The 144,179-nt window shown below is 43.2% G+C and overlaps 2 protein-coding genes across 4 annotated transcripts; both read left to right on the top strand.

The window, feature by feature from the left end:
• Positions 1-1,307: 1,307 nt before the first annotated feature.
• On the top strand, positions 1,308-73,214 carry SHOC2 (SHOC2 leucine rich repeat scaffold protein). 3 transcript variants are annotated; one of them, XM_074590001.1, is made up of 9 exons: positions 1,308-1,418; positions 28,810-29,747; positions 44,121-44,258; positions 57,931-58,061; positions 61,630-61,818; positions 63,128-63,250; positions 65,374-65,511; positions 66,005-66,122; positions 68,495-73,214. In XM_074590001.1, the coding sequence occupies exons 2-9, from the start codon at positions 29,045-29,047 to the stop codon at positions 68,701-68,703; spliced, it is 1,749 nt and encodes a 582-aa protein (XP_074446102.1). In that variant the 5' UTR covers positions 1,308-1,418; positions 28,810-29,044; the 3' UTR covers positions 68,704-73,214. The 3 variants fall into 3 exon arrangements, with proteins under 3 accessions (XP_074446102.1, XP_074446103.1, XP_074446104.1); XM_074590002.1 differs by lacking the exon at positions 1,308-1,418 and adding an exon at positions 2,107-2,447; XM_074590003.1 differs by lacking the exon at positions 1,308-1,418 and adding an exon at positions 21,248-21,262.
• Positions 73,215-87,693: 14,479 nt separating this feature from the next.
• Positions 87,694-91,172, top strand: ADRA2A (adrenoceptor alpha 2A). The gene has a single exon (XM_074592521.1). The coding sequence runs from the start codon at positions 87,905-87,907 to the stop codon at positions 89,237-89,239; it is 1,335 nt and encodes a 444-aa protein (XP_074448622.1). The 5' UTR covers positions 87,694-87,904; the 3' UTR covers positions 89,240-91,172.
• Positions 91,173-144,179: the final 53,007 nt, after the last annotated feature.

Consider the following 144,179-nt stretch of genomic DNA (forward strand, 5'->3'; position numbering starts at 1 on the left):
AATCACACAAGGGAAACTGGCAGAACCCAGATAATCCAACGTGGATAGCCTTGTTCCACTGAAACTATGCTCTGTGGTTGTCAAAAGTTGTAAAAAACTGATGGAAATAGCAGATACTTGGATCTGACTATCTGATGTAGGAAACGGTTCCCGAATTTACTCATGGATTTGATTCTGCTGAGGCGGCTGCTGTTCCTTTCAAACGTGAGACAGTGGGTCCAGTCCAGACCAGCAAGTATTGAGATCAATTAGTAAACTCCCGCTAGCTTTAATGTGTTTTAGAAATTAGAAAGTTGCGCTACTACTGCAGTGCAGAATCCATCTAGGCTTGAAAGGGGAACTGATTGCAGCCGCCTGAGAATTTAGCATTAAAAAGCTAAACCTTTCTCAGCAAAATACCGAAAGATCTGTTATAACAACTTGTCAAAGAACTTGCTTTTAAATCCCATCTGAAATGAAATGACGACTGATGGCAGATGCTCTGTCACACTTGAGCATATTTGTCTACGCCGAGGTATAGTTGCCACCTTCTGAACGGCTACCGCCATTTCTTGCAGCTCCCACGTATATTCCTTGCAAGGGCGGCTTGGTCACACTTAGCCTGTGGTATCTTCTACAGAAAGAACAGTCAGCACAACGGGGTGAGGTTATAGCCGGTGAGAACTGGGGACGGTCCCGATTTTGTGGAAAAAGGAAACATGGGAACATCGCAGTCCCCTGGTCCGTCTCCTTCGCACTGTCTCAGTAGGTAAGGGTGACCCGCAGCAGGAGCGGGGAGGCTGGGCCACACACGGAAGAGCTGCAGAACTCATTATACTCGAACTTCTGATCCTGTCTGTCCTGGGGGCAAACTCTCCAGTTAACCAGTGGGGCCGGCGGCAAAACAGTTCCTGTTGCGATACTTCAATGAGCGGCAGGCAGTAACGGACGGAGCTACGGGCTGTCCCCCCCGCTGCGGGACACCCTGACACAAGTTTCTCCCCGGTGTCGCAGCGGTGACACGACGGACGGTTCTCCGGGGTGTGAGGCCGCGGGGGCTGGTTACCTGTCCGGGCTGCCCCACAGCCGCGGGGCTTACGGGACACCGAGACAAGCGTCAGAAGCGGCGGGAAGGCCGGCCGGCAGCCCGGGAGGCCGGTGCAGGGTCCGTACAGGCCCTTCCCCCGCCCGCCCCACCGCCTCCCCCGTCGCCAAGGGCAACCGGGCTACTTCCGCCCGCTGCCAAGATGGCGGCGGCGCCGTAACCTGGAAGCGGTCGGCGGCCCCGCGCCTCGGCGGGCCCGCCCCCGTGGTGCGGCGGGAGGTCTGTGGGCGGGGAGTCCCGTGACGGCTCGGTGCGCAGAGACGGTGGCCGGCAGGGGCGGGTGGGGAGGAGGAGGGGGGCCGAGCGCGCCTCGGGAGGATGGCGGAGCCGCACGGTACGGGGCGGCCGGGCGCGGGGCCGCGGCGGGGTTGGCCGCCGCCGGGGGCGTCGGGGCGCACTGAGGCGGCGGCTGACAGCGGGCGGGGTGGGCCTGGCGGCGGCCGGGGGCGGTGGCGGGGGAGGCGGGAGGCCGCGGGCACAAAGGCGGGGAGGGCCTGGGCGGCAGGTAACCGGGCGGGGGGCGCGTCCCCTCAGCGCGGCGGCGGGGCGAGCTCAGCCCCAGCCCGGCCGGGCTCTGCGCACCGGCAGCCGGCGAGCGTGTGTTCGTGGGTGCCCCGGCGGGGTGCAGCCCCGCCCGGCAGCCGCGGGGCCCGGGGCAGGTGGGGCGGGCCGGGCTGGGGGCGGCCGATCGCCCCGCCGGGCTGGGCGGCCAGGGCTGCCCCCGCTCCGGCGGGCGATGGCATCGACCGGCCGCCGCCACAACAACAACAGCAGAGAAAGAGAAAGGAGGAAGCTCCGCTTTACAGCCTCACCTCTCCTCCTCCCCGCCGGTACCGGGAGCCGGCAGGGGAAAATTGAAGAGACTTGGCGTGTGTGTAGTGGCACTGACGCTCGGGGTAATTAATGATTATCGGCGTTCAGGGTAATGATTACATCTGCTGCTGTGTGGTGCCAGTGCTGTCCCACACCCTCCCGTTGAGGCGTGAGGCTCTTTTTCCTGTTTCACCCCATGTATTTATTGTGGCGGTTCTGATGGAGCCGGAGAGACAGAATCTCCTTTCAAAAGCCGTCGCTTTCCTGCCTAGCCAGGTGGTTTTCCCGGTGTTTAAAACGGAGAGGTGTTGCAGAGAAAGCGGTGTGACAGCTTCCCGCCTGTATTCGTGGCTGTAGAAGGTGTTTTCACCGAGCGGTACCTGTCTTTCTCTAGGGAACGGCTAAAAAGCTGTAGTAACTGTAGGGAAGGTGAACGGCCGTGTGTGTTGACTAAAATCGCGACTGGGCGTGAGCTGTACCGAAATTCAGAACAACTGAAGTTTAGCGAAACTGCCTTGCTGCTTGACTTCCCCGGCATATTTAGGAGCAGGTACGGAGATGGAAAAAAAAAAAAGTTGCAATGTGCGAGAAAACAAAGTACTGAAATAGTACTAGTAATTTTTAACTCGCATATTTGAGATGGGAGCATACGTTTTATTCAGTTCTGCACATGTGCAGACACTTTCGAGGCAGAATATTCATGATCAAGGAGTTGTAATTGTTTGTATTGTTATTGCTGCTGTACTTGATCAGGATTTTTTGGGACCATTGAAATAGAAATTAAGATGGTTTTAATAACTACCTTCAGGGTCTTAATTTTCTACAGTTTCTTGTTTGCATGTTTGACTTTCTACTTGTTGTCTTCTTTTTATCTTCTAAACTTTTTTTTTTTAAATCACTAGTCATTATTGGATGCTTCTATTTATAAAATCAAGGGCTTAAAGTAGGTGGCGGTCAAATTAAGTCACACTTATTTACAGCCATATTTCAGGCATATGTTGTATGGTGATCTTGATATAATCCTAGCCTGGTTTTGGGAAAGATTTACTGTATCCTATGAATTTGTTATTACACTGCTGTGCATGCATTTTAATTTTAGTAACACCCTTATCCTCTTAATTCCTGTTGAATGATTTGGGTTTGACTATTTTGATTTTCTGTGTAATTATTCTTTGCTCTGTATGAGTGAAATGGGAGAATATTTTAGTAATTTGAAGCTGGTTTCCTTTTAATTTAGGCTAATGTTTGTCAGCCATCAGGATTTCTGTACGTGTGGCAAGACAAAACATGTACATCAGGCAAAACTAATTTTATATACAATCTTGTAATACAGAAAGATGATTCCAGACAAAGCTCTCCTTGAGTCCACAGCCTTCCTTTGAGGAATACTGAGAAATCCTCAAAGCGGATGCTGTCTTCTGCCACGTCCCTCTATTCTGTTCTTTCTAGAAATGTTAAACAATCCCCAGCAATTTTTCTTAGGGATGATGGTAAGGGTAGGGTCGATAAACAGTGCTGATTGCGAATAGCTGCTGTTCCCCGTCTAGTTTTTCCTTTCCAGCGTGACATATCTATAAGGCAGGAGGTGCTGGGAGGGGCGTTCCTTTGTTATGTTGACACTTAAATCCCACTGACGGGTGTATTCTCCTCCAGGAATTCTGTGTGATTGAAGGAATTCCTTCAGACGACAAATATTTTCTCCAGCTGTCTTCCTGCACTCTTAGCCTATGTACAGAAATTAATTGCTCTGAAGATTGCTGTGCGTGTGCCTTTTAGGAAGCCCTTGGATTGATTGTGACTTGGCTGTGGCTTTCTAGAAAAGAATGTTTCTGGTGAAGTGGGGGGGGTGTGTGTGTATGTGCGTGTGGCGGTCTTGGCTTGTCACAGCGTGAGCTGGCTGCTGCTGACCTGTGTACAGTACCCATGAAATAGGTGGATGTGTGTGCTTGCATGTGTGCGTGGTGCTCGTGCATCCTAATTGAATTAAGGCTGTAAAAGTGTCTTCTGCGTGTTACGAGTGAGAAGGATCGCATTTTGTGATGCCCTCTTGACAAGGCTGAGGAAACCCTGCAAAAACTGAGCTCCCTTTCAGGAAGGTTCAGTGTGATAATAAGGAAATAAAACTGCATTAAGAGATCTCAGATCTTCCAAAATAACCATCGTGGAGAATTAGGGTGGGTGCTAAAAAGGAGCCGTATCTCTCTAGCAGCAGGTTCTCCTTCGTGTCTGGAGAGAGATGAAAACTTGTGTGCCTGGAGGGAGGGGAAGGCAGTGCTCGCCCCTTCTCCTCCCCGGCCTCAGCCCCTGGGACGGCTCAGCCCCGTTGCCCACCTCACCCTACCCTCCTCAGCCGCTGGCTTTCGGGTGCTTTCTCTGGTTGCAGCCCCTGGTAACGTGTACCCACGTCCAGCAGCCCGCCATACCCTCTCGCCCAGCTTGGCTAGTGACATTTCCCACCCAAAACGCTTCAAGGATCATTGCTTTTTTTTTTTTTTTTTTTTTTTTTTTTTACGTGGCAGCTTTGTGGATGCTCTTTTAATTGAAGCGGGACTTGCTTTCCTCTCTGTCATTGTAATACCTTGTGTTTATTTTTACTGCATGCAACTGCATCTCCGAGGAGATATTTCTGTCTCTTTTTTTCTGGTGGGTTTGTGTTGTGTGTATGAGAGAGGGCTGGGGAGGACGCAGTAGTGAAGACTAAACAGCCAGTTGTAACTAGATTGTAGAGGTAAAAAGAACCCTTGTTTACATTAAAATTGTACCGGCTGACATAATCTAGTCTGTTAGATACAGTAGTCTTGTTATGTTACAAAATGTACCGGGATAAAATGTAACAGGTTGTATAATAAGCAGGTAATGTTTGCGGTATTAGCCATTGACCTTAATTTGCTTGTTTTTTGCTGCATTGCTTGGGCTTGACCGCGTTGTGAAATACACGTAACGTACTATTACATCTGGGCTTTCTCCGACACCAAATTTGGTTCAATAAAGGCATTTTCAGTATAGCAAAACAATGGTCTCTGGATAAAACCGGATTTTTAGTTATTAAGAATTTTTCCATCATTAACCTCTAGGTAATGGCTATATTTTGTACAGAAATTCTCCAGTGTTTATAATTTCTTTTAAAAAACTGATTGTATACGACATAGTTAATTTCTGCCTTTAAGACCGTTGTAGTTTAAGTACTTTATCTGTATTGCTCTACAAGAGAAATACATGAGAGAACAGAGCCTATCATATAATTGTAGACATGCTGATTAGCGTGAGAATATGTTAAGAGGCTGTGAATTGGTGTAGATAAATACTAGGATGCATGGTCAAGGGACTTCTTAGAACAATCTGGCATGTCTGTATACTTGATTCTTTTAGGAGACTTGAACGTATTTGTTTGCTTTTTGGTTTCTCTACAAAAGTGTAGTCTATATTCTCAGGGTGGATATATGCAAGCCTGCCTCCCTTTCTGTTACAAAAAGTGCTGGAGAGTATTTTTTTTGCCATGGGAAAGTATGTAGCTGTTTGTTTATTATTATTTTTTTTATTATTATTTTTTAGCATTGTTGAAAGTTTGCTACTTGCCTGTTAGTGGTGGGGGGGTTCTGCAGAGAGGAGCAGCCCTGGGAGGCGAGCGCTGCTCCAGCCGGGTTCATCTGGGGAAACACGCGACTGGTTGTAGCTTGTTCTTACCTTTGCCATGCTAATCCTCAACGTGCTTTTCTGCCTTAAAATGCTTCAAGTTCTACTACGTATGAGCAAGATTTGATCCAGCAGACAGTATTACACGGGTGATGCTACAGATCCTGTATCCGGTGCAGTGGACCTGCCTACCCTGTGGTCGGAGGCTTTTTGTTATGCATGCATCCTAATTGTTCTTTCTGTTGGCTTTGTAGTAGTCTGAAGGGGCTGTGCACCAATGCAAATAGCCTTCTTAATACCTTCTGCATTTGCATTAAAATGGCTGCATAAATATTGCAGCACATCTCGGTTCACTCTCTCACTGCTTTGACTGCTGGGGTTTAAAATAGGTTCTTTCTGTGGCATAGTTCTTGTTCGCGCTTGGTATTGCATTTGAGAGGGGTTCTGCAGTGCATCTTTATTAAATAGTGAAGCCTGTTTGCGATGAGGTGCAATTTTAACTTATCCGTGTTCTAGTCTCCTACTCCTTTCAGCCCACAGGTTGATACAGGTACTTGTAAGAAAAAAAAAAATAAAGCTTGAGCAGTTTTTCACCAACTATTTCAAAACTTGCTATATTTGGGGTTGCAAAACATGTTTGCTTGAGATTTGGTTTTGCGTTTATTTCCAGAAATCCTATAGATGTCTGTGGGAATATTTTATGCATAAGGAATGTGAAATATTCTGCCACCATTGGTTTAGTGCTGAAGCATTCAGTGACTTACGACTAACTTTACCAGAAGCACCCTGAATTTCCTTTGAAAGTGTCGATGCAGCGATGTGACTGAAAGCAGACACTCTTCTTGGGAACTGGTGGCAGATTGCCATCACCTATCTGTCAAAAGTTTGCTTTACAAAGTTGTTAAACAGAACAGCAATTAATATCACTTACTTGACTCTTAGTGATTCCTAGATGCATAGAGACCTTTTAAAATCATCTAGAAAGCCATCTTTTAAAGGTTTAAATTCATTTCTTGCAGCTACAGCCTTGTTATTAATGTATTGTGTCAAATTTTGGGAACGGTAATATATTAAACTATTACGTATATTTCTTTGGCTAATCAGTTGTAATCCTAGGATTTGTTCTGTCTTACGCGGTTTATTTTGTGAGAACTGCAGCAAGGAAGGCATGTTTAAATCATTTCTGTTTTATATATCTGATGTTAGTAGCTTGTCACTTTTTCACTTGTTTGCACATATTGAAGGGGTAGTGGTTGTTCAGATTAAGGATATGATGAATAACCCTGTTGCTGGAACTAAAGTTACGAAAACAGTTTTCTGAAACAGTAAGTGATAGTATTGCAAGAAACCATAAATTTACTTGGAACTTCTGTATGATTGATGATTCACTTATACGTGAAGTATTCTGCATAGTGCTGCAAACAACATACATATTGCTGTAATACAGTATTTTTAACACTTATCCTGTCAAAAACTTGTGTCTACTGGAAGTTTAGAATAAGTATTTATGGTGATGGGCATGAAAATACAAGGTTAAATAATGTTGAGTGAAAGAATAAAAGTAATCTTGAAACCCTGACACCTGAGAACCTTAAGCTGTTGTATATGTATACTTCATGTGTACTTGGATTTTAATTATCCATTAGATATTATAGATAATGTTGTTTTAGTATCTCAAAGAATATGGCAAAACCACTTTAGGATTTGCTGTTGTATTGATATCTATGTTTTCGGTGTTTCCATTCTAATAGGAATTAGTATTAAATCAGAAATTGGAGACACGTTTCATTGCAGTTTGAATGGTCAGAATGATCCATTGGTTTGGCATGTTGTGTTGACTGGGGAAAAAAAAATAAACATATTTATTACTTTTATGAAGAAATATCTGAGTGGCAGCCAAAAAGACCAGCATCTGATATTTATTTGTAGCTGAGGTGCAGCAATGGTTGTGGCTATTCAGACTTTTCTTTTTTGCTTTTCCTTTCTCTTGCCTGTGACCCAGTCATGTAAATCTTGGCAAATAAGGGATTTTGCTCTCCAGTATGAGGCTTCTCTGCTGTGACTGGCCGTAGTGGTAACCTCCATAATTGTAGCACGTGAACTGCCCAGTCTCCTGTATAATAGGATTTCTCACTGTTGTATTTTTTTTTTATGCTGAAAGTTGGCTTATAATCTGTTTTGTAATACACAGCATTAATCGTGTTTATTGATAATTGTCCTGGGAGCAAATACTTATGTTGTGTCAAAATACTTAAAGCAAAAAAAATACTCTTTTTGATTGTTTTAACTGTTGCAAGGATTTTCTTTTTTTTTTTTTTTTTAACAAAAGAAAGCAATTCAGTATGTCACTGTAACTTAAAGCTTGTATAGCACAACAATGAAGGTCCTAATAAATTTGTAGATAATTGGCCGAAGTTATACATACAGTGCAACTGCAGGTGCTGGATAAAGTGCTTTGTGCCATGGAAGAGTTCAGGTTCTTAGCTTCAGTCTTGTTTTTCCTTCATGTCATACCTAATCCAGCAAAATACTGGAGTTTATTCCATCCTCATTAAAAAAAAATAAATAAAAAAATCCCCCCAAACTCAACAACACCCCCCCCCCCCCCCCCAATCAACCCTCAGTTGTCCAAGGCAAGGAAATAATTGAGTAATCCTTATTCTCTTTATCAGATGAACTGTTGTATTTCTGAAATTGTGATGGTAGAATTTTGTGCTCTTTTATATTCCCCTTCCCCCTCCTCCTTGAGTCAGCCTCTGCAGAAAAGCAGAACTGTGTTTTTCTTTTAGTTCTAAGGGATAACCGCGCAGACAGGAGTCGTCTTCAGATTTCTGTAAATGCCAAGTCCTGTTTAGAAGCATTTAGTTACACGGAGTCACTATGTGTAGCAGAGAGAAAATGACTTCACTAGCAAACTATATGGCTCCTGGAGGCATCAGGTGGCTTAATGCGTAAACAAAAGTCCACAGCAGTCAAAAATAGATCTTTATAAAAAGAAATAGTACAAAAAAGTGAGCTCCTAAACAAGGAAGTGAAGGGCTACCAGAGAACCCATCTATATAGTCCTGCAAAATGCTGATCATAGCGGGATATAAAGGACTTATCATGAAGACCCATTTTGCTGTTGCTTCTGATGTAGCACTCGGAGTACATGACTTCTAAAAATGTTTCCTTTAGAGAAATGATTGTACAATCAAAGGGTTTAAAGCCAAGAAAAATCCTATAAAATATGCATAATTTGGAGTGATTTGCACAATTTTCTTATTGAAGGGGTGGATGGGTTAAATGGAGTCTCAGTTCAAATGTTCTTGTTAACATACTAAATCTGCGACAATTACTTTTCTAATAGATTTTAAAATCTAATGGCTATTGTACAGTACTTGCAAAACCTAAAATATTTCTTATTAAAGAGAATTTTATAATACTGGCAGTTACATGAGCTATATTGAATTTAAGATTCTAGATTATTTCTTTTCATGAAAAGGGAAATTTATGTTAGTAAATAACATGAATTAAGGTACCTGGGAACTTGTCTTTGTGCAGCAAATTTTGTTCTGGTAAGTCCCTCTAACTCTTTTGAACTCTTGGACAGTGTGCAGATGATGGCAGATTTCAGGTTATCATTTTTTTTTTTTTCATGGTGGGGCTACATATTTGCTTTTGGGAATATTCAAACAATTGTTTGGCAGCTTTCTTGATAGCATATTGTGTGTGGCAGGCCTAGTGAGGAAGGAAACGAAAGTTTAAATATTATAACCATGAGCTGTAATTCACATAATAAATAAAACAACCTCGATTTTTTTTTTTTCTCCCCTGTGACTTCATCCATAAATTTATTTTCTGTGTTTTAGGTCATCATTAGACACGTTTTTACAGTAGTGATTTCTCTTCTCTCTTCCCTATAAGAAGTCTTCAGATAAATGTTGGTAGTTATTTCTTGCATTCAAACTGTATACTGTCTTGTCTTTTAAAACTGTCTCTTTGCAGTCCAGCTCTTTGAGAAGCCCTAAGTCATACCCAAACAGATATCGAGGTTTCAGTTACGTGCTCTCACTGTAGTATCATGTTTTCTTCTTCTAAACCGAGAGGCTGTTTATTGAACCAATTAGCTGTTGGGTGCAAGCCAGAACTTTCTCCTGAAATCAGAATTAATGAATAAACAAATTAGACTGGAAGGATTTCTCATCTCAACGGGCAGTCACAGTTAACGTGTGACAAGGACGTGGTTCATCTCCTTCAGCCTCTGAGTCCGAGTGTGTCTGTGTCTATACTCAGTCCTGCCGAAATCCGTGGGGTAAACTGTTGAGTATGGATCGCACGTTCACATCATATATTTGATGGTATGTCTGTCTTGGAATGTTTTTGAAACCATTCCAGCTCTTCTGTAGCCAGCAGATGGGATGCACACGCCTTCATTAACAGGCAGTTAACTCCACTGGTACGACTGAATTTTCATCATGCTCCGGGTCTCTGACTTGGCTCTTTCTGCATTCCAGCTCCCACTGTTTGTTCTGCTCTCTCTGAGAAGAAATCGGCATTAGCATTACATGCTCCTGCCCTCCTGTGGTAACGAAAACCTAAGTGTTTTTCTCAAAATCGCGTTGTATAAAAATAAAAGAGAAAGAGAGGAGAATAAGGAACTAATTTTTCTCTACTGGAGCAGCTGCTCGCATCTCTCAAGATGTACTTTTCCTTTTTGGTGAAGTGTTCTGCCTCAAAAGCCCTGAGAAAATCAAAGTCACTTCTAAACTTGCTGTTACAGTATCAAAAAGACCTTGTAGCCTTTTATAGCTTTGAAGTAACCTTCTGGCCTTTTCACATCATATGTGCTATTCCTTTTGCATTAGAGTCGAGAAACTAAGGCACAGAAATTACAGGGAAGATTTTTAACAGGAGCAATGGCAATGCGATTGCTCTGCCTTCCTGTCTGTGAGCCGGTGGGAGCTGAAACCCAGTTCCTGCATGAGCCATGGAGAGTCCCTCTGGCCAGGTGACCCATGCCAAGCTCACCAGGAGGAAGGAGAAGAGGTGGGTCGCAACCCCAAAGTTACCACTCCTTCCAGACAAGCAAAAGGTCGAGCGAGGCAAACGTGTGCGAAACGGTCACTGCCATGAAATTTTTATGGGTAACGAAAGCCATGCAAGGTAGCGTGTTAGATCTCTGCACGTGTGGGAGGGTAAGAAGTAGTCATGTTGCCTGAAAGGATCCTGAAGTGGTTGTGGTGTGTGTGTGACCTCTTGTTTCTTTAATGATCCTCTGTATTAATAATACTAAAAGAAGGCTGGTCTCATCTTGGTTTCAAAATTAATGGTATATATAAACTGTGGACATACAGCTTTGATCTCTTCAGGCAAATGTTTATGTGTTATTCTCAACATGTAAAGTATTGGAACAAGAAATCTGTGTTTGTCACAGCTTTCGCTCCTGTGAGTTCCAGTGTCTACTGAAACTGGCATTTTGCTTAAACCTGCTTCGTGTTAGCAGGGAGACTTTCACAGTTTGCACGCCATTGGTTCTTTGGGCCAGTTTGTTCGCTGTCTTTACAAATATTTAATATAAACTGATCACTTGTATACCATAGTAATCTAAAAGTATGCTTTAGAGCTGTGACTACTGATTTTCCCCCATCTTTTTGTAATTTTACAATGTCATTTTTGGTCCCACTTAATCTATGAAGCCCCTTAATTAACAGTGAAAATACACTACACAGATTTCCAACATAAAGGAAATGCTCCAGAATAAGTTTCTGTAACCTTTGCTGTAAACTTCTTATTTTGTGACACAGAAACAAGTTAACACAAGGTAAAATGGTGTGTGGAGCATGAAAGGTTCTCATTGCAACTGCTTGTCTGTGTGCCCTTATCCCGGGGTAACGTGAGTTACACTGCCAAGTAACTGGTATGCTGGAGTGTTTGACTATTGAGTTATTCTGTTCGTGAATCTATCTGGAGATATAAAGTTTTCAAACAAAAGTAGAGGGAGGGAGCATGGAAGGCTTGTATGTGAGTGCTGCTTTCAAAATGCTGCTGTTATCTAATGCTTTTTCTAAATAGGAATCTAATAATGGTTTGAACTTTTCTCTTGCACTTTTTCAATGACAAAGCCATGATTTTTCATGTTTGGAGATGATGAGCAAAGGATGATGAGCTGCAGAGAGTTCTGCATGGGTTGTGTGTGGCTGTAAAAGCTCGTGTACTGAATTTCAAGTTGTATGTTTAAGCGCAGAGTGTAGAATAACTGCGCAGCCCCTTGTCTCCCTATCAAGAATAATTTTTCTTTCCTCTCTAAGCGTATCCAAAGGGCAATGAAGGTGGTGAAGGGTCTAGAATGTGAGTCTTATGAGGAGCGGCTGAGGGAACTGGGATTGTTTAGCCTGGAGAAAAGGAGAGACCTTATCGCTCTCTACAGCTACCCGAAATGGAGGCTGTAGAGAGGTGGACGTCAGTCTCTTCTTCCAAGTAACATGCAATAGGACAAGAGGAGCTTTAGATTGGACATTAGGAAGAATTTCTTCACTGAAAGGGTTATTAAGCATGGGAACAGGCTGCCCAGGGCAGTGGTTGAGTCACCATCCCTGCGGGTATTTAAAAGATAGGTGATGCTTAGGGACATGGTTTAGTGGTGGACTTGGCAGTGTTAAGGGTTGGACTTGATGGTCTTAAAGGTCTTTTCCAACCTTAATAATTCTATGCTTGTAACTTTTGAAGCAGCAGAGGGTGAGATGGGCAACAGCCTGGGATATCTATTTAAATTATGATTTTCATATAAATTAGGCATTGTATAACCTGGTCTATGAACTAAATGAGAGACTAAGGAACTAGTTAACAAGTTTACATTTGTGGGGTTGTACTCTGGCTGTTCCGTATGTACTGCGGGTGTGTGTATATATTCATCCAGTACAAACGTGTTGCTTTTTTGTTACCAAAAGTAAATGGGTGGAACTTGATGAACAGAATGGACTTAATGCTGGGAATGTTACCTTTCATCCAGTTTTTGACCACTTTTCAGGTGGCTGCTCTAATATGTAGTTTACACTGATCCATTACACAGGTGATAATTCCAAAACCCCAGCGCTTAGGATTCATTTGGATTCTGATTTTCCTTGCTGCCAAAACTCTATTTACCAGCTAGCGAGTGCTGTAACTTGTGTTAACATTCAGATGGGGGGGGACTGGTTGTATGGCCATTTTTCTTCATCTGATGTGACCATGGGCGCTTTACATCTCAGTGTACTGTTATTATTATTGATTATTATTAATATGCAGCTTTTAGTGCTGCCTAGTGCTTGCAGCCTAATGTAAATAAAATTTCCGAGCTTGAAAAGCAGTGATAAATTGAAATGAGTTTTTTCTGATATGAAAGCTTAAACGTGTGATCACAGAGCAAAGTAATCGGCCAGTGCAAGGAATTTTGTTCTTTTAAATCAAGCTTTTAGTTTGCCTGTAAGGTTCACTCTTTGGTATGAGGTGTTCTGATATTCTGACACTGTTGTAATTGTACCATTATAAGTGATATATATATATATATAAAAATAAAAGGGGGGGGGGCAGGGAGGATTACTTCCCCACTGTTTGTGAAGTTCACCAGATTGACTTGTGGATCGCTCAGCTTTATTTTGGTACTTTTGATGGTATGTAGTGGTTCTTGAAGAAGTAATGTGGTGTTTTGTTTGATGCGAGTCTTTTAATATTTGAAACAATATCTAGAAATAATAAACAACAAATTGAGAGCTCCTGATGCTAATATAAGTGACAAAGAAATTTTAACTGGAACAGATGGTATTTTTTTCAGCTCAATTTAGATTTACTGTTTTATCTCTCTTTTATTTTTTATTAATTTTAAGTAAGACTTCAAGACTTAAGCATGCTTATTGTTAACGGTCTTGGTCTCTAGAAATATCTGATTTCCCCCCCCACCCTGCATTTAGGGAAATTCTCTTTCGACTTGATATATCCCTTAAGCTAAATAGTATTCTGTTCACTCAGTGTTTGAAAAATTATTTAAAAGGAAGATTCAGGAGTTGCTGGGTTGACGCTGTAGCTGCTGCTGCTTGTTAAAGTGTTGGTGTTAGTTTTCCTAAGGAAACGTTTTAGTTGCTGGATTCTTAATAGTTAAATTTTAGTCAAAGCACAGATTATAACGGGTCAAAAAAACCCTCTTAAGCTACAATGATTGTATTTTCTTGCACTAGTCTCAAGCTTTAATGTTTTTCTTGAGATACCTATAATGAATAGTTGGTCTTTCTACCGTAGTTTCTTTAGTGGAAACATTCAGGTGTCCTCTATTGGCTTCAGTCTTGCTTTTTGAATGTAAGGACGTGTGCAAGTTTTTTAGTCTTATAAAAAAAAACAAAAGAAAAGCACTGTGTTACTTACCCAAGATGGTAAAATTTTACATTCTTGTTTCACTTTACACTAAATAATGATTTTGTTCAAAAAATAATCTAATTTCACTGCTGATTTAATTGTTGTTTTGTTGTGGTGGTGTTTTTTGTTTTTTTTTTGTGGTGGTGGTGTTTTTTTGTTGTGTTTTTTTTTTTTTTGAGTGAGAGTTCCTCCCTAGTTCTGGGCCTGTATTTGGGAACTGCTTGTTGGTATATGAATACAGATCCCAAAAATAGTGATCAAATGCAATTACTATTTGCAATTATTTCTGACCCCAGAGGGGAAACCCAAATAGGGGTCTGTAACCGTTCCAGTTTTGCAATATAATGGATTTGTAGTAGTATTTAAATTGGTTGCTGATAGTTGATAGCTGAATCCCAAATTTAGAGAAGGATCAAACTCTACTGATGCTTTTGTTTTTCATAGATGCCAGGTTTTCTTTTTGCTGATCTAATGTAGTGTGGAGAGTGAAACAGCCATTTCCTTCTTGCTTTTTCGGATCTCTCTCAGACATTGAAAATACTGCATTTATGGTGCCATGTGCAGATATTCGAAATCTGATTTATGGTCACGTGAACTCTGTAAGACTTGTTCTTAAACAAAACACCAAGCCTCTCATTCACATCAAAAAATGTCACCTACTGAGTGGTGAATGTTAGTAAGTTCTGTTGCATTCTAGAGATTTTTGTTTTTTAACGTTCAAGCTTTTGTATCTTTATTAGCAGCTTCGTATATTGTATATGCCAGCATGAACATTATGTTGGAGCATGCAGGACAGCATAGCTTGGTAGCAGTACACTGGCCAGAATTGCCTTGCAGGACAATGATTTGCTTCCTTTTTCTGAAGGAGGGGTGGAAGGGCTATTTGGGCAACAAATATTTCAAGCACTGAACTCTTTCTTAGATACCACTTTGTAGCCTCATCCAGCTTGCTGGACATACTAGTACCATGGAAAAGGATGGAGGGGATGGGCAATTTTCTAGCAGGTTCCTGCACAATTATGGTGTGATTGTAAATATAAGAGAGGAAGTGGACCCACAGAAGCATCCCTTGAAGATGTTACGTTTGTCTGGGGAGAGATGAAGAAGTCTTGAATTAAAATGATAGTTTATTAATAAATTCTAGAAGTAGGAAAGAGGTAGTACTGCATAAGATCAAGTGTGCTGAATACAGCCTGCAGTAATGAGCCTGACAATAGCAGGGATCATCTGGCCTGGATTTAGTGCTAATGTTATGTTATTTGCTCTGTAAAATAAGCTAGAGCTTGGTTGTGAGAGAAGTGAGTGGTGAAATAATACCATCTGCACAGATCTGACACAAGGAATTTAGGAGTTAGAAGACAGTGCATGATGCGTCAAACAAGAGAGGCCGTGATTAAAGCCTCTTTCTCCCAGTCGTGCTTCCAACTGGTAGTCCTCACAACTACAGATCAAATTTTTAGTCTTAGCAAGCAAGAATCATTTTAAATTAAAATTCCCTTGCTCGCATCATGTCTGAATTTGATCTCCATAGGATGCTGATTTAATATAAAGTGATTTTATGTGTACCTTAATTTTTTTAAAAAAAGGAAATTTAAAATGCATGTTTATAGCATTTAATTATATTTTAATACTAAGCCAATGCTGATAATTGTCAGACCAGTTATGTTACTCACTGTCTGTGTAAGAATTATGGAAGCTTTTGGTTTGGTAGGAATTTGTGTAATACGGACAAGCGTTATTCGGCTCTTCAGATTGCAGCAGATTCTCTACCTTCTGTTTGAAGAATTATTGTCAGAGAATGCAAGAAGGGGAGGAAGGAGGAATCGTGGGGGAGAGAAGCTGCCCCCGTTTGCACAACCTTATGTCCGACAATTACAGGAGCTGGAGGCTGGTAGGGAGGAGAAGGTTTCGTCAGACACATGCTAATCCTTCAGCCCTGCGCAGGAATAAAAGACTTGATGTAATTTGTCTGTTTCTTGCCTTGCAGCAAAGGGAGGGATGGAGAAAGGCTTGGGACAGGACAGTGGAACACAGCACTGGCATGTTGTGCCTTGCTGCAAAGGGAGTGTATACTGAGAAGGTGGCATTGGTGCACCCCTCTGTTGCAGGGGACGCACCAGTTCAGGTCCTGCTCCCCATGCCATCTCTAGTTCTGTTGTCCTGCCTGTCTGCCACTACCCTTTTGTCGTTATTCTGACATGTTCTCTTTTAATCTGAATTACTTCAACCTGTACTACTCGTGTGAGTATCAGGTGGTTGAAATACCCATCTCCTGCCCTGGGCATCAAAGCGAGAATCCAGGCTCCATCACTTTGGCGAGCTGTGCAACAGAGGTTGGGTGCAGTACAGGGACATGCTGCAAGAAGCCAGGAGCCGTCCTCACCTCTCTGTACATCAGAGAGGAGCCAATGCGGGCAATCCAAACACAGTGAATCACCTCTTTTCAGCTCACACTGCCTAGTGCAGTCCTCCTGTCCATTTATTTAACACGTACAGATTTTGCAAGGTACAAGTGTCTGGAGACCAGCAGGTCTGTTGAGGCACTATGTTGTGCCTCAGCTAGTGTAAAGGTTGCGTTTTGCTTAGTCATTTGTTTTACAATAACTTTTAAATGTTCGCAAACAGATCGGATGATTCCTTGCTGAGGTACTTAGACATTTATAAATTACATCTGTTTTTTGTCTAAAGCAAAGGGCAATAAGGTGTAAGAATGTCATTCATTATAAATAGGCATACGGTACAATTTCTGTTTATTTTGCTAGGATAGCGGTATGAATTTTTGTGTACCTTTAAGCTGGCCTCCTTTTTCATCAATTTTTTCAGATTTTCATTATGTTACTTCATTTATTAGAAAGGGATGAGGTAAAAGGCTTATTATTGCATGATATTTGTACAGTATTGTTTAATTCAGTTTGTGTGTCTCAATTTTTTCAGATTCACATTGGTGCTACTTTCTACTTTTACAATACACAAGCCTTTCAAGAGTATATCATCCAGTTGGTTTTTGGCAAGCAGAAATCATGTTTTTCACTATTTCTAGTAAAAATGTCATTGAAGACCTTTTGTTTTTTTAGAAAAAATAAAAAAGGATGCTTCATCTGAACAGATTTTGAAGAATCTGCTTGGAAGGAATCACAGTGGTTTTCTTTTTTCTTTTTTTTTTTTTCTTTTCAAGGAAAACATCTTGTTCCTGTGAAGACACCAAATATATCATGCATTTTCCAGAATTGTTAGTATATGTGAAATAATCTTTTAATCAGGCTCCTAGTTATGAACAAAACACTATTCGGTGCCATTTGGAGTCTTCTGGGTGTCAGGCTGGAGTTTAAGATGTTGTGTGGTTAAGGCTCCTCGACAGCAGGAATGAGCATGAGGAGTATTTGTGGCAGGTCTGGACTTTAGGTGGTTCGTCGTAGGAAGGTGAATAGAGCTTGCTTTCTCTTCCACATTTGTTTCAGTTTTATTTTCTTTCCTGGGAAAGAAGTCTCTGGGGTTGTCACTAGAATCTTGAAGAATGTGGATGAACTTGCAAGAAATTCAAATGTTGTCATCTTTGGGGTTTTTTTGTAATGCTCATGCATTAAACGTTGATTGGAGAAAAAAAACCAAAATGTGTAAAAACTAAACAAAGATACTCTAAGAAGTTACGAAAATTAAGTTTGCACTATAAAGCAGGCAAAATTAGACAGGTGTGAATGAGATGGCTTCTAGTGCTTTAGGTGACCATGTCTGTCAGAATGTGTTTAATACATCTCCAATTATTACATACTTTGCCTTCTTTAAGACCCCTTCTCCATGCAGTGTGTAGGAGCAGGAGTGGTGTTTGACTGATTACTGTCTCAATATTTTTATATCTGTGATATTCTCTTATATGGAGTTTCTTACCAGCTGCCTCTTGCCTGCCACCCATGCCAGCCAGCCTCCCATCCCTGTTCTCCCAGCTCCTGCCTGTTTCTCCCCTCCCATATTTCTCAGCTTGCCTGTGCTCCAGGCAGGAGCTTTTCTCCTCTGTGTGGCCACTGTGACCCCATGGAAGGTGGGGGGAGGATGGTAGGAGGGTGTCTCAGGCAGATAGGAAAGGCCTGTTCAGCCACTCTGCGTTTGACTTGCTCTGTGGGAAAGCCTTATTTCAAAAGAAGTCGGCGTGTAGGAGTCGAGGAGGTGAAACAGGCTCAGGGTTTATGAAATACTCGGCTCTTTGTTGCCAGAGGAATTCCTTGCAGTTTTCTTATTAGAGGTTTGAAAGTGGCCAGGAGTGAATATATGGTGAAATTCACTGTGGCATCAGACATCACCTTAACAGATTTGAAGTCCATAATTTAAAATGAAACGCCATAGTTTTTACGAAATCAGTGTTTAGGTTACCTTTGACATGAACAGAGTAACGTGCTTTTACCAGCTCTGTCTTATAAACAGCCAAACCCGATAAATTATCGTACCTTTTCCCTCTGTTCTCATGTCCCATCAAGGCCCCTCTCCCAAAACAAGTCCCAAAACCCCCAAGGGCTGCCAGGCAGCTGCTGGTAAACATTAGCTTTGAGGAGTGAAGTCTTAAAAAGTTCACCATGATTGAAGAAGCCTTTGCCACAGAGCATTGGCTGTATAGAGCTGTATACAGTGCTATCCGAATCACCCAGAATCCACATCTATTTGCTTAAATAGTATTTCCCTGCTTTATGTCATTATGTTTAATTCTCTTCTGCTCATGGGGGAAAACAGTTGAAAGCCTTGAAAAAGGCTTGGGAGCAATCTTATTCTCCATCACCTTATCAGGGTGTATAATGAGCCTACATTTCTATGGTGCTGTTAATTTAGGAAGTTCCCCAAGGTATTTCTAAGTTGCCTCAGCTTCTCCAGCTGTGGTTGAGCATCATTTCAAGCCGTGGTGCAGGACAGTGGTCTGTCCGTTGGAACGTGGAAGCTGTTTGACCATGTGCAGTAACGCAGCACAAGGGGGTAAGGACAGGGAGGGAATAATGCAAAATCCAGTTGAAACTGCAGGGAGAATCTGGGTAGGCAGAATGCAGTTAACCTGGGAAATCCATGTAGCGGTTAATAATGAGAATCTAGCTGGAGTGGACACACACACTACAGGAAAAATACCATTTCTCTTTGGCGGTTTGTAGTTCTTGCATCTGAATAAGGACTCAGAGGGTGGAAGTGGTCCATCACATCATGTTTAGGCAAATGTTTGCTGGAAAAAAGAGATGTGAGTATTTTAACTTAAATCCAGTTATCTGAAATGTAGCAGCTTCTTTGTACTCTTGTTCTATCAATATACTAACTTGGCCTGAATCATTTTGCCTTTGCCAGGTAAAATGCATTTATTTGAAAGGGTCATATTACAAAACCAAAACAAAAACTCACTGGAAAAACACTGGTTAAGCCGTAATGGGGGAAGATGTGTAGATCTTTTTGATTTTTTTCATCCAGAATATTCTAAATTTGTTTTGCATTCCTGTAATGTTTAACTGTATAATGTAAACTTTGGAAAAAATGTGCCATCCTGAAGAAAACAACTCTGGCTGATCATTGTGCAGTTTTCGAATAAATTTTCTTTTTACTTAATTTAGTTGTAACGAAGCGGAAATGTACACTTAAATTGGAGCAAATTTGATTCTGATGGTGGTTGGTATCTTTTCTCTGTAAAGAATGCTGATCTGTTGAAGGAGATATTTATTTTCTGAGAGCAGGTCAAATGCAAAGTATGTTAATAACTTCTAAAAGTGAGGAGATTTGTAACTGGAAACTTATGGGTAAATATGTATTTCTTTTTGGACTTTCAGCAGACACTTGTATATCTTCCAAACTTACTCATGTTAGCTGGAAAGTAGAAGTTATTGCATATATCCTTTTCTATACATTCATTATATTTAAACTAGGTGTTCGATAAAACAAACATATCCAAGCTTTTCTCATTTTAGCTGAAGATCAAGAACTGCGAATAATCTCAGCTGGAAAAAAAATTGAGCAGAGGCCAGATATTGTGCAGTGCCGAGCTGCCATATGTAGTTATTGTGGCTTTGTCTGCTAGAACATAGAAGGTAGAGAGTCATCGCTGTTTTTCATGTTCAGAATGGTCTTAAAAGTGCATTTTAAGTTGATTTTTAGATAGACTTTTTTTCCTAGCATAGTAACCCTCTGCAAAGGGATCTTGTGACTTCCACAGTTACTAATTATGGTCAGAAAATTCAAGGGACTGAGAGTCATCCAGCACTGAACTTTGTGAAATGGTCATACTTATTACATAAAAGCATGTTGAAGAAGATGAGCGAACTTACTGGATCAAATTTGGAGACAAAGAAACAAAGAGAAATGCTCCACTAAACAATATTTTTGCATTTTTGCTAGATAATTCTGCATTGCTGGTAGGAGCCAGGGTAGGATGCCACCCTGGATAGTAAGACAGCAATATTTTATTTATCTGAGATGGGAACTAGCATGTGGTTTGTCCCAATTTCTGTAGGATCAACAAAAATTAAGTTGATAATATAGATAATTAGTAGGTAATATATTGCTCTATGGTTGCTTCATGTGTTTACTTTCTCTCCTGCCCATCATTTTTGTTTTGTCTCCTGTTTGGTTGGTTTTGTTTTGATATGTTGTTTTATTGCCCGGAGGAAACGGTGAATAGAAGAAAAACATTTGATGCTGGTTTAAAGTTTGCATCATCACCTTTGGTGGGACCAGTGCCATTTTCTATCAAATTTGTAACAGCCATGTGTGGCAGGTGGATTCCTTTGTTTCTAGGAACTGTTGAGGGACCTGAGTGGTGGCGCCTGGGTGCTGCACAGTGGTAATAGTGAAGTTTGGTTGTTTTTTTTTTTATAGTGGAAAGTAAGTTTTTGCTACAGCAGGGTGATTTTTATTCAAAGAAGGGTATTGGGTAGATTGTTCTTGTGGCAGGTTGTGTGTCACCAGAGATGCAGAATTTGTATAGTCACAAAAATAACTGGATTTTCCTAGATTAATACGTCCATTTAGAATAACCTTTTTTTATGGTAGGACCTGTACCAAGACTGGGAAACTTGTTTCATCTACCAAGTTACGATTTTCAAATTTCATGTATTATGCAGGATTACACAGCCTGCCGATACAACAAGTTACCATGGAAACGGAGACATGCAGCCCAAAAGGTACATGCTGGGGGACCACACATGCACAAAGTACCTGTTTACATATTAAAATAAGCTGCCGCATGGAGTTAGCAGAATTCTTTGTACTTGCTCTTAGAGTCTATTTCTACAAAAACATGAAATGGTATTTTATAACTTGGCCGAAAAACTAGTGGGTTTTTTTCCCGTGAAGGAGAAGAAGACAAAGTGCTTCATAGAAATGATGTCGGAGCGCATAGAATGAATCACAGTATGTATATTTTTGTACTTGCTCGATGAGTTCAAAGGCAGGGCACAAAAGATTCTTTCTACCCCCTAGGAACTGAAGGCGTAGGTGACTTTCTGTCTGCTAGCGTGGAGCCTTCGTGTCATGATAGATCTGGACTTTGGTATGTGACCTGGCATTTAGTGCAATGAAGTACTTCCAGAGAGCAGCAAATCTGGTGTCTGGGGAATGAAAAGATGGATTTGAAAGCTTTGAAACCGGCAGCAGCATCCCTGTGCCTGTGTATTTGCTGTGGAAGGGCAGGATTGTGTCGGAAGCTGGGATGGGGTGTCCTGGGAGATACACCTGGTTCTGCAAGCACAAAGTGATCAACCTCCAAACACCTCTTGAAACTAATTTGCTTATTTATAGTAACTTCAGCTTTAATTGCACCTGAGTTTGTATGTAATTAGGTGCCTACAGTTACAGATGCATCTGCAGATTTAAGAAACCACAAGCAAAACATAAGCAAGCCTTCAAAAATGGGCTAGTTGTTGCCCCCTTGGTCTGATGTTTGTTGAGTTGTTCCCTCAACCTTCAGGTTCTGATGGAATGCGAGACTGGGTTATGCTCAGCTGTTCTGCAGCCGTGGAAGCAGCAAGCGGGCAGGGAAGGATCTTGGCTGTGGTCCTTTGGCAGATGAAGGTATCCTAAAGGGCTTAGCGGGCTCTCGGGGTCCAGGTCTCCTCACTGACCCAGCTCCACTGCTCGGGCCGTGCCTCTGGGGAGGCACCAAGCTGCTCCCTCGGTGTGAGAGGGGATTAGGGGGGAAAGTGGGGTCACACCCAGATATACGGAAATCAGGCTGGATTGAGTGGTCTGTAAACTACCATCTGCTGGCCATTCATTTACAGGACTGAGATGAATTTAATGGTCATCCTTCTCTGTTGAACAAGCCAGCCATTGCAGCTGGCGCTAAGAACCATTATAGTATTACGCTGCTGTCCTGTGCTCTGAAATAAAGGAGTTTTCTTCCCAAAGAAGAGAAAGTTGGCATATTCTTTTTGTCGAGATAGATGAGGTGATGTTTTTGATCTCTGGTGATGTGATGGCTGGCGGTTCCCGTGCTGTCTCCATACCTCTGAATTGAGGTTTTGTGTTCAGAGGAGCTGTGCAACCGCCGGGTGACTGATTCAGCACTTTGCTCCCAGCTGGTCTGCGGTGGCTGCAGCAGCAGAAGCTCAAATGCACTTACGCAGATGAAAACTCTCTAGGTCAGATGTTTGAAGCTAGTAAATTGTAGGAGAGAATGTGCTTTGTTTGCAAGTGACTCGTTGGCTTAAGCTATTTGGGTTTTGAAATGAAAGTAGTGACCCATCTTTTTTTGCATGTGTGGTATTGAGAATGGAAAGTCATTGTAGCTGTTTGGGCTGAGCTTTAAATTTCATCCATTGCGTATTGATGTGTTCATATTTGTGGTGTAGTGGAATATGTAATGTTTTTGATAATATCCCATGCTATTCTAAGTAAATGATAAATACTTTTAAGAAGGTAGATTTTTTTTTTCCTGTTTGTTTGTGAACAGGTGTTGGCTGCAATTACTAAACACCATTTGAACTCTGCCTTGTTGTTAAAAGCCACTTAGGTCTGACTAATCAGAATTTCCTAGATCAGAATTGCAAACTCAAAACATTTTGGTTTTTATTTTGTAGTATAATCATTGTCTGCTTACTCTGGAGTGACAACTATCAGCTGATTCCTTATTTCTTTGACGTGTTTAATATGTGGAATAATCCTTTTCTGGTTTTTGGCTTGAAAAGCCCATGCCATGGTGTATACGCTTTGGGTTGTTTAGTACAAGCACAGGATGAAGAGACAAATCATCCCTATTCCATGATATAAAATTAAACATGGAGTGAGGAATTTTCTTTTCAAATGCTGGCTCGTAGGTTTCTTGCTATGTTACAGAAGAGGTAAAATTCTGTTTTATTTGAGTGTAATGTATTAGGCTTTAGTGAAAATGATGCCTTAGATATCACATGCTTGGAGTATTAGAAATGTTTATGATTTGAAGTGCGTGTTTTGTCTACTGAAACACAGAACAGGAACCAGTAAGCATTTAAGTGGAGCTGTAAAGTCACCATTTTGTAAGATGATGTGCCACGGTGATGTTCCTTTGGCAGAAAAGGCTGTGGTTGGTTAGCCTCAGCACTTGAGAGGGAAATATTTCAGCAGTGGGAGAAGTATTTCAATTAACAATTTCTTCTTCAAGCCATCTCTCTCAACTTACAGGGAACTTTCATGTACTTGCAAGTCACAAGACATGTAATGCATCCTCTTGAGAACAGAGGGACTGCTGAGAGAGGGCTACTCTTGTGGAGGGACAGCCTCTTCTGGAGGTGTCCCACCGCCCCAGGGCAGGAGCAGTGACACTTGCAGTGGGACCTTGGTGCCGTCAGCGAGGTGAGCTTTGGCCGTTCCTGCTGGCTGGCTGCCTCCAGCACCTGGGGTTTGGTCTCCTTGGCACCAGTGCAGCCCTGCTGCTGGTCGCCTGATGTGGCATTTCATTAGAGAGCTGCATGCGCACTGCTTGGGAGTTTATCCATATAACATCGAATTTAAAACATGTAACTGGGGAGAAATCTGTACTAAGCTGTGAAGTAATATTGGCAGTGGATTTTTTTTTTTTTTTGGGTACTAAAGTTGCTCTGCAGTAGTGGGTAGGAGACAGTTAAATCTTTTACAGCTGCCTTTGAATAGCAGTTGGGTGAAAGCCTTTATCTCAAGCCTCATGTTGTATTAGATAATGACCAGGAAGCATCAGTATATATATTACCAAGTTGCAGGTGATTAGTTTCGTCTTATTCCTAGAAACGCAGACATGACTGTTCCTATGTTACCACATTTTTTTATGAAACATTCATTGCATAAATGTTTTGGGTTCTGTTGTTCGGAGTAACTGAAATCTCTTTTCAATTACTTGTACATATGAAAAAAAGAATCAGTAAAATATACAATGTTGATGTCTTAGTATTTTTCAGGCAGCTAAGGAAGGTGATACAGTTTAGGCTGAAGTTGTTTATGTTTCTGAAGTTTCGTCAGTTACAGTTGACAGACAAAAAATACATACATCTGGATTATGTTCACCAGACATCAGGAGGAATGAATCAAAACTCTGATGCTGGTTATTTATAGCTATTTACAAATATTTTACTTAAAAAAAATAAATATATACATATATATATATTCGGAACAGGGAAGAGATTATTTTCCTTAACTTCTCTACAAGTTTTATTTTCCTTCATATTCTGCAAGAGTCTTACTTAGTTTCCCAAATTCTCCAGCACATAACAGTTAAATGTTTTTATGTCAATTAATATTGACAGGAAGTCAGTTTGAACAGCATTGGAAAATGGAAGTAGTTGGCAGAACTGGCTAATTTCACTGAATTTCCTTTTGCTAAAAATATCTGTAAAAGAAGCTCTCCTTTTGAGATACAATGAATGCTTGTTTGACTGTAGTTTAGAATTGATGATGACTCTTGTCCTTTAACCAAAAGGGCTTGAAAAATATGAATAACCTTTTGAAACATATTTAGCTTCCTTTGTAGTATATGTAATTACGCTCACGTCTGCCAAAAGTTTATATACGTGCTTAACTTGATGTATGTGAGTAACCCCACCAGCTTGAATGATCTGCAATAGAAAAATTGTTCTGTAGAGCTGCTTATGTGAAGTTGAGCATTTCATTTGTATACATGTTGGTAGGGTTAAGGAGTTCTGCGTGTAGTTGCTCTGTTGAGTTTTGTCTCAAAACTCGGTCATTAATGTATGAAAGGGCAAGATTTTAGTCCTGCTAACTGAAAGCATACAGCATCAAATATGTATTCTTATTTATATTGCATGCAAATACATTAAAAATTATTTTAGATAGGTTGTGACGACATGTATTAGAAGTTACAAAATGCTAGAAATAGGATGAGTTTCATATAGTTGTTTAGGTCCTGTGCTGCCTCTGTGTTATGATAGAAGAACATCATACTGTACTTACAGGACAGCCTAGAACAGTTGTTTCACAGACTTGGCCAATTTGGGCGGTAAGTCAGCATTATTTAGCTAGGAAGACTTCTTGCTTGGACGTGTTTCACTTGTGGAAGTTAGTGATGTATGGTGACTGAGGGGATTTTTGCTACGGGGGTGGTGAGACACTGGAACAGGTTGCCCAGGGAAGTTGTGGATGCCCCATCCCTGCAAGTGGATTGGGATTGGATGGGGCTTTGAGCAGCCTGGTCTAGTGGAAGGTGTCCCTGCCTATGGCAACGATTTTGGAACTAGATGATCTTTAAGGTCCCTTCCAACCTAAAACATTCTATGATTCTATTTTAAGAGCAAGGGTTGTTTCATGAATTACAGTTCGGCCCTGGCTCTTGCACTTGCCGGGACTTTTTCCGCCTGAAGTAAACAGAGGGGAAGAAAGATTGCAGGGATGTCAAGAGTAATGGGAATCACTAGGACATAAATGTTGCCTTGTGGCAGAGGATTTTACTGCTTCACAGAGTGACTGGGTGAAACCCAGCTGGTACCTGCTGTACTTCTGCAGGGTGGTGGGACCTTCTGCTGCTGGGAATCCCAGCCCCGGTGAGTGGGCAAGGGAAAGGGGAGATACTGGTGTCTTAGGGGTGTCTCGGCCTCTGGAGAGGTGAGGCTGTTCCAGTCAAGGCATTTTCTTTGATGTGATTCCCCCCACCTTGGCTTTTGTGGTGTTTCATCTGGTAAAGGTCTCATCATAACCTTTTTCTTCTACTTGTAGTCGTTCTAGGTATTAGAGAATTACTCTATTTGGAAAGAACAGCTAAATCTTCTCAAACTATTTTAAGTACCTTTTGCAGTCTCAGGCAGTAATTAAAATCCTCAGTAAAGAGATAACAATGACATAGGTGCAGTACATTTAACTGTTAGCCTTTTGTCAGTCTGAACAGGGAGTGCATTTTAAAGGTCGGCTGCGCTGCGAGCTTGGCTCCAGTTTCCATGTGTGAGAAAACCACGGCTGCCTGTGGCTTGCCTGCAGGTTGACTGCCTCTAACATCTTCAACTGTGGGGCGATGGTGAAGTCTTTGGGTCGTGACCCTTTGTATTTTGCTCTGAATTTTCTTTATATGTTTCAGATGATGTTTTTAATGACTTCTCAATTTTTATCCTTTTGTATAAGCAAAAGATTGCTGTTCCTTACCAGAAAATGAAACGTTAAACTGGCATATTGAAACAGGGAGCCCCCCTCGTCTTTTTTTTAAGGTACAATTAAAGTAATTGCTAACGAAGACAGTGAAATGCGTGCAGATTATTTGGAGCATTTGCACTACCGAGCTGCTTTCAGCAGTGCTAATCTCCAGCCGTCTTTCGTTTCTGAGGCTCTTTCAAAACCTCCTTCAGCTGCAGTGCACATAAGAAATGAAACAAATCTCTTGGCGGGTTCTAAATTTGATTAAATTGAAAGCTCATGAGAGCAGCAGCCCTCTGAGTATTTTGCACTTAGGGGTTTGATGCGGAACAGTAGCTGTCTGGCACTGCTACGTGTTTTCTGTGTATTATCAGAATTTAGAAACTGTGTTAGTTCTCGATTCCTTGTTTTATTTTTCATACTGAAAACAAGTTTTCAGGCATTTCAGGCGCCCACCCTTTAGTCAGCTTCGTTTTTGCGTTTTGGAGTCATTACGTTTCCTATTGCTGGAGTTTTACAAGCATGTAGATTATACAGTGCTGAGAACAAGTTTTAAAATACAGTGTAGTGAGGTTGGTAATCTTGAGGATAGGTCAGATTAATGGATGGTGTAAAAGCTGGGTGGAAATCTTAAGGATGCAGTAAGGAACCGGGCTTATGCTGCTTTAGAGAACTCTGCGTTGGAGAAAATTTCCAAGTTAAAAGCTGCTGTTGTTTGCTGTTGCCAGCAAATAGCCATGGTCCTTTGCAACAGAGTTGTCCAGAACACAGTAAGTGGAGGCAGTAGGGTTTTTTTGATATTATGGGGTTTGTAGCACACACTTTGTGATACTGCAGCAGTAATGAATCGGAGTGAGGGACTGGAAGGCACCTCCTGGGGGAGATTCTCTTTTGAGCTTTGTTACTAAACCAGCTTGATTTGCAGCTGAGGTAAAGTGGCTTGCCCTTCTTACCATCCTTAAATAGATTGTTCTTTACCTTTTTTTTTTTTTAAATGTGAACAAATATATTGAAGAAAGTGTGCTCCTTTGTGTTCTCCGGGCACATGTTTATACTTGGAAGGCAAGTGTACAGAGCATAACTATGCAATTAAAAATAGTTACTTGAGCTTCGCTGAAAAATGTTTGTATTTCTAGTACTTGATGGCTTAAGTATGCAAAATATTATTTAATTGATTTTGATTACGAGCTTTATGAACTTGTGTCAGAAGATGGAATGCTAGGACAGCAACACAGCTCCTGTGGAGGTTTTAAGGGTATTTTAACAGAGCTCAGTGGCCGGGGAAGCAGGGTACTCTTCTGACATACAAACGTTCTTCATCGGTGAATGCTGCATAACAAAGGAAAGTTAATTCTAGGCTAAAAGGTGAACTAACATGGAGGCATGAGATTATTGTTGCCATTGACTGACCGTTTATTTTCTTCCACAAAGATACATTCAAAATCTTCTCCAGAGTATTCAGAATTGGGAAGTTCTCGGGCATGTCATGTGTTTTGAACTGAAACATGAAGCAAAGCTACTTTCTCTGATGCATGGTGATTTTGTAAAAAAGAAAATGGGGCTCTACAGCTTTCAGACATCTGTTAGCTTATTAGGCTGCATTATAGTCATTAAAGGGGGGAAAATTCTGTCTAAATATTGTCTAAATAAAAATACTGTCTAAAGATATGTCATAGCCTACTCTCATGAGAAACTCCTTCATAATTTTACTTGTCTTGATACATATTATTTTTTCTGAGCTTTCAGTTGACTTTTGATAGGTTTATTTTAAAAATTCTCGTGTTTGCGTCTTCAAACCACGTGTAGCTGGTGACAACATTCTGTTTCATGTTAAAAGCAGAGACCTGCAGTTCAGAGCTGGTCAGAAGGCAGATCTCGAGGTGAAATGTTTGTGTTACAGTAGCATATTAGATTTCATTGTAGATTGAATTGAGACTCTTTTGTGCTGAAAGAATAAGTCTGTACAGGTTTGTTTGAAGAGGGAGGCATGTAAAATTATAGCAGATCTTTATTGACTGGGCATTGAGGGTAGAGGGAACATTCATGTTGATGACCAGAGTGTTATGCTAAGAACTAGCAAAGATGTAAGATGGTGACTCAAATGTAGTACTGAAGGCAGTATTATGTTTAAGAACTGTAATTTTTCTTTCCTCATGTATACTAATTAATGTAGCTTTTCTACCACAGTGGGTCTTCTGCGCAATATGTGTAGTATTTTTGTTTTAGCACTGGGTTTTTCATTGACGTTTGAAGAGAAGGACAAATCATCAACCTGAATTAGTGAGCACAGGCTTGATGTAGAAACATTCAACATTTAACTGGAGTTAAGTTTTATATTTACACTAACTTTGGCTTCTTTTCTCTCTATGTTCCAGAAGTACCAATACGGAGCATTTGACCTTCTGATCTCTACAGCTGAATCTCCTGATACCAGGATTAGGAAAGAGTGCCTTCAGAACCAATATGTAGCAAATGGGTATCACACCTCCGAAGCTTCTCCCTTGGTTTAACACTTGCATGTTTTAAGGATCCTTGTCGCCTCAGCAGTGAATTGTTCTTGTGAACTTCAGAATCGGATTTCATGTGGTGCTTGCTAAACATTGAGTCACCATGAGTAGTAATCTAGGGAAAGAAAAGGACTGTAAAGAGAAGGATCCAAAAGTCCCATCGTCAAAAGAAAGGGAGAAGGAGGCCAAAGCCTCTGGAGGATTTGGGAAAGAGAGCAAAGAAAAGGAGCCTAAGACCAAAGGGAAAGATGCCAAAGATGGAAAGAAGGACTCCAGTAGCACGCAGCCTGGGGTAGCTTTTTCAGTGGACAATACGATAAAAAGACCTAATCCAGCCACAGGTACCCGCAAAAAATCCAGCAATGCTGAAGTGATCAAAGAGCTAAATAAATGCCGGGAAGAGAATTCAATGCGCTTGGACTTGTCCAAGAGGTCTATACACATGCTTCCATCAGCTATCAAAGAGCTAACGCAGTTAACAGAACTTTATTTATACAGTAACAAACTGCAGTCCCTACCAGCAGAGGTGGGCTGTCTTGTGAACCTGATGACACTGGCCCTGAGTGAAAACTCTCTTACCAGTTTGCCTGACTCTCTTGATAACTTGAAGAAACTGCGCATGCTTGACCTGCGGCATAACAAACTTAGAGAAATCCCTTCGGTGGTGTATAGGCTAAGCTCTCTCGCCACTCTTTACCTACGCTTTAATCGTATAACTACTGTGGAAAAGGATATCAAAAACTTGTCAAAACTCACCATGCTTAGCATACGAGAGAACAAAATCAAGCAACTACCTGCTGAAATTGGTAAGTGATTACACTGATTGAAAAGTTAATTCTATGCTTATGTTCATTTTGCAATTCGGTTAAGTATACATAAACTGCCACTTCTCCAGGTGCCCTTCTTCATTTAAAACTACATAAAGTTATGCTCTTGATCATACCGTTGCACTGTTAGCGTATATTGAGAGTAACTGATACCTTGGAGAGAGATATCTCTCTCTCTTTTTTTTTGTAAAACAACAAATGCCCTTTTTCATCTATCACCTTAAAATTGGATGTATCTTGTTTTCATCTTTGCCTTGTGCTTTCACATATTGCGTCTTCAGAGCCCAGATGGTTTAGAAAAAAAAAAAAGATACAGAGGCATATTTCATTTTAAGATTTCTTTATAAATCATTTATGAACTGTTGCAAGTTAAAAACACATTATGGGCATGTTACAGAGGGGTGTGACCATGGTAATACAAGGTAGAATAGGTGGCTACATGCTCTTACCGTGAGCAAGCTGTTGGATGCCGTAACAGTTAATAATGTAGGTTAATGATTCATGAAAGCCTCTACCTTTTATAAGTCATGAATATATTAATACATGGACTCTTAATATAAAGTGACCAAATGCTGTATGCATGGCTAATGATTCTTATGACTTTTTAATGAATAATATTTGTTTTTCCAAACATTGTTACAAAAGTTTGAAAGGTGGTGGTGAAATAGTATGAAAGTGGGTTATTAATTTAAATAGTTCATTACGAAAAATGTGCTGGAATAGCTGTATATCAAGAACTCCTAAGTTGTTCCTAACCGGTTCTGCTTTGTGGAAAACATCTCTTTATCACACTGTTCTCAAGCAATATTTGAACAATGTATGTGCCTCATAGAAGGGAGATTCTACCATCAGTTGTTTTTTTTTCTATGTATCACTGATTTTTAAAATCCAAGCATAGCTTAGTTCCTTTGGTGGGGGGGACGGGAGGGGGGACACCCCACGTAAACTTCATGCAGTTGAGAAACTGCTCGGACTTAAAGTGTGGGGAAAAAAAGCTTGTAAAAGCCCTTGTAACACTGTGAGTAATAATTCCTGTGCCCTGCTTTTAAAAGGTGATGTGGGACTTTTTCCTTTTTCCTGTTAACCAAGCCAGTGTATGAGTATGTTAAGTGTTACTGAAGCTGGCCCCTGTGCTCACTAATTTGGCAAAGCTTGTTTGGATCCCTAATAGGTCTTTTTCAAACCAGCAGTGTTTGCCTCTTTCTCCTGCACTTTGATATGAAAGATACATAAGATAACATGTTCTTGATGGCAGGAACTCATGTCTGAAACTGCTAATCACGTTACCAGCATTGTCTGGTACAGAGAGCTCCTGGACATGATAACAGGAGAGAAGAAACGTAGTGAGGCTGTCGACTCTTGGTCTGAGCCTTTGGCTCCCTGTAGCAGCTGCAGAAACTGTAGCCACAGAAACACACTTTTGCTAGGCAAATATTAAATGGTTAATGTGGTGTGTTTTCTGATCAACGTGATTTTTGAGTTGGCATGAGCATCTCAGCAATCCTGGAAATTTCCCCTGGGAGAACTAAGGAATTATAATTTTGACCTATTTTGACACTTCAGTTTAAATCCAGCAGCCTCTTTGAATCTTTTACTAATCAAGGAATCATGCTGGAAACCATGAGGCTGATGTTTGCAAAAAAAACCAAACCCAACATACCGTGTGTTTCTACATACGCTGAAGAAATTGTGGCTGATGTAGCTGGTTGAGCTGTTACTACACAATTGCCAGTACTTTACCTGCGTCTGTCTGTGGCTCAGTTATTAAAGGTAATCTAGCAAAGAGTCAGCATCTAAGGTTCAACTGGGGATAGTATTACATAAATTTAAATTAATACTAGTGTGTGAAGAAAAAACTTTCATGAGTTGTTGCATTCCGGTGTTCGATGTTGCCCTTTAGAAACTTTTTGTAGGTGTGTTTGATACTACAGACATTATCGTTGCTGCGGGAACCTCTTTGTTTCTTAACTATTTTTGTTGTTGAATGCTTATGATTAGGTCTACATTAAAATATGTAATTTCTGTATGTGTTTGTTCACAGTAGTCTTGAAAGAGATCATGTGTAACAGTTTTTATGTAGGAATTTGGTAGGTATGTGTATCATGAAGGCATATATGTGACTTGCTGCTTTCTTTTGTATGTTTTTTATTCTGTCTTTATACAGGCAGTGTTGTCAGTTCCATATCAAACCCTAGCTTGAGAACATTAACTACTTTACTTCTGTCTCTGTATCTAGCAGTTAGTCGTGCCTTTATTTGTATTGTGATAATGCCCATGTTCCTTGTTACGGGTCAGCACCCCATTGTGAAAGGCATTTTAGAAGCACAAATGCAAGATGACTGTCACCCTTATGAAGAATTTCTAAGGGAAATCGCTATGTTGAACAGCATCTTTTTTTATACCAAGTAAATTTCTTTGGATAGGTTGCCTGCAATTGAATCAGTTGAAAAATAAATTAATTAAAGGATTTCTATGTTTAAATAACACAAATAATTTTAACTGCCAAGACATACAAAACAGACGTTTGAGAACTTTTTTCCTCAAATAGTAAAAACAGACATGATAGTTTCACTTTTGAAATTGATTTCTACTCACTCACTCACATGAGTCTTTGTTCTAGTAGAAAGATGAAATGTTTGAGTTGGAAACAACTGAAAAATGAAACTGCTGAGAAATGTATTTCTTACTTTCCAATGGAATTTCTCTGTTTCTTTAAACACTTCTTATTTCTCTATATTTTACATGTGCTCTTTAAAAAAAACACCTTGCCTTTTAAGTCCCAATGATTTTAATCCCTTGTATGTTTATACTACAGTTCCTAAATACTGTGGACAGGCAAACCCTCTTATATTATCAGCTTGTAAATAACACAGAAATTTTTGTTACTGCAAAGCAGGAAGTAAAATGGGGCCATTATCTTTTATAAAGCAATATCATGCGGAGCGTTTCAAATTCTTTTTAAAAATACCCCATTGTTCTAAGGCCTAAGGCTCACATATCTGATGGTAAGATAGTGTGCTTGTTCATATTTTTAAAAATTCAAAGCTTATGTAAGCTGCTGACTTGTCCAGCAAGGAAGAGTCCTGCAGCATATAGCTACGCTGTGTTCGTGTTGCTAATCTGGTACGCAACGATGCAAAGAATCCTGGGTTTTCTTTACTTTGTCTTTTGGAGGTAGATGTGCTACAAAAGTTTGGTTTGGACAAAAAAAGTAAATAAATTAAAACCCCCGCTTTCAGCTTGAAAGATGGGATCTTGCTACTGTTCTCTCAAAGAGACAGCATCAAGTGTGATGGAACTGAAGCCTGGTACTAGAGACTTGTGATGGCTTTCACTACCACTGAACACAAAAGATCAGTTCCATATAGTTATGGACTTCAGGACCTTGCTGCTTGCTCCAACTTTAGGACCTTGCTGCTTTAAAATAAAGGGTCACCTGATTTGTAAGCAGTCATCCCACTTAATTACTTTTCTAGGAATCCTTAGTCTTCAGCCTTATAAAATAAAGTTTATTTTCCTTCTACTGTCATTGAAAGCAATTGAAAGTAGGTCCTGGAATCTTAAGTGCTCTGATCTGAGACCTTTCTTCTAACACCCAAAATATCTATGTCTGGTTGATTTTTGTGCCAGTGATGTTTTGCTGTTCCTAGATGGAGCAGTTTCCCTCTGTTGCGTACATTTACTCTCGCACTGTATGTGCTGGCAGCAGTCATATTTTCTCCCAGCTATTACTCAGACCACAATTTTTTGTCTTGCATAAAATCTCCATTCCGTCACCTCGCTATCCATTCTCTGTGTAGTCTTATGTTTTGAATGTTGAGGATGCATGATCAGTTTGGATATACCGTTCCAGATGAGTTTCCCTCTTCGTGCTGGAGATAACTCTGTCCATGCATCTGGATCATACTGCAGCTGTGTTAGACTTATCAAATGCTCTTCTGACCACCTAAGATACCTGCACTCTTTGCCTTCTCTGTTCTCCCTCTCTGCCAGCAGCCAACCCTGAGATCCTGGTAGAACTGTACTCTTTTTTACACTACTAAATTTCATACGGTTTCCATTATTTTGAGTTACCCGTTTCTTCCAATCCCTCTAGCTTGCTAGAAAAGCCTTGCTTTCTGACTAAGTCATTGCTGAAGACACTGTGCAAGATTAGTCTTGAGGTGGATTCTTTAGAGTCCTGGAGAGGTAACCTCCATCCAAGCTGGTATTTTACTTTCAGCAAGTTGTAGTCGATTCCTCAGGTGTCTTGACATCTTCTACTAGGCATCCGAGTTTACTAGTTATTTTCTGCTTGCTGCTACATCAGACATCATGGAGTGTAGGCTGGCTAGACTGAATAAAGTAGATCTTCCGTATTTTTGTACAAAACTGTTAACTCTTTATGACAAACTAATATTTTACTACTATTTTTTCAAATCACTTTTTACTTGTCTCTGTTTTCATGCCTTTTACTTTCATGCCTTTTGTTAATGTTTCCTGCAAATTCTGTTGGTCTGTGTAGTGTTTAGATGTCTGTGAGGTCGTCAGAATCTCCCGTTGTTACTTCTCCTATCTACATTTTGAATTGATAGTCTCTAATGCTGTGGTAGTGTTCCTTGTTTGATAGATGACATGTAGAAACTATACTCATGTGATTTCAGAATAAGTTTCTAGAAATGCTTATCTAGAACATCTGCTGCTTGCTGTGCAAGCATACAGCATTGATACTTGTTCGAAATAGATTCCTTTTTGGGAAACCTGAAACTAACTCTAAAACATTTCTTCAAAGCCTGAGTGAAGGTAAAACATTTAACAAAATGTCATTTGCAAAAGACATAGTAGATCAGATTTTAAGTGGTCCTGGAAACTGCTTTAAAACAACTGACTTGTTACGGTGTGTACTGTCTGGAGGAAAACCTAGAAGAGGTGAACCTACCAGCACCAAGCTGCTGGGACGTAAGCTAAAGTTTGGTTCTATTTTGGGCATTAAGCTGTCTTTAGTAGTTAAACAACACAAACTTACATGAGGTGATTACACTGGGGGAAAAGTTGTTTTGCATTTAATACAAACATTTTAGTGAGAAAGAGGAAGTGTTATTATCTATGGTTAATAAACAGATATGTGTGTTTCTGGTCTTTTTTTTTTCTCCAGAATATAGTACCTCTCTTTCCCTTGCATCCAGTTCCTGTGTTATAGGTAGGATGATGACAATGAGGTTTCCTGTCTTTTCAATATTCAGAAGGCTTCTTAGTTTTAAACAGTAGTTTACTCAACTGAACTCACTCAGTAAACCAAAAAATGAAGAAAATATTACCTGTGCTTTGGAAAAAGATAGCTTTTAGTAACTCAGCAAATTCAGGCTCTAGGCACCTAGCAAGTCATTGCTACTAGTCATTTATTGGACTTCTCTTTGCACTTTTTTTAGCCACGTATATATTGCTTCTACAGGTTTAATGCAATTGAAATTATTTTAATAGACTGCATTGTAAGTTGAGGTCTTGATGTGCATTGTTGCATTTTCAAATATAAATAATTTGTGTGAATAAGACCTAAAAATATTTAAAAATCCATTTACCTGAAAACATATTCCAAGGTGGGGGTTTTTAATCTGTTTTTTTTTTTTCATGTTTAGCCAAAAGTTCTGTTCAAGCACAGCTGAATTAGGGAGAGTTTTGTAAAATGGCTGTGCTGCTCTGTAACAGCTTCATGATGCTGAAAGAGGCAGAATCCGCTGCCTTCCTCAAAGCTTCCCAGCTGCTCAGTCCTTTTACCTCCTTCATTCTTGCTGTTCCTTGGTGAGCTGATTTATCTCACCAAACTAACAGAATAATGGTCATGGGTTTGCTACTTTTGTAGCCTATTGCTTTAATTAGTCGAAATGAGTGAAGTTTCAGATAAGAGTGGAACTGGTGTAGGAAGAGGGGTGGGAGAGCGTGAACTGGAACAGGGAGACCAGGACTGCTACTTCTGCCCGCACTGAGCTGTAAAATTGGTGTGGCTGATGCCAGCTCACTTGGGAAACCTCACGGGTAGGGCTGCTCGTGTTGTGTAAAAGCATGTGAATCGCACTGGAAGCGGTTTGAAGAAGGACAGATTACCGTCTGCAGGGAGCTACTGAAAATGCATCAGGTCATATTTTCAGAATCTCTTTTTCTTCCTTTTCCCCCCTGATTTCCATGTCTTGTTCTACAAAACCCTGTGTAGCTTATTGGAGTCCTGGTAGCATCAGCTCAGCCCCACCTTCCTGAAGCAATTTTTTGTTATGTTTTTAATGTATAGTGGTGAGAATTCATTGATGCGAGATTGTTTATGGCAAAGCTACTCTATGTTGCTCTTTCTGAACCTGCTCTTTCTGAACCTACTCTTTCTCACAAATTGCATCCTACCTAATGGTGGTGATAGATTTTCAGAGTGCGTCTTTCCCAGTATCCTGCCACTGACTGTAGCCTTAAGCAAAGTTTGCATAAAACAGGGCAAGTGTATATATGAGACTTAACCCGACTCCTTTCTGAGATCCAGCTATTTTCATATCAGGGATTTCCTGAGTCTGGTGCAGTTTGTCCCTTTACTAATTCTCAGTAGACCCTTCTTCCAAGGGCTTGACCACATTTTTCTTTAAACACCTATAAATGCTTCGCATCCTTAGCAAGGTCCACAAGCTTGCTTTGAACGTTGTTCTTGACCAAAAGGTCACTGTTATGCAGGTGTTGAATATATCTAAATACCGAGTGCAAAAGCAGAATTTACCTGTTCATTTGGCTGTTGAATCTCTGGTGGCATCCATGAAATAAAACCTCAATGGAAAGGTTTCCATGTGGAAGCTTTGCCAAAACACAGTCTGGAGGGATAATTGCGGAAATGAGTTCACGAGGTGGACTCCAGCTTCATCGCCATATCTGGTAAATCGTCCATTCCACTGAGATCAAAAAGTTGAAGATTAGAATGGAAGAATGCGAACGCTTTGGTGAGTCAGACAGTCAGCACGAGAAGGATGAAAACCAGAGGAACTGTTTTGGGATGAGGCCAAGCAAACGCTTCAATTTGCAGGCTGTTACTTTAGCAAGCCTTTTGCATTTCTTGTATCGAGAGTTTTATTGCGTTCCTCCATGTTGTGTTGAAGGAATTGTTTTGCACAATCAAGTTGATAATATTTTCTTTGCAAAGGCAAGGTTGCATCTTATGCCAGTTTGGGATTTTTTTAATCTTCTCAGCACACACAGCGCAAATGTAAATAATATTGTCAACGTGGCTGAAATTACATTTGCATAGTTTCTGCAAGTTTCTTAAGACTCCAAATATTGTGTTTTCTGTCTGTGAATGCAACTCTTATTCTATGGAGAATCTGGTCAGGGCTGTTCTGCAAGGGAAATATTTTTAGATTGTAATTCAGGGAATCTGCCTACACCAGACTTGGAATGTCTCTGAGACTCTCTTCTGTTCTTCCCTTCCCCCATCTACCCAATATTTAGATCATTTGTGGTTTCTTCACTACTTTGAAACTCTTTTTCATAACACTTGCACCTGTTTGGTTTTCAGTAGCATAGACAGCAAACGAGATGTGTGCAGCTGCATCACTTCATGTCTACTCGTTCCACGCTGAATATAGTGCCTCCTTATTATATGACTAGTTAGTTGCAAAGCTTTTCAGTGATGCTCTGAATTTCGTTTCCCCTTTTTTTAGCAAACCTGACAATATAGAGAAATATTTCTTTACATTATTTGTATCTAGGAACCCTTCTCCTGTTTCAGCAGTTTGAAGGAAACCAAGTTGCGTTCCTGGGCTTAGTTGGCATGCTAATGCCTGCAAACACAGCGGTTGAGAATATTTTTATATTTTTGTATTATAATGTGATAAAAGCATGAAGTTCTGAACAGAAGCATAATAAATATACACACTGATATGTTTATGCTGCTCGCTAAAAGTCAGAGAAAACAACTGCTTATTTGATCCAGTTCTTTGGTTGCTTTCTTGAGATGCAGGAAGGGTGAAGAACTGGATTTTGGCCGGCTTCAGCTTTGGTGTCTAGGTTCTGAATCCTGTGAAAGCTCTTGTGGGGACGCAGTTTCATCTTGTCAGCTAGTCAAATTCCTCCTGATTACATTTTCTTTAGACTGGCTTTAGGATAATGATTAAGTAGTCCTGCCTTTTTGATTTACTCGCAGAGCTTATTGGGATGATGCCCCAAGTGTAATTCCAGTAAATACTGACAGCTTGTTAGAAGTCCAGCTTTTATTTTTTTTATGAAATATCAACACTGCAACTATTTTAACTGTTTGAATATTTTCGTAAGTCGTGAACAGAAGGAAATAATAATTTCCCTCAGGACTGCCCTTGCTAATGCAGCCCGGTCAGTGGTTAGCCTTTATTATTTGAGAGCGAGCACACTTGTTCCACGCTCAAAACGGACAGGATCCAAGATGTGCCCCCACGTTCAGCTTCAGCAGGATCCCCTGGTCCTTCCCTGCAGAGCTGTTTCCTCACAGGCTGGCGCGAGGCTGTACCGCTTCACAGGGTTATTCCCTGCTGGGTGCAAGGCTTCACCTTTGTCTTGGCACTTCACGCGATTCCTGTTGGTTTATTCTTCCGCCCAGCTCAAATCCTGCCTTGAGCCCTTGCTAAGACTGTTTCTCCTACATGTTTCACATGTTTGAAATGTTGTTTGAACAGGTTTTTAATTTTATTTAGATTTGTTACTTTCAGTTATAAACAATAAATAAAACATGTTTTGCTGTTGTGTCTTGTTGAAGCTTGTTTTAGACCAGTTTTTGAGTCTTTCTTTTCAGTTGAGCTTAGCTTCTGTGTTTTTGAGTGGTTCCCATAACTAAATCCTGTTGCACGTTCTGCAAATTCTAAATATTTAGCTGTGCTTATTTCTTACTTGTATGAGTATTTTAACTTCGGTACATAACTCACTTGTGACCATATTAAAATTGCATTCTTTCTACTCAGTAGTTCTTCTGTGTAAGTTATAGTTTTGCAGTAATAATTCAAAATAGCTCTGACTGCTTAACTCTTCTTCTGGGCAGTTGCTAATGCACAGCAAAAAGTTCAGGCTGTCTGTTACAGTGATGTTCTCACATCTCAGAGAGAGGGAAAAGATTCTGAAACTGTAAAAGTGTTTTGAATTTTTTCCTAAAATCAGGACAATTATCCCAAAGAGTTTTATAGACAGACTAAAAATTCTTTTGCCTTTTTTTCTTTTCTTTTTTTTGCCAGCAGAAAACCTAGTGAGACATGAATAACTACCAAAGTTATGGGAACTATTTGTAGCTTGTTCCCAGCATTGCTGATTTCAGATAATTATTCTTCAGAAATTAGTTTACAAGCACTGTTCTGACACACCAGCCTGAAGTCCCACTAATATTTGCATTCTCCTCTTCCTTGTGCTTTCCATAAGAGTCTTGATCCCCTTGCTGTGTCATCTGGCCCAGGATTTATCATGTTGTGAAGGATTTCATAATTTTCAATCTGCTTAAGCATGGACAGGCACGGAGTTAATCCAGTGGAAAACAGGCTATATTAGAAATTGTGTCTGCCATCCAACAGTGCTGCCTTCTGAGTGAATTAGTGATAGGAGACACTGAAGCCTCTTTGCTATTGCCCTATACGACTGTTAATTTGTGTGTACTTTTATATTTTTTTAATGAAGCCGTATTTTGTTTTTTAAATAGCCAAGAAGAGTTTTCAGAGTTACGTAAGTCAGGGCATGTAACTTGGTCCTCTTGTCATAACAGGCTTTCAAGGTTGGCCATGTAATGGGACTATAATTCTGCCTCATTATGCAGAAAACATTAGTCATTTCATAATGCTGTTTTTTTTCAGCAGGTATATTTAGCTTTGTCATACTATAACATTTAGTCTTTGTGCACATGAGAACAACAGTGAGGTGGTTGCTCATCCCACCTTTTTTAAGGATTGTTGAGGTGTATACTTAGCTGTATTTTTAACAATGTTTTGAAATGCAAGGTAGTTGGGAGTCTTTACAAACAATTTTATCTGAAAAATGTGTGTTAATTGTCTGAAATGTTTATCTTTTATGCTTTTAAAATACAAGCTTTTAAAAACTACATACTAGGATGTAACTAACCATTTTACGATGGTTATTTATAGAGAAACTGCCTTATGTATTTCATATGGGCATTACTTCTGCTTTAAAATCTTCTATTGTCAAGCCAGCTAGTACGTGCAGTTTCTGTCTGCTTTCTTGGCAGACTTTGAACTTCAGTTGCTTTTTTTCCATTGCAATTGCAGTGTAATATAGTATTTAAAAAAAAAAAAAAAACAAACCAAAAAGGCAACCTACCTCCCAAAAAAAACCCACCCAACTAACCCCAAGCCCCACCACCTTTCTAGTTTAATTGTCCTGAGGATGCTTGTCCTTTCAATGCAGTTGCAAGTAGTCCATAGAGGATCCTTTATTTGCTACTGTGAGTTTAAGATTTATCTTTTTTGGACATCACTTGTGGCGAAAAGAGTCAGTTCATTTTACCTGTGATTATTATTTCTCTACAGTAGTGCTTGCCTTGCTCTGGTGTTTTTGGGTGTTTGAACAGTCCTTTGGTGAAGTGATGCTGGAGTTGTCCACATGGTGAACTGGAATGAGTTTTTCCTTAGTAAACTGTTTTCTGGGTAAGGCTGATTTCGAGCTGCAGCACACTTCTAGCTGGTGTATTTCTGTTTAATTGATATGAAGGTGTTTCAGTGAAGTTTATGTAGTACACCAGAAAAGAGCAAATATTGATTCTTTTAATGTGAATAAGATCATGAGCTGCTTGCTCATTAGCTGTTATTTCTCTTTGTACTTGAGCAAATCTTTCTGTTAGGAAAACTTTATTTTTTGATTTTGACATATGCTTCTTACTCTGGCCAAGCAGAAATGGCAGACTTCAGTTGTGTCTTGCTGAAACTTATTTTCACCTTTTTTGAGAAGCGTTTCCTTCAATACAGTTGCTGCTGTTCAGGCAATGAGGATGCTTTCCATCACTGGAACAAGCTGGCTTTACATTTGCTCCTAGGAACAGCATTGTGCAGATGGCCTTAAGTTTGGCCTCTTTGTTCTTGCAGATCATTATTTGTTGTATCGATTGTTTATGCCATGTGTTTATCCTGGCATAATTTTTGAAAGAGCTGCTGTTGTGCAGCAGCGCAGTGCACAGTGCATCCATTCACGGGGTAAATCACTGCTGTCGCTCAGCTGGTGAAAGAGCTGCCCCTGTTCTTTAGCTGCTGGCCTGGAGGCCGTGTGCTCTCCGTGCCCAGGGTGATTCTGGTCCCAGGTACTGAGATGTTTTCAGTAGTGTTGGTTGCGTTAATGGCAGTGTTGCTGGTACTCAGATCTCTATGCACTCAGAACAGAGAGCCCCTCACCCAGGAAAAGAGAGTTTAAGGAAAAGACGGGGCAGATGGTGCTGATCAGGCACAGGGTGTGACCGGCATTGGTTTGTAAAGGGCTGGACCTTTCTGTTTACTTATCCCTCTATTTTCCCATACTTGTCCTTCCTAAACCATATTGATTCCTCCCTTTCCCCTTCCCTAAAAATCTCATAGCAACTCTTACCATCCCAAGTTGCTCTCCTTGCACCTCATAGTAGGTGTTCAAGCCCCATGTGCAGTAACAGCCCTCAGTCTGCAAGGTGCTCTGGAGAGCCTTTCCATTTGCTCACTGTGATGAGTCTCACACTGGCCATGGGGCTGATGGCTCTCCTGGGACAGCCCAGCGAGTATGTAGGTTCTCTCACCCACTGCTGGTCCTCTGTGTGGCTTTGCATGTGAAGATGAGCCTCTGCTGCATTGCCTAAACGTTTTTCACCTTGTTAAGCATAACGGATTTAAGAATTTTTTCCATACGTCACAGAGAACAATAGCAGAAATGTACCTTGAGTGCTTTTTGTTGACTTGTACACTGTGTTGTGTCTCAACAATTCAAGTTAAAGTACTGAAAGAATTTCAGTGCCAACAGCACTTCACCTCCCCTCTCCTTCTGCCCTTAGGGGGGGGAAAAAAGAACATTTTGGTGAGATGCTGTCAAACCATAAGTATTACTACATCCAAGAGCAAGATTCGTGAACTAAAAGCTGAATATTTTAGTATCTTTTGAAATTGCTTTCCTTAAGTCACTGGGCTTTAACTTTCACTTGATTTCTGCTCTAAGTCTAAAATGTGTCGGGCAGTCCTCAATCTGTTTTAACAATCAAAATTTTTGTTAAATGTTTACCAGTGTTCCTTTTAAAAATAATGCCTGCATATTTAATATAACAATATTAAGTATGGCTATCCAAATTAAACCAGAGTGTTAGCTTGCCCTTAATTGGCTAAATAGACACGGGCATCTCTTCTTTTTTTCCTGCCCCAGAATTAGCTGGTGAGATGTTTGTTTCAAACACGTAGCTTGCTGTTGTCAAAGTTTTCAGCAGGTGCAAAAATGAAGTGCAGCAAATGTTGCTGCAAAAACCCAAGTCTTTCTTTGACTTCAGCAGATGTAGAGTGGGAAGAGTCAAGTAAATGAGAAATCAGTGTGATGAAATGAAATTTATGCCACATTTCAAATTTGACATCATTGGTTTCGGTCTGAAGTAAAAACAAATGAAAACAGCAATCATGAAGTGAAAACTACTGCCCCAAGGTGTGCAAAGGTTCTTGAGTTATCATACTGAAGATTTGCTGGGTTCTTTTTTGCTTTGTTTGTTTGTTTAGAGGGAGGGATTTTGAAGTCTTCCTCAAGCTTTTCTTCCTCCTCCTATTGCCTTCTGTACTTTGCCCACTTGTTTTCATGAATAACAAAAAGACGCTCCTACCACAGAACACTAACTCTTGATCAATTTTTTTCTTACATTTCCTTTCGTCTGCATATTAATGGCATTGAAACGTGGTTTATGCAGTGCTGGATGCAGCATGTTTGACTGTTGACTCTGATTGCCTGGTATTGATTTGAATGCTGACTTGGGAGGCGACACATACACAGTGATGGAGGAGCTGCTTAAGCACCACCTTTACATTTCCATCTGCCTAGTTTCTAGAAAAACATCCCAACTTGGGGTTATAAATGCAGGAAATAAGATCAGTTATATGTTAACAATCTAAGAAAAATGGAACAATCAAACTGTTGGAGTCGGCCACTTTTTTTGCTGGCCTTTCATAACTGTTTCATGATATGTAGTAAGTGTTGTGGCTACATGACACCTGCAACTTAATACAGAGTCTGAATTCATAAATATGTTACGATTTATTAAATCACCATTTGTGATTATCTGCTGATCTAATGGGTAGACAGTCTACACGTCAGAACTTGCCCAAGCTTGTCCTGCAGGCCTGTGGGAAAATCCTTAAAGGATTGTGTCAAAGATACAACACTGAAGCTTAAAAATAGACATTCGCTCCTCAAAAGGAATTTGCTACTCTTCCAGATTTGTTACTCACTGAGTCATGCTCATATACACAAAGATGGTGACCTCATCTTTACTGGATAGAGTTGAAGCTGTTCAAATCATTTGCATTAATTTCACCTCCATCAGATGCAAAAAATGTGAATGCATCCACCTGTATTTATGCACACACTTTTTTTTTTTAAACCCAGCAAGCTATTGCTCAGAACATAGTATGTTTGTCATGAAAACAGGTGGAACTACTGTACACGGAGAGTTGTGCCTGCCTGTACTTTTAAATTAATGTGTAAATGTCAGGAATGAAGCAGTTCAGTGTAAAGTAGCTCTAAACTCTAAGCGAGTCCAATGTTTTTTAAGGCTTAACAGATAAGCCTTTTATTTCAAACTTTTATTTGCTATAGCTCTGCTTGCATATATAAAACATAATAATCCGTGTAAATAGATTTACAGTTTACTTATCATAGGTTGCCTTTTTTGTGATGACTAAAAATGATTAAAAATAGCACTCAGGGTGGATTATGTAGGTTGTCAGCCGTATAATTTTGATGTCTCTTAATTGTTGATTTTGTGCCTGAAAGCAATTCATGGTGTAAAAACAGATCTCAGTTTCTCAAAATTCAATACAGTCCACTTACCTGTGATGTTTTAAACTTCTGGTCAGCCTGAAACAAGTGGGAGGTACATGTTTTATACTCTTATTCCGCAGCTTGAACTGTCAGAAGAAAATCAATAAATAAGTAAGATTTCTTCAGAGAATCTACAAAAGCTTTATCTGAGTTTTTAAAAATTGTTTATCAGCTTTTAGGTCTGACTGATGAAATTATGATCCTCTAATGCCTTATTTCATATGTATAATTTTATGGTAGCAATAGCTTTTTTCAGATTATCTGCAAATCTGTCCGCCTCTATTAATCTCTGTTTGGAAGTCATTGTCTAGAGCTGTACATTAAAGGACTTGATGTTTTGGTTTTCTTGTGTGCTTTTAGGTGAGTTGTGTAACCTCATAACGCTGGATGTAGCGCACAATCAGCTTGAACATCTTCCAGAAGAGATTGGAAGCTGCACGCAGATCACCAACCTTGACTTGCAGCACAATGAGCTCTTGGACCTGCCAGAAACCATAGGTATGTGAAGAGGCTGAGGAAGAGAAAATAAATTACTATTTCAAAATGTTCAGTAAGAGGAACAAATTTAAGAACGAGTATTTGGTTGGTGACTGTAGAATGACCGGTGCTCAGCTCAAGGCAGCTTCGCACTTGAGATCAAAAAGCAAGGTGTGCGTGTTACCTTAAATGTAGTTTCTAGCTCTCTGAATTACATTATTAAATTTAGCGGTGCTGCAGAGTGCAGCTTTGTCTAAGAATGAGAGTTATAAGGGAAAAAAATCCATCACTTCTGCCTCTGATTTAAGGTGTCCTGTGGTTATAAATAAATATCTATAGCTTGGCTGTCCATTCTGTAGTGAATCTGAGCATATAAAGGAATAAAAGGCTAAAAGACTCGTAGTTAAGTGTAATATTTCAGCAGATAGTTTTAACTAATGTCTTTGGCTAAAGAAAAATAGAACTAAAAAGATAAATGTTTTAAATGAATTCTGTATATTTAATGCTTTTTCCATAGAATGATTAAAAAAACCTTTCAAGTCCACAAAGACCACATTCTAATGCAATAAAATACAGAGGATTTGCAACTTAGATTGGAAATAAGACTGAAATAAACATTGTCCTGGTCGGTTTCAGAATCTCATATAGGATGAAACAACAAAATATGACTTTCCCTAGTTAATTAAATCAGTTTTAAACAGATGGCAGAGAAAGATGCATGCTGTGATTTAAAAAGACAAAAAACAAGGCCATAATGATTTTAAGCTCTTACTTGTCACCAGAACATAATCGGAAGCATGAACATTATCACTTAAGCAATATTTATATTGAACATTTCGTTAATGTACTTTAGTGCATAGTAAAGTGAACGAGCATAAGAGTGAGGAACCACTTAACAACACGCCAGCTTTTCTTCAAGCGGTAAATTGTTGAGTGTAGAGCTACTGTGGCTTTTTGTTTAGAAAGTTTGACCTGAACAGAGTTTACATTGATGAAGTATCCACTGGAGTTAAACTTCCTTCCTGGATTGATGATATTTTTAAACTCTGGAGATCCCGTTCCATCTGGAATTTGCATCTAACTTACACCATTCATAAGCACAGCCTTTATTTTTGTAGCTATTTTGTAAATCTTATTGAAAGCTGTTTTAATTAAAATTTGTGTCTAGCGTACCTGTCATATTTACAAAGCGAGTTCTCCAGATAAACCGCTAATTAGGGGAAATTCTCTGAGGAAGGGTGAGATTTCCATTGTCAGGGCTTATAGACCACTCTTGTTCATGCTGGTGCAGAAAAGTACAATTCACTGAGTTGTTTAGTGACCGGCAGTCACTGAGCTTCTCAGAGGACCACAAAAATCTTACTTATAATATGCTGCAAGACTGTGCTTAAAGCAGAAAGGCCTTTGGGTAGGAAAGGCACAAAATTACTTTGGGAGTTAAGTCATTTCTGATAGATAGGAAATTGCTGATTATGCAATCAAGAGAGTTTGGACTCATCTATTTCTTCAGAAAGTTATTGTAAGCTTAGGTGGTTTGTACTGAGTCAGGTTCATACCTGGTTGGACTAGATTTCTGCGTAGTTTCTTTGGTTTGTTTTTTCCTTGCAGTGTCTCTATAGTTTTTTGAAGTTACTTATTTTTAAATGTATATAGCTGTCTCTTTACATGCTTATCGGAGCTGAATATCAGTGCTATATAGCTCAACAAACCACCAAAGACAGATATATAATGGTAAGAGGCAGCAGTGTGCCATCGTGTCCTTAACCTTACACTGGTTCAGTTTTTGCTCCACTGGAAAATTCCTGTTTGTATTGACCAATCTGTAGTAGTTGAGCATTTCTGTTCAGAGTAAAAACTTAAAATTGGAAATCGGTATTTGTGCCGCATATAGTTCACAGACAACCAGAACTGAATACTGAAGGGAAAAATTTTAAACTCCAGCTTAGATGATAATGATCAACCTACATGTATGCATGTTACAGACAAGGCAGCTGAAGCCAGTTCAGCAACATTGGCTTTATTTCTTAGTCATTGCAGTTTTGGTTCAACATTAAAGCAAGTTGCGGCTTGATTTTTAGATTACAGCTTGCTTTGTGGTTAGGATTGTTCAGCGCGAGACTCTCAGTACTGAGAAGAACGCAGCGAGTCGATGGTGCGTGGTGGCCCAGCGGGGCTGTGGGACAACCTTTGCAGCCTCCCCATCCCTCCCTCCGGTTTCCATCTCTTCCTCTGCTCATGGGTATCTACCTGGAGTTTGGCACAACTGCCTTCTCTTGCAACATTTACACGCTGCCAGGTTTCACTACGCTTAATATATTAGTGCTGTTAATGTTTCCCCAGTTCAGTCAAACTGGAGTGGGGGTCGCAGACTGGGTACAAAAAAGACCAAGCACATTTGCTCATTATAAATATTTAATGTTCTATGAGCCTCCCGTTATGGAACAGACTTTCCATTACTGCCAGGTCTGTCCTCTCCTCCCCCATCAACACCCTTTTAATGGAGGCCTGTTTGTTTTCTTGAACGGGATGTTTTTGTCAAGCTGCTGTGAAAAACAAACAGCCCCCTTCCTTTTCTATTTCTTCCTCCCCTCAAAAAGGACCCCTGCCCTTCTTTCCCCACCCACAATCCTGCAAAATGCTTCTTAAATTGACTGCGGGACTATCTAACCAACTTTTGGGTTTACCACAGATTTTTGGACCTGCCAATAAAAAAAAAAAAAAGAAAAAGGCTTGTTTTCATTTTCTAACTAAGAGTACTGTAGTGAAATGTGGCGGAGCTGTGAGGAAGGGATGTTGGAGGGTGACATGCAGGGGAGTGGCAGGGAAGGGATTATGCATCAGCAGTGATTACAGAGGTAGCAGAGCCAATATACCCACTCTATAAAAATACAAAGTTCTTGTTTCAACTAACGCTTTATAAGCAGACTTTCGTGCAGTAACAAGTGTCGATTTTAGATATTCGTTGTCAGGAAGTGACCTAATGTCTTGCTTTATAGATATTGGCTTAATACATTCATATCTGTATTTCTGTTGATTGAAAATTGTAAAGTACTTTGTATATTAGATCACTTCCTGTAAGAAAAATGAGCTTTGTGGAACAGCTTAGCACATTCCAAGAGTCTCAAGTCTAGAATCAAAATCATAGTGGGATCTTAGCTGCTTAGTGTTTTAATTGCAGATTTCCCCACCCCACCCCCATGGGGTTTTTTTTGGGGGGTGGGGAATTATGATCTGCTTTTGCTTTTGTTTACACAGTGTCTTATCTCTGCATACTTAGCTGGCTCACTAATACATCCAAAAGATACATAACAGAAGATGAAGAACATACCGTTTATGTTAAAAATAATAATTGGACTTCTGAGACAGAGAGAAAGCAAATTTTGGGTGGAGTAAAGAGTTTCTTTGGATTACAAGCTAGTTTAGAAAACTTTGTGCTGCAAATAACACATTGTGAGTGTTCCCTCTTTGAACTTTTAATTTTATCATTCTGTACAAATGTGTTCACAATTTCTTATTAGAAGCGCAGAAACACTTATTTGAGAGAGAAGTTCAACAGAAACAGAATTACAGCTTTTTAAAAAAATCAGATTCTTCAAGTGTTTTGTAATTTTCTAGTTTTGTGTGTTTACGTGTGCAGTTTGATTATAGTCAAATGTGCCATATTCATGGACATTTAAGGCAACAGACATTTTAATAAGAAAAAGAATAGTCAGTTGTAAATGTTCCAAAATGATGCTTTAAAAGCACAAAAAATTCCAGCACTGGACACACTTTCCAGTGTCTGACATGGCACTGTTCCTGAGAGATGGTTAGGAAAATGAGAGGCATATTGAAAGCCCTGCGCTGTTCTCCTGCCCTTTGCTGCCACACGTGAGCTCAGAAGCTGAAATCGCAACTCTCATGAAAACAAATATTACACGGAGTAGTTTTGCCTTTTTTGCTGGTTGAAATGGTGTTACGAACTAGGCTTCTAACCCATTTAGCCCCAGGGTACCTCTGAGAGCACTGTTCTGCTTTTAAAACATGGAGTTGATAAAACGTGAAGCCTCGTGGCTAGACTTGGGCATATGTAATTGGTACAGCTCAGGTTGTTATACAAATTGTGGTTGAAAGCTTTAAGTCCCTGGAAGTCCTAGTAAAGATATTTCTGTAAAATGTGCAACCAGTTTAAAATGGTATTTTAAGTTTAGCAGGCTTAGCAAAAACTGGAGAAATTTCATTCTGAGACGTTTGACAAACACGCTGGTCCTGATGAGACCCAGCAGAAGACCTGCGGCTCCCTCCGTGCACAGGGGTGTGATGTTCATACGTGACTGATGGGTGTGATGTTACTAATTACTCACCTCTCTGATGGAGCAAAGTGCATAGGCTGTTGCTCCACCTTTGATGGTAATATTAATATTCTTAAAATTTAAGCACATGACTTAGTGCTTTGGTCTGTAAGCATTGACTGCTTTGCAGGATTGAGCCAACTTCCACAGGCTCACACTGGGAATTCTGATCAGCGTTCAGTGCTTTGTCTAAGGTTTTGTTCTTGGGCTGTGCTGTTAATGAAAAATTTTTAACTGGATTCTGCCAGTATTGGGCAATCGCAATAAGCTCAGCCTTTATCCGGTGGAAAGCAGTGGCTCCCACTCTTTTATTCTCATTTTCGGGTTCTTATAAGCCTTTGCTAGGTCTCATGGTGGTCTCATAATAGAATGAAGCTTCTGGTTCTTGTCGGCTTCAATTCTAGACTTAGTAAATGCAAAGCAGTGAAATTGTCCAGAAAACAGTGAGTGGCAGGGGAGGGTAAGTGGGAAGTGGCTGCTCACTGCCTCCTCCGACAGCAGATCGGGAGGGATGGAGCAAAGCTCACATGAGTTAAAAGCGGACTGTACTGCATGCAGTGGGTAGGGAACACTTGGGTCTCGGTGTTCACACTGGTTGCTGTAAATGCTAAAAGCTCATGGGGCAATGTGACAATTATATAGAAGAAAAATGTATCAGTTGCTGCTAAATTCAGGAAGTCGCTGAGCCACACGCTGCTCAATCTTCCCCCAGCGCTTGGGGAAGTTTCAGGGTGTGCTTTTCTTGTGTCCCTTTTCTTACGTTCTTCTCTTGGTATCTGCTGTTGGGCTGTTTTTCCAAAGGGAAGATACTAGGTGGATCTCTGGCCTGTATGCAATGATTCTCACATTTCTTAATTAGCTAAAATTATAAATGTGTATTCATGTGTTATGCATTGTATGTGTTTACTCTGCAGAGTGGGGTAGACTGAAAAAATTGAACACATCGATCACTTAGGAAAGGTTAATGTTTTTTTTTCTGCATTGCCAGTTAGATATAAACTGTTCTTACAGTGTGATTTACATTTATATAAATCTTTAATATCACAGAAATGTTTTAAATAGTCAATTGAAAAGGAAAATAAAACTACCAATGAAAAAATAAATTAAATAAATTTCATTTGCTTTGTGTTACAGTATGACGTACGAATTGAGTAAAATGCAACACTTTCATTGATAGCCCAAAATAAGTCTCAACGGTTGCTTTTGACTCTGCTGCAGTGTGAAGTGTTTTTGTATTTTTGTATCATTTTCAGCTAATTATAACTTTCCTTTTTTGTTTTAATAAATAAATCTCCAGTGCAAGCCTGATATAGTTAAATACATATGTACGATTTTTCTGTAAAAGTTAGGCTAGCTTCTATTGGCTTATTAATTACGAGTTTATCAATTTGATGTGTATTTATGAAAATATTCTTTTATATTTTGGCTGGATATTCTTCCTGGTAAGGCTACGATGCAGACAGTTTATTTTAGTGAATGTACTTACTATCACACAGTAATTAGATGTTGCCACCAATATATACAGATACATTATAAATGCAACTCATCATTTCCAGAATGATTTATATACTGCAGAAAGAGAAAGCCCATGATCTTATTTTCTTCATGTAAGAAGCAGTCACGAGGGAAGAGTGATTCAAAAGAACACATCAGAATTGAGACAAGCAGGTCTATTAGTTACATGCATTTTGATGAACGCATGTTAAATGAAGTTGAATTTCCATAGCTTAGACAGTTTCAGAAAAGTGTCTCTAGGTGTTTGTGCTCCCTGGCCCCGTGCAGGTGTTGTGTGTGGTGCGTGTCAGATACTTGAGCCTCTCTCACTCGTGTTTTGCCAGCGTCTTGCTTGCATCTTTCACACATTTGCCGCCAGCAATGATTATGGTCTTGAATCAGAGTTGAAAAACAAAGAACTGCTGACATGGTCACGCGTTAGCCTTCATTTTGAAATAATGAGGGAAAACCTGTCTTTGGTTGATACTGTTAGACTGAAAATAGAGAGGAGTCTCTTTGCTGTCTTCAAATGGCATTTAAAGCAGTAAGGGTGGTAGAGATTAATTTTAAATTTATGTTAAATAGGTTTCTAATAGATAACATCTTTTAGGAGAATTCCTAGACTTTGTATGAGGAGGATAATGCACTTTGGTTTGAGCAGGACAAAAAATTACGGACCCTGCTGACCTTGTAATTTGTGAGTCTGAATCTGCCTCCTACAGTGGCTTGATATATCAGGAGGTATTGGTGGCTGGAAAGAAAAATTAAAATACACTAGAAATCACGTTACTCTTAAAACAGTAAAATCTGGAGTTTGTAAGTCAAGCTTTGTGTTGTGTTCAACTATACTTTTGTATTTGGAAGAGCTATGACTTTGGTAGTTGGTACCAATGGTCAGGAGGGATTCTCTTCTCTTCTACAGTGCTCCTGAGTGGTTGCCCTCCCACCCCCATCACCCTTCTGTCCCCATTCCCAATTTTCCTGAAGCATCAGCCTTTAGCCAGAACACATTAAACTTTAGGGATGTTCCAGCCCTGCAGGTTATAGAAAGGATTTGACCTCTCTCAGATGACTGATCGGTGGCACCAGTTTACTTTCATACGAATCTATAGACTTTGCTTTAGGAAGGAGTTGCCCCCCGCTCGGATGAATAATGGCTATGAGATTTTGTTCTGCTTTCCTCTGCAACATGCTCACTGAGGTCACCTTCAGGATGTCTTGCCAGACCAGTCACTTTGCGCTGTCTCAGTGTTGGACATTGGCAGACATTGTCTGTGCTCGTGGAATGCAACTGAAGGTTAAAACAGATTATCTGAAGCCTTTCATTGTAGTCTTTAGTTGTATATTGGGGAAATGGTTTGCTTTCTGACAAGAGATTAGATTAAATGTGTCAACAGCTCCTTTCACCTAAAAGTCTGTGAAACTGTTCAACAGTTGTCATAGAGTATGGCCAACATCTGGAAAAACTAATATATAGTAAGTACAAAGTGTAGTATAGGCATCTTCTAACTTAAGGCTATTTTAGGCTAGGAGCACTATTGAAATCCGTGAACTCAGTGTTTAATCTCTATCCATAGCTGGCCATCTTTAAGTTGTCTAGTCGCTCCTGTACAGTTTTCAACTCTTTTAAGGCCCTTAGGTCCCACCTGCTTAATAACATACTCTTTGAACCTCTTTTGACTTTTCCTTCCACATTGTCATCTTTGTTATTCTCACTACAAGATTAATGCAATATGGTGTATTAAGCTTAATTCATGTATGTTTTTTTTAAAAGTGACATCAAGTTACTTAAACTTTTTTATTAATTTGGGGTGTTCCTCTTGCTTTCTATTGGTTAAAAAAGACATCTGGTACCTTCTGTATGCAAACCAGCAATTTCTCTTTCTTAGAAGATCCCTTAGTGAATTCAGTGCACTGCGCTCCATGAAATAATGCGTGATCACGTAAAACATTTTATTTAATAGGTAGTTACTCATTGTGTGCAAAGTTTAATCAAATCAAAATCTAAGCATATTTATAGAAGTTAGACCATCAGAAATACTTAGTAGTGTCATGTTGTTTCTAGCAAGTTCTTGCAATTATCTATTGCGTGCTGAGGCTCACGTATACTTTTGATTATAATCTTACGGGGTTTTGATGTGCACAGCTCTCGTACGTGCAGTTTGTATTTTTATCGTTATCTGCAGAAGAGTTTTCTCTAGTGAACAGATTTTAAATTGATCTGAAGCTTCTGGTCTCTTTAGGAGAAAGTAACTGATCCTGATAGCAAACTAGCTCTATGAACGAAGTTATATAGAACAGACTAATTATTCCATCTTTTACTAACGATGCGGTAGTATGTCTCACTCAGTAATTGACCCTTCATCTAAGGATAGGGAATTTGAAGGATTATTTTAACTAAGGGAGGGAAAGGAAGAGGTGTGGTAAATCTCAGAAGAAGAGAGGATTTGCCACTCCCTTTAGAAAACACTGTTAGGACTTTGAGTTAGGAATTTTGATTTATGTTATTCAACGTACCAGATCTTGTTTCTCTTGATTTTGAAATACTCAAGATATATTGCTCCTACTTGGAGAACCACTTCAAGGTGGTCTTTCTAAAACGTGTGGTTTTGTAAGCATGGTTTTCTGCTTTATTTCCAGTCTTGCTTTCATACTGGGATTCACAAACACCTGTTTGTTCTTTGACTAATATTTTTGAGATAACTTTAATAAAGAATTTAATTTAAACCATCTATTTAGAGTCCCTTTTATAGTAACCAAGTTTAATTTAATGTTTCTGGATTTGCATGCTTCCGAGTAATTTTTAATTAATTTCTGTGTAAATTAAACAGCTAACCCTGAGAGAGACAGGCAGTCACTCCAATGAAGTGGTTATGAATTCTGCACTTACATTGCTTCAAACCTGAGATCTGGGCAAAGTGGAGCCCACTGATAGGTGTTTGTATGCCTTGCTGGTGAGAAAATGGACCTGAAACAAGGTGGCTGTGTGAAACCTGATTCCCAAGAGTGACTGTTCACACCAAAAGTTGAACTAAAACAATTTTTCTGTGACTTTATTAGGCCTGGCATAAGTTTAGGGCTTATTCAGGCTTTAATATTGTATTTTTAGAAGCATCAATGGATGGGGCAGTTAAGTTTACAAGGTCTTTTGTAATGGGCTTTGTAAGAAAACAAACCAGAAAGGTTTTGTTGCTTTTTCTGCTAGTAGCTGCTTTTCAGTTGTGGTTACAAAACTGTTCACATTTGTGAACATCTAGTGCTGCATTTTCTGAGTAACTATACCTGCGAGGGGCCGTTTTAGAGGAACTGCTGAAGTATGGTTTCAGTGACAAAAGTACAACCGCAAATGATCCTGATGACTGTCTGACTGAGTTGATCGTGATCAGTTGTTACCTTCCTCACCGTATTTCTTAGACTTAGCCACGTCACAGAATCACAGAATGGTAGGAGTTGGAAGGGCCTTCTAGAGATCACCTAGTCCAACCCCCCTGTCAAAGTAGGGACACCTAGAGCAGGTTGCACAGGATCACATCCAGGTGGGTTTTGAATATCTCCAGAGACGGAGACTCCACCACCTCTCTGGGCAGCCTGTTCTAGTCCTCTGTCACCCTCAAAGTACAGCATTTTTTTCTCCTGTTCAGATGGAACTTCCCGTGTTCCAGTTTCTGCCCATTGCCCCTTGTCCTGTCGCTGGGCACTACTGAAAAGGGTCTGGCCCCATCCTCCTGACACCCACCCGTTAGATATTTATAAGCAGTGATAAGATCTCCTCTCAGTCTTCTCTTCTCCAGGCTAAACACACCCAGGTCTCTCAGCCTTTCCTCATAAGAGAGATGCTTCAGACCTCTGCTGGACTCCCTCCAGAACTTGTCTGTCTTGAACTGGAGAGCCTAGAACTGGACACAGTATTCCAGCTGTGGCCTCACCAGGGCAGAGTAGAGGGAGAGGATGACTTTCCTTGACCTGCTGTCCGTGCTCTTTTTAACGCACACCAGGATACCGTTGGCCTTCTTGGCCACAAGGGCACATTGCTGGCTCATGGTCAACTTGTTGCTGACGAGGACTCCCAGGTCCTTCTCTGCAGAACTGCTTTCCAGCAGGTCAACCCCTAACCTGTACTGGTGCATGGGGTTATTCCTTCCTAGGTGCAGGACCCTACGCTTGCCTTTGTTGAACTTCATTAGGTTCCTCTCTGCCCAACTCTCCAGCCTGTCCAAGTCTCACTGAACGGCAGCTCAGCCTTCTGGTGTGTCAGCTGCTCCTCCCAGTATTATGTCATCAGCAAACTTCCTGCGGGTACGCTCTGTCCCCACATCCAGGTCATTGATGAATATGTTGAACAAGACCAGACCCAGTATTGATCCCTTGGGGAATACTGTTAGCTACAGGCCTCCAACCAGACTCTCTGCCACTGATCACAACCCTCTGAGCTCTGCCATTCAGACAGTTCTCAATCCACCTCACTGTCCACTCATCTAACCCCCTGCCCATCTGGCTTTCCTCCAGTCCTCAGGCACCTCTCCTGTTCTCCATGACCTTTCAAAGATGATGGAGTGTGGCTTTGCAATAACATCTGCCAGCTCCCTCAGCACTCGTGGGTGCATCTCATTGGGGCCTGGAAGTGGGATCACTTTTGTTTGTGCAGTGCGCAAGGTCTGCTGCTTAGGAACTTGTCACAATTTCTGGTTTAAAACGGAGTTTGTCACTTGGTTGTTGGAGAGCAGGCAAAGCCTGAGTGTGTTAGCCAGCTGCCTGGCATCTGGCCCATGGACTGTGGAGACAAATATTAACATCATCGTACTGGACATTAAATCTGACCTTCCTCATGTGTAAAACTCTGGGCATTCCTTTAAAAAAATAAAAAGGAAAAGGGGAGGGGTGAGTTTTAACACACTGAGCAGAGGGAAGAGCTCTAAGGATCATCCTGTTTGGTGAAGAGGAGACTAAGATCTGGCTTGTCTAGCATGTGAAGATGAAAGCTGATAAGGGTTTCTCACCTCACAATGAGGTGTGAATATGAGCTCTGATGAGGATGAAAAGATATCCAAGTCTTGTTGACACATGACTAAATGTCATTAAATTGGCTGTAAATAAATTCTGGCTTGAATTGAGAAGGTGGCCCGTACTGCCTGCATCAGCTGGGTGCAGGACAGCCTTTCCAGGAGCAGCAGGAGAGGTGCTACTAGTGAAGCTCCAGCTGAAATCTTGCTGCTTTTGTTGCAGTTCTCAGGAATAACTGTATTTAGTACAAAACACTCACAAGGAACGTTTTACACACAGGACATGTCTTCTCTTCTATCTGTGGCACGTCTTTCCCACGGAGGAGAAAGATAACTAGTGGAGAAACAGTGATAAAGCGTTATTGAGAAATGCTACTTATGATAAGAAAAAATTACTGAGAGCTGCTGTTTGTGCCTCCTTTCTGATAATGCCATGAGAATAGCCAATGTGTCATTCTTTCCTGGAAAATTAGGGTACAGTTTGACTCTCTCTAATGGCTGCCTTGTTTCATTTTTCTGAAATGCCACGTTGCTGGTAGGAAGAGAGGCATATACATACAACCTGTGCTCGCAATCTGGGAATTGGCATAGCGACATCGTATTGCTAAGCAACAGTTGGCATCATGCTGTCTGCTAGAGCTGTTCCCCCTTCATCCTCTTTGAGAGTGCCTGGAAAACCAAGATCAGCATCTAGCTCAAGGTTTAGGTAATCAAAAAGAACAGTGGAGTGATATCTTATTTTGTGTGAAGTTTGTCATTTGTTTTGTAAGTAAAGCGTTAAATGCCAATTCAGAGAAATGCAGTCAGGATGTGCTTTGTTCATTCCTAGAAGGGTGAATCCTTAATGACATTAGTACCTTGCATAGGATGTGTATTGCGTGAAGTGAGGCCAATTTCCTGTACAGCCATCAATGCCAGATCTCACCAAATACAGCATGAAATAGCTACGTACAAATGAGCATCTTTATACTAGTGGGTTGTAGGATCAAGATAGGTCTTAATTATTCTCTTTAATGTGTATATGCCCATATAGAATTTAACCTCAAAAGATGAGTGAGTGGCCAATATCGATAGCCCTGGATTTTAATTGCCTTTTTTTGGTTATGGGAAGACTCGCTTTGCTGTTTCTGCAGAAGTTAATTGTATACTTGCTCAGAAAGAAAGCCCTTAAAAAAATATAAATAAAAATCCCAGTGGGGAGATACTACTAGTTAAGCAGCTCTGGGTGACTACCTCTTGTTTTAACTTTTGTTTCATTATTGACAATACCAAGTGAAATTTGTTGCTAAGCTTGTTAACTAAATATCTGATATTTATCAGATCAATATCTTGATTTATAAGACCTGAATAATTTTTGTTATGTATGGGATTTTGGGCTGGTTGTGTTTGTGGTTCCTTTTGGGGGGGTGTGTGTGTTTTGTTTGTTTTTACTTTCACTGCTCTTGTGAATCTTCATTTTAGTAACTACAGTGAATCATACAACATTCCCAATTTCCAGTTTTTATTAGCTACACTCCCAGCTAGTCAGTCATTCTTACAGTGTATTTTGACCAGGCTGGAGAAGTTCAAGAAAGAGGTATTTTGCCACTTTCTTTGTTGAGAATTTTCCTCCATCTAGCAGATCCCATTGTAGCATTTGCATTAATATTCATTTTCCGTTTCTTTTGATTTTGTTTCATCCTTTGCTTCCAAGCATATCTCATACACTACATTTGCTTCTTCTTTTGCTGTGTTCAGATAACCTACATAACTACATACGTATAGACACTAATATATCCTTCATTTAATGAGTAGTTAGACTGTACACATTAAGCTCCCTTAATCTTTTTAAAGTATTTAAGGTTATTCTTGCTGCTGTTTGTTAAATGTTACATTCCTTTTCTAGTGTGTCTTTCTGATGCTTCAATTTGCAGAGCAAATGTGCCGCAAGTGGTTGTAAAAATGAGTGTGAAATAGTGAATGTTTTTTAAGACCGATAGACTAATTGTTTGATTCTGTTCAAAAGCTTCCATGTTTTCTAATCTTATGGGTAAGCCAGGAGACTAAGTACTGTTCATCATATTACTTGCCAGTTGACTTCTCAGTGAAGCTCAAGGTCTTACTTCAGGAGGGTCTTAAATGCCACAGTACTGACATCCTTAAGCAGTTGATTTTGGTCTGAAGTACTTGTTAGAGGTTGGAGCTAAAAGGAACTTCAGATGGGAAATTTTCAAGTTTCTCAAGAATTTTTTTTCGTGACAGAAATGTATAGAAACTGGGACTATCGACGTGGTGGCAATATTCAGTAAGATTTTTACATGCATTGTTGTCCAGATTTTTGTGGACTTCCTCCAGACTTTTTCTTTAGTATCATTCAGAAGACTTGGAAGATTGTTTTTTCCTATCACTTCTTAAAGACTTTGTTGCTTTTAGAGGATGGTAAAGGGGTTTTTTCCCCTGCAGAGAAAATTGTTTTGCCAGGACCAGAGCTGTGTGATGTATGCCCAAGTTCTGGTAATGTGAGGCATGGCATTGAATGATGCTATCTGTAATTTTAAAAAGTTATTTTGGGGACATCTGGAAAATGATAGAGTTGTTTGTTGGTACAAAGATCAGGATAGAAAGACATCTACAACAGGACAAAGGCCTTGCTTGCTTACTCTACCATGTGCAATTTAAGAATGTCATACGCGCAACGTACTTCTACTGCATGGTCAACTTCGGTGTTGGAAAGCACTGTAATCTGTGAATCTCCTATTTTGGGAGGATAGTGCTATTTCACCATATGAAAAGTTTGAACTGTGGACTGTGAGGCAGCAGAAGAATCAGGCTTGTTCTGTGCCTTTGTGTTGATCTAATGATGTATTAATAACTGTTTCCTACCTGTAGGAAATCTGTCCAGTCTAAGTCGTCTTGGCCTGAGGTACAATAGGCTGTCAGCAATTCCGAAGTCTTTAGCAAAATGCAGTGAACTTGATGAACTGAACCTGGAGAACAACAACATTTCTACTTTACCAGAGGTGAGAATTGGAGGGAGTGGATTTGGGAGGGAATGTTGTTGTAAGGCATCGGTGTTCTGTAGGAGAGGATTGGAACATGTGAAATTATTTCATCTTGCATCGCAACTCAGAGGAATACCCTTTGTTTTAATCTATATGTGTCTAATGTGAAATATTGCAATTCTGTACACATTAGGTGTGTCTAACAGTACAGAAGAACTGATGTCATAAACTTCCGTGAAAAGTGGTAGCAATACATGTGATTGTGTTTGCTCTCCTGTTTCTTCAGAAAACCTTAAATAAGGAGTCCAGGTTCCCACCATTCAAGCTAGATAAGAGCTTCTCAGTGTTTCTGGTTCATGGAGGTAGGAAAGAAGTAGAAAAATGAAAAACGGGATATCTCTTTCTGCATCTAATTGAGGCAAAAATGACCTTTAAGAGAGTGGGTAAACCTTGTCACAGCTACATTTTCTCATTTTAATGTGGAGAAGTGTGCTATTGGCACCAATGTGATATCATCTGGCAACTCATTGACACACCTTCCATCAGTTATGAAAAATAAAAATTTACATCAGTTTTCAGTTTCCAGTAACTCTGCAAGGATCACGGGAGAAAGGGGAAGAGAATCCATTTTCTTGCTTTTCTTTTCATAGCTGCTACACTTGATTGTCTTACCTTGGTTTCTCTTGCTTCAAGCTTAGTGTGGGACCAAGGGAAATATCCATAGTTAGATGTTCTGGAGCCACCTTGTCCCCTGAACAAAGTGCTTTAACTCTGGGGTGGAAAGGCAGAAAGTCCCACTCCCCAGTGCATCTGTACGTTTTTCTATGCTCCTTCCCTGGAGTTCTCTGACAGGTGCCCCTGTGGACTCCAGTGTCACAGTCCCGGATAGCTGCCGCAGTTGGTTACAGCCCATTTTTTAAATAACAGCTTTGATGTCTGCAGACTTTGAAGCTATTTAAGCTGTTGGTTACACCTTTTGTCCTGATTTTCCTTTTCTTAGTTTCTTGAGACTGGTTTATCAGGGCAGCGGAGTGTGAGATGCTCAGCTGCATACTTTTGGTGCTAGTAAACATTGAGAGAAAATGTTTGACTTTTAAGCATTACTGTCTGGGCATAATTGCTCTGATGACAGAAAAATATCTGACGTGATTGATTCTTATTTTGGATATTTCTTCCATTGCTTTAGAACTGTTTGGAGATGAAGGCTTCAGGACACAACATAGAGCGTATACTCTGTTCTTTTTTGGTCCAAGCTGCTTTTCTTAGCTGTTGTGGGGTTTTTTTTGTTTGTTTGTTTTAAAAAAGGTATAAATTACCAGTGTCGAATAACTCAAAATGTATCTAAAGACTTATATAGGAAACTATACACGGAAGAAAAAAAACCCAAATGGATTTGGATTTAGGCAAAGTATTCATAATAACAAAGTGCAGTAAGTAACTACTTTCCTTCAGATGAATTTCTGAACTCAGCAATGATAAACTGAAAACAGAGAAGTTAATAAATGTTTGGGTAAAACTATCATTTAAGAAAATGCTACTGACTAAAAGCCACCAGGCTGCTTTTAAGATGAGACCTAAGCTAGCCCACCTCACCCAGACATGTTATAAAAGCAACTACAGTATAATTACAAAAAGCTAATGTGAGGGATGTTTACTTGCTTTAAAATATGCTTTAAGAAACTCTTTGTGACTGTGCTGCCTTCTTCATGTATGTTTGCCAACAATATGTTAACACTTAAGCCGCTACCTTGCAGAAGTGTATAGTTTATACTGTAATCTGCTTAAAGTAAAACATTCTGTGCTATAATACAAAGAGCTGTATTTGTGGAATAAACTTCTGAATTTCAAAACAGAGTTGAAGCTGCTGACACAATGCCTAATAAATATTTTATCTTAAAAGGATGGGCTGGGAGAAGGCGGCATTGCCACAGTTCTCACAGATAGAAGAGCATTGTTCTCTTTGTACTGCCAAAGCTCTCTTGCTTCCCTTCAAATGTATTTAATTACTCTAGGCTATTAAGAGTGTATTAGCTAACATATTTTTAATATTTTTTGTATGGAAGCAGACTTCAAAAATGGCTTTTTGAAATGCCAAGATCCATTTGAAGCAATAAAGCGTGTTTGTAACAGAGCTCAGGGACTGCCTAACCCTAGGACAAAGAATACCGGTTAATTAAAGTATAGCTAGAAGCAGTATTTCCTAATCAAAGATTATACTACTTAATGATTAGGTTAGATTAATACTGATTTGAAGATCCATTATTTTATCTTTAGGGAGGAAATTGCTTCACTGATATTTGCCGAGATGCCCCCAGAACTGTATTTCAGTGCCTAAAGTTTTAGCTGTGACGTGTAGCCAAGTCCCTATTTAATCCTGTTTTATTTACAATAATGTTAATAAACTATTTAGAAAAGTAGACAGAGCTGTCCTGATGAAACAGCACACCCTTGTTCTTAAGGCTTTTACAGTGAATATAGCACTGAAATTGCAATCCAGAAATACTGACATTAGGAATATGGTTGGAATCATTATCTTGTTACTGCTCGTTCCTGATTGCAGATGTTGCATTATTTATGGTATGTAATGCCACGCATAAATCTCCAATTTCTGTAATACTTAAGCAAATAGGGCTGAATTCAAGTTGGCATAGTAATAAGCAAAGGTGACACTTCAGCAGTAATTTAGATCTCATTATTCATCCCCACAGTTCCAGCAACGTGCTTGGCACGTAGCGATCAGATAAACTCTGAGATCTGTGCTGCTGAGATTGGAGAATCTAATTAGATTGCGAAGTGAAATGAGACTCTGGATTCAATGGGCAACCATTGCTACCCAGTTTAACTCCAAGCTGCTTGCTTTTTATTTCTTAGGGTGGGGGAATAAAAAGGAGTGGAGTAATAACTAGAAATATTTCGAAAATAGAAAAAAAAAAAAGGAACTTCCAAAACTTTGCCGTCCCATTGTTTTTCTCTGTCCTACCTGGTTATCTGAAACCGTTACAGCCTAAAAGGAAACTTCTACCAGATGTGTTCACATTATGGATTGTTATTATATTAACAGAGGTTTGTATTGGAAGTATCAAGCACCAGTTTCAAAAACGGTTCACGCTGTTGATACTTCTTTGGGCTCCACTCTCGACTGTGAGCAGGCATCAGTATTGAGTGAGCTGCAGTTGGGTGGCGTTGGCCAAAGCCGGGACCGCTCTTCAGGATGGACGTGCTGCTGATGCCCCTGCCCTCTTCAGAGCTGCCCAAGATCTAGCAATATGTTATTAAAAAACTTCCTTTGGGAGGAGAAGAGAGTTACAAAACCTCCTAAATTCATGCTTTTAAATGTGATGTGTTTGCTTTTTTTGTATCTGGCAGTATGTAAGGGGAAAGGGGGAAAAAGGTAAAGGCTGACGACTGTGAGCAGAGGTTGTTGCTGATGGAAGTTTTGTCAAATTTAACGCTGGTTTACGTGTTGCAACATTTATTTGTGGATGGACTTGGGTGGGAAAACATTTCTAATTAGACCCATGAGGGAAAAGAGATGCATTCAAATAAATCTGTCCTAAGTTCCTGGGTGGTTTTCTTCTCTCTACAGGGTCTTTTATCCAGCCTTGTCAAACTGACTAGTTTAACGCTGGCCAGGAACTGCTTCCAGTCCTATCCTGTGGGTGGCCCGTCCCAGTTCTCCACAATCTACTCTCTCAATATGGAGCACAACCGCATCAATAAAATCCCCTTTGGAATTTTTTCTAGAGCTAAAGTATTAAGTAAGCTGAACATGAAGGTGAGGCACAGAAACATGCTACTGTGTGTAAAATCAATGAGGAGCACTGTTTGCTCCATGAATTCTGGCAAACTTAATGATATAAGGAATGAATTGATCATGCTGAAGTGGATACTGCTGCTGTCACGTATAGAAACAGTTCTGCATTAGTTTAAAAATGTACTATCAAGATGTTATTGATTTGTCTTTATTTTTGTTTGTTAAGTTTTTGTCACATTTTCTCAAGTTTCAACAATGAATATAAGAAAGTTGGTTGCAAAGTTCTTCGAGTATTCACATGGGACACGAACATGTAGAGTAGCTTATTTCTTTCCCCCCCTCTGCTGTTACAGTTTAGATTATAAACAAAATTATGTAAAATATCTTTTTTTGAATGTATTCTTTCAAAACCTAAGTTTGGAGACTTTTGGCAGTAGTTGTAGAGCACAGAAAAAGAACCTTTAATTTTTCTAAAGAGATGATATTTTTCTATGAATGGTTTGTTTCAAGTTCTTATATAAAAAAAAAAAATAACGTTTGAGGAATAGCTAAGCTCAGCTACTGTTTTAGAATGTCTTTTGGCACAAATGCATTCTCAATTTGCATTAAGACTATTTTTTGTCACATACTCGTTTAACTTTGCATGTTTAACGGGACTTTATATGACCTGGTTATTTAGATGTTATTTTTTTAGTGTTTGGTCTAGATCAAATTTTGTAGCAATGTTTTGAGCAGTAAGATGTTCAGATTAATTTCAGATGCTTTTACTCTGAACCATTAAGTTATATTTCTTTTGTGGTGTGTTTGGTGGTTTTGCTTTTTTTCCTTGTGTTGTTTCGTTTTTTGGGGTTTTTTTAGGGTGTGGGGTTTGGGTGTGGGGTTTTTTGTTTGTGTTTTGGTTTGTTTGTTTGTTTCTGTTTTTTGGAAACTCCATATATTTTTAGGATTCCAGTGTTGCTGATAGCACCTTTGTAAGTTATGGTAAATTTCTGTTCTTTTGTTTCCCACCCTCCATTGTATTCAGCAAAGAAAGGACAACAAAAAGTTTTAACTACTGGGACGTGTGAAATCTTCATAATTATGTACTAATTTTTCCACTTCAGTTCATATTAGTAACATAGAGTCAATTCTGTAACTCTAAGCTGGAACTGCTTATTATGTTTGGAGGAATTTTAAAAGTATTTGGCCAATTATCAACATCTTATTCTTCTGATTTAATTATCGACTGTTTTGTTATGAAGCATTTTGTAAGCAGTTTGTTTAATTTCTTAGATGTCTTGCTGACTTCTTCCAAGCGCAGACCCTAAATGTTTGCTATGTTAAATTGCAGGACAATCAGCTGACCTCTCTCCCCTTGGACTTTGGGACTTGGACTAGTATGGTAGAACTGAACTTAGCGACTAATCAGCTCACAAAAATCCCTGAGGATGTATCTGGGCTTGTTTCTCTTGAGGTGAGAAGAGTATAAATGAACAGCTAAGTGAATCCTTGCAAATAGGTGTTCTCTACTTCAGGTTTGAGTGATACTACTTTTGTGTCAAATAAAGACAAATAAATATGTGAATGTGTGCTGTTTAAATAGATGTATTGCATCTGTTTGTGGTTATTGACAACAACTTTTTGAATGTTGTCCTTTAGGCTCTAGATGAGTGTCTGTGCACAAAGGATTAAGTACATACATATTTTTAACTACGTAGAAAGAAAATTTTTCTCAACAGAAAGTTACTGTTGTAAATGAAATGGCACTGAACTTGGTTCGATTCCTGGAGAGACACCAGCATGGAAACATCAGGGATCAGAAAAACGTAATGACATGGTCTACAGCCAGAGGTAGCTTGAATGTAGCACTGTGAACCTTGTAGGCAGCCAGGTGGGAATTCTCAGCCTTTGAGGGGGAAGAACTTGTAGGTTGAAACCAGGAGCTAAACCTCTTGTGTCCCCTAGTCCTGTTTCCTAAAGTACCGTCAGCAGAAACAAACTTAATTGCCTTGGAGGGACATAAAGGTAGAGGTGCTTGTTCGAGCAATTGAGGGGACTTCGTAGCTTCTGTGAGTTGCTGGGAAAAATCTGTTGAAGTACAATAGCAAATGGCATATTGGAATTGGAAATTTCCAGTGTGACTGCTGCTCTGAATAATTAATAATTCCTGTAGTTTGGATCAAAAATGATACAACAGAGTAATAACTATTTAGTAGCCCAGTTCTCTTTTAAGTTAAGGCTGTGATTGGGAAGTTAGTAACCGCTAACAACTGGATTTGCCAGTGGTCTGCCAGCTGCCGGAGCCAGAGCGCTGCACGGTCCGCAGACCTGTTAGTGCTATTTTTCTCTGTAATTAAAGAGTCAAATACAAAGAACTATTTGGGCAGTGTTTACACAAAAGTGAAGGTTCCCACAGCAGTGCTAAGTCAGCTGCATTGCGTGTAGGTAATATTTTCTGTTCCTGCCTTTGTTTCTTGATACGCAATTAAAATGTTACTATTCTTATCATTCTGTGTCTATCATAGTGCATAAAGGGAGGCCACCGAAATACTGCTTGTGCTAATGCTAAGATTTTTGGCTTTTATTCATTTGGATTTTCACTTTGATTTTTAGCCTTGTTTTCTGTTCTGTTGCTGCCTTTGGTGTTTTCACGTTACATGAAGGTAGTGAGAGTTGAGAGTGGTTGAAGTCAGGCATTTGCAACCTTGGTTGGCTTAGACCGGAGCTCTGTGTGGCTAGTAGGAGGGTCCACATCGTGTGCTCTTTCACATCCTTGTGTTTCAATATGCCTTATTAAATAAACAGATAATAGCATTGTTTAATGGGCAATTAATTACCTGACTGCTCGCTGTGTTGTTATGAGGCTTGATTACTTCTAAGGACTGTTAGACTTCTCCGGAGGAAAAATGGTATGCTAGTGTAACCCCTCTTAACTTGCTTGTGGTATAACAAATAACTCTGCTGAATGACATTGCAAATAAGGATACTTTTCTTGAACCTGGGATATTTATAATTCAACTTAGAAAGGAGGAGAAAAACAAGAGGGTAACACGACAGTGTGTGATAAGAGACCCTTTTGAAAAGCCAGTGGGTATCTGTGCAGTGTTCTGCTTCGGTGCTCTGATCTGTATGTTTACTTGCTGCTGCTCCTAACCAAAGGGACATCGGGAGAAGAGGAAGTATTAAGCTTTTTTTAAGGAGGACTTGGCAAGCACAGCAAATAATGTAAACCTAGTTATGAGATAGCTATAAGAAAGGATAACAAAATCATAGGGAAGTCCAGGAGGAAATTTTTTTCCTTCGGTCGTTTGAAGAAATAAGGTGTTCTTTGTTTTTGCTCTGCATTTATTAGCATGCAAAATATTATTTGAAAAAATTCTGCCATAAATCTGTGTATTTGTATCATTAAAGACTTTAAAAAAATTGTGTTAATCACTGATTTTATTTTTTTTTTATTCCTTGCAGTTTGCTTCCATAATTTGATTGTAGGCTAATCTTGGACCTCATTACTTGAAAATATAACAAGATCCTGTGTTAATCGTTATTTACTGATTGCGTTGCTGAAATTCTGTGTGTTTGGGTTTTCTTGTTTTTGAGGTTCTTATCTTGTCAAACAATCTACTAAAGAAACTTCCCCATGGAATTGGAAATCTACGGAAACTCCGAGAGCTAGATCTAGAGGAAAACAAACTGGAATCCTTGCCAAATGAAATAGCTTACCTCAAGGATCTGCAGGTGAAACAATAATGGACTGAGATAAACATCTTACATCCTTTATTTACGCCATGCTGATTTAATTACAGCTAGTTTAATGAGGGGAACTATTTGTGACTGGACATAGAACCAAAAGTTAAGAATCTTGTGCAACTGCATCCACAATCTGTCCTCACTAATTCTTCCCCAGATTTAGCAGTTAATACTGAACAAACAAATTTTGAAGAGTTTAACTGTTGTACCATGAGTACAGTACTGCCACAGGAATAGCCTCTGGTTTCAGTTATGTTAATGAAATCTTTTATATTTAGGCACATATTTTACTATGTAGTATTTTATTTTTATGTTTAGTGGAGCCTAATAGAGGTCTGAAATGTTGTTGAAGGATAGAATTTTTTTGTTCAAATGCTGGAGGGTAGAACCCATCAGTTTATCAGCTATTTATCTTGTTACTTGCTGTCATTCAAAGCAGAAGTCATTAAGGTAATTTTTAAAAATCTGTTTTTTCCCTTAGAAATTGGTTCTGACTAATAATCAGTTGACTACCCTTCCCAGAGGTATCGGTCACCTTACCAATCTGACGCACCTTGGGCTCGGAGAGAATCTTCTCACACACCTTCCTGAGGAAATTGGTAAGATCCCTTTTTTCTGGTTTTATGCAGTGTGCCTGAGCCAAAGCAGTTACTGACACCGAAGATAGGCATCTACTGTGCTCTTCAGTAGAGGCCCCAAAATTCATGCGAAACTTCTAGATCTACACAACCCGATGTGAAGCATGGGCCACAGGAACAGCACTATAGAGTATGATCTTTATCTTGCTGATCTATAGCAAAACAAATGGTCTAGCTTTTTTTAGTGCTTCTGCAGAAAGGTGCCGAACGCACACAGACCTGGAATAGTGTGATTCCTTTTTCTCTCCAAATTGTCCCACAAGTTGTGTGTTACCGATCACTCAACTTCATAAACCTATTCTTGGAGAGAGGTCTGTGTCAGAAAGGAAATGCGCTGCTCCTGCTGTAATTCCATAGTGTAGACAAAAACCTTGTGTAAGGTGTAGACAAAAACCTTGTGTAAGGAAGGTGTAGACAAAAACCTTGTGTAAGGAAGGTGTAGACAAAAACCTTGTGTAAGGAAGGTGTAGACAAAAACCTTGTGTAAGGAAGGTGTAGACAAAAACCTTGTGTAAGGAAGGTGTAGACAAAAACCTTGTGTAAGGAAGGTGTAGACAAAAACCTTGTGTAAGGAAGGTGTAGACAAAAACCTTGTGTAAGGAAGGTGTAGACAAAAACCTCGTGTAAGGAAGGTGTAGACAAAAACCTCGTGTAAGGAAGGTGTAGACAAAAACCTCGTGTAAGGAAGGTGTAGACAAAAACCTCGTGTAAGGAAGGTGTAGACAAAAACCTCGTGTAAGGAAGGTGTAGACAAAAACCTCGTGTAAGGAAGGTGTAGACAAAAACCTCGTGTAAGGAAGGTGTAGACAAAAACCTCGTGTAAGGAAGGTGTAGACAGCTAAAGCAAATGTTTCTGCTGCTAGTCCCTCTGCACACACTCCTGTTTGTAGGCCACTGTATTATTTTTCACGTTTATGAGATAAGGAAGTGAAGAGGAGGAAATCTACAGAAAGGAAGGGAGAAATAGGGTTCTTTTTGTCTACTTGAGACATCCAGAGTAAATGAGATTCAGAGCGTCTGAAACTGAGAGCCCCCCTTTCTTTTACAGTCGGTCACAAGTTACCTCCAGAGCATGATTCTGAGCGCTTAAGTTAAAATCTTAAAGCTGGAAGTCATTATGGAGGAAAAAATGATGGGAGAAGCTACACAAAGCAAAATATGGTCAGAAACAGTGACGTGCAGATGGAGAAGGCTGGGACACAGTCTGTCTCTCCCAGCATCTTTAGTGAAGAGCTGTTCCAGCTTCTGCTGGTCTTGTATGTCTCAGTATGAGAAGGGCCTAAAACAATGTAAATCTGGAGCTTTGTAATTTAGTTCATGAGATAGTGGAGAGAATTTGGATACTGTGGAAACGAGCTGTGGAATTAAAGTGTGTAAGTAAACTTGAAATACTGTTGTAGGAGTACAATTTGGTTATTAAAGCTAGTTGTCTTAACAGATTAGAGAATAGTTAACTATTTTCAGATGCGACTGCTTCATCTAAAGTTATCAGCTATTTCCCGTTATTTCTTAGCCTTTTCTTTTTGTTGATTTTCCATGTCTAAAGCCCTGGCTACTGCTTTCTCTTGTGAAAGACAAAATAGTTTTTTAGGTTATAGGAGATGGTATATAAGACTGAAAAATGACGAATGTTTTGAGGAGGACTTGTACGTTTGGAATGTATTTCAAAGATATGGATCAATTTTTATATTTGATTGCTGTGGAGGAATGCAAGCCTTAAGAAAGAAGAAATGAGTCCATTTTCCATCATCTGGTTAATCTATATTACAGTATCGGTAGTAGAGGCAGATTGTAAAATTTGAATTCAGGAGGAATTTTTCACACGGGTTAGTTCCATTTAATAAATTCACGGCTGTGCAGAGATCTCTCCTGCTTTCTTCCTGTGGTGGATTACAGTTACAGCTTTGGGTCTTTAACGTATGGGTTCTAATTAAATGAAAGGCATGGCATAGATATTTTTATAGAGATAATACATACTGTATGGTATAAACATTTTCTAGGCCCTTCTAACTAGATAGCTATTCAAAGTTGCCTGCAGTTGCAAAGTACTCAGCTGAATGGTTATGGTGAAGTCTCTCTCAGTTCTCTTATTCTGTGTATTCTCAATTCAGTTGTTATCCATCACTACATCTCCTTTAGATATTTTTACAGGGAAACTAAAGCAAATTGGTTCTTGCTTAGGTTCCAGTACTGGAGAATGGGAGATAGATGAGTCACCGACTCTAGATTCTACACTGTAAAGAATCTTCAAGTGGACTTAGAGCTTCTGTCTAAAAGTTATAAACGGCATGAATCAAAAAAAATACTACTTTGTATTATTTTATTTTAACCAGGTACACTGGAGAATCTGGAAGAACTGTATTTGAATGACAACCCCAATCTGCACAGCCTTCCCTTTGAGCTGGCTCTTTGCAGCAAACTGTCAATAATGAGTATTGAGAACTGCCCGCTCAGCCACCTTCCACCTCAGATTGTTGCAGGAGGACCCTCCTTCATCATTCAGTTCCTAAAAATGCAGGGACCATACCGGGCCATGGTCTGATGCTAATCGGATTGTCCAATACACTGTACAAAATACAAACTGCATTAATGTTGTAATTGTCTGTATATGTATATATAATATAATATATGTGGTTTATATTATATTATATATATATATAAATATATAAATAATATAAAAAGGCAAATTTAAGACTGCATTATGTGTTTCTGCTAATAGAGGAATCATAGCCATTTAGATTTTTTTTTTATTCTGTAAAAATGCTTGTCTAAGTTTTCTTTGCTGAATTTGATGGAAGTTGTCTGAATAATCTGGAAATGCCAGTTCATTTGAAGCAATTGCCAATGAACTCAAAGTTTAAATTTAAGGGACAAAAGTAGTTTTGCTTAGATTTACTTTCAGTTAAGAGAAATGTATAACCTTTATATAATGAACTTTTCTGTTTTCCTCCCTCTTTTTTTTTTTTGTGTCAAAACCTGAAAGGGTCATGTGTCCTGAGGTTGGGATTTTCTTTTAACTTATTTTGAGATTTGAAGCAAATGGTGTTTTTATATTGTTTACAGTCAGAGTAAATCACTGGATTTTGTTTTATTCTGATTTGCTCTGTTTTAATCAATCATATCTAGAATTTATATGCCTCTGCTGATGAATTTTTATCAACCGGTTTGTATACTAAAAGCATATACTCATCAGAAAAACTGGCAGGTGAAAAGGATGCAGTCAAAACAAAAGAAAAAGAAAAGAAAAAAAAAAAGCTTGAATTCCTTTAAGTCTTGCTTCCCTGAGTTATCAGTTGCAGGCATAACATATCTGAACTGAGCCTTTTGCGGTTGGTCTTTTCTAGCACAAGTAAACCTTTTCGGATTGGTAAAAACGTCGAGTAAACTCAGTGAAGAGCGGTTTTCATTTTGTGAAGTAACAATTCCATGAGGTCTAACAGTACAGTTAAGTGGCAAGGAAATAATATATATGTACATTTTTCTTACGATGTTGAGTCATAAACTACAACAGGCAATTTTAAGGATTCCTTATAGTCCTTGTACAATAAATGAATGTGTCTTACTTTTAAACACTGCAATATATGTAAGTTTTAAGGTTGGTTAACAATGTACTATGGTTTTATATCTTGACTTGCCTTGTACCTCCTTCCATTATGGAACTTCTGTGTCCAAGCACAATATCTTCACACTGTGCTGTTTTGCTGCTGAACTAAATGCACTTTTCCCCACAGCTGGGGCACTTGCTTCAAAATATTCAGTTCAGTATCTTGATTATTCTTTTTTAACTTCATCCTATCTGTTTCAGTATTAAACCGATCTATTAAAAAAGAGGCACCTTTTTCATTTGTGCATAGATGTTGGTAGCTCAAGAGAAACACTGTAAATAGTGGACATTCAGTTTTGTCATGACTTCCTTGGTTGTTTAAAAGGCAGAAGATGCTTCAGGGAGACGTGCGCTATTGCTGCATTTGTAGGGCCAGCTGTCCTTTTGCAGGAGGGTAGGAACTCGAGGCGGTTGCATCCCACGGTTACTCAAGAACTGTCCAGTTTATGCTCATTGGAATTGCTGCTGGGGTAGTGTGACTTACAGGACTGTACCTTTTAAACGAAATCAAATCAGCCGATGCCATGGGAAATCTATTTCACACGCAGAAGTTCGGGAAATATTATTTCTGGCTTTCAGGCATGCTTTCTTAGACGTATTGCCTTGATCTGTTTGCATTCTGTTTTGTCGTACGTCTCTTCATTAACAAGGAGTAAGTTTAAATGGAAGGCAGGTGGAGATATAAAACCTTAGAGGGCTTAAACGTGCTGTAAAACTATTGTAGATGTCACTGGATTTTACTAAGTAATGTTCTTTTCTTTCTCACACGCTCTGTCTCTCTGTCGTCCCCCTCCCTGTTTTGGGTTTGTTTTTTTTTTTTTTTACATCTACTGTAGCTTTTCAGTTTAGACTTTAGTTTATAAAAGGCTAGTTCCTTACAGTTCTGCCTGAAGTTAATCTTTCTCAGCATTAAGGTGTTAAAATATGAAGATGCTGAAATGCTTAGTATCAAGACTGTAACCTAACTTCTGAATATACTGCTAAAGCCGTATTTGTGCCCTCAGGTCACTAGGGGAAACTGGTTTGATTAATATGGTTCCTTAAACCAAAAGTGGCGACCCCTTGTGTTTTCAGGCATCTTGGTCTCATTCCCTGTCTACTCCTCAATCCCATTTTTGTAAGAGTTGATGGGATTGAATTTGTTTAGTTTGTAAATATGTTGATTATTCACCTTGTTAAGGTACATGGTTAATGACTGTATGATTGGAGCTGAGCCTCTCTCACATAAATTCTTGTGGAGAAGTTGGCTACCAAAATAGTGCTCGTTACACTCGCTTAAAAACAAACTATTCTTTTCATTACACTTATAGGAATAAATAAAGCTATGTTTTAATTCATTACTATATTAAAAACAGGATATTTTTTCAAACTATCTTTGTACTAGTATGGTTGTTGCAATGCCAGATAATCCTGAGCCCTGTTTTAGGAGTTTAATTTTATACATTCTGAGGTGCACGCTTATTGTTTCAGTGTCCCAAGAGAGATTTGAATAAAGGCAGTGTGAGAGAAGTTCTGGTACAGAAAAAATCAACTCAGAAGAATTTGAAAAGTTCTTTAAAATTATTCAAAAGTTTTAAGTATTAAATGTGTGGCATGAATTGGGAATAGATGCATATAAATCCATAGTACATACATGGATTTATATCCCTATCTGTGCACAGATCCGTACAAATCCAGCTGTTTTGATCATTCAAAATAGTCTTACATCCTGCCATAATATTTTTGCATTTCCCAGGATGCTGGATTATTAACTGGTGCAGTTTTAAAATTGTATTTATTTAATGCCTGATGATATTGTTGGACACATGTGCTGGCTTACACATGTTTATGAATTTTGTTTGGCCTAATCAATTAAAGTATGAATGGAAAGAACTTCATCCTGACAAGTGTATGTATACATACATATATATGTATATGTGTATATATATATATATATATGAAAGCATAGACAAGGTGGCGAAATTCATTATGCCATCTTTGAAAACAAGAGGGAGAAACAGGCGATTCCCATATACTTGTATTAAATCTTTATCCCCCTTGCCATACTTGGGGAAATAATAATATTGAAAATTGTGACAATCTTTACTTTGGGTGAAAAACATGACCTTGATTGCCAGCCCATGGACAAAATATCAATTTTGTATGTGTCTGTGCCTATGTACATAAGAATGCGTACGTATACGCATGCCCCATAAAGACACTATCCTGAATCATGCCTTGATTTAACAAGCTAAATTACTGTACTAGAGACTACATAGTATTATGGAAGTCTGGTAAGGTGTAAAGCAGATTAGGGATTTGTTAAATAATGAAAAGAAGGACTGATTGCCATTGTGACTCATGTTGGTCACATGTTGCATTTAAATTTACTAAATAGCAAGTTGTTTGGTAATTCCTTGCAAAAAATGTTTTCTTTTAGTATAAACCCATTAAAGTTCTGTCTCTGGCTGTCTCCTATAGGTTCATCACCAAAATTGTCTAGTATAAACGCAGCGGAAATGCTGCACGTAAAGGTGGGTCGCGCAGTTGTGTAAAATTTGGCACTTTTCCGCTTACCAGATGCTGTTGGAAACTTTGAAATTCATACACCCTTTTTAACAAGAGACGTGGGTTGTAGAATATTTGCTTCAGTGCCTCTCTTGGATTTAAGGTTTTTCTCTGCAGTTTTGTCCATCTTTTGCTAATGTGTGAGAACGTGCATGTTCAGACTTTTTGAAGGTCGTGTTTGCTCATGTACATGATTTAGTAAATCAGTACTCAAACTGTCTAGCTGGTTAGCGCTTAAACCCATTGTGTCACCTGGAATTCAAGTATCATCTTTAATCCTGGGAGTTTGAAAAATACCTTTAAATACCTTTTGTTTAACAATCAGAAAACTTTGAGAGGTTATTTTTTCTTTCTTTTTGTTTTTCCTCCTTTTTTTTTTTTTTCTTTAAACCCCCAAATAAATTAAATTTCTGAATCAGTACAAACCCATATCAGGGAAATCTTCATATCTGGATGCAACTAACAGTTTTCATGTAGTCAGTATCACACCTCGGTTGTATCAAATGGGCATGCCAGAATAGCTTCTAATTAGAAATGTGCAGTTGGCAGTAATTTGCACAACACAAACTTCAAGGCACAGTAAGGACAATTCCAAACAAACGATAGCATCTACAAATGGTTTTTGTTTTTGCGTTAGCAAAGATCAGAAAATTATGTTTATTATTCTGATGTTTAGGTCTTAACCAGGACTGCACAGAACTTTTGCTGTGGAAAAATACCGGACCACACTAATTTTGTGGTTAAAAGCTAAACAAGAGTGTAAACAGTCTACAAAAATGTACTTTTAATCTGAATTATTGTAATGTTGATTGTTATGTCTATATAAAAGATTGCCTTGCTTTTTTATAAGAGTCATTCTGTATCAATGCATTCATTATAAATAGTATATTTGTAAATAAGCTGCCACTGAGTCTTTTGAAACTTCTCTAATATTTCTAGTTTAACGTTAACTTGGATGTAAGTCGTACTTTTGCAGTGCCCCAAACTACGAAGAGCCGCTTTCTCATTATATACTCATCACTCTTCAAAAGACCTCAAGTAAAATAGAGATTTTCATGTAGAGCAATTACAGGAAACTTCAAAATTAACTGCTGTCATGTAGATTGGTCACATTTTATAAAGCGAACGTTGGTAAAACCTTTTACTTTCACTTTGTTATAGTACAGTAGTGCATATAGAAAAAAAAACAAAACAAAACAAAACCAAACCATAAAACACCTTTCTCTATGAAAGGGAAAGTCAATCTTGGATTTTAGTGCAAAATGCATTTCAACAACAACAAAATCATAGTAAGTATAGAATTCTGGTGCCTAAAAGACAGGAACTGGCATTTAAACTTGGGGTTTAATAAAAGACAGTATTGCCAAGCTGACATGACACGCAGCTCTAAACTGATGTCTTTTAACTCTGTAGAGCTCATTCCTGTAGACACTGTTTCAAGAAGGTCACCCTTACATCATGTCCTACAAACAAAAAAAAGTATGCTAGTATCCTTAGAAGTCAGAATAGAAAGGCCTCAGCAGTTTGGATGTGATGATGATGAGGAGGGCACTGGCGCACTTGCTATAGCTGATTGCTTTAAAAAACTGGAACAGGTTCTTATAGTGTGCAGCAGCTACTCCTACAATAATCTCAGTACCTCCGTCCTTACGTCAGATCTCTGCTGATTAATATAAGTAGAGGGGCTGATCAAACTGCCTAAAGGTCTGTCTTTGAGTTGAGTCGATCCCTGTTAACTGTAAGTGATGCGGCAATCTGAACGTGAGCTGGGAACTGGCCAGTCTCGTCACAAGAGTGGCTGTCCCATGCCGGGATGTTGGACCATGTACCATCCCTCCCCTGTCCCACAGGGCTGAGTGGCAGATGTGTACGGAACGTAACGGGGACGTGCAGTTCTCTGGCACGCTGCTACAGACCTCACCAGAGTCCGAAGGGCTTGCGGAAAGGAAACAGCATCACTGCATTTAGTAGCCATTGATAGATTAGAAGAAAGTGCTTTCTTTTTTCTTTTTTTTTTTTCTTTAATTCTAAATCTGTTTGTATTTCTGGCCTCTGCAACATCCTGTGTCTAATAATTCTACAATGTAATTATGTGCTGGGTGAAAAAGTACTTCCTTTTGTTTCTTTCAAACCACAACACCTTATTTCATTTGGTGACTCCTAGTTCTTATATTCTGATAAATTTATGAACAGTCTTTTTCCTGTTCATCTGCTTTTTACTACTCTTGAGTTTGGTTTTTTATTATTTTTTTTTTTATAAATGTCAGTGTTTTTTCTCCAAGTCAGAGAGTTGTAGTTTTTTAGCTTCTCTTCAAACAAAATCTCTTCCATTCTGTGGTAATTCTTGCTGCCTTTCTCCATCGTTTCCTAGTCCCAGCTCTGATTCTTTTTCCTAATTCATGGCCCTTAGCAAGCTGTTTTGTTCTTTGTGTGCTTATAGTTTGTGAAATAGAAGTACAGCTCTGTTATGAAAATTAAAGTTGAGTGGGCGATAAAGTTGAGTGCTAAACTCCAGTGGGGAATAATTCCACTAAGCAACGATCATATTGGGTTTAGACTTCAGACGCAGGCCACCCACTGCAATAATGAATTGTTTCCTCTGATTAGCTAGAACTGACTTTCATCATCTCTTGCAACTTGGTATGAAAATCAATATTAAATTTTACATAAGTATGCTGATTTAAATAATACCAGGATTTAAAATACTCTGTTCATGCTCATAAGAGGGCATAGTTTTGGAAGATGTGACTTTTGAATACTTCAGCTGGCCTTTGTAAACTGTCAAAGCACAAAATTTTCTGAAAATATTGGGAAATTTCTAGTGTTTTCATTGGAAGAGGTTCTTTTAGTGGTTTCTTTGGAAGAGAAGTTGAAGACCAACAGTGTGCTGGTTGAGTTTCATTTTCCTCCTTGAAGCCTTTGCAGAAAGCTATGGAAGGAATTCTCTTAGGGTTTTTTTTGGTTGTTGCAGTCTTCTTTTTTTTTTTAAAAAAAAAAAAAAAAAAAAAAAAGGCAATTTCCCCTGGCCCCAGTAGCATCCTGCTGATAATTGGTGTCAGGCAGACAGTGCTCGGCAGCCACCAGGCCACCAGGACTTGGGGGTGATCTTGCTGGTCATGACCACTTTCTGTTCAAATGATTGAAATGAGCAGCCACAGATGAGCCCGGCTTTCAGAAGAAGGGCGCGTTTTGGCTCTCATTGCATGAAAAGTGAAGAAAATGTCTTGTTTCTGGCACCCTACGTCCCAAAGGCTGTATTAAAGGCCTCAAAAATGACAGGCGGTGTCTTGGGTGGCTCTGGTGAGACAAACAGATTACGTTTTTGTGTAATTAATCCAGCCTAAGTGCTCCAGGATACCGAGTCTCCCAACCCTGCTCTCCAGTGACGGGTCTGTCTTTCCACTGGTGGGAAGCTGTGGATTTAGGTACTTAATGTATGTTGAAGCTTTTAGTCTGCAAATACTGCGTAAAATCTGGAGGCTGGGCAGCTTTGTAGATTATAGCCAGTGCTTTGAACTGTATGTGGTGGCAATGGCAGAAAAAAAGCGTTAAAGGGCTGGAGATGGTTAGCTTTGATACAATTAGAAGAGGATGAATGCCTTGAAAGCTAATTTGTTTTATTTTCACAAGCCAGTAAGTCAGTCAAATAAAATACATCATCTCTTCCTACAAGCCTTGCCTCACTTAGGATTGCAAGAGTGGGAGACAATTTGATTACCAAGATCAAATGATGATGTTTTAGAGGAGGAGCCATCTGGAGTATTTGAGTGAGCAGCTGGCAGCCTGGGCTGCACCGTTAATGACCTGACTCTCTGCCTTGCAACTATTTTTTTCCACTGCAAAACCTTTTAAGAGCCTTTAGAGATCAATCTGCCCCGCCGCCTCCGAGTAAGATGCTATCTGCAAAATTGCACACAAGTGTTCCCTTTTAAAAGCTCTTTCCACAACACCCTCTTTTTCCTTTCTATTGGTAAGGTATTTCTTTAAGACTCATAATGAATCCTTCATTTGCTGTAGTTTGGTAGTTGCTCCGCTTGACTTTGTAGTAGCTGGTTTGCTTTTTTCCTGCACTATTACAGCTGCGCTGCCTGAAGTGATTCCCAAACTTCACGTGCACAGTTGTAGTGGAAATACATTTTGCCGTGAAAATCTTAAAGTGTTGTTTGAAAACAGCCGTAGTAAGAATAACGCGCTGAAACCCTTCTCTCTATATGGCCCAAGATTTTTTTGGATGCCCTTCAGCTTTTTTCGGTCCGTGCCAAGTGTGTGAACTGAGTGGGTAGTTACAACTGAGAAGTCTGAAATCACCTCTCCTCGCCAGCATGGCAGAGGGCAAGAAATTCCGCTAGGTGAGGAGCTGCTGGTCAGTGGGGCAGCTCCGATTTCAGGCCTTTTAATCTTCTCGAAGTAAAGTACTTCTTTTTAGGCATTCCAGCTTCCGAAGGAGCCGCATCAGACAGCGCCGTATGGTTTTGGTGTGGGGGACCAGGAGAGATTCCCGGCAGCGGCAGAGCCAGAGGTTTGCCTGGAAGGGGTGAAAGGCACTGGAGGAAATTCCCTAAAAGCAAGTTGAGCACAGTGGTAAGCGGCTGCCCTGCGGCCAGCGTCTCCTGGTTGGTGCCGGAAAGCAGAGCCAAGATTCTTGGGTCTGTGGCTCCACCAGATGGATAGTCCTGGAGCCTGGCCACCGCTTCTTGAGAAGAAGCTTTTGAAATTTGGAGGGGGTTGATGTCGCATTAAAACCGAACCGTATTTGGAAGTAGCAGAATCCTCCATGAGGAGGGGCTTTTCCAGCAGTGCCTGTTTTTTTTTCCGCTGTGAGATCTTGCAGTGTCACGTCTGATCTCATCCTCTCCACTTGCCGTTCTCACCTCCCGTCTCTCCTACTTCAGATTTCCCTCTTTTTGCAAACAGCCTGTTATCTCACCCCGGTGCTTCCCACGCTGTGCTGAGCTGAAGTGAGCGGCGAAGGGCAGGGAGAGCAAAAGATAATGAGGGACCAGTGGCTTCCGATCCATATACCTGTTGGTGCATCCAGTTCCTCTTCTCAACTTGTTCCGTATCGGTTACAAGCCCCTTTTCTCCAGTTCTGTTGCAGAACGGAGACACCAGGAGAAAAAATGGATTTGGGAACTGATAGGTGGGAGAGGGAAATATACAAGATGGGTCTGCTGTACATGGCGCAGCTGCGCGTTGCTCTACAGCTTCTCTGCCGGCTCCTTGGACACTGGATTTATAGAGTCCAGCCAGGTTTTTACTGGCTGACTACTTACCGGATACCTGACTACTTACCGGATAAATGATTTAGCCTGGGATACGTGTCAAGACTCAGATGGGAAGGAATTTTGATTAAATGACAATTCTGTGGCCAATCTTTGCTCCAAACCATTTAGGAATAAGGATGAATATCTTTGTTGTTGAAGTGACACGGAGCACTTAGCAGTCTGTAAAGAGTTCTGAAATACGTGTAAGGCTTAATAATACTCATCGCTTTTGCTTTAGGAAAATGCACATGCTCCCACAATTAAATTGTCAGTGAAATATTAATGAGAAAATTACGTTCTCATTTCATACAGACATTTCATTCCCCAGAAATGCTAAAAAATTTAGATTTTCTTAATATATTTGTTAAAGTTGCCACAATTGCTTTTTACCGCCCTTATCTCTAGCTCTGCTTAAGGAAAATTGAGATTGGATTGTAGTGAGGAGTCACTGGTGATCTTGAGTGACTTCAGCTCCAGAGGACTTTGCTGGCCTGGTGAGGTGTCCCGGTGCTCGGAGATGCAGGGAACCCTCGGTAGCACCTGAGCCTGGTTCCTGGCTGCTGGGCGGGTGGTTGATCCCATACACATTAGCTCCTCGACAAAACAGTTTCGAGGGGCTGCCAATTAAAGCCAGTGGAAGTCTGCAATGAGCTGCCTTTCTGAGGATTTTGGGAGATATTTTTAGCCTAGCTGAACTGAAAGGGTGCTGTTAAGTCTGGAGATTTCGGTTGCACTGTTTTCCTCTCGATGCGTCTGATCGCACTGGGACTACGTCTCCGGTAACGTTTGGATGCTGTACGGCGATTTCCACTTCTCTGCGGTTGTGACGCAGCAAATGGCTTGGCTTCAACAAGTGGAAAGCAGAGTTTGGGGCAGGTTCAGTGCTCCGTCGGGGAGCTCCAGCCTTTTGCACAAGGTTTACTTTCCCTCTCATTCCTCCTGCCCTTGCCTTTAACTGGCGCTGACAGGCTGAATAGCAGAATTGTACCTCAAGTGGTCGAGATTTCTTCTTTCCCTCCCCCCAGCCGTGGCTCCTATCGGTTGCTCTCGGAGTGGCAGAGGGCATTAAAGACATCCATCCTTGTGAGGATGAGGATGGCATCCTGTGCTGAGAGTGCTGCCCTGCCTGATCCTTCATCCGAGTGTAAGGACAAAACAGTGGCAGAAGAATTTTGTTGGCATTGCTCTGCGCAGGGTTGAAAATGACTTCTCAGGAAAAAAAAAAAAAGGAAGAGAGTTCGTTTGTAGCACCAGAGATTAATGCCTGTTGGTATGTGCTTAGTTTTCTGTGAAATTTCAGGGCAAGACATGGATTATTTTGCTCTTGAATTTTGTACAGCAGGAATTTCCCTTGCTACCTATGATGTCTCCAGGGAAAAGGAAAATCCGAGTTGAAAAAGCACAAGTGGAGATGTAATATACCTCTTCTGTCGGCGTCTAGTATATCAGCCTGCCTTCTCTAAGAGCTTTGTCCTGATTACACATTACCACCCTCGGTATAGTATTCCCGGGTAGGATAAATGTTTCCTGGGGAGAGAGCTATTCTGTATTGCTGAAAAGCAACTGACGGTGCTGAATAAGCAAATAAATCAAAAGCTGGTGTTTAAACTTAGTTTGAGCCTCTCGAGGCGGGGGGAAAGAAAAAAGTTATACCTTGTGATCTGCATAGGGATAATTGTATTGTAGGCAACGAGGGAATGAGCGCAGTAACGATGATGGATTTCCCTCTGCGGCACATTGCGTGTAGGATCTGCAAACCACGGCGAGGATGGAAACCCTGGCTCCGGAGAGAAGAACCCTCCCTCCTGTGCCCACCGGATGACGAACGTTTCCATCGGCTTTCCGCTCACCTGGCAACCATCGTGCAGGCTGGAAAGGTGTTGGACCAGCCGCCAGCCGGAGTTGAAACGCGGGGCAGCCCCTGGCCCCGCTGCGAGGGCTGTATGCACTGCGTGACAGCTCTCCTCTCCAGGAAGTCCCCCCGCACAGGCAGGTCCCCCTGCTCCTTCCCTCCCTTCACGGAGCAGATCCATGTGCAAACCTTTCTGCCACATCCCAAGTGGGCAGATGGTGGCTGGGGTGTGGGAAGGGGGGAAGGGGAGGAAGTGTCCCCTTCTGCGTGGCCCGATGGCAATGGGGCAGCACAGGGAGAAAGCTCCTCTAGAGAGGTGATGAAGGCAAGCTCTTCCCAGCACCTGGCGGAGTCCACAGTGAAGGTTTTTCCTTGAAGGTGTTTGTGTCCCTTTCCAACATCCTTCTTCCTCCACCCACTGCAGCCCTGGCTAGCGGTTCAGCTGAGGTGAGGAAGGAAAAGCCTCGACTGCTCACCCTGAGGTCTTTTCCTGGGGGCTCAGCTCAGCCCCTGCCTTTAGCTAAGCTGGGTTTGGTCACTGGGAGGCCTGGGTCTGCCCTACCCTGTGCTGCTCTTCTGCAGCTGTCGCTGCTTGCTGTCCCCCCCAGGGCTGAGCCAGGCGGTTTTGGGGAGAAGCTGGAGGGCAGGAGGGTGGAGGTGGCCACCGGTGCTTGGGGGGAGAAGCTACAGCAGCCTGTGGGTTACATCTGGGGTGGGGGGACAGCAGGGTCACAGCAGCAGGGGGTGGGCGGAGGGTCCTGGGATGGGAGTCAGCCTGTGCAGAGGAGTCTGTACACCCAGGGCCACGATGCAGGACCGGGGGACTTGCAGGGCACTGGGTGCTCCCCCGCGTCCTCCTCCGTGTCCCGAGCCCAGGCAGCTGTGGGTGTAACCGGGAGAAGTTGGTGCAAAGAAAGATCTCCTTCCAGAGCTGGCTGCAGCTCCTGGATGGCTTCTCAGCGTTATTTGCTTTTGCCACTAGGTGGTGAAATTAGTAATAAGGGAAAACAGAGAAAGTCTTGCCGCGTTCCCCCGGCGGCCTCCCTCCCTGTGAAACCACGCTGACGCGCTCTGCTTTCTGGGAACCCGGCAATTTCAGGCAATTATCCCCTGGATCTTTTATACGGCTCAGCCTTCAAGAAACTGCTGCTGCCACCCCGCCTCTTTGATCTTTTTAAGCCTAGTGCTGCCACCCTGGATTCGTGTAGACGGGGCAAGCTGGGTTAAACGCCGACAGCAAACCTGCCCGGTGCAAGTGTGCGTGGAAAGCCATCTCCTGCTGTAGCAGCTTGCTGTGCTCTGGTTTTTGGAGGGGATGTATGATGCAATCCCCCTTTCCCATGACGAGCTGAACCTGCTGTGAGAACCTTGCCAAGTGCAAATTGAAACCTTCAGTCCCTGCTTGGCTGCTCTCTGTTGTACCCTCTTTTTTTCAGAGCTGTTTTGCTTTGCTGGAGGCTTTGCTCTGCTTGTGCCGAAGGAGCTTGCTGGGGACGTGCAACCAAGCGGAGAGTTACAGCTCACCTGGGGCACTTCTGCCTTCGCAAGAGGGACGGGATGAATATTGCTGACTGCAGCCCCTGGCCCCGAGGTAGCGTCACTGTGTCAGTCTGAGGAGGAGATGGCAAAGAGCGGGGAGGGAAAGGGCAGAGACAGGTGCTCGGGCCGTAGGGAGTGAAACTTGAAGGAGCGAGTTACTTCCCAGCGGAGTAATTGAAAGTTAACCTCTCCCAGTTGGGAAATCAAATGCTTTAAAGTGAGGCAGCCTCAATTGTGCCTCGCACGTGGGCCGGCTCTGCTGATGAAAGGAGAGCTCTGCTCTCCTGTTGAGCTGCAGGAACTTCATTAGTTTCATTTAGGGAAGGCTACAAGGAAAGTTATCGGCGCCCACCCTTTCTCCTCTCTGAATGCCGGCCTGGGCGCCTCTCCACACGCCCAGGACTACCTGTTCTTCCTCTGAAAAGCTGGTTAGAAAAGCTCTTCCGGCCATTTCTGTACCATTCCTTTGTGGCTGGCTGGAGCGGCTGATGGCATGACGATGCTCCTGGCTCAGTTATCGCTCGCTGGGGCATCACTGCAGGGGGGAGCCGGCTGCCTTTACCAGATCAGGGAGCGCCCACCGGAGCAGGGGTGTGTGTGGACAACCTGAGGAGGGAGCAGTGCCAGAGGGTGGGGGGTATCGCCTTCCCTTGCTGTGACCAGGGCGGGGAGGACTTGGCTGTGTTTTTGCTGTGTTTTGGCTATATGGTCCCATATGTTTGGAAAAGCCCTTCGTATTCCGGTAAAGTGTTTTATGGGAGTCAGCGAGTCAGTCCTCTGAGTGAGGGACTGACGGTGAGCGATACAGAAGGTCCCTGTAATATGTTAGGGATGGTCCGTAGCCTGTTGGGTTTGGCTTTTATTGTGTTTCTGCCCTTATTGGCTAATTCCATCTCGTGAGCCGGCAGGACGGGAAGCCTGGGAAGGGATGCGGAGCTGCTCCCCAGCGCTGAGGGATGGCTCCATAGGTTTAGTTCTGGCCACGTTGCAGGATGCAGAGAGGAGGGAGGATTCCCAGCTGGGGAACTGGATAGAGAAAACTGGACTGCGTAAAAAACCACACTCATCTGCGCTTGGCACAGAGGAACACGTGCGTGTATGTACTCGCGGGTGCTAGAGAGAAAATGCACGTTTCTCTCTCCCCTTCTCCCGACACACCGACAGCCGGGGAGGTTTCTTGTTGTGCATCATTCCTCCTGCAGAGCTGAAACGAGCCTTTAATGTCACAGAGGCCACCGTGACACCAGGCAGAAGCAAAGGAGGGAAAATAATGAATAAATAAGCCAGAGGCTCGTGTGAGTGCAGCCCCTGTGTCAGCCTCAACCCCCAATTCTGCCACGCGCTGATCCGTAGTGCGGAAGTGTTTCTCTTGGCTGCTGGTTTAGGGCTGTGCAACCAAACCAGGTAGTTAAAATCCTGCCGAACAGGGCAGGCAACCTGAACGCCAGCTAAGGAGGAAAGGCAAGCATGGCTTTCAAGCTGTTTGCAAAAAAAAAAACAAAACAACCCAAAAAACAACCACTGGAGGAGCAGGTGGTCACATAGGGATCCACCTTGTGCTGCTGTGAGCCAGCTCTCTGCAGATGGGCGGTGGTGAAGAACTGCCACTGTGGGTAATATTCAGCGTCCCTCCTTCCCTTCCCCTCTGAACATCTGATCCTGCGGCAGCGTCCCTGCTCGCCAGGGGATTAGGTGCGAGCACAGACTGCTATCGCAGCCGTCCGTTTCCCACTGGTTTATTCAAATAACTCGGAAAAGTACATCCAGCAGCTGAGGCCAGACAAACTCTGTTGGAGAAACATGGCTCTGCAGAGGCCGTTGCTACGAGATCTATGAAAAGAGCAAAACCCAAACCCGCGTGCGCAGGGGAAAGGAAGGGCTGTGGGTTTGAACGTGTGCGCAGCAGGAAAAGTGCCTGGGGTCCCGAGGCAGCTGGAGCGGTGGCTGGACCAGCCACACTTCTGATGATTTTTTTTTTTTTTTTTTTAAAAATCAGTTTTTAAAATGAAAGAAGAAAAATAAGAATTACGGTATTTGAAACACCTCCCTGGGAATGGCAGGTGTGCTTGCTGTATTACTTTTTATTACTCTGCAGCGGCACCATGATATACCCAGCAACGCCAGGTTTGCCTGCAGAAGGTCTGTGCCTCTTCCCCTGGTAGCTCCTGCGGTGTTATTCCTCCTGGGGTTAGCACAGCAAAGGGGAAAAGTGATTTTTTTTGTGTGACTTGGGTGCCTTTCTGCCAGCTTGCCCTAGGCCTGCAGGAAAAATGGCCAACTCGAAGCTGCCGTGAAGGGCTATTCAGTTGTTAGTCCATGGGGTGTCACAAGCCATGGGATTTCAGTGCGTTACCCCCAGCAGAGCCCAGTTACTAAGGAAAATCTTCCCGAAAACACCCTGCTTTTATTTATTCGAATATACCCAGTAACACGATCAAAATCCACAGCTACAACAAGGGCTTCCTGCCACGGATATGCAAATATTGAGATCGGTGCAAACGAGCAAACCACAGCTCTCCTAACACAACGCAGACTGCCACTGCTGTTTACCGCTGGTCGCAGAGCGCCCACGGCTCCAACCCGCGGCCCCCCCCCTCTTTGAGGGCTTGTGTCAAGCCAGCACAGAGCTGCTCTTGAAAGCTTCTGCCGAGAAATAATTCCAGCACCTTGTTCTAGGGGTTGCCTTTTCGCGTGGTCCCCCAGGAGGCTGTGCTGACATGCCTTGAGCTCGCCTTAGCGGTGTCCAGCCTCTGTAACCCCGAACCAGCCTGTCCAAAACCCAAGTCTCCATCCTTCGGCAGCTCTCGTTACTTTTTTTTTTTTCCCTGCCAGAATCTCACTGCTCTTCCGGAAATAAACAATTCCTGGGGCTGCTTGTTCAAAACACACATTTTGCAGCCTTATTACCATAGCAATTCTTTCCAGAGATTATCTCCCTGTATGTGATTTGCTTCGTGCTGTGAGCAGCTCCGAGACCCCACGAACGTTTCTCAGCTCCCTCTCCTGAGAGGCAGCAGGGGAGGGTGGTCCCGGCTCCACCCTTGCCACTGGAAGCGATGCTGGAAGCGATGCCGGAGCTGGCGGGTGGAAGAGATGTATAAGCATGGAAGCGGTGTGCCTAATTAATGACCCAAACACGGCTGTAAAGGTCACCTTGTTTGCAGGGGATGCGCTCAAGGTACACGTGTGAACACAAACTTCGCTGCCGCGCCTCGGAAAGGGCATGGCCGCCCGCCCGGGACGGCGGCTGGCGGAGGGGGAGCTGTCAGAGGAGGATCGATAGCCTTCAGTCTCACTCGTCAGCGCGTACCCAGGCTGTCCCACCTCGCCTGGCGAGCCCGGCTCTTTGCGGGGCTCTGCTGAGAAACCAGGCTGCTTTCCCAGGGAAAGGGCAGGCTCCCGTGGCTCCTCAGAGCGCGATGCCCCTGGAGAACAGGCTGTTTTCTGGGCTGTCTTGCCAGACACTTGTTAACTGAGTTCGAACCGCAGAGTCCCTGAAACTCATATCAATGCTGTCAGCACCGCGCATTCAAAAATTGAGCATCTGTATGCAAATGCCAGGGGATTGATTTAAAAATTTTATTTACTATCTGTTTTTCTCCCCGTGAAGCTTTTCTCTACAGTCTTCCAGGGTCTACAAAATCAAGTTTCTTGCTTAATCCCAGGACTCCGGGAGTTGAGGCTTTATGAGTATTACAAATTACCATAAAGCATGGCATAGACTTGTAAAGACGGCCGTCCTGTGGGACAGGGTGCGCCATGGGTTGTCGTATGAGATCTTAAGGGTCCTTGCCAGCCCCAGCAGTTTCCGACCACTTTTCATCTCAAGAATTGGGCAGAGCCACAAGATGGCCTGCAGAGAAAACAAAGGGGAGACTTGGCGTTACCGAGTCACTCTGCAGACAGCCCTGAGTGCTGCTGGTGTCAATAAAATCACAGAGATGTCACTCGCACAACGATGGTGGTGGTGGGAGGAAAAGTGCCTTTGATGAGGCAGGTTTTCTCCTCTCCAAGAGGAATACAATGCCATCCCAGCTGTCCCCCGCTTGCAGAGCATTCTCTTTCCAGTGGTTTCTGGAACATACCCTTTTCTTCAGGCTTTTGGCCTCCTGTGTCCCCCCTCACGCTCTTTGTCCCAGCAAAGAGCCCTGATCAAAGCTCTGCTTTTCCGACGCGGTGGCTCAGGAGCGATGTTGTTGGCTGGGTTTAGCTTCAGGTGGACTGAGGGTATCCAGCCACAAAAGAGGACAGAAAAACAAGGCAGCTGGTCGTGTTTTGTTATTTAAATCTGCTCTCTGCCTGTGTCGGGGAACGCAGCTCAGCTTTGCAGAGAGCATGGGGTCATGCAGGGTGTTTCCAGAAAGGCACCAGCCTAGGTCTGGAGCAAAGCCATCTCAGACAGTCCCTGGTGGCCTTAGTGCAGGTGGACTGTTATGTCTGGGGTCAAACTGGTCAGAGAAGGGGTTATCCATGTCAGGCAGGGCATGGCCTGCACCCTCTCTCTCTCTGGGTCCTTCCATCCAAGCAGTGACCAAGCAGGTCTCTGCCAGGGGGGATCTCAAGCCCCTGCAGATCCCACATCTGAGGGAGAGGAAGATCCACTGCTGGGCAGAGCTACGTGTCCTCCTGCAGAGCACACAAGTCACGGGCAACGAGCAGAAGGAAGGAGATGCTCACAAAGTCCAGCATCTCCTTGACCTCCCGCCTGGCCTTGCCATGGATTTAGGTGAGTCCCTTCATCCTTTGTGTCTCCACTTGCCCCTTGCAATGAAGTCTGTGGTTATACATTGCATTTACACTCAGGCAGAGACGTTTTGTGTGTGCACGTTGGTCATCTGGGTTCAGTTTACAGGTTTTAAGTCACTCCCTGAAGCCTGCCCTTTTCCGAGGCAAACCGGCACAGTGGGTCCCGCACTCCCTTGCTCAAACAGTGAGATTCCCCCTCGTTTTCCCTCGCTCTGCCCCGTGCCAGCTGTGGAGGCTGTGTTCTCCTGCTCCCAGACCCCGTCTCTACCACTCCTGCTCCCCCTCTCCCGGGCGTCATTGCTCCTGGGCCTGGCTTATAACACGGTGAGTGGCGCAGGGACAAAGATGACAGGGCTTCCTCCATCTCGCAGAGGAAAATAACGTTCATTGGCCCAAGGGTTCAGCACGGCGATTAATTGAGAGCTGCCTGAATCTGGAGCCCCAAGTGAGCATCGTTAGAGCCTTCTGAAAATGAGGGAGAAGAGACTGTGAAGGAGACGAGGAGGGCTGGAGCCCGTATGCCATACGGGTGAGTAATCCGTACATGCTGAGAGCTGACAGCTTTGGGGGCCGGGTGGGCTACCAGGTACGTCACTATTGCTCTTTTGCTGTTAAAAAGGTCCCGTGTTGCTGTTGCAGCCGTGCAGGTGGGTGACGCCAGCCCCTGTGCTGCTGGGGGAGCCCCTGGGGATGCTCCCCAGGGATGGGGCAGGCTGTGGGGGCAGCTCCCCACCCGGGCCTGCTGCCCACCTCCCTCCCTCCTGCCGATGGGGCTGGAGAGAGACAGTGGGGAGCACGGGGGAGGCAACCAGGAGGGCCCAGGAGGAAATCTGCTGTGGGTCTGGTGCTGTGGGGTGGGTGCGGGGCAGGGGGGCCCGTGCAGCCGGGGCTGAGCCAGACTGGGGGGCGGAATGACAGTAGGGGGGGCTGCCCCCATCCCTGGGTGCCGCCCCCATCCCTGGGTGCTCTGCCCCATCCTTCCCTTCGGGGAAGCTGTTCGCCCCCCGGCCAGGAGCGTTTCCCTGCGGAGCAGGATGCCGGGGCTCCTCCTGACGCCCCTCGGGGGGCTGCCCAGCCCGGCGGTGGGGGGAAGGCTGGGGCTCGGCCCCGGGTGGGCCGGCGGTGGGTGCAGTTCGGCCCCGTGGCCAGCAGGTGCCACTGCCCCCCCGCGCTGCCCGGGGCCGCCGCCGCCCGACACGGCGGCAGCGCGGAGCGGGGAGGGTTTTGCCCGCGGGGCTCCCCCCCGGCGGGGCCGGGAGCCCAGCTCCTCCCCAGCCCGGGTGACACCGGGGTGTGATGGGGGAAGCGCTGCCCCCGGGGGGTCCCAGCACCCGGAGCGGTGCCGCACCGCCGCGGCAGAGCCCCCCCGACGCCTCCCCACGCACACGCGGGACGGGGCGGGCAGCTTCCACCCCGGCGGCGGCAGGAGCAGCCCCCGGCCGCACCTTCGAGGGGGTGCCCGGAGTCCCACGGGCTGCGCGGTGGTCAGACCCCTCCCCACGCGCGCCCACCCCCACGAACACGCACCCGCTCCCCGCTGCCTCTGCCCCAGCTTCCCCCGGGTGCGCATCCCCCCCCGACCCCCGGGTACCACCCGCCGGCCTCCGCTCCTCCATCCGGGCGGGATGAAGCCGCTCCCGCCGCGGGCTGGGCGTGGGGCCGGGCGGGGCGAGGCGGTGGGGCTGGGGGGGGGGGGGGGGGTGCGTGTGTAAGGGCTGAGGTGCGGGTGGGCGTGAGCACCCGAGTGTGCGGGGGGTGTGCAGGGGGGGCGGCCGGGGCGGAGCTGGGGGGCCGAAGGGCTGGGCGGGGGGTGTGCGGGTTGCGCGGTTGTGTGTGTGTGTGTGTGTGGTGTGTGTGTGTGTGGTGTGTGTGTGTGCGCGCTCCCCACGTGGGGCTGACGCGGCAGCCCCGGCCTGATGCGGGGCTATAAAGCGGCTCGGCGGCGAGCGAGGCAGAGCAGCAGCAGCCGCCGCCGCCGCCGGCTGCAGCCCCGGCCCCACTCCGCGCCTCTCCGCGCTCCGCTGAGCGGCTCCCGGCCGGCAGCCCCCCAGCATGAGCCGCGGCCGCCCGCAGCCCCCCGGCGGCCGCCGAGCAGCCCCGCCCCGGCCGGCGGCGCAGTAGGAGCGCGGAGCCCCGCGGAGCCGGGTGGGGCAGGGGGCGAAGGGCGGGGGTGTCCACGCCAGCGGGGTTGATGTTTAACCTGGAGCGCCCGTTCACGGAGAGGGGCCACTTCTTCTCCTCCATGGAGTACCAGCGGCAGCTGGAGGAGGAGGAGGGCTACCCGCCTCCCGGCACCAACGGGACCTTCAACGACAGCGGGGCCGGGCCGGGCTGGGGTACGCCGTACCCCCTGCACACCACCATCACCCTCATCAGCCTGGCGGGCTTGCTCATGCTCTTCACCGTCTTCGGCAATGTCCTGGTCATCATCGCTGTCTTCACCAGCCGGGCGTTGAAGGCCCCCCAGAATCTCTTCCTGGTCTCCTTAGCCTCGGCCGACATCCTGGTGGCCACGCTGGTCATCCCTTTCTCCCTAGCAAATGAAGTGATGGGGTACTGGTACTTTGGCAAAGTCTGGTGTGAGATCTACCTGGCCTTGGATGTGCTGTTCTGCACCTCCTCCATCGTGCACTTGTGTGCCATCAGCTTGGACCGTTACTGGTCTATCACACAAGCCATCGAGTACAACCTCAAGCGTACCCCACGCCGCATCAAGTGCATCATCTTCATTGTCTGGGTCATCTCGGCTGTCATCTCCTTCCCGCCGCTCATCTCCATTGAGAAGAAGAGTGGGGAGCAGGCTGACCAGGGGGTGGCAGCGTGCAAGATCAACGATGAGAAGTGGTACATCATCTCTTCTAGCATCGGCTCTTTCTTTGCCCCCTGCCTCATCATGATCCTTGTCTACATGCGCATCTACCAGATAGCCAAGAGGCGAACCAGGGTACCGCCAAACAAGCGGGCAGAGCGCCCCGAGAAGAGGCAGAATGGCTTGGCCGACAAGGAGGACCTGCCAGCCACAGCCCAGCTCAATGGGGAGAAGGCAGCAGGAGGTGGCGGCGGGCAGGAGGGAGAGGTCAACGGCATAGACATGGAGGAGACCTCTTCCTCTGAGCACCAGGAGAACAACAAGTGTAAGAAGACAGAGAGACCGTCGAGGGGAAAGACCAAGACTAAACTGAGCCAGATTAAACCTGGGGACAGTTTGCCCAGGAAGGCAGAGGAGGAGAGGAACACCAAAGGGTCCCGGTGGAGGGGCAGGCAGAACCGGGAGAAGCGCTTCACCTTTGTGCTGGCGGTGGTGATCGGGGTCTTTGTCATCTGCTGGTTCCCCTTCTTCTTCACCTACACGCTGACGGCCGTCTGCAAGAGCTGCTCCGTGCCCGACACCCTCTTCAAGTTCTTCTTCTGGTTTGGTTACTGCAATAGCTCCTTGAACCCCGTCATCTATACCATTTTCAACCACGACTTCAGACGGGCCTTCAAAAGGATCCTCTGCAGGATAGAGAGGAAAAGGATTGTTTGAAGGACCCTTTGCCATAGGCAGGACTACTTCAAGACTTTGTAAGAGAATAAGGCATGGCTCTCTTGGGCTGTGCTTGCATGGGATGGTTTCCTTCAGCTCGTGAGCAGGAAGCCTTTAAAACCCGAGATGAGCCTATGGAAACGCCGAGCAGCAGCAGCGAGGAGCAGCAGGCAAGTGGAAGTCTGAGCCGTGGCATTTGGCTTTCCAGGGGAGGATGGCTTTTGACTTGGTTTGTTTTGCTAGTTTTTTTTTTTTCTTTTGCCAGAATCTCAGTGGATATTTCCATGACTGCTCACTTTGACTCTTTAAAGAAAAGCGACATGCAGATGAACAGCAAAGAGGGAGTATGCCACCCCAGAGGTGTTGGCTTTTTTATTGTATCTTTTTTTTTTTTCTCCTGTTGTATGTGTAATTAATTTTAACCCCCTTGTAAAATACAGTATTGTATCCCTGAACCTGAATGTCTTAATTTTTGTAAGGCAAGCAGCTTTGAAACTGTGAATGCTTTAATTATCTTTGACACCTTGAAAGTCCCTCTATTCCCACCCCCCAAAACCCACCTCACTCAAAACCGCTGAACAACTAGAGCCATTCCCCCTACCTGACAGTTTGATAATATTACCAAAATTGCCAATATCCCGTCGGGGGTTTTTTTTTTGGCTATAAAGCTTAGTATCACAGAACTCACCAGACTGGCTATTTCTCTTCCGTTTTAATTTCTATGTTGCCTGTGATACAACGCAGCTGAGGTGGTAACTGCCCCCTCGCTACTCGTTAAAGCAGACCCTGACGGAGCGGTGGCTTTGCTGTGCAGGCAGGGACGTCCCGGGCGATGGAGTGACAGGCAATATCCCGTGCAACCCGAGGCTTGGGACCCGGCCAAGCTTCCCGACGAGTTAATCTGGGTTGATGTTATACCCCGCCGCAGCACCCAAACGTGTTTGATGCGAACTCGCTTGCCCCGCCTCCGACTGTAAATAGATAACATTTCAAAGCAAACAGCAGAGTTCCATACATCACGTTATCTCATTTCTGTTGGATTTGTGATGGTTTAACTCCTGCGGGATTTCCCGCAGAGGAGGAGGGGGTTTGAGCGCAGGGGCTGTTCCACCTGTCTGCATTAAGCGCGAAGAGTTCAGTTTTTATTCTGCCAGTCTCATTTTTCCTAGGAAATGGGAAAGCATCCCTCTTTCAGTCTTATACAGGGCAAAACTCTGAAATGGGAAACTTAACTGACAGTTTTTCCAGTATTTTATAGTGTAATTAAGCTTTTTTTTTTTTTTTAAAAAAGAAAAAAGAAATGTGTAAATATTGTGAGATTGGAGCAGGAGAGAGAGTTAGTACTGCTTTTACACTCCTTTCCTGGAATGTCTTTCAGCTCTTTCTGCTAAAAAAAAAATAAATAATACAAAAATGGACAGAACAAATCTAACGTCCTTGTGCCATGAAGAAATTTCTGGACAATATTAAAAGGAAAAACTTTTGATCCATCACAATAAGTGAGTCTGTGAGCCTTTTAATGTTATGAAAATAGCTTTACTGACAAGTCATAGAAATTCTTTGGAGAAAGCAAAGTTTGTGTAAGTCTCATGTATAAGATGAATTTGCCTGTTTTGGAGTTGTATGGTGCACAGGAAGCAACTTTAAAGAAAATACCTTTTTACTTTTGGGAAGTGTTTTGTTGATTTTGCTCTCTCTTTTGACTTTGTAATTAACTCCAAGGGTCCCCAGATGCATCTTGGGACCTGGAGAGCAATGTTTACATTCACTTGCATTTTCAGAATTGAATCCTCAAGAGGTGAGGAAACCAAATAAACTGTGCTTTACTGTAAAAAAAAACAAAACAAAAACAACACACAACAAACAGACCACGAGCAGAAGTTGCTATAATGGATGATTATTTTTATTAAATAAAAGAGTGTTTACAGATCAAGTGTGAAAACCCTCTGGATAATCTGTTAGCTGTTTTATTTTATCTTTTTTCCAGCTGTTCCCCGATCCTCCGGCAGCTTTGGTCTTGACATTTTTTAAAGAGCACATTGGGAAAAGCACTCGTGTTTTCTCAAAGGCGTTGTTACCTCAGGTAGGGAACAATGGATCCCTTCATTGTGCGGTGGCATAATAACAAATGAGTCCTTGATACTTCTTGGGGTTTTGTTTTTTTGTTTTCAGGTTTTTTTTTTTTTTTTTTTTTTTTTTTTTGTATCGCCCTCTTTCATGCCACAGTAAGAGCATTCACATGTTTCTTAAACAAAGCTTAGGGTTTCAGGGTGTGATTTGCTCCCTGGAAATGCAGCCTGGCACTATTGCTGGGGACGCCTGGCTGGTGCAGCATTTACAGCTATTGAGTTGAGAAGGTTTTTAATAATTAGGTTGCAGATGGGATTAATAAATGATTAGGCTGGAAGGCAGTATTGCTTGATATATTCAGGAGTATCCATCCCAGTGCGGCTTTGTTTCCAGCCCCCGAGAGCCAGCTTACGCCACCGCTGCCGAGACCCTCCCTGCAGGAGAGTGATGGGGGATCGTTCTCCCACCAAACGAAGCCCTCATGCCATGTGGCTACCTGCCTCCCTGAGGACGCCGGGGGCTGCTCGCCATCGTCTTCAGCTGGATTCCTTCTTTGCCAGGTAGCTCCAAAGGCAAGGGGGACACAAGGCGCCGATCTCATGAGTGCTTTATTGTGTGCTTCGTTTTGCCCAGGAGCACACGTAACCATTTGGGAGCTCTGGCTCCTGGTCTTCCTGCTGTTGGGGTGCCTGGAGTCACCCCGCTTCCCTGCTCCGCTGCTTCTTTGGTGAGAAAATGAGTGACAAGAGTCCAGTGCTGGAGCTGCTGGTCTCACAGTCCCGCTCTGCCACTGCCACCAAGGTTGCAGTTGGAGGTGCTTGGAAAGCTGGGAGGTGACCAGGGTTGGCTGTCCCCTGGTCTCAGCTGGCCCTGTTGGCCTTGGAGGGTTTTACCCCGTGGGATGGAAGGTAATCTAGCAGTAATCGGTTGTGCTTGCCCCATCCCTCTGGCCAAACCTCTGGTACAGACAGTAGAGTATTTTGGTGGGTTTGGGGCTGGGGGACTGGGGCTTTGGTGGGCTTTCAGTTGGTGAAGCTTTGCACAGCTGAAATGTCTGATTGCTCCCAATTTCCCATCAAAAGTAAAAGCAAGGTGCTAAGAACTGAAATTATGTCGCCAGGGTTATGTCCCTCCTGAAACCTCATGTCATCACGGTTCAGCCCAGTCAAATAAAATACTCAAGGGGCTGTTTTACGGGGGGACAGTGAGTCCCTGCATCTGACAGGGCAGAGCTGCCTGCCCGTCCTGGTGGCCAGTGTCTGAACTTCCACCGCCTGCTGCCTTTGCCACCTTCCGACTCAGGCTTTTATTTCATTTTCCCCGAGTTGTGGGTCATTTTGGTTTCGTCTGTGTCCTGGTCCCTCCACACCTGCTGGGGATGGGCACGTCCAAGCCGCAGTGACCTCTGGGCACTGTGGGCTGTGTGGTGGAGGTGCTGGGGTGAAACCACTGTCACCATCTCTTTGGTAGGTGAGGACCAGCCCTGCTGCCTCTGAGCCAGAGGTTGTGTTGCTGTGGGCTTCACTGGGATGCTCTCTCCGGCTCTGCTGTAACCATGTCCGTCTCTGCCATAACCACGTCCAGCTCTGCTCGCTTCTGTGGCTGCCCCATCTCGCTGTGGGGCTGGGTCCCACCACCCCTGCCAGGTCCTGATGCCCAGCTCTTCTCCTTCCTCTTCCCAAACCCCTCCCCAGCAGGAGAAAGCTGCCTCATTGCTCCCAGCTCATTCCCATGCAAATAACACATTAGGGAATGTAATGAGCTTTGGTTGTTTTTTATAACCTTTTATTTTGGGGCTGAAAGGTTAATGGTGCGAGGGCAGGGAGGGGAGGGGGACCTGCCTCCCTGGGTGGGTGGGAGCCGTCCAGGCTGGCACAGTGAACAACGGGCAGAGATGTCACTGCCAGCTCTGCCCCAGGAGGGGTTTCTCCACAGCTTTCCTGCATGGGGTGACCCTGCACGCCACCCTTGTGTGGGGACCCCTGAGGACAGCCCAAAGGTGCTGGCTCAGGGACATGCAGGAGGGGCCCAGTTGAGGTGGTCTGGTGTGGCAAGTGTCCCAAAATGTCCCCAGGGACAAGCTGCACGAGCAGCAGGGTTGCCTTTCCAGAGACGGGTGACTGCCTGCGTGGGGCTCGTCCCCAGCCCCCTTGGCCTACTGACACATGCACTTATTTCTGTGGGGTTTTGGTCCCTGTTCTCTGGGGGACAAGGAGCTGACGACACAGAGGAGCCTCTCCAAGATGTTCCAGCGAGGGATGGACTTGGTCCGAATCATTCTGCTCTCACAAAATGAGTTTCCCAGGGCTGGGGGAGCCTCGGTGGGTTTCAGTCCATGTTCTTCAGCTGTCCTGTGCCGTAAGTACCCCCGTCCCACCCAGCAGCCCCTCGCTCAGGGGTTGCTGGACCGGGTGCCCTGGGATTTCCCGCTGGGTTGGGTGGCCGGCTCCGCTGCCTGTGCATCTCCCATCAGCTGAAGCTCCCTCTTTTACTTTATTTCTTAATATTCCCTGTTCTTTCACCACTGGAAAAGTTCAAAGTCTGTCGAGATTGCTCCTTTATTGCAGCTGGTGCCCTGGCAGACAGCTACACTTGGAGCTGTCTCGCCCTCTCTGCTACGAACGCCTCTTTGTAGCTGTTTTATAGGAACATCTCTGTGACTTGTTAAATATCTGTAGCTGCGATTAGTGTGCCTTATCCCAAGCTGTAGAAATGGAGTGAAGAGAGAACATTCTCTTCGCTCTCTTCAGGGTTATCGGGGAGCCCACTGCCTGCATTAGCCACTAGTGCTCAGTCAGGTCACAAATGCTCCAGGACCAGATTCCAACCCCTCTGTGAAGAGAGAGGGTTGTAGTCTGAGCCCCGGGAAGTCCAGGTGAAATTCCAGCTGGGGGTCACACTGCAATAATGCTGCCCAAGGCCACAGCGCACTTCCCAAATGTCCTCAAGGCTGAGCAGAAGGGGTGGTGGTGAACAGGGCTGTGGGGAGCACCGTAAAACATGCCTTCCTTGGGTTGGATCATGTGGTCCCAGGTGGGAGGATCGTTGCAACCAGAGGAGTAGGAGACTTGTTGTCATGGGGGAGAGGAAGCTGGGAGGTGTTAAATGGAGATGCCGATGCTTGAGCTGGTCATTCAATATCCCTTCATTCTTGAGGGACCTTTTTGGCCATTCAAGTTGTCCCCTAGGAGTCCTCATATCCCAGAGAAGACCACCAGTGTGTGAGGACACCGTTTCACAGCCAGGTGTATAGGGATGTGAGATGGGTCCCAGCACCCAAATCCAACAAAGAGGCATAAGGACAAAGCGTAAAGGGAGCAGAAAGGCATCTCCCTCACCTGAGCATAGGTGTCTATCAATAAAGGTGTAAACTTGCTGGCTTAAACAGTTTTAAAACTGCTTAAGCTGGCTCTAGTTTAGTCGGTTAGTTTAATCATCAACTTCAAATTGGCTAAGTTAGGAGAGACCATCCATGCTGGCTTGGATCTAAGGTCCTGCTCTCTCACTGTGGCTCTGAGTGTGGCCTGTAGCAGATTTTAGGGAATAGGGAGGAGTAAGGACCCTTCCCAGGAGGCTGGGGGGTCATTAGGCACTCAGGGATTTCCTGGGGCCAGCAGTGCCTTTGGCACTAATGGTGAAATTCCACCGCCATGCGTTTCCCTTCAGCGATGCTCTGCAGCAGGAGGTCTGGATGGCTTTCAAAAACGTGTTTGAGTCAAAAGCCAGCAACTGTCTCCGTGCAAGAGCAATGGGGTGAGTGGGGTTTGTCAGGAGGTGAGATGAGTTTGTCTAAACATCCCTGCTTACATCCCTGTGCGATGCTTGCAGTGTTTGTCCCGTGTTGGTTTGGGCACAGCCTGGGGCATCACATCTGCAGGATCAGCCTTGCGCTCCTCCAGAGCTGTGTGACCTGCCGTAGGGTTCGCTCCCAGCAATGGGAAACATTTGTTTTAAATCAGCTGCTACATGAGAGAATTGATTGCTTCTTTGCTGATTGAAACAGTTGTGTTTTGCTGGACCATGACATTATGGCCCTTTTCCTGTTTGTTTTTCAATTGCTCTCCGCAGAAAAAAGGAAAGAGCTTCCCACCACTGGACATCTCTGATAAAATAACTCCCACTGAAGGCTGCTTTGCCTTCATCTGCACGCGTGGAGTTGCTGCAGAGCATGCATCTGAAGATTGAAACTGGAGGTGTTACTGAAAAATTCCCCGAGTAAAAAAATAAAATAAATGTGTAGATAAATATTTAAGACATCCTTCTGCTTTTCTGAATTGACCCAACCTTTTTTAAGAGTGAAATGGTGAATTCTAGTCTTTTATTACCAGGATAACTTTTGCCACCAGGAAAATTTGGACAAATGATTCCTCTTGCAGACCCAAAGGTGCAGGGTTAGATCCTGAGTGCAGCTGTGATGCTGATTTACACCCTGGAGGAGCATCCCTGCTCCTAGAAATTATCCCTGCAGTCATGATCCCTGGGTAATCGAGTGATAAGGTCTCTCTGTGTAAAGCTGAGTTTGCTCTTGGTTTTGTCATGCAGATATTTGACCTGAAATGGTTCCTTGAACAAGTTTGCCTGAATGAGCATCCTGTTAGTTTCGGCATGGCTGTGCTCGGTGCTTTGCAGCCCTGCCGCTGCACAAATGCAGCTTCTCCCCATCCATCAGCTCTGCTGGGCCGTCACCCAGACAGGGCACGTTTCTACAGGGGACTCCAAATGCATTACTAAGTTTTTCTGTTCCCCGGGGCGGGTACCCAAAATACAGAGCAGAGACATGACCCAAGTCAACCAAATGGCCAACGTGAAGAGAGAGTGGAGTCCCCTTGTTTCTCTTGGTTATGAGTTTGATCTGTAACCTAAGCACAGCCCAAAGATTTAAACTTCTGAGACGTTAGTTAAAAGTAATCCTACATTTATTATTTTTGAAACATCTTATGGCTTTTAAGCCAGCCTCAAAATTTTTGTTTTGAGAAGAGTTTGAGGGCCAGAAGAGTTAAAACAGCCAGTTTAAATGGAACAATCTGAATTACTTACATTGAAAGATTTACCATCATAGGGCCTTTGGCGCTGCTGTCTCAGGACAATGAAGATGCATCCGATACATCTTGAACAGCAGCATAATTACTTTCATTAACACCGGTCAGCGTTTGGGTGAGATGGCTTTAGAACAGTGCAGCAGAGAGGAAAAGAAAAGCTAAATGCTGCTCTGCTCGATCGGGAACACACCGAGGGAAGCAAGGTAAGTAGTGTTGCGTGTAGGGCAATCTTTCATCCCTCTTGGCTCTTCTGGGGCTAATTAGGAAAAGTGTTCTGGCTGGTATGACTGGTATGAATGGGGTTTGGTCCAAATAGGATTTCCTGTAGTAAAATAGGATGATTGTAACGGCAGATGCAATGGTGGCAGCTGCCTTCACAGCCCAGTGTTAATTGGCTTAAATCCTTTGCAGTGGAAAGGATCTGCTCCTTTTGTAGTTGTTGCTTGTTGTCCCCAGAAATGCCTGTTCCTGGCCGTGCTGCTGGGTGACATCTGAGACGTGCAGCTGTGCCAGGAGGGTGGTCCAGGCGCCGGGGAAACGATTCGTATCAGCCACATCCACCTGCGAGGGGCCTGGGTTTTATTTCCCCTTAGTCAAATAGCTTTTCTCATCACCTTGGCTTCAGGGATTCCTACTGCTGAGGGTGTAACAGTGTCTGGGAGTGGGATGAGGGCACACACTTGTGGGGCTACAAATGAAGTCCATGGAAGATGAGAGATGGTGAAGCAGGGGCTGGAAATGGTTGGTGTAAACCAGACGATGCTACTGCACATCCAGCCTCAAAAGGATTCAGCCTAAAAGGCTAGAGGATGCCAACAGCCCACCACAGCAATTCCAGCAACTGGGAATGTAAAGATAGGATCCACCCCCCTTATTAATTGCCATCTCAATTGGGATTGCATAAACTGTCCGTGTTCAAGTTATCAGATGTTTGGAGGAAGAGGTGAATTTTCAGCTGTTGTTTATTCAGACCAAGACTTAATTAATATTAAATAGACTAAATATTTGATGAAATAGATTGAAATTAAATATTTAGCTCACTCTTCCCCCCCCTCCCCCCCTGCCCCCGATAGCAGCCCCAGTGGATGTTTATGTGGGCAGTAAAGCTACAACATCTTCTGAATGCCAGAGTGTGTTCAAAGGCCAGAGCTACATTGGAGCACCATCACCAGTGGATAGGAATTAAATTGCCCTGGGCCCCTTGTCTTTGCCAGCCCCCATGGGAATGTGGTCGTCCTTCCCCTGGGCTTATTCAGCCACGACCCACTGGGACTTCAGTGAGGGTTGTCACCCCTGCTCTCCTGCCACGTTCATCTTCAGCTGGGAAAGAAACTTCATGGGGAAGGGTTTTCTCCCACACTTCTATTTTCTTGGGGCAGTGGGCAGGCAAACACAAACTGGGAAGCAAACAGTGTTGCTTTATGTAAAGTAATTACATCCCACCTCCTGAAGATGAAAACTTGTAGAAAAATGGCATCTTGCCTGAAGGAGGGTAGCTAATTCCCCACCGCTGGTGCAGGCTGGTGCCCCCATGCATTCCCAGCTCCCATTGTCCGCAAGCCCTGCTGGCAGGTGAGTCCGGTTTGCTGAGCGGCCGACTTTTGTGTGTAACTTTGTGTGATTTGCGTGGTGGAGAAGGGGCACGGGGCTCGTCCTGTCCTCAGGAATTCCATGTTTGTCCCACTCATTAAAACCAAATTGTTTTGAGGATTTAGGACTAAAATCCTTTTCCGTTAGTATCCGTGCCAGAGTCTTTCGATCTGTGCCTCTGTCATTTGCCTTTGCAGTGAGGAGGGAAGGTCTGTGCCTTCTCGGTGCCCCCCGTGGCTGAAGCCCAGCTGCGGGGAAGCTTCCACACACGGAGCACATTGTGCAGAAACACGAAATGTTTTGTCAGCCACAAGAGCAGCCGTGGACTGGATCCATTCAGAGGCAACCCCGGCTTCCTTGGGGAAAAGTGGACAGGTTTGGGCTGTAAGAGCAGCAGCAAGAGGAGAAAGGCAATGTGATCGGTGTCAGTGTGTGGGACATGGCCGTACAGTCACAGGTAGAAAAAGACATGAGAAAATGTGATTTCTGTGTGTAGCAGATGTACAGTAGGCACGTGCTGAGTTGGATTTTCTTTGGTGTCAGCAATGCCAAGAGGCGATGGCTCCATCCAGCACTGTTGGGCTAGCGTTGTCAGGGGAGTGGGACCAGGATGCTTGAGTGGTCCATACAGCACCAGCGGTGCTGCTGACGGGGGCGGAGGAAGATGCTCTTGCAATAGGCAAGTGAGATCCTGTCCTGGCTTTGGCAAGGAGGAAGCAACCCGCCTGTGGGAGCTGCAGGTGCTCAGCACGGTGCCTTTGCTGGGCTCGTGCCCTGCACGGGTGGTGGTGGCTTAACTGGGGACGAAAACAGATAATAAAACTCAATCAAGCCAGCATTTCCCTTTTTGTCAGGCCTGAGGAAGAAAGCCACAGCAAAACCAAGCTCTCAGCCCTCAGCTGTTTGTTTGCAGCACAGTTTGAATAGGCCAGAGATAAACCTGAATATCTGGAATTTCATTATGAACTTCAAATACAGTCTTGTCAATTAGACACGGACCATTTGGAGCCTGCCCTATCACTTATCATGCTGGTCAGTTTGTGCTGGTTGGATTATTTATCGTCTATTCTTTCACTATGAAAATCAGCTTTGCCTCTCCCCCTGTGGTTCTCTACAGCTCTCCTTTGGACAGGGCTTGACTTGTTTTGTAGATGGTTTATCAACTTTGGAAGTATTAAGACCTTGCTCTCTGCCCTTGTCACCCTTCCCCCTGCCCAAGGCTCCGTATGGAGCTGTCAGAAACCGGCTGCTTGGCCTTGGAGGTAGATACTTAACTAGAAACACTCTTATTGCTGAAATCCACTTGCAAGTGAGTGGAGACTGAAAAAAATGACCCTTGGTTTGGTCAAACTAAAGATCTGCTTGGAGCTGTAGGCTCTGCCTGCCTGTGGGCTGGCAGGGGTTCATCCAGTTCCCTATAGAAGAGAGAAGAATTCATGTTGCATTTATAAAACAAATTCAGGTATCTTATCAATATTACAGTGTCTTGCTTTATCTGTAAGAGCCTGACATTGCTTGATAACCTAGAGTGACAAATAAATCCACTCTGTTCCTGCAGGAGTAGATATGGTTTCATTTGTTAGCACCAGGCTACTTAGTTAAATTATTTAGAATTTTTTCATGCAAGTTAAAGCATGTTGGGTTCACAGGCATGGCCTCCCTCCAGCCACTTAAAGCACGAGGGGGATATACAGGTTAATTGTCCCAAGGGCACCTTTACCAGGTCTGGTCCTTCTTTGGCTAGTTGATATGTCTGGCCATGCTTGGTACCATGCTCAGGGTCATGCCACCTCCACGTGACTGACACCGAGTAGTACCAGGTCTGACAGGTCACATAAATCATCACACACCAGGCAGAAATGTCCCTACTCTGAAGATCTTGCATACTATAGCAAGTGATCAACACAGATGGGTGGTCAAAAGGTGATTGAGGAATAAGACTAATAGAATGCGCATACCTTGTGAAAGTTGTGTGAGCTCTAAGAAGACTTGGAATGGCTGGGGTCAGTTCCCCAGCAGCAGCAGATGGTGAAGCCCTGGTGAAGTCTCTGATCTTTAAGCCCAGCACCCGTGTTGGACCCCACTTTGCAGAAGGTGGGATAGCAAAGACTTAGGACTGGTCCACTGGGGAAAGAAACTGGATTAGATTATTTCCCAAACTCCTTCTCAGCCTGAGTTTTTTGATCCTGTATGTATGTGGAGGGAATTTTGATGGCATAAACCTCATTTAGGTGCTCATGTCCCAAATGTAGATCCTCAAAAATCAGTCCCGGAGCTCCCTGAGTGCCAAGGCCATAACCTCTGCTCTCTTGGCACCTCTGCTTCTGGCTGGGACACGTGACTGTCCTGGCACCCATGCAGGGGCTTTCTGCCACCTCCCCTGTCAGTGGGACTTTGGAGCAGCTTACACTGTGCCTGGGGGACTTGAGGTCTCCTGAGCAGGCATCTTTACTGGCAGTGCAGTACTGCAAGCAACCCCGGTCACATACACCGAGAGTTAGTGATGGGTGATGGTGGACACTGGAAGGGGCTGGGCTAGGGATATGTTCCCTTTAGTGCCCAATCTTTAGTGCTGGTGTTTGGCCCCTGTGCTGGCACGTTTTAGCCAGCGTTTGCTTGTTATTGGGTACACTAAGCTTGTTTGTTTAAAAAATATATACAATATGGTAGCAGGAGTTTTCTAAAGAAAAATATTGTTATAACCCAGCAATATGATTTGTATGTTTAGAAGAACCTCCCATTAAGCATGAAGGTAAATCCCGTGCTCTAGATATCCAGCAGACCACTTTGGTCTACTGGCTTCTGAAACACTGCAGAAGCAGTAGTGGAGTAGTGGCTTGTCCCTCTCATGGCCTCCAGCGTCATCACGTGGGGATGAAGCTAGTGCAATCCATGCAGAGTGGTTAAGTGACTTGCTGGAGGTAAAGTGAAAAAAAAGCCGTAGTAGATTAATAAAAGATGGTTTTAAATAATTCAGCATGGGCCAGTTGAAGAAGCTTAACAGGACCAGAAAGCTGATCTCATTCAGCTTGTTATAATTCAGCGCCTGGCCAGCCTTTTGGCAGAAGGTAAGCCAGACCTGCGTTGAGGATGTCTCGTGGTGGGGGGAGTCTTGTGCTGCGTAGGCATGTTTGTCCACCTCCTTGCTAATCCCACTGTGGTTCTCAAGGACTGATTGGGGATGGGGAGTTTGCTGCCTGCCTATGGGTTTGGTGTGGTGGCAACTGATCTCTGTGTCCTCTGGTGTTTTTAGGGTCAGGAATGGTTTCCCTTTTGGTTTCCTGCCAGCAGGAACACAGCTCTGGTGCTGGGGAAGGGCATCCCTGGCCTGGGTGGGCTCATGGGGCCATGCTGTCCATGACTGCCCAGGAAAGGTAGGTCTGCACCACGCTGATGGTGGGGAAGGGTCCCCTGACTCGAGGGTCATGGGGGCCCATGGCGACGGCCCTTCCTTGGGGTATGTGCATCCCCAATTCATTGCCAAGGGGCACCTGCAGACACCCAGGGAAGGAGCCAGACCCTGCGGCTCCTGCCTTTCTCTGCTCCCCTGTTCCTGTGGCTGCAGGTTGTCCACAGCTTGTCGCCAGCCCATCTGCAGACACCAGCGCGCCGTGCTTGCCTTGCCTTTGGACGCTGCTGCAACACCTCATTAAACCCAGGTCCTTTTTCTAGGAATCTACTAAAAAACCCCAAACAAACCTGTCTTTGTTGCTATGGCTCACCTCTGCGCTGCTGAATTGCCTCAAGCTCCATTGCCAGCAGACAGCAGAGCCCCCACAGCCATCAGGGATGTCTTTTCCCTCGCCCTGCCAGGCTTTCAGTTGGGCTGAAAACATAGCCAAGCAGAGAAAACCGTGCCCAAAGCAGATTCGTGATGGCTACCTGACAGCAGTGCAGCCGGGCGGGCAGGTCAGCACCTGGCAAAGCCAGCCCATGCTGGAGGCTCTCCCTTCCATTTGATGGATTGCACCAGGCTGTTGGTCCGCATTTTTTACCTGGAGGGACCAGTAAGGGCAGGATCCCCATGGTGGCGGGCTAATCTTGGGAAGCTGCTCCTCTTGATGCAGGGACGTCAATGGCACCATGCAAGTGCTGAATGAACCTACGCTCAGCCATGTATGGCCCTCGGACTAGGGCTTGGCTTCCTCTACTGTCTGAGAAAATTAGGTTATGGTTGAGCTGATTGTATTTTTGCCTTGTGACACAGAGGAAGGACATGCTATAGGAGCCCAAAGAGAGTCTGATTAATGCGCTTCTAGAATCGGATTGTTTAACGCAAACAGCTTTAGAGATATGACTAAAGTAGGAAAAGAAACTTGGAAAAGACCCCATTTGGGATAAAAGCAAAGAAGGCTATTTTTTGCAAATACCAGTATAGCTTCTTCTAAAAATATTATCTTGGACGTCTGTTAGAAAATGAGAACCAAATGTGATTCTGAACGGTCTAATGCAGCCTGTCATTTCAGAGAAGGGGGCACGAGGACCTCTCACTGGAGGCAGGAGATGTGATTGCAGGCTCTGAGAGGCACAGCAGAAACCAGGCTGTGCAGAATCCAAAGCCTCCAGCTTTGGAGGAAAACGTGGATGCAAGCGAGCAGCAGTTGCCCACGGGCTGCTGAATTGCAGGTTCACACTTTGCCGTGTTGGCAACCATCTTCAGTCGTAGTCCTGGGAAGATTTTGACAGTATGTAAGAGTTTCTAAGAGTCAGGAGAATGGCATGCGGGTGGCCATGGTTTCCCAGAAGCAATGGCAGTAACATACTCAAGAAAAGGAGTCACACACTGTTAAGTTCTGGTTCTTTTATGTTTTATTTTTTTAAGCAGAAGTAGGAACAGTATCAATGAGGGAGAAGGAATGGTCCTTGCAAGAGAGGCCATATCAGAGCTGTCTTTCTGTTCAGTTATTTAAGGCCCTTTTTTGCCATCCTTGCCTCTCCGGTTCGCCGTTCCTGAGAATCTCGCAGAAGCAACGAGGTAGGTTTCTCTCCTTTTCACATATGTCTTAACCTCAGCCTCTCAAGCAGTTTCTTAAGCCAGTAGCTGCAGTGGCTGCTGGGAACACTGTGTTCAAAGTGAGTTCAGGTTGCAAACATCGATGCTGCTGCCAAAGCCCTGAGAATGATTGAAAACCTTCAGGGTACCCTTTGGTACTAACTCAGGCACATACAAGAGGTTTTGAAGTGTTTTCCATCTAAACTCCTCACTAATCTAATGTTAAGCTCTGCTCCAACTCTGCCCTTTCCAAGCAGTGATCCAGCAGTCCTCTGGCCCTCCTAAAAGCTTACAGGAGGATTTTTTTTTTTTTTTTTTTCATTTGGAGCTTACGAATATAAGCGTGTTTAATTTGAAATGTACTGATCAGAGCACTCCACCTCGGGCAGCAGTACAGGAACATGCACCCTTCAGAGTGTGCGCTTCTCCAGCCCTGCCTGATGGTTTCACCTCATCTTAGCAATGTATGTCAGGCAAAGGCCTGCCTGTTACCTTTATGACTAGAGTCTCTGGAGAACACAGTGACAAGAAGGCACTGAGGCCACCAGTAGCCTTGGGTAGCACTGGCGGCTTTCCTAAGTATGAAACAGAGTATGTCTCTGGAGAGAAAATTTTCTCTTGCATCTGCTTGATGGGGTTCAGTTCCTCTGCCTGTGTGAAAATGTAGATGATGTCATGATCGGACTGAGAGGTCAAGACCACATCAGGAGTCAGCAATACATGATCTAATGGAGAAGGTCAGTAGGTCTCAGCTACATTTCCCTAGGGGCTTTCTAGGGGCCTCAACTGTTATCACCTTCGTTAGCCTGTTACACAAATCCTTTGGTATGATGCCTAAGACCAAGAGAGCTGTAAGGTGGCACAAGGAGGGCCAGGTAGTCAAGTCTACCAAGTCCCTTGGGTCGAGGGTGGTGAGCAAACTCTTCACCTTGAAAGCTCGGAGCATCCTCTTTACCACTGCCTGGTAGGCTCGTCTCCAAGATGACTCGCCCAGGAAGACATTAACCTTCATGGGACTTAAACAGACCCTGTAAGCTGGAATATCGCATGTCCTCAAGCTAGATGGCTTCAAGAGAAGTCCTCTTTACTAAAGAGAAGAGCTATTTCAGCCAAAACCATGCCTAATCACTATCATAGGGAGAAAGCTGCAATATTTCTTTGAGCTGTTTTAAACTGATCAAATAATTGATGGGAGTGCTGGGAGCTTTTCAGAACCCAACTGGGATGCCTCCCACAAAAACAACAAAACAATACCAGAAGGCATTTTTCTTGTGACATGTTTTGGTTCTGTCACCGCATGTAATTTTTGTGATCACTTTGTTTTGCCCGACTGTGTTGTTCTGGGCATGACGGGGAGGAAAATCCATCTTTCAGTAAATACTCCTCAAGCCACCTGCTGTCACAGCAGATTGCTGCACGTCTCTCCATTCCCAGAGAACAAAACCATTGCAAGTCTGAGATTTCAGGCCACGTTACGAACCTGCTGCTGGCCTGATCCACCTCACAGCGCAAAATTTTCAGCAGGTTTGGGATTCAGCCCTTATAGCATTAAACTGTTATAATACAGAATGGGCACCTCCCATGCGAAGACTTACGAGGATCTGGATTTCCAGGCTGGAGGAAGAGGGACATCCTTCAGCAAAAATGCTTCTGTAGGGCCTCGCTTTTGTCTCAGACACTGCCAGCAGGAGGAGAGACTTTTGTACCTGCCTGGGAAGAACTCAGGCATCGTGTACTAAGTGCTCAGACACGCACTGAGATCTTAACCCTTTTTGCCATGGTACATGAAACCTGTGTGTGTTTCTGTATGCTCGACTGCATTAAGAGCATTTGAAGGCTTTTTATTTGAACTCTGGGTTTCCCCTCTTCTGGGTCCCTACTGCCTAGCCTTGCTCTGCAAAGACAGGGACTAGAAACGTTCTCCTGAGCTTCTCAGTGACTGTATTTACGTACAAAGCAGCTAGCCCATCTTTATGCCATCTTTATGCCCATCTTTATGCCTGACGCAGCTTATTAATGTGCGGCACGACCGCAATGCATCTGGAAATAGCCCAGCGCTAACTGCTTGCTTCCTGGCCTTGTCACTCAATCCTTCTGCCAGGTCGCCTCCACTTCATATCTGCTTTCTTTTGGATGTGATTTTTTTTTAAAGTGACAGTGCCCTCAAGGATTTTGGCCAAAGAAAAGGAAAATGGAAAAATCTTCCTTGGCAGAACCTATTCTTCTGACGCAGCAGCAGCTGCTGTGGAGGAGAGCCAACAGCAGGGATCCTCTTTGGAGGAGTTTACAGGCTGAGGATCAGAGCTTGTGCTTCTCTCCTCGCTTGGTAGCACAAGCTGGCTCCCTGCAGAGAGTGGTGATGGCCAAATCAAGCCTGAAATGTGACATTCACAGCTCTAAATTAGACATATGCAGTTTCACTTTGTCTCCAGAATCCAGGCCAAGCAAGTGACGGTCTTCCAAGACTTCCCAAAAAGTGGTCTAGGAACCTCCTCAGTGCTGTGACCAGCTGATCCAGGACTCGATGGATTCAGCCTGTTTTGGACGCCTCCATTAAGGCAAGCTGAATCACCCTGAGCACTCACTTTCTCTTGGTTGATGGTGAAGGGAACCTCCTGGAGAGCTGTAGGGGAATGCTTGCTCTGTAGAGCTGCAAAGTTGGGAGAGAGAAATCTGGTCAAGGAGGGAATAACGTGCTTTCTTCCTACCTGTTGTCCTGGTGGGCTCCGTCCAAATCTACCGCAATAGGCTGACCATTTGCAGCTCTTCATAATTTATTAAGCCTTTACTGAATATTTTAATAAGCACAGCCACAATGGAAAAAAAGAAAAGCTTGGCAGGCATTTCTTATGGGCCTAATGTTTGGATATGTAGGTTTGTAGTGGAGCTCTGGACAGGGACTGGAATAAGACTGCAGAAGATGACGGCAGTTGAGCATGCACTTGTCTGGGTTTCATGAGCTGAGGAAGCTCACGGCTGCAAGTGCAGGATGCTCTCAAAGTTTTGCTGACGTGCTCTCATCAGCCAAAAGCCATGTCTAAGTTTTAAGGAAAGGTCTTTTTCCTTCATCTTCCCATCTCCTTTCCTGCCCCATTTCACGCTGTTAATCACACTGGCAGGATGCCCTCCAGGCTGAGACTATTCTGAGAGCAGGGTGAGGGGAGGGTGCTGAGAGGGAACAGCAGGCTGTGCATTTTCCTTCGCTAGCGTGATTTGGCTATGATTAATGCACGTGGAAAATAATCAGCACATTCAGCCTAATTCTGCAGAATTATTAAAGGGATGATAGCAAGGGGAGAGGCTTTTATTCCATTTTTAGGAAGGAGGTCAGGTGTTGTATGAACATGGTCAGGTGACATCAGGCATCTCATATTTAAGGCAGGGAGAAAAATTTGTCAATTTTTTTTTTTTTTTTTAATTTTTACTGGAAAAGGCAGCGTTAGTCTGAGCTTTGGAGACCTCCTGTTACTTCCCTAAACAGGATAAAAAAAGCTCATTCATCGTTAAATCAACACAGCATGGATTAAAGGGAAGAGGGGCTGTAAATAGGGAATCTGGAAAATGGGATTATTATGCCTTACTCGGAGCTGGTGATCACCTCTCTGCCCTTCAGCGCTCCTTTCCATGTGCTGTTCAGCCACTAATGCTGACGGGGACGGGCACAGCAAATTCCTGCTGGTTCCTGGGGAAAATGCACCGCGCGGGAGCTGGGTCGGGCAGGCAGTCGGGAGCTGAGCTCATTGCAACAGCGTGGTGCCCCTCTTCCTTACGCACATCTCCGAAGTTATTTGCTTTAAACGTAGGTCAGATATAGCTACTTATAGTGTGTCCGCATGTTCGGCAAGAGCATCTTGCTGACCATTCCTGGTGCCGTCAAGTTCAGCGCTAACTGGCATGATCTTTCCTTACCCCATTAGAAAGGAAAATGTTACCTTGTTTTATAAGCTGGAGGTTTTGTAAATCTTTCTTCCCTTCATGTCTTAAAGCTAAATAATAAGACATCAGTTTACTGGAGAGATAGTAATATTTCTCCAGATTTTATAATGCACTAAATAAAACACAAAAATGACTGATATGAAAAATATTAGAAAAGCCTATTTTGTGATTATAATTGCGGCCCTTTCTGACACAGGAAAAGTGTGTCAGCTACTTTTAATTGTGCTTTTTTATGACTTTGAATTTGCATTTTTATTTATTCTCCATTTTCTTGTAATTCCCATTTACCAACACAAAATTAACATCTCTCATCCCTGCTGAGCTTACTGCTGTTGATTTTTTCCCTTAGTTTTCTAATTTTGCAAACATTGACTAGGTTGTTTTTTTTTTCCCCTGGTAGGTTTCTACAGGTGTCCATGCCTGATCAGAGAAATTATTGCCCGTAAGTGCTTAATTCCAGAGCGCAAGAGATATCATTTGAGCAGGTATCATTGACAGGAGTTTTGTGATCTCTGAATCAAACTGTAAAGAGTAATTGGCTGCCATGGCATTTAACAGTCAGGCTCTTGGATATTGCCTTATCACAGCTGAGTGCAAGGTTGAAGATGCCTCCTGCTTTGCTGGAGAGCTGGTGGTTGCGTGGGCGTCCTGCTGTCTTTTGGGGCCATTGGAAGCAGCGGGTGCGTGAGACTGCAGTGCACGGCAAAGCCTTGGGAATGGGACGTCGAGGGAACGTCCCCCACTGCCTTCCTGCCTGCTGTGGCGTTGGTGGTGCCTCTCGGGGGACTGTGAGCATGTAGCTAGGAACTGGAGATGGCACTGGTGGTGCTGTCTGGGGATGCGGCACAGTGCAAACCCTGCTGGGGTTGGGTTTCTGAGGGCAGCCTGACCACGAGAGACCACTTGTCACATCATGGTTAGGTTTCTTCTTTCAGATGCTCTGCAACAATCTCTTTTGAGTAGAGGATGGGTATTTGCCTTTGCTACTGACCCGTCCTTGCCAATCAGGGTGCCCCGGCTTGGCTGGAAGAGAGAGTGGCAGCCTTTGTGAGACAGATGGGTGCTCTGCCCCACCAAGTGGGGAGCAGAGCAAGGCGATGGAGTGGTCCAGACAAGCCTGAAGGTGCTGGTGCACACAGCCTGTGCCTGGGTGTGCAGCTCTGCGGCGTTTACCCGAGGAGCCGCTCCTCCCCGAGCTGCTGTCCCTCGGCTTGTTCCCTGTTGCAGGAAGCTAAGGAGAAGGTGATAGCTTGTTATCTCCCTGCTTGGCATTAGGAACTGGCCTTGGGGCTCTCCTGTTCCATTCCCATAGGCCTGTTCCCGTTTCAGGGGGTGAGTTTCATGGCTCAGCTCTGTAAAGGCAATGCCCTGCAGCTCTGGCATGCTGCGCTGGGGAGCCCCTGCCCCTTGGTGAGGGTGACTGCGCAAAGATGGGCCAAAAGTACTCACAGTGGGTGAATGGAGGAAGGTGGGGAGAAGGAGCAAGTGAGAAAGAGAGAGTAAGAGGTGGACCTGCACACCCCCCATGCCCCACAGCATGCTGCCCTCTTCACTTGCAGTTGTGCCGCTGAGATGAGAGACCTCATGAGCTGCAGCAGTCGGGGGCTCAGTGCCGGACAAGGGTTCACTCAGCACCTTGTGTGGGCATCACAATCTCCATGCTGGATGGGGAGCACCTCGAGTCCTGTCTCAGTGACTGCAATGGTGGAGGCTGCATTTCTCTGTGTGCTGAAGGAATTGGAGACAGTTCCCAGCCACTCTAAAACCTCAGAGCTGGTGGCCTGTGTCCTGCAGAAAGGTCAAAAGAGCTGAAAGGTTCTTTTGGGACCTTTGGAGAGGTACCAGGGCAGCAATCCTGTTCCACTGGCAGTTTAGAACTGGGCTGAATATTTTTCTTCTGTCAGGTCAGCTCCAAGAAAGTGCTATAGGTATGGGAACTGAAATGGAGACTATAGCTAATCATTTTAAGCTTTAAGATGCTTTTGAGGCACTGGAACAGGTTACCTAGAGAAATTGTGGATGCCCCATCCCTGGAAGTGTTCAAGGCCAGGCTGGATGGGGCTTTGAGCAACCTGGTCTAGTGGGAGGTGTCCCTGCCAGGGCAGGGGTTTTGGAACTGGGTGGTCTTTAAGGTCCCTTCTAACCCAAACCATTCTATGATTCCATGCAAGAACTAAACCTGTGCTGGCCAGACCTGAATAGCCTCGTCTAAGTGACAGGACAATCCCATGGGCTCTGCCATGTGATGAGACTTCCTTGGGAGGTCAAAAAAGCTCAACAGGTCAGGAAAGAGGAGAGAGATGTTTTCAGGAGCTCTGCCCTTGGAGTTATTTCGCCCAGACTGACAGCAATGAGCTACCAAGTGGCCCTCGGGTGGCCCAAATGAAGTAGCTCAGTGCTCCTTGCTGGAGAGGTGTCCAGCCATTGGTGAGGGACTCCTGAAGGAAGCTTCAGGCCTCGGCACACAAGAACAAGTGCAAGGGTTGTTCATGCAACTATTGTCCAAATGGGTGAATGTCAACTGTCCCCTGCAGGGCATATTAGTCTGGTACTTGCCCAATGTATTAGAAAGTAGATTTGTTTTTTACTGGTGTAACCTGCCCTTGCAGAATAAACCCACTGGTGTTTTTTTTTTTTCCTCTTTCGTGATAAGCACAAGAGCCTGCGGTGGTCACAAGATCACTTCAGCAACATCCTGACTCAAGCAGCTTGTTGTGTTGTTTGTGAAAGTCCAATTTTCTTTTTGAGGAAAATCAATACAGCTCAATATTTAGCTGAGAAAAGATCCCTGTGTCAAGCAGCTACTCATTCCACTGGAAGGCAGCCCCCGAGCAGGCTCAGCCACTTTTCATAAGCTGGACAACAGGCTGATAGCCCTTGTCTTAAATTATCCCTTCTGAACTAAAACTGTCCCACTGAGAAGACCGATCAGCTTCCCGCAGACCACCAATGAGCTGCTCAACAAGTAAACACCACCATCCTCGGCAAAATACGCACTGGGGAAAAAAAAACCCCAAACACTACAAAAGACACTTTTTTTACAGCTGGTATAATGACTGTAAGTTCTCATGCTGCTTCTATGTTATATTCTTTCTTCTGGGCTCTGGCTACATCATTAAGCTTTTCGGTTTCATTGCTAGGATGCGAGATTTAGTACTATGATACTATGATTGAGGGCCAAATATTCTTTGCCTTGCCTTTCTCGAGCGGTGAGCCAGAGCTCAGGTGCTTAGCCCAAACTTATCATGAGTTTAAGACCTTTACGTGAGTGCACAAGATGTTTTAAAGTAGCTTTGGAGTCTGAGATTGGTTGAGGCTGTTGGGTGCCTTTTGCCTACTCTGTGTGTGTGTGTGTATGGCCTTGGGGACAGCGCTGCCGGTCACTGTGTTTATGCAGGACCTGGCCTGGGGGCATTCTCACCTGTCTTCCCCAGTAAATACATAGTTTGACTACTCATATGAATAAATAGCTAGCGAAAATTGCTCCTTGCTGCTGCCCAGCTTCAGGATCCAGGACTCCAATCGTTCGTCAGAAGTTTGCTAGTTTAGAAAGTTGGAGGAGAAATTGCTCCTGTATGAAATGGAGAATGGGGAAAAAAATGCACATTGTGGCTGCTGGGGGGTAGGATTGGGGAGTCAATAGTAATTTTTTTCATTTGAGATCTGAATAAGGCTAGCGGAAATTTAGCAGAGACATTTCACTGCGGTAAACTAAGTAATAAAGGTCAGTGAGATACGAGGGCCAGTGGATGAGAATTACTGAGAAGTTTATCTAGGGGTTACAGCACAAGGTCAGCTAACCAGGAAGAGTTACAGAGAAGGATGCAAAGCTGGTAAATTCTGTTAAACACATTGTCTGTCTTGACTGTTCACAGGCTGCTCTAAAACCAGAGTGGACAACAAAATGAATAGTGAGGTGTATTTTAAGAGAGCCATCAGCCAAGAAATCTGTCTTCTCTCTCCAGATCACTGCTCCAGCCCTTTGCGGTGGTCGCTATCGAGAGCAGATTTTGGATGCATGGATGGCTCTCTCCATAAGGCAGTAAGGGGTTGCTTCCCGTCTCGCACCCCAGGGTGAGGATGGTGCTCAGGGCCGGGGGGATGTGTCCCGGCAGCAGGGAGCGGGACAATGCTCACGACAGCATTTTGCAGCGCCCTGGCCTCGAGGCCAGCTCCTGTCTACACACATGCAGCACTGGGTCAGGAAAACCACAAATGAAAGTGATTTTCATCCTTGTCACCACATGCTGCCTATAAAACCTCTTTTGCTTTGGAGTCCATCACTGGTCTGTTTCCAGTTTTTCTCTGGACTGAGACCTGGATCTCATGAGCTGTCTTTAAGAACTTATTCCAGATTGTAGATAATTTCAGGTTGTGGAGACAGTGAAGAGACAACATTGCTTGTATTACCAGACTCCTCTGGTGTTTGACGATGACTATGATTACAGTGCATATAACATTATTATTTGACTGCAATTACAATAGCATGGATTATACCTGACTAGCTGATTAATCATCTGGTGCAATGAGTAAATCTCCCCCTCTTTTACAATAATTAATATGTAGAGTTGGATCGCAGTCGGCTGAGTGAGAGTGGAAGTGATCAAGGCAAACAGAGAGGTGTTTGGCAGCTTTAGGCTGCAGGAAGGATAAACATGTGGAGGTTTTGGGACAAGTATTCCCTCCCTGATGAGTTCTGGCTCGAGCCAGCTCTGATCCACCTCAGGGAGCTGCATTTCAGTGGTAGGTGGCCAAAGCGCTAAACACAAGTTGATCCGTTCAGAGTCATAAGGAGATATTTTGGTGTGTAGGGATGCTCAGTAATGCCTTGTCCTCCCCTTCCTTCCTCAGGTTCCCGCTAGCTGCTGCCTCTGGCTTTCTCCAATCACAACAAACCTATGGCCTGTTTTTTTGGGTCCAGACACCAGAAGTAGGAGGCAGTGGAGGCTGGGTTGATTTACTGGGATTTGGTGTGCTTTCTTGGAGGATTTCCAGGGGATGGGCATGCCTTGAGTATGTGTATGCCCTTAGTATAGCGGGCATCCTTGTTTCTAGGATACCTCTTGGTTTTTTGTTTGACCTTGGTCCAGAGCCTTTGTTCACCTTTTCCTTTCAACACTGTAAACTTTCTTGAGCGGTAACTGTCTCTTCCCACGTGTGTGCACATTACTTACACCAGTCATAACCGAAACCCATGCTGTGCAGTTTAAAAGATCTGGCTTTGAGGATGGAGCCATTTAAGATTGTGGGATGCAAAGTTCTTTCCTCCTTGCAGTAGTTAACCAGAGAGCCCTGTGCCAGTATGTCTGTAGCTACCCAGGAGTGAAGGGAGGAGAGAAATTCATTAGTACAATTGGATTAAATACCTGCTGTGCTTGGGACCTGCCATGATGGCTTAGTGCCACTGTTGTCTCCAAGCAGGTGGAGTGGCTTTCTGGTTCTCCCTGCAATCTGGGTCACACACATTCAGGCAACAGCAGTACAGATTGCGTGAAAGTACTCATGGTTTTTCTTGTGGGAATTTACAATTCAAATCAGGAGAAGTTGCAGCCTCTCTCTCCCTCATATGGTGATTTTCTTTACTCTCCTGATACAACAAAGATCAAGATGAAATATTAAATGTCCTCCACAATGTAATTATATCTGGCTGGTTGCAATCAATTCCCTCTGCCTCGTGTAGTTTACTATTGCTTCTCCCTTTCCTGTACTTTTCTCTTCCTGTAAAAGACACGGGGCTGATTCTCATCTCCCCCGTGGGCTGGAAAGGAGACACTGCCAGCTCCCACACAGACCCACCAGCTTAACAGGAACAATTTATGGAAATGAATTCTCATCAACAGCTCCAAGTAGTGCAAAGTTTGTTGCAGAGAGACTGGACTCTAGTTTTCATAAAGCCCAAAGCAATGCTTTATCTATCAGGCTGCAATTAAACAATAGTTTCCAAAGCTCAGTCTATTCCAGGCAAGTGCCTCTTTAAGAATACAATATATTTTAAAAAAGCCTTTTCTCTTTTCCTAAGCATAGGTTTGGAAGCGCTTTATGAGGCAAGAAAGCTTCATGTGAACTTCTCCCTCTCCCGGTGAAGAGATCATGGTTATTAACACACTCATTAGCTTTTTAATTCTCTGCCTCTAAACATGTCGAGCAATATCCAAGACAAATCCCTATTATCAGGTGCACAGGCTGGTATTATCATTAGCAGGTCTCTTTGGGAAATCAAGGCCATTATTCAAGACACAAGTGATCAAGCATTAGAGTCTTCCTCTCTTGTTCAAGGGAGCAGAGAGATGGCCAGGGAACTGGCCCCAGTCTTGACGGCAAGGACGGGGACAGGCACGCAGTCCCAGGAGCTTCCCCTGCACCTCCACAGCTGTTAATGGGGTGGAAGAATCCTGAGCATAGGCAGGGCTGATCTCCTGCTTATGGCCAGACACGCTTCTACGTTTTGCTGCATCAAGTCCTCATTGCTATTGAGTAGTGGATTCACAGAAAAATCCAGAGGCTGTTTTTTTGAAAGACTCTTCTTGGTGCTTCTTGAGTGACCTGGGGGTTAATCCTGAGAGACCTGTTTTTTGCCTTCACCACCAACACACAATATTTAAGCTTCACTTTGCAGCACTTTATTTATAAGCGTCTCATTGCCAAAGTGCTATTTAGAGTTCATTTAATATGTATGTAGAGTCAGGCACCCAGTCTTGGGAAACTCCCCAGAAAATTGCCCAGACTATTAAAAACACGATAAAGGGGGAAGTATAGAACCCATCTGCCTTCTCCAGTTTGTAAACTCTTCTTCATTGGGTTTCAGAGCTTTGAACCTTCTTCTGGTGTAGGATATTGGACTTTTCTTCCCAAGCAACAGTATAATCAGTGCCTCCATTTGCACCCAACAGCTCATCGTCAGTGGAGAGACCAAACTTTGATTTCCACCTCCACCCAAGAAGAGCTGAGCTCCCAAACCTCAGTTTGCACAGAATAGTTTAAGGTGATGGAGGCAAGAAGACAGAATGGAAACACAACCCTGCAGCTTGGTGGACACTGCAGGACAAGGAGGAGAGGACAGATACTGACGCCTGCTACAATGGATGTTGTCACTTGATAAAATCAGTGAACGAGCAGCACTGGACCTCTTCTGCCAGAGACACGATTTAACCCTGCAGGATACAACTGTGTTCCCATCTGTGCCGATGTAACTCTGGTTACATTCAGCTAAGCATTTCATCACCTTGGGCTGGAACCTGCGGCTGTTCCTTTGCGAGCAGAGAGTGTTCACATCCCGTCAGGCGGGAGTGGAATGCAGCCCAGAGCACAGCAGCAGAGAGACACCAAACAACCCTCCAGCCCACAGCTCTCTCCTTCCGTGCATCTGCCCAGGAGACCTTCTGCCACTCCTGTGATAGAGGTGGGTTAAGACTACAACACATTTCTTTGAAAATTGATCAGACTTTTCGCTACACTTAAGTCTTTGCCTCATTTGTTGGAGCCTTACAGGTTGCTATGTTTATGGCTGCTCCCACTGCCAATGTGGCTTTGTTTATGATACAGAGGAAAAGAAAACATGGCATTTTTTATTTTCTGATTGCTAGTATCGCCTCTCCTGTTTTACTTTTTTTCCCACATCCATCTAGAAGACTGGAGATAACTCAGATGAAAAGCAGTCAATTATGTGGTGCCTGGGATACTAGAAGTCTGGACTTTATGACCCAGGAAGTTTCTCTCTGCACCATGCTCCCCATTTGATGGATTTTTTTTCTTCTTTAATATCAACAAATAAAATAACATATCCTGGATACTCTGCAGTCAACAGTACTCGCTTTATTGGCAGTAACTGAGCTGGAAGCTACTATATTTCCATGACTTCTCAGTTTTATTTTTATATATATATTCTTTTTCCATCAGCTAGCAATATTTTTTTTGTTTTTCATTAGCAATTGAAAACTTGCTAACACTAGGTTTTTGGACAACTTCTGAAATGAACCCAAGCTAGAAATTTTCAATTGTTTTCCATTTGCAAAGAGCATGATGGTATTTTCCAAAGCTTTCCTTCCTAATGTCATTTCATCCTTGATTGGCATGCTACCACTGATATGGACAGGAGGAGTTGGGTCAGCACTGAGTCCTTGGGAACTCTCTGCCAGTGGCTGCTAGGAATGTCAAACTAGTAATGCAATAGAATAAATTTACCAATGATGTATTGCTGTTGTCTTCAGGGAGGTCTACACCTTGGACAAGTATCTCCTGTGAGTGTGACTGCAATGCTCAAGTCTTCCCTTCTGAACAGCTTTCTGTCTAAAATGGCAAGCAGCCAAGCAATAATGGCTGTGCTTAGGAGATTTTCAAATGTTTATTAGGGTTTTTTTTTCGTTTTTTTTTTGTTTTTTTTTTTTTTAAGAAGATGAACAGAAGCTTATAAATTTCAGTATTAGAATGTATTGAGAAGCAGAAGGCTTGAAGTAAAGTCACGCTTCTTTTTGATTGGGTCTTAGGACAGTAGGTGTGGGCACTTTGTAGGGGCGAGAACGTGCCCCATTGGAAAGTACTGGAAAACTGTTCGCCTTCTCTTGAAGTTTTGTTTCCTATATGTCATGCAGTATAAGACTATATATTGTATCATTTCGGTACCAGACAAGATTATACACAAATATTCTTCACTTTTTTATATTTGAGAGAGGATTCTTTAGTCCTTGTTCTTTACAATATTTAACCTGTCAGAGGGCTTATTTTGAATTTCCCTGCCTGCGTTGAATTGCCCGTGTATCTCTGCCCAAGCCTGGCACCGCTGGCAGGGTTGGGACCCAATCCCGGACCTGGAGGAAGCACCTCACCTTCTTTCTAGGGGCTGCAGCCTTCATCAGTCGCCCTTCCTAGGGGACACTTTTGGAGTACTCCTTGAAAGAGAGCTGGTCTGCAGATGTGAGCCTGCAGCTTCTGGGGCTGTTACCCAGCAGATTTCACCAGAAGGAAAAATTACTTAAGAAAAGACGTATAAATAATACAAAACCAGCACATAACAGGAGGAGTAGCCTTTAGTACCCACGATTAAGGGAACTGAAAGTCCTCTCACTGCACCACGACATGTTAATCCAGAGTCATTGTAATTAATCTTGTTTTAATACATAATGGTAGTCAAAGAAAACACAGCACAACCCGTATTTCTCTTGCTGACATGTATCCAGGAGACAGAGTGGATTGAAAGTAAGGTGATCTTTGCAATCTGGTAGAAATAAAATCCTGAAGGCAGGAAATGATCAATATGGAGAGTGGCAGGTAAAAGTAGTACAAATACCTGCTCTAAAACCATTGGATACAGTAATTCCCACAGGCACCAGGAAGATGTTAGCTAATCAGACAGCGGTGTACCATATGCTTTGCCCTCTAGTAAAAAACAAAAGCATACGGTCAACAAGTGACAAATGTGCATGCTGGGGCTCTCTGCAAGAGGGGAAAGCCATGGCCAAGGCAGTGACTCATTCCCGAATGAGCCGGGCTAATGGCACTGAGGCAGCTGCTGGCTGGGTTTTGCGGAGCAACTGGCCATGTGGCCATGGCATCCACCCCCGTCCAGCCTGGCACTGCTGGAGACCCTCCTCGGCAGTGCGAGTGTGTTGAGTAGGTTTCGAAGAGCCAGCCTGTTCTATGTGCATCGTCGAGGCAGCTCGCTCCCACTCTCGGTAAGTACAGTAAGTGTGGGAGGGTGTCTGCAGAGGACTCTGTCAGCCAGTCTCCTTGGCAGGCAGGAGACCAGGCCCAGCACCATCCTGACAGGTGCTGAGCAGGTCCCAGAGAGGCCAGGCGTCCTCTGTGAAGGCTGGAGGAGCTCCATGTCTGGCAGACTTGGCTGTAACTACAGCAGCAGTAAACAGCGATGTCTTGTACTTCAGCTAGAGACAACCCACCAGGCGTTAAACAGACTTCTGGGAGAAGCCACGTGCAACCCGCAACAAGGGTCACTGGTCCTGTAGGAACCAGGAACTCTTGTAAATACCTTTGATTACCACTTTTCACACATACATAACCAATATATTGTATAGATTACATTATACTATATAGAGACTGTATTGTGTAGACCACAGATTATACTCTATTCCAGCTGTATTATACATTCTGTTTTCTGCAGGTGTAGGTACAGATCAAGGATTGCATGGAAATGCTGAAGTACAATCCCTACCTCACCAGTTTTGTGGGCTAAGGGTACCATAAATTGAGGTAAGATAAGCTGCTTCCCTCTTCAATCCGACTTTTAAGATCCTGACATTTATCTGTGCAAACACTGGCACATGTAGGATCCTCTCTACGCTTATTCAGCTCACTAATCTGGCAGAAAAATTACTATAGCAGAAAAAAAGTGGTTTGTTTTATGCTGAGTTAATGAGTTGAACTCACCTCTGGTTTTGTTTGCATAGGCAAGCTGGAAATCTCTTTCCACGATGGGGTGGGGATAATTTTCATCTCCTGCATCATTCTCTTCTAGATTTCCTTTTGATGTAGGTGGGTAACTTGCAAAATGGATGTTGCACCTTTTGCCTCCTCTACTTTGAAATATTTTGTTGTCACTGCAGATGGAGCCAGGACTGAACATTCCCCTCCCCCAGCACCATGTGGAGCTGGACTACAGAGATGCAGGCTGCTTGGAAAGTGGATGAAACGCACAGCACAGTAAGCGTTGGGAAGGGCAAAACAGTAGTTAAAAAACGAAATAATTTTTTTTGCGCATCTGATAGTGGGGGACTGACTGCCTGTCAGGCTGGGCACCAGTGGGTTATTTGTTTTTCCTTAGACTCGTATCTCTCAGAGCCGGTTTGTTAATTTCTTTCTTTAAGCAATTATTTGTCAGTGCACAGTGTTTTCAATATGCCTCTTGCATGAGTGCTTGTTCTGGTCTGGTAGTGCAGGGAAAAGCCTTCCCTGTAGGGCAGGTGCTCTGCTCCATCCTCCGGGCTGCCCCAGCCTTGCTGCAGGGCTTAGTCCCTGCGGAGGGGTCCGGGCTTGGCGTACTCGAGCAGGACCCCAGTGGGGAAAGGGCTCTGTCGGTGCACAATTACGGCTGATGCTCTGAGGAGTGTCTTGAGAGGACGGCAAAGGGGACTGGGGCTTGATGCTGGAATGATGCCTGACTTCAGGGCTGTGGAAATGTTCCTGACAGTGGTTCCTCTCCCTTTGTTCAACCCTCAGCTCTTCCTCTTCTCTGCTAACAAACCGTTTTCTTCCTTCTGCCTGAAGCCCCTCTGAAAACCCTCCCAGAATTATATGCCCCTTTTCCCATATTCAGCTTCCATCGCTCTGCAGATATGCCTGGACCGAACTGCTTCTCTTGGATTTCAGCCCATGAACCCCCCTACAATCTGATCCAAGTGCAATCATTAAAGGCTAATGATGTTCCATTGTCTTGAATTATATCTATATTGCACGATCTAGCGGAAAGCTATCAAACTAACCTTAAATGAATTTAGTCTAACACAGTAAGCAGTTTAGCCAAGCTACCATGGGGCTACTAAAGGGCTAATTTACTCCCTCTAGAAGAAGACCAGCAGAGACAAATCTTAATCTGGTGGGTGCAATTAAGGTGTTCAACCAAAACTCAGGATGAGTTACGCTTTCCAGAAGAAACCAAAAAACCAGCCTGGGTAAATCTATAGAGTAATGAAAAAAAGAAAAGGGTGAAGTGAAGAGAAGGCTCTTCGCTTTATTTATTTATTTAAATAGAATAGGAATATTAAATATTTATTTATTTATTTAAAATTTCAATTTTATTAATCCTAGTGCTAAAAGGATACTTTGCATCTGTGTTTAATAAGCAGATGCTATTCACAGTGGGTACACAGATGTTATAGTTAGAGCCATTGGCAGTGAATGTGTCCAGTTTGATGCTGGAAATAGGTGTCCTGTTTGATGCTGGAAATAGGAGTCTTGCTTGTAGAGGAGGGGACACCTGAAGCAGCTTTACACAAGGAAAGGTGTATGTGTGTGAGAAGCACTGAGCTGGACAGGAGTCAGTGCGTGACTGGATTGTGGGATGAGCTGGATGTGATCATGGCTGCAAAAGCAAGTGAATCCTGTTCAACAGCCCGGGAGGTACCTGGGGTGAAGGGTAACTGAGGGGTCAGGCCTTCCCTCCAGTGAAGGCTTTGAACTCTTCCTATCCCATGTTATTAGTATTCCCCTTGGTTCCTCCATCTGTCATAGTCTGCATTAGACATGGAGGGATGAAATCACCGTCATCATTTCCCCTCCAAGTCTAAGTGAGAACTGTTTGTGCTTTGTTTGATTAAAACATGCTGCGGTTGTTTTCAGGACTCACTAATACTGGGATTAACCTGAAGCTACTGTACAAAGTGTGCATTCTGTCACCTCTAACAATAGGCTTACTGTGACACTGGTCTCAGTTAGGTGTGACATCCAGGCTGGAAGACAACACCGTAGAACTGCACCCCCGTGTGTTACCCTCTCATCAAATAAAACAGTGGTTTGTCCTCGTTTAAATGGTCCCTGGAAGAAAGCAAAGCTGAAGCACTGAGCATCTCATGGCTCAGTTTGCAATGAGCATTTACTGATTTTTAGGGAAGGCTTGTTGTGCAAGACTAGAAGGATTGGTAAAGAGAGAACCACAAAGCAAAAGACTGACTTGCTGCTGCCTAAGAAGCTGAAAGAGAGAAAAGCAGTACTGCAAATACAGCAAATCTCCTTTGCCAGGCAGCTTGGCATCATGAGCAGCAGACAGCACAACTTTTCTCCAAATAGATACAAATGGACAGCGTGACGAAAGCAGCAGATAAGGGACCATAGGTTAATGCTGTTAGAGCCTATTCTACCCCTGAGCAATTACAAACACTATGTTTGGTCATGAAACGTGGAGACGTCACCACATTCCAAGTGCTGACTGCAATTATGGATGCAGTAGAACCCTTGCTAGGACATATGCACAGGGAAATGTTTCCCATAGCTGGAGAGATTTCCATGTAAAGATTCCTTCTTGTCTTACATGCTGCGCCAAGGAAAACACAGCAGTCAGGCAAGGGAATCTCACAGCAAAAAGAAGCGAGTCCATGAATGAGTCCACTGTAGCACCCATAATGGGCATGAATGCGTGCTGGCCCCTTGCGTGGGGGTGGAACTGGAAATGGCTTTGGACATAGCCCTGCCTTGCAACTGGCTGATGTTGATCTTATCTCAAAATAGAAGATGGAGAAAGCTATAACAACCTAGGCTTGGCAGTACAGGAAGAAAGAAGGGAAAGGAAGGGAGAGTGGAGGCACGAAAGAAGGCAGGGAAGGACGTAAGAAGAACACTCTTTAAAGAAAGGCTTACATCAATCCCTGTGTTACTGAACCAAGACAGTGAAGTGAGAAAGTCACGATTAGAGTTCATTACCCCTAGCAATCTACGGCCATTTGTTTTCTGTGGCAGCAATACCTAAGGTTGCAGCAATGTTCAGCCTGTGCTTGAATGTAGAGACACAATAGGGTACAAATACTTGCCTCATGCATGTTAAGGAAGTTGAAGAAGATAAAAACAATGCCATGGGAAAAAAAAGCAGTTAAGCGAGCAAGGTAAACAGCAAATCATTGACAGAGATTGCTCCTCCTGGCACCAAAGTTCGATGGTGCATCCACAGGAGAAAACACCTCTTCCAAGGATGACAGATACTCTCCATCTACTGTTTCATAGCTTTTCATCTGCCCTATGTTGCCACATGAAATCTCAGTCATAAAGCACCTTATTAGCTTAGTCCTTAAATGCTCCAGGAAGGAAATCAACGTGGCTGAGCTCTCCTTCCTGTACTGAAATAGCCCAAGAATTGACGAGTCTGGTTTAGACCAACAGCTCTCTAAACTTGTCCTCACTATTGCAAAGTGGGATGGTGGTACTTATGTAATAACTCAAAAAGGGGATTTTCTCATGAGTTTTCTCTTCCTTTGCTTTCAGGGCCATTCCAGCTGTCTTCCTGGGAAAAGAAAATATCCTGCCACCCACAGATAGTAGCCCCAATCTTTCAGATCCCTTTACCCCCTAGAAGACCCTACTGTGTGCTTTTTAGTTCAGGGTTTTCAGACCAAATAGGGGATCAGAATCCAGATTTCAATAACAAAGGATCTTCAAAGGGAATGCCTGATCTCTCCCTCTGATACTCATGGAAATCCACTTAAGGCCCCTGCCACTCTCAGCTCTGGCTATGGATGCTGAGAAAGAGGAATGCTCTCTCGCGGAGTGCACCATTTAGCCACTCTTGATCAAAGCCTGGATCAAAGCCTGGCAGCTGGTATCCATCCAGAAGCAAACAAGTAAATGCACAGGTGAAGAAATGAGGATCTGAAATTTGCCCTTGGGTAGCCCACCTTCTATATCAGCACTATGAGTATTCTCAGCTGTTAAGTAAAAGCTGGGAGAAGATAAACCCCAAATATAAGAAATTAAAATCAATAAACTCACTGAGTCGTCCATGTCACAGTTCAGACTCATAAAGAGATACAACCACTAAATCCCCACAGTGCTGCTCTTTCGCAATTGCACGCATTAAGAAAAGGGAGGAAAGAGTTATACGAGACATTTGGCTGGGTATAGGAATCAGTTATCTTAATGATGCAATATCAAAAGGAAATATTGTCTCATTTAAAGATCTACCAGCTACAGTCACTACAATACTCCCAAAAGGATGGTAACTATTCTCACAGATGCCTGGAAATTAAGAATTATACTCTCACTATGTTTAATATCCTAGCTGTACTTTCAAGGATCATCTATCTTAGTAAAGCTTTGGGAATCTAATTCAATTGCTTTTTGTCTGCCATTGCTTATTTATAAAACATGTGTCCTTCTGGTGATACTGTCCCAGTGGATCTCCCAGAGGCCGGAAGAAGAACTGATGAACAAGAAGGATCTGATCTGCTCACCGTGCCTCCAGGACTGCATCCTGTCCTCAAATGTCTTGTTTTGCAAAGCAAAGGACATACCTAAAAAAAAATAAATGCATCTGCTTTACGTTGATCAAGCCACGTGGTAGGACAGAGACATATCCACCTTTTGATACTTTGTGCTGATTGTTCTGCTAAAATCAACAGCTAACTGTTGATTTTTCAGCACAGTTAGCAACATCTGCAACGTGTGAGACATTTGTTTACCTGTGTGCAGGCAAAGAATAACTTATTTACAAAGAATAATATTATTTACAAGGTCACACCATTATGGAACAACTTTACCTGGAGTCCCAGACTAACACCAAAATTGATAAGCTATGCAAAGGCACCTGAAATGCAACCATTCCTCAAGGGAGATGTTGTAGTGCTTGGGGGTGTCACAAGCATGTCCTTATGATAAAGACAAAGTATCAGTGCAATGTTTGAGGGTGAGGAAAAAAAGGACTCAATATAAAACTTCCCAGACAAATTTCTGAGGAGTGGTGGCCACCGTGCTTTTTTGAGGGTTATCAACAACTCATCCAATTTGGGCTCCTTTTGTCTCCTCTCTTCACCAGCTTTGTGGTCAGTAAGCCTATAGTTCACTCCGCCTCTAAGTGACAATTGATTGAATCCTCTTCCATTTTAATCACTCCTTCATGTCACCCGGGTTTGTGCTCAGGAAGTTGGATGAGGTGTGCGTGCAGTCTTGGTGTGGAGGTGCAAGTAGAGCATAAAAAGCTAATGTGGGTGCTTCCACGTGGGCTTTACACGTATCCAGTGTGTCTAGCAGTAAGGAAGCAGTGCCAGGAGCAAGCCCAAGGACACAGTGCTATGAGGAGACTGCAGCAAGGGAAGGCAGGATCTTGGAAAGTACTGCAAAGTGGATGGCAGGAGCCCAAGGGAGGAGGGAGTGTTGATGGTCCCAGGGGTGGACTGAGTGGGATGCAGAGCAAGGACCTGGTGGGGAGAAGGAAAGGCACTGAACCCACTTCTGCTGTTAAGCTTGTAAACATGTTGTTATTTCCCTTAGCTGTGCTCCAACAAAGCAATTAAAAGTATGAAGAATGGACTCAACTCAAAGGCCCCAAGTACTCATCTTGAATTTAATGACACTGCTCATATGCTTGAAATTAAGTGTATGCTTAAAATTAAGTGTATGATTAAGCACTTTCTGGATGGGAATGTTAACTGATAGGCAGCATCAAATGTCAGGCAAACAAACATGTAGTGTCTTATCAGCTTCTTATAGGAAATAACTGGCAGTGCCTTTCAGTCTTGAAAGCTGCCTCTCTCAATATTCTAGAGTATATTGTTCTTCTGATTAACAAACCACAAGATGGATTTCTTTCCAAACATCTGATGCCTTGTGAATAATTTTCTTAATCAAAATGAATAAGCAGGAAGCACATATTTTACCATTGTTGCTATGATACTGTGAGATACTGCGAGATACTGCATTTTTTACTCAACTGCTCTTGTGGTTTTGTACAGTTCTAGGAAGTACATTAAGAAATCATTCTGGAGAAGGGTTTAATGTGATGCTACAGAAGTTTGGATTCAGTTGTCTACCAGATGCTGAGTCATAAAGAGAGTGAGGGATGTTTCAGAGGTGATGGATTATGGATAGAGTTTGTAGGATTCAGTATTTATTCCTATTAAAAACTAGTGATTTAACTCAACAGTGATCCTTGCTTGTCCAAGATCACCGTCAATTACAACTCCTGGTCAATGTGGGAGAGCACCTGAACCTGGCACAGCAACCAGCTGCTGGTGCAGGTCTTGGGGCAAGAAAGAGATAGGCTGAAAAACCAGTCAGTGCATGTAGAGGAAAAAGATGTGCTGTGAGTCTGGAAAGTGAATAAGGGAAAAAAATGGAGAATTTTTTAACATGTATTGATTAAATCCTGCCCGGTATCTTCATAGAGCACAGCTATCTGCTATAAAAGTTAAAAGCCAGCAGAGATCAGCAGCAGAAGTGTGTAGGGAGAAGTGCGGCTGAACGGCTTCGACAAATCCAGTGGTAAAGGTGTGTGTCAAAGCGGAGAGCTCTGGGCTCCCCCAGGTGCTCCAGGGCTGTGAGCTTGGTCTTTGCCACCGTGCTACGGCCATCAGTCCTCAGGGGAGCAGCTGCTGCAGGGGGATATGGAGTGCTTCGCTCCACCTCCAGTTAGTGTAGGATTCAAGCCATGTGGCTGGGCTGACTGGGTGTCTCTCTCACAGACACATGTTCACGCACTCAAACAAGATGACGATGACGGCAAAACACAGCATGGGAAGTGCAGCTGTCAGGAATTTCTTGGCTCATACGAGGAAGAAGGGGAGGGGCCAAGAGAATTGAGAGGAGGAGGGCAAATCCTTTTTCATAAAGAAAAACAAGGTAGAGCGAAATACAAAAACCAGGAGGTCTTTCAAGGCTTGAGAAAGTGAAAGAAAATGGCTCGAAGAGGGAGGAGGAGAAAAAAAGAGAGAAAAGCCAGAGAAAATCTGGGGAGTTGTGGATGCTGCAGGATCACAGACCTGACGGCTGTGTGCTAATTGTGCTAGGTTTATAATAAGCATCGAACTGCAGCTGCAGCTGCATTCAGATGAGCCGAGAGCACGTTCCATAACACTTGTTAGGTGCTGTTTTCCTACCAAGCTACTTAGCGACGGATGGGAAATGAGCTAGTGGTCTCTGTGTCCATCTTCTAACAGAAGAGACCTGCCACAAAACCAGAAGTTGTGAGGTTCCCCACTGAATTGCTTTGCTCAAGCTTCGTTTTAATTTCTGCTGGAGAGCTGTGAAAGCAAGCCCTCAGACTGATAAAGGTGGGAGCAAATGTGCATGAGGCTGCTAGCTGTGGGCAGCTGGGAAGAGGGAGAGGATGGAGAAAATCTTTCAGGCTGCTAACTCTGTGCACGTGCAAGGAGAATCATTTACAACTACAAAGCGTTGCAGTGACCTCTAAAACATGTGTCTGACAAAAAGGCTATTTAAAATAAAAGGCATTTTTTAGTTCTGGAACAAAGCAGCAATGTAAGTTCAGAGACACCTCTGAGGACCACATAAGGTTTCCCTTGCTGTGCTTCCATTTGCAACACGCAGGGAAAAGAGGACTGGGGGAGCTGCAGTCACTGTTGCTGTATGAGGTTGCTGATGCTTCATTCCCGAAGGAAGATGATCCAGGAGAACTCAGGAGTGAAAGAGAAGCAGCCTGTCTTGAACAAGAGGATGAAGAAGGTGCTGACTTGGAGGGAGCCACACAGGTCCTCAGAGTGGGGCTGGACCCAACTGTTCCACGGTTGCGGGGTTGAGCCTGAAGACCAGTCAGCTGCTGGAGGATGCTGACTTCCCCTTGCAGACTGACAGCTGAGAAGTGCCTCAAAGACCCCCAAAGTGGGACCACAGGACAGAGAGGTCAGTGCCAAGCATATGCTTTTCAATGTGCCGCTGTTTCTCTTTTGTCACTTGTCAATCTGGCAGCTGAGAACTTAATTAACCTTTCACTGTGCTAGAGTACTTTTTCTCTCTAAGCTTATCTAGGCACATGCCTGAGCCCAGATCAGTCCAAGGCTTCCTGGTCCTCTGGAAGCAATGAATCCACGTAAGGCTGTTTGCACACCCTTTGGGAGCCTGCAAACCAGGTTGCATTAGAAAACAGCCACGGTATGGTTACAGTCATTAGGGCACACCAGGAGCAACACACCAGCCTGAAAGAGCCAGCCTAGGTGTCACCATCAGTGACGGTTCACAGACAGAAATTCTTCAGGTTTACCCACCTGCCTATCTTGGGCTCGGGATAAACTCTTGGGAGATAGCTCATCACGCCTTATTATCCCCAAATGTCTCATTTAACAGAGGCAGCCTCACAGGCTAAAGCAGATGGCAACATTATTAGGAAAAAACCAGGGAGATTTTGAAATGGGACCTGACTCCAACCTGGCACTTCAAGATCAGTTTTAAAGAGTAAAATGTGTGCCAATATGTCCTCTACAAGGTGAGCCACTTCTATCCCTGCCTTTTGCATAAGTATGATAATTGCAGCTCCTTATTTCTACTGAAATACATCCGTACCCGTCCCGTCTTCTCTCCTGCTCCCAAGTTCTCATTCCCAGATGCCAAGTTCTTTCAGTCCCTTATCTGGCAGGTACATATGAAATGCAATATTAGTTCAAGGACACGTACTAATTAAATAAACATATCACAAAAGGCACCACCTGGTCAATATGCTTAACATTTTATGCAACAGATAAACCCAGAAGGAACTGATGAAGCAACAACAATTGTTATGTTTACAGAGCAGTTACACGTTACTGGGCAACTTAGACAAATAGGATTCATCCCTGGTCAGTCCCCCCTTGCTGTTAGATCGCTCCAGGGTAGCGTGTTTTATTCAACTGCCCGTGGAGCCTGGCTATTAATAGGGGTCTGAAGTGCACCAAATTGGCCATTGCCAGTCCCATTAAGATGTGTAAGTGCATATGACTTATTTTATAGTTTGTGTGTAATTTGAGCCTTTCAAATTTCCCTTGGAAGTCTTAGCTTCGTTACGTACCATCACCTTAAGCAAAGGTGATGAAGTTCAGGGAATTGTGCTGTTGGACTCCCTGCTGTAAGGTGGTGTTGTGGCTGAAAGACTGCGTGCGTTTAGGACACAAACTACTAGAGGCTGTGAAAGCTTGCTGGGGAAATAGCATGGCTGTTGGTGGTGACAGGATACTGTCCAAATGTCCAAATCCAAACTATTTGTCCAAACCAGTGTGGCTGTGCTTATGCTCTGTGCTGTGTCATGCCTGACAGCCCAGATGAAAGAATATGGCAGCTTCAGTTTCTACTTTTAATAGGGCAGTTGGAGAGGACTCCAGGCTAACCTAGGCTATTTTGAGGGTTTGCTGACAAGCCTCCCCACCATGTTAAAAAACATAGTCCTATCAACCATGGCTACATCTCATCAAATATTGCTGGTTCAAGAAGGAACCATCAGAAGACAACTTGCCTGGCTGCCTCCTGTTTTACCTGAGCACACCGGGGTTGTCTAGACCACTGGGTGGTTGGTCCTAGTCTGGCAGAGCACTTTCCCAAGCAGAGGATCTGGGTAAGCCTATGCTAGCAATAGGAAAATCACTCTTCAGAAGATCATGCCTTCAGGAAGGGAAAAGCATGGTCTGTTATGGGGATGTAAGTACCTAAAATATATATACTTGGATCATGATGTTCAGATTGTATGTGCTACAACTCTCCTCCCCTCTGGCTGTGCAAATTCTGAGGACACTGATCACCTCGGCATGAATCATTGAAAGTAACAGAACGAATGCTTAAAACCAAGAAAACGTGTCTGCGGTCTAAGATGCTTTTTAAGCATCTCATTGATTCCTTCTTCACCGTAGTGCCTGCTGCCTCCTAAACACTGTGGATAGTCCTTAATTCCATTAGCTCTGTATGTGAATGTTTAAGCTGACCACTAGCATCCTGTCACTAGGATCAAACTTCCCTAAGAGGAATTATTACACAATTATGGAAGTTTTGTAACCTTTTCTGAGGCATCCAGTGCTGGCCACTCGGTGCAGACAAGACTTTGGTTGATAGGGACTATTGGCATGGCAATGTGAAGAAGACTCTTTTCTTGGAGCTGTCTTGAATAGGAAAGTAGTGGTAGCATTAAGTAGAGTTAGTAAAGAAACAAAGCCAGAGGTTCCGCTTTTTGTCTTGAAGGAGCTGCAATTTAATTTCAAGAGAAGAAATCAGAGCAAGCAATAAGAACTGAACAAGGCTGGAGCAAAGACAACTTGGACAAACTATATTTCCTATTTTCTGGTGTGCGTGTAACATGTCAACCTACTTTACGCTTCATATGATGATCAATAGTAGTAATACTATAATCATATATATGATGTGTGGAACCAACAGAAAGAAAAGGGATTTCTTGTAATGTAATAAAAGGTATTTTACTAGGCTGGAAAACTTAAGGAAACCAAGAAACGCTTTGTGTCTTGCTACCTGTCCTTTTGATCACATTAGTATCTAGTATTAAAATAGGTCATGGCTCTGCTGTGTAAAGTGTTGTGCAAACATACCACAGCAGACCTTCAGCCAAGTTGTCATGGAGCCATTGTTTTCATTGGAAAATCAATTTAATGCCTATCTGCCAGCTCCGTGATACTTTCTTTCCTGGGACAGACTTCTCAAACAACTTGAAGGAATGGTTTAGCGGGATGTGGGGAGAGGTGAAGTGCAACAGATGATGACTGATAGGCATTTTTTACCTTCTCAAAACCAAGTTATACAGTTCACATCATTAGGAAATGTAATTTTTCCTTGGGCTTTGAGGGAGTTGAGAGATTTTGGGATGTTTGTGGAAAGATGGGACGGTGGCTGATAGTGGCTTTGCTATCGGAAAAGAGCAAGGCTGTGTGTGTGTGAATGAGATTGCCATCTCAGATCGCTCTGGGTTCATTGACCGTCAGTGGTGTTAATATTGACCACTCTTATCTTTGGGAAAAGGGGAGGGAAGGGCAGTGTTTAAAAAAAAAAAAGAGAAAGAATTGGAGATATAAATTAGTTACATGCAATTGAGCCCTTCATATGGTGTCTCCTGTTACATAAAGTATCACAAAGCCCTTTTTCAAGAATGTTGAAAGATTTACAAAAGGGAGTGACTTGGAAACAGAGGAGAAAGTTGCAGATCCTAAAGTCTTGCTGAATTACTGGGGAATATAGTCTCTTGCTTTCCCGAAGTACTTCATGGAGTACGGTGAAAAATGGAATACTGCTAATCTTTTTTCTGTTGGACTCTGGACTCTGTCAATAAGGTGTGTAAAGAAAATCTGCAAGGATCCTGGTAACACTTGGCAGCATCCAGAATTACAATAGAAGCAAAAAGAGGAAGGACGAAGTATCAGTCAAGAATTCCTCCTTCCTGATTTTAAATTACATTTCTGTGTATCATATTCTCCTGTGTACAAGTAATGCAGAAAATAATGCAGCCTTCATTACTCTTGGACAGCAGCAAAATAGCACAAAGGGAATCTAAAGACTGATCTATAGAAGAAACAAAGGACTGGAAATAGAAATTCAGTAAAATCCAGAATTATACAGATCTGAATTTGATTTCACTTATGCCATTTCACTTAGGTCTTCTATTCTATTCTATTCTATTCTATTCTATTCTATTCTATTCTATTCTATTCTATTCTATTCTATTCTATTCTATTCTATTTTCAAAATAGTATTTTAAGTTCAGTGTGTGAAAAGTATATTGATTCTGAGCAAAAATGTTCATACAAGTTGCTAATGTGATTTATTTAATCCACTTTCAAAATGTAAACTCATGAATGTTCTTGGTTATTTACGTTACCCCTAAGGAAGTATATAAGGATTTATTGAGGATTTCCCTTTGAATAACTTGAACCTGCCAATTTATTATGGCACATGGATCACCTTGAGAATATTGTCTTCTACAGAGGGTAGGTTAATGGATCACTTTGCCAGGCAGCTCTGTGACAACACAGGGGATGCTCAGCAGAGGAAGAAGCAGGAGAGAAAGACCAAGAAGAGAATCCTGATGAAAGAAAAGTCCATGAAAAAGTGTAACAGGTCTGTTTGGATAAGGAAGCTGACCTCACAGGTCCTCACATTGGAAGAAAGTCCTGGACAGTTTTAATCTTTTATTTCAGACTACTGAGGTGCTGCCCCTGCAGCTACTGGCAAATACCCAGTGCACTGAGACAGAGGTCATCCCCTGTTATCAAGCTGGTAATGGAGAAGAAATCTGCATGGGGAACTTCATGGAAGGCAGCCAGTCAGATCTGGTTTGCATTTGTCCAGAGCGAGAATTTCCTTTGCTACTTTATTGGCGTCTGCTTAACATGAGCGAGATGAGGGAGAAAGGCTGTCTGCAATGAATCAGACTCACTCTGGACAGATAAAACAGAAAGGCAACAGCAGAGACTTCAGTATTGCAATCTGGAAAACAAAATAATAATAAAAAAGGGATTAAAGTGATAATTTTTAGTTGACAGACTTCGTTTGTAAAGCTACAGTCATCTAATGGGGAACTGAATTTCCTGGATAGCATGTATATGCTGCCCTGGAGTTACTTGATTAAATAATTGATGGGAAATGAAAATACAACTGTGTGTAGGATGATAAAGTACATGGACTGTCTCTGGCACCCCCATTCTTTTTGTGTGAATTACTCCAGTTCCACTAACACACTTCTGAGAGAAACTTTGTCTTCATCTCTCACTCCTGCAGGAGCACAGGCTGCTACGTGTGCGTTGGATCTACTCCTTACCTGGTTAAATCAGCCTGGATCAGGGATGGGATAGAAAAAAAAAGCTGCTTTTCCTGCAGCACAGTGTTACCTGGTGCGTACATCTAACCAAAACAGATATAGCCATTCTGGTCAAGAGATACATTAACTCTTCATCTTTCCAGCCTTCATCTCATGGAGTTTGCATGAGGGCTGTGCTGGCTTCACAGGCAGCCTGCTCTTGAAGGAACCGAAGAAGACAGGGCAGTTATTTCCTCTCCGGAGGCAGAAAATGCCCTCTCTGAGTCTTACAGCCCAGCTTAGTCCAGGAGGCAGCAAAAAAGCTTTATGGAGCTCTTCAGTGTGTAGATGTGGAGACCTACAAATGATAAGCCTGGGCAAATGGGGAGACCATGGTGTACCCCAGAAATCTGGGTCAAAAGCCACATCAGCATGAAGACCACAACCAAGGACAGAGCTTCCTTCTTGCTTGCCCTCCCCATTTCTACAGCCTGAGCTGATCCCGGTCTCACCAGTATGCTCTGCATCATGGAAAAAGAGCTTTTTGGCATTGGAGGTATCCTACAAGCCATACCAAAAGAAAATGATACCAAGGGTTTAATACAGACTAAGCTTCAGCACAGCAGCAGACTTCCTCAATCATTATGTTCTTGGCTCTCATTTGTAGGCAGACCTTCAAAGTCAGCTTTGGTTTATTTGACATAATTACTATAATAGCGCTCATCAGCTTGTTAATGTAGAAGGCTCAGACATTTAGCATTCAGGTCAATGTGCCATACATAGATATTCCCTATCTTTGCACGGTGCTTGTTAGTGTAAAGCTCAGGAGTGGACAAAAGCGTGAATAATTTCAGCAGGGCAAGATTATTTAGATCTACTCACCCCAAACTCACATTATTTTTTAAGAGCCATATTTAAATTCACAGGAAGAAGAGAAGACTGCACAAGTGAATGGCTGCCTCACAGCAATCTGCAGTTTTAAAGAAATTAACCCTTTGTGGGGTGTGTGTGTGTCTAACTTTGTTTATAATTTCTTGGCCTCCAGCTCGGTGAAGCATGAAGAAGATCCACTCCCTCTTCCAAACTCAACCCAAGTACTTAGGTGAAAGCCAGCTCAGAGAAACGCAGCCCATAATAGTCTTGCAGACCTGGAAGCTGAAAGGTGTGGTCCTATCTTGGTGCCCACATTAATAATCCAGTCTCTTCCAAGAGTTTCAGATATTAGTCAATGCTCATCAAGGTTAAGTTTACAGAGCCATGGGGACTTATAATGGGTCTATAAATACCCTTCCCTAAGTCACTGTTAAGACTCTAATTAGTTAGGAAATTATTTGGCTTTTCTGTTTCAGGCCTCAGCCACTAGGCTTGTGCAATTTTTGGTTGCCTCTATGAGAAAAAAATGTGTTCTGTGTAATCATCATCAACAATAAGCTTACAGAAAGAGAGTTCCTCTTTTCCATAATATTTTCCATTTTGACACAAAAAGCATTTCTTATTTTGGATAAACATTTGAGTGGAAGATTTTTCATTATTCTGGAAGGAACACTAATACCATTGCCTTTTTTATGCAAAGGAAAATCAGACGAGGAAGAGGTTAAATGATTTATTTTGGTTTCTGGTAAAGTAGCGATGAGAGGTGTATGCTGGCAGATGTGACCTTGGAGGCCAATGTTCTGGGCACCCTGGAGTCCCGCAGCTGTAGGGAAATAGGACCAAGCCAGAGAGAACAGGCTGTCCTTTACAAAACTTTGGACTGTCTCGGGTCACAGGCTCCCCCATGCCTGCAATGTGCTGTGCAAACTAAAATATGCTTAGATGTCCACACGTCTCGGATTGCAGGGTGATGTAGCTTCGTAGTGCCTTGATTTCTTCTGTATGAGTTATGATCCCGCTCCAGAAAAATGCCATGAAATTGAACTCACTCACAGTGGGATGAGACAAGAAGTTGTAGAAATACAGCCACCTATGTATAGCCCCATGAAATATGCCTACAAGATATACTAAGCGAATACACAAACCTGTTCCCAGAGACAGTCAAAAGCCATGTTGTTGTTGTTGTTATTATTATTATTGTTATTATGGTTATTACCTAATATTAATTTATTTTACCTAGGAATGTTTTGGCTGAGTTCCTCAATGAGTATTTTTGGACCCTCTGTTCTTGTGTAAGCGTGTCCATCAGATCAGGGCAAGGAGAGAGGATTGCTGTTTGATAGCCCACACATGTGAAGAGATCAGAAACATGGAGAGTGGGGAACACGCAATAAGAAGTCAAGGTGAACATTTCACTGCCTTTTGAAGGGTCCTTACTGAAAACTAGCTGAACACAACGCAAATCTTTCGATTGTGTAGGGTGAGGACTTTATCAAAGAGCAGATCATCACCATTATACTTCTATTCAAAATATGATAGTGTGTGAGTGTTTTGAGCTCCCATGAGTTGAACATATGTTGAAATGACAGCTAACTATTTAAAGTGGCTTGAAGGATTTTTTTTTTTAAATATTTGGGAGTGAAAACTTTGCCACTGTTTCCTTCTGATATGGACATAGTTACAGAGCTACATACTCTGCCTTATTTCAAGATTTGTCTAATACCCTTGTATTTACTTTAAATTGGCCAGGAAGAAGACTGAAGTAGAGGATATGGAGCCCTGCCCACTGTGAACGATCCTGGATGGGAGCCTGAATATCATCATTCCAAGTTTGCATTGGTTTCATTGTATTTTCAATATAGAACAAAGGCACTTCTGTATTTTTAATGGTTTTTTTATAGATCTAATTCGATTTGTGTGAGGGGAAGTTTTATGATGTGGACATGTTGTATTACCATTTATATAACAGCAGTCTGGTAGGAGTTAGGCTATTAACTAGGATTGTCCAAACATAGCGAGCAAAGGATAGAAACTAGGGAAAGGAACAGATACAGCCAAAGCTGCCTACTCCGCTTCAGTCCCTCTGTTCCTTCCAAATATAAGGATCAAACAAAAACTTTTCACGTTCACTGTGGTTTGATGTAGGTTGAATTCTCTTTGGGCCCATCAGGTTGGAGCAGCTTTTTCATCTCCACTGCAACAAGAAACTTTCATTTGATTTCCAAGGGACTTGAGTTTGGGTTTCTACTAAAATTAAGTTATTTGAGTATTAGGGCTTCTGAAAGCTGTTACTGAACGCTTCCATCCTCCTCCATTCAATTTCATGCTTCTAATTTCTGTGCTTCTAATGAAAGGGATGTTTACTACTAGGCATCTAACTTGAACTGATCTGTCAAGTTGCTGAGAAATGTAAGTTGCAAAACATACGATATGAATGAAGTTTTCTCCATCAAAAAGGTCTCATGTCAAAAATGAAGACAAGTCTCTGCCTTTGCTCTTCTTAAGTACTGGATGTTAGATATTAATCATTGAACTGCAAATCCAATTACACGATTATTAATCAGATGCATTTTTTTCAACTTGGGGAGAAAAAGGCCAAGTGAAACACGAAAGTCCATTGGGAAACACTGCCAATTACAGCAATTAAAAGAGGATGTGGAATTCTTAATTCCTATACTTGGCTAGAAAGATGATTGACTGGGCTTGACTCTCCTGGGAGTGGGTATGCAGGACAGTTTTTTATTTGCTTCTTAAGATCAAATGCTTCTGTTTCCTTTATGAAGCATAATTAATTTTCTTTGCAGGAAACTTTACTTATTATGATATGGGTAGCTGATCAAGTTTAAAATGTTTGATCAGGTTAAGCGATGCCTGTCACTTAACATTCCCACTCATGGAGAGAAGCATGTATTCCTTCCACTCTCATAACATTCTGCAGACAGACTTTCTGACAGCTGAAGTGTAGCCAGTAAATTTCTTTTCCATTAGTTGCAAATTGTACAATAATATACTAAAATAATTACACCATAAATCTTCTTGCCATGAAGTTAGGCTCTGCAGTACACACTCATAAAATAGTGCAGTAGCAAATAAAATCAATGCAACTGTATATATTAGTCTTGCAGTAACTCTTCTGAGGGTGGTCTAAAACATTGGCAAGAGTGAATTGGGAGGAACTGGCAGGAATTCAATGTTTCTTGGTTTTCATAAGAGAGGGGCTATAGTTCTTCAATAATTAGGGCTACCTTGTAGGTGTGCATGGGTCAGAGCGAGGATTATTGCCAACAACTTCCTTAGATGAGCATTGTGAACTAGAATATAATATTCCCTGGATCATCCAGGATGAGGTGAGTCTTAGTTGAAGATCTGAGTCCAAGACAGACTGTGTTGAAGCACCTAAGGAGTCTGCCCAATCCAGACAGAATAGGCTAAATCTAACCATTGCGTGGGTCTAAAATGCTTTGAAGATCAGGGAAACACAAATGAGAATATTTGCTCTAAAAGAAGTAGCACTTCTTTTACTACTTTTAATTCTTTTGCACTAAAAGAATACATCTATTTTTCTTAGGTCCCTAGAAAAGAACAGACAGGTATTTTACCTAAAGCACCCTCTCAGCACTTGAATGTGAAGAGGCATCATTTAGCATTCACCAATGTATTGCAAACTGTGGAATAAAATTATGGTTTCTAGGCAGTTTTGTTCCCAAAGGCAAGGGCTGCCCTGGAGACAAAGTTGCCTGTGAACCTCCTGCTACTCCTTGAATTGTGCAATGGTTCCTTTCTTTTTTGGGAGAAGATGGCGGTAGTGATCCCATCCCATCAAACATTTTTTTTCCCTTTAGGCCAAAGGCTGTAAAGGTCTCTGTCAGGGGCTGATGCAGTCTTCCTGCAAGCCGTGGTAGATGTTTCCACCCAGACAACCCCAAACTTTTCACAGGACAAGGAGCACATGCTCAAAACTTCTATATTGTTGCCAAGGAATGGGGAGGTGCATGTACATTTTGACTGTACAGCACCTGCTCTGCCTTCCTCCTTCTCCAGATGGGCAAGCAGGTACCCAGGAAGCCATACATTGCCAAGGAGCTCTGGATCCAGTGCTTCCATTGCCCAGCTGGATGCCCTGAGGTAAGAACTGCAGGCTGGATTTATAGGAGCCCGCATCCAGTTTAATTTGCTACAGTGTGTATGGCTCAGCAGTCCCAATGTGTGAGCTCTGCTCTCTCCCCAGAGCAATGTCAGTCAATACTGCCATGCACTCCTGCTGCGCAAGGGACAGCAATTATAGAGGTCGGGTTATTTCCAAGACCATTCATTTCTGTGGCATCTTCTGGTGGCACAGGTGGAGAGGTGGATTCATGCCAGCGGTCGGATCGCTGGAGAAAACAGTGCAGAGGCAGGGCAGGAAAAACTTATGCTGAAAAAGCCAACATTGCGGCTCCTGATTCTGCATAACACTGCAGCCACAGACCTCTGCCAGGGATCAGCCACGGTGGCAAGAGCACAAATAACCCCCAGCGTGGGAGCATTTCAGGTGAATGGGCTTTGCTATTCTGTGAATAATTACCCTCATATAGGCAGCATCTTTGACTAGGTCTCGAGTGACAGTGGCGTGAAACGGGCATTTGACTTTGATTTATCTGGGAGCCAGACACGTACAGGAGCACTGCAGAGATATTTTCTCTGCGCATCGAGGCCCAGGAAGCACATTTGATGATATTCACTATATTTGGTGTGATTTGCTGCACTCAGACATTCAGCTCCAATTAGGTGGTTAGAGACTCATCATTAATCTTCAGCTCTGTGCTGCCTATCATCCTGTTCCCTCACATATCTTAGTTTATGGCATTATTCTGAATGTTTTGATTAGGAAACATCCCTGCCTTGGAGCTGTTGCTGGTGGCAGGGTTTCTGTGTGCATCTCCTGTCAGTATCTAAATCTCTTCTGTTCAAGGCTCTTTAGAGCCCTTGTCTCTCCACTGAAAATTATTATGTCTCTTGTCTAATTCAGAGGTCTATCTATATCCTGCCGAGTTGGTGCCCTGACATTAGACCCCCAAGAAATTGCTTGTTCCTTGATACCTGAGCAAATTCCTTGATGAACCTTCCGATTTTTTTTTCTTCCATTAGGATTTCTTAGGATGTTCAGATTCATCTGTTATCTCCTTCTGCTTTCCTCCTTCCTAAAAAGGCTCATATTCTCAGTGTCCTTATGTTAAAAATAATTTGAATCTGATTCTCCATTCACCGGCCTTCCTGCTTTTCAGTTCACTCTTTCATAAATAATTAAATTAGAGAAAAACAGGGGACATTTAATTGTACTTGTGATGGGGAAAGAACTTATTGGAAAAGCCACTATGGGGGTGGCAGTGGGGAACCTCTGCTCTTCAGGGAGCTCTCTTCCGGGTCAGGACACTTAAAGACAGCTCTTAATGCTTTTAATTGATGAGAGAGGCCAGTAAGTGGATGGTCTTCTCCTTGCTTGCATCCTTCTTGCTGGAAGCTTTTATCTTGTTTAGCCCCGGTCTGATATGGACACATGGTTCATTGGTGATATCTCCTACCAGGGAAGAAGACCTCAGTACATCACAGGTAAAGCTGATCTTTATCCATGTAGTGCTCAGCAACACTGAAGAAATCACCCTCTACATGTTTGCGGGGAATGTTTTACACATATCTAATCACCCTATTGCATTCTATATCACAGATGACATTCCCTTTGAAATCCTCAGGATGGTTTCAGATAGCTATGAACTTGAGGATTGTTTTCAAGTACTAGTAAGAATAGATTCATCCAAGATAGGAATTAAAACCAAACCCCTATGCTATACCATGCTGAAGATCACCATGAAAGATGCTGGGGAAGTGATGGACAGAATCCAAGAAGTTAGTTTGTTTCTGTCCATGAACAAATCCCATTCTTCTCCCTGAGATCAGGGGCGATCATATATCTTCCTGCATCATATATTTTGACTGGTAATAGTCCAGTCACTGGAGATGCTAATGTTAGTCTTCCATTTTAGATCTTCCAAGATTAAAGGCCTGCCTTCAAAAAAAAAAAAACCCAACAAAACCCACAAATCCAACCCCCTAAAAAGCTGTTATTCAAAGAGAGTATTGGATGTGCTGAAGAATGTGATATGAGTGAAGCTATGAAGAGATCAGACTTGACAGTCATAGTTTTTTTGAAATCTGTGGATCTACCTCTCAGTTATACCCTCCCGCTGATGAAAAAGCATTGAATGAAGCTGTAAAGCTGGGCATTTTGTGGAGTTTAACATAAATGAGCATTAGCTCCTCTGAAGTTTTCTTTCCCTGGGAGTATCTCTAGTACATCTCTTAAGCTTCCTTGAAGTTGAAATCTTTTTTTGTGTCTCTGTTTAAACAAATGTGGGTTGTGCTCTATTATGTTTGTGTCACAGATATAGGAGAGGTGGAAAACTGAGCTGAGGTTTGAGTATTTTTCCTGTACTTCAAATATTTATCCTCTACTTCTTTGAGATATTGTATCAGATTGATTCTAATTGTCCTTTATGTATTAAAATTGCAAAATGTCCATTTTAACAGTTGTGATCACCTGCACAAAACCCTGTCCCAACTTTTAACCAACAAACTAAATCCTGTGGACATCTACAGTATAAAGAATTAAAAAAAAAAAAAAAGAAAAAAAGGAAAAAGAAAGAAACGTGTCAGACAAATGCATATGAATTTCCTATGATAAGCATTTGCAGTTACTTTATCAATAGTTAGATTTATTACAAATGCTATAATTATACTATTGAAATTAAACAGTAGGAAGAGAACACCACAAACCTAGACATTAATCTTTCTGCATCCAAAACTGTCATGAGAAGAAAAGGGTTTTAGAAGAGGATCAGAGACTCCTCACTGTCTAAAGTCCCTGCTGTGCTTTACTTCCCACTGCTGGATACAGAGAAGCAAATCCAAATCATTCACTGCATATCTTGCCTTGCTTTTATTTACATTTGGCATCAGGATGCAGCTGTACTGACTCTTCCTGAGTAAGACAAGATCATATTCATCATTCCATGTTTAAATAAGCCTTGTGTTTTCAGTCTTTTGTAGCACACATCCTACTAGACCATTAAACTATCATCTCTGTTGGGTTTCTATGAAATTTTTCATTTTTCCTGTGGCTGGTGAAATGAATGATAATGATGTACTACTTACCAAAAGCATCTATCATTTAAACTCCCACGCTTCCCCAAGCCTTCAGTACTGGTAAAAGTCAACTTAATGCCTTTATCCCTTCAATTCATGAAGACTGACAATAGTGTTTAAATGGAGTCCAAGGCGTACCTCCAGGTATGTGTTATTCGGATTAAAATCTGGACTGCTTTGTCAGAAGTTCAATTTCCTCTAGAGTTCAGACTTTATGCATTTATCTATGCATTTACGGAAGATCAGGTAAAAGTTTCTCTGTTAGCTCCTAGGAAAAAATGCGTGTTGGTCAAGGAAGCTGGCAAGTTTTGCTTTATGAAGTTGTGTTTTCTGTCTTGCCCACTTTCTGGGAACTGCAATTTGACTCAAGACTCAATTTGTTGTCTAGTTCCATGGTGGAATTCATCTAGTTGAATGAGTAGTAAACAAGTTTAGATGGGCCAATTCTTAAAAAAAAAAAAGAAAGACTAAGGTGTCAGCTGAACTAATGCTAGTGGAGATATTATATTTTGTAATATACAGGTTAACTAATGCTAGTGGAGATATTGTATTTTGTAATATCCAATATCAAAACCCATGGGAAAAGACAGACTGCCTAGGAAAGGTGGAACTGGCTGTCACTGGCAGAGGTTTTTCCAGTGTTGATTCACGGTTCCATCCCCAAACAGTTGCCAGCCTCATCAGAGGCTTTCAAATGGTTATTCCATTTTTTGTGTGTTATTTTACCTTCTTGATGTCATACTTTATGTCTCCTGGTGGTTCCTACAGGGATAATACAGGGACCTTCCAGTGGAAGGCAGCACTTTGGCAAGGGTTGAGATGGATATAGTTGATTCATGCTAACGGACTCTAATAATTAATGACATTAAGAGCTGGAATAAACACATTCAGCCTGTATTGTGCCTTGATCCGAAGGACATGCCTACCCATTCTTCACATAAGTCAGGGTGTCAGGACTTTTCACAGATAAGGTGGTTGTGGCAAGCCCTGAGCATCGCTCAGGAAGCGCAGAGGGAGATGCTGTTTTTCTAGAAGAGACTTCCCTAGCATTTTTGATTGTCTCTTGGCAACGACAATCTTAGCCACTAAAAGGAATCCCAGGAAGACACAGACCAGTCACATTAAAAAAAAAAAAAAAGAGAGAGAGAAAAGAGAAAATAAAAAGGGTTGAACCCTGTGGCTGAGAGACAGTCAGTGCAGAAGACCATTTTGCAGGTTTAGCAGAAGACTATCACAGGTAGGACTGGGAATTCATGTTAACATAAATACGAATTTGCATGCTTCAACTTAAAATCTTACAGTTGCTTGGTTCAGTATAGTTTGTTCTGTGTGTGTGTGTGTGTGTGTATGCCTTTTACTTCTGAGCATATTAGCCAATTTCATCTAAATCAGATGAAGGGGTCCAGGACAGTAGGACTTGGGATAATTCAATTCCCATGAGGTTTTTGGAACATAGCAACTACAAATTGTGCCAAAGTGAAAACTAAGCACTCTGAGAAATTGTATTTGTTCCTTGGTTGTACATCACTTACAGGATGTTCTCAAAAGAAATGAGGAGACCACAGGAAATGCTTTTAAGCTGATATGCCAGAGGCTTAGAGCCATGTTAGCTTTCTGCTATGGGCAAAAGTCACTTCAGAGTGCTTCGATGGTGTAGCAATGCTACTTGAGAAATTACTTGAAACCCAGGTTTTCTACATTGCCCACATTCTGCCTGGTAAAATATCACAAACACGGAGTAAAGCAGGGGAGTGATCTCCGCTGGAGACATATCTGTAACATCAGAAATTGAGTACAGATAGAGCAAAATCCACTATGCAGCATTAAGATGAAATGGAGCACAGCCTAAGCAGGGTGAGTCATATCCTCAGTCCTTAAATTGCCGTCAGGGAGATGTGTTGGTCAACGAGCAGCTCCAGTCTTTCTGCATTCACTATTATTTGTACAGCCTGTAGGAGCTCAGTCATGGTTGGTGATCCCACCAGTCGGCACTGTGCAGATCTGAAAAAACCCTAACAGATTCCACTTCATGGAGGTAAGTATATTGTGCTGTATTTTTGTTTTCATTGTACATGTCACTTTCCTCATCTTGACTGCCTCTAGGGAGAAAAGGAAAATATTAAATGTCTCATCTTGGGCAAGAGAGAATAATTCAAGAGATTTTCACTTCAGTACAAGGCTTCAGAGTTGGTTCTTTGTTGATAAGTAGTATCAGATATCTCAGGGTTTGGAGGAAGACACTGAGCAATTTCAACTGTGATTGGAAATTTCACTGAGAACTCCTTCTCCAGAATGTGTGGATTTCAGAGGGGCCATGGGGTTGCAAACAAACAAAAAAGTGAAGCTGGGGGAGGTCATCTGGCCGCCTCCCTATAGATATGGAGCAGGAGTAGGGGAAATCCTGGGGCTGAGCTTTCCACAGACTCTCCCAGAAGCTGTGAAACTCTGGTCTCTAGGAATCAAAAACCAAACCAGGTGCTGAAATTGCAGCAAGCCTGCAATAACGGCTGCATGCTGGCAGCTTCCCATAGTGAATGATGTCTTTATTTTGCTACAGAAAGTGCTCTAGGAAAGCTGTGGAGTGTGACTGAGGGCTGGCTTGACACTCTAACAGAATTGCAGATGGGACTAGACAACAGTAAGACTTGAGGGAGCAAAATTTGTTTCTTCTTCCTACTTCATGACACAAGAACTCCTGATTGAGAAAAGTCATGGCATGCTGGGAGGGGCCTTTATTTTATTTTATTTTTTTTTTTTTCAGATCTTGCTCATAATTAGCTCAGTTGTTGTCTCCCAAGACCTGGAATACTGCTGCTGAAAATGTTGAGGCATTTCTTATATTCTTCAGTGTAAGAAACCACAAGTGACGACAAACGCAGCCATCAGCCAGTCTTCTATCATTATGCAGCATTATGAAAATCATCTCTCCATTTCCATAGGCCAGCGATACCATTGTTTGTACTATTCTCTGGCAGTCGGCGCCAGACTTATGATCCTTTAAACCACATAGAGATTATCTTGGTTTCCTTTCAGCTGCGTAATTTGTTTCTCGCCACTTGCTGCAAGAATACATTTGGGACTACCTGGCTTTCTACCTTCAAGTATCTTACCAGGCCTACTTTCTTGTAGGAACTCAAGACATCCTTCTTTGTGGTGGTGAACATCAGGGATTCAAATAGCTAAAACAAAACATGAAAATCTCCTCAAAAATGTAAAATGTGACTCCTTCTCTACTGTAATGCTGGACCCTGCTCTAGATCTAAAGAAGATGGGCCTGTGCCTCTTACTGTACGGAAGGTCCATGTCTCCATAACCCAATGGTAGTGGGACACCTAGAGGTCTTTAATCTATCTGTGCTCACAGAAGCCAAGGACTGCCATTGCCCACTGTTTTAGAGATAAAGACAGAGAAAGATTAAGGCATCTAGGAAGCCTGGGAATTAATGTCCCTCAAGGGCACACATTCCTCTTTGCTGGAAATGTCAGGGATCTTGCAGCAGAGCTCTGGCCCTTGACACCTGTGGACATTTGGAGTAACATCACTGCTCACTGCACCCTGGTTGCACCTCCAATGGATGACTAGGTAGGGGCTGTAACTCCTGCACGCATCAAGACAGTGCAGCACCAGTGCTGTGGTGGAAACTGAGGTAGGGAAGGAGGGAGCCACTGGGGGACTCCGTGGGTCCACTGGCCTGGGGAAGAAATGAAGAGAGCCCCTCTGGAGAACAAGGATGCTGCAGACAAGCCAAAAGAGTCACTCCGTTCAGTTCACTTCGCGGGAGGTATTGTGAAAATCAACAACCTAACACGTGTGTTTAGGTGACCGCCTTTGCTGAAGATAAATGGTCACAACACTTAGAAAAGACAGCACGATTTAAAAATGCTCAAGCTCAAAAGTTTGGAAGAGGATGTCAAGACTGGGGCCAGTGGCTGTAAAGTCCCTCAAGTTTCCTCAGCTGGCGATCACACTGTCCTGCTCACATGGTGTGAGGGACAGCATGGCACAGCCACCTGAGGATGTCCAGTGACAGGTGACCATTTCGGCCAGCTGTTGCATCGAGGGTGTCACGAACATGCAGTGCCACGGCAGAGGTGCCTCTCTCCATGGGCAGGCTCACTGGGACCCTCCTGACATGAGATGCTTGACAGGCTGCGGTCAATTCTACTCTGTGAAGTCTGATCTGCTGTTGTGCTGGCAGGGACGAGGGTGGGATGTGTCCCTACTTACCCCCCAGCTGGGTGGCTGAGCTGTGAGTGCTGCAACCCACAGTGCATTGCAGAGAGGTTGAAATCACCACCTCTTTTCCCTGGTTGTGTGCACTGTATTTAATACCACGTAAGGGCAGGAAGTGTCAAGGTCTAAGGCAAGAGAAAAAAAAAAAAGATAGTAACAGAAAGCCAGTGAACCAAGCAACCTGAGAGAGGACGAGGCCTGACCTGATTTAGTGACGCAAACTGTTGAATATCTTAGGCCCTGTTCTAATTTTGCAAAAAAAACTTTACAAAAAGGATGAAAAGACTTAACTATGAAACTTTTGTGCAGCCTTTCTGGATGCATTGGGGTATGGGCTTTGTGTTCAACGGGGCATTTAAATATGCTGCCACCATGCTGAGCCAGCTGGACCTCACAGCAGACCACCGTCATCAGCCAACAAGAGGTGGTTGTAGCATGAACGGGCCGCAGGCAAGCAGCACAAATGGAGAGGAAAAAGGAGCTAAGACACACCTAAGGCTTTTATGTCTCTTAATACTTGCTGTGTTTTCACATCCAGTACATGAGAAAGTTACAGAGAGAGGTGTACTGCAGGAGGTATTCTCACACCATGGTGACATTGTCCTAAGGTGGTGTCATGTTCTGGTGGCCACTGTCAGCCCCTGCTATGAGGTATGCCTTGGAGATAGGAAGTCTGCAGGCTTGTGGTGATGCACGAACAGCAGTCCTGCAGCAGAGGTGGCTGCAGCAAAGCTCAAGGCAATCTTGGCTCAGCAGAGATACACCATTCTCCGGGAGCTATTCTGCCTTTTCTTGGAGCAAGTACTGGCGAGAGAACTGGGCTTCCTGCTGCTTGCTGCTGCTCCTCTGTCCAGGCGGTATCAGCAGCTAATACTTTCCCAAGGTAACATTTATCCAGTATTAAGAACCTGGGAGACTTCATGAAATGATGTCATCTTGCATTGCCTGGCAAAATACTACAAGTAAAAATAATTAAAGTGTGTTTTGCATGTAAAATGCAGTGGCGGATCTGTGGCAATATCGTGACTCATTTGGGGTGAAACTTTGAGTCTTCATACAGCATTATTTGTAAAAAAGCCCAGCGATGGCTGGAATCACCTTGCAATAGTTTCTGTTTCTTTAGGGCCTTCCTCTGACCACTGGACTTGATCTCTTTAGGAGTTGTTTAAGTCCTCGGGGCTTTGAAAAAACTTCTGGCAACTTTCTTTTGTGTTGTGGTTAAGCAGATGCACTTACTGCCAGAGGGCAATAAAATTAAAGAAGTCAATAGCAAATAATGACAACTGTTTATCTTATTTGAGATCTACAAAGCAACTAAAACTGAAATTGACTTTAAGCGGACACGAAATACAGTTTGTGTGGTAAAGCTGTTTGTGGATCCCAAATCAACCTAGCATCTCTTCCTAGCTGGAATAGCAAGAGCCTGGATTTCACTTGGTTATGTGGTGTAATATACCAGGTTTAGGACTGTATAACCCAGTTCAGAAAATGGTCAAACACACTATGGAAAGCAGTTAAAAATATGGTTTAAGCCCAGGATTTAAAACATAAGTTTAAAGTTAAGCACATTGCAAAATTGTTAGGAATGGGGAGTTCCCCTTATTTCAGTTGCGGGGTGCTGAAAACTCTTGAATATCTGGCAATGACAGATAGTGAATAAGACAATTTTCTTGAATTGGTGCCTGAAACTACTAAGTCTGTGAGCACTCCCAGGAAACACATCTAAGGATTTATTTGAGAATCAGCACATCATGAGACCCTCTGGGAGCCTTCCTTCAGTCCTTCATAGATTGTAAGGCTCCAGCCAGCTGGATGTAAGTCATTAAAGCTCCTTATTCTATCCATTAGTACACTCATTAATATTTCTCAGTAACTTGGGACACA

This window comes from Larus michahellis, chromosome 6, assembly GCF_964199755.1.
Source record: "Larus michahellis chromosome 6, bLarMic1.1, whole genome shotgun sequence".
NCBI classification, from domain to species: Eukaryota; Metazoa; Chordata; class Aves; order Charadriiformes; family Laridae; genus Larus; species Larus michahellis.

Coding starts and splice junctions, on each gene's coding strand:
- ADRA2A (XM_074592521.1), top strand. CDS start 87,905: ATGTTTAACCTGGAGCGCCCGTTCACGGAGAGGGGCCACTTCTTCTCC.
- SHOC2 (XM_074590001.1), top strand. CDS start 29,045: ATGAGTAGTAATCTAGGGAAAGAAAAGGACTGTAAAGAGAAGGATCCA. Junction 58,062..61,629: donor ACATTTCTACTTTACCAGAG/GTGAGAATTGGA, acceptor TTCTCTCTACAG/GGTCTTTTATCCAGCCTTGT. Junction 65,512..66,004: donor CTTACCTCAAGGATCTGCAG/GTGAAACAATAA, acceptor TTTTTCCCTTAG/AAATTGGTTCTGACTAATAA.